At 48.9% G+C, this 144,179-nt stretch overlaps 1 long non-coding RNA gene across 1 annotated transcript; it reads right to left on the bottom strand.

Moving 5' to 3' along the window:
* LOC108637948 lies at positions 64,811 to 87,081 on the bottom strand. Its single transcript, XR_001919420.1, has 2 exons — positions 86,746 to 87,081; positions 64,811 to 66,564 (listed from the first exon to the last, which is right to left on the bottom strand). It is a non-coding gene; the product is annotated as an uncharacterized LOC108637948 (long non-coding RNA).

Raw genomic sequence — 144,179 nt, forward strand, 5'->3', positions numbered from 1 at the left:
TAAGCCAACTTTTTCACTCTTCTCATTCACTTTCATCAAGAGGCTCTTTAGTTCCTCTTCGCTTTCTGCCATCAGGATAGTGTCATCTCCATATCTGAGGTTGTTGATATTTCTCCCGGCAATCTTGATTCCAGCTTGTGCTTCATCCAGCCTTGCATTTCGCATGATGTACTCTGCATAGAAGTTAAATAAGCAGGGTGACAGTATATAGCCTTGACATTCTCCTTTCCCAATTTTGAACCAGTCTGTTGTTCCATATCCAGTTCTAACTGTTGATTCTTGACCTGCATCAGGTTTCACAGGAGACAGGTAAGATGGTCTGGAACTTGTATCTCTTTAAGAATTTTCCAGAATTTGTTGTGATCTACACAAAAGATTTAGTGTAGTCAATGAAGCAGAAGTAGATGTTTTTCTGGAATTCTCCAGATTTTTCTGTGATCCAAGGGATGTTGGCAATTTGACCTCTGGTTCCTCTGCCTTTTCTAAATATATCTGGAAGTTCTTGGTGCACATACTGTTGAAACCTAGCTTTTGAGAGTTACTTTGCTAGCAAGTGAAATGAGTGCAATTGTGCAAGAGTTTAAACATTCTTTGGGATTTCATTTCTTTGGAATTGGAATGAAAACTGACCTTTCCCAGTCCTGTGGCCACTGCTGAGTTTTCCAAATTTGCTGGCATATTGAGTGCAGCACTTTAACAGCATCATCTTTGAGGGTTTGACTTGACTTCACACTCCAGGATATCTGGCTCTAGGTGAGTGATCACACCATCATGGTTATCTGGGTCATTAAGATTTTCTCGTATAGTTCTTCCGTGTATTATTGCCACCTCTTCTTAATATCTTCTGCTTCTGTTAGGTCCATATCATTTCTGTCCTTTATTGTGCTCATCTTTGAATGAAATGTTCCCTTGGTATCTCTAATTTGTTTTTTTGTTTGTTTTGTTTTTTTTGTTTTACCTTACCTTGAACCCCCCTCCCATCACCATCCCCATATCATCTCTCTGGGTCATCCCAGTGTACCAGCCCCAAGCATCCTGTATCCTGTAACAAACCTAGACTAGCAATTCGTTTCTTACATGATAGTATACATGTTTCAATGCCATTCTCCCAAATCATCCCGCCCTCTCCCTCTCCCACAGAGTCCAAAAGTCTGTTCTTTATATCTGTGTCTCTTTTGCTGTCTCACATACAGGGTCATCATTACCATCTTTCTAAGTTCCATATATATGTGTTAGAATACTGTATTGGTGTTTTTCTTTCTGGCTTACTTCACTCTGTATAATCGACTCCAGTTTCATCCACCTCGTTAGAACTGATTCAAATGTATTCTTTTTAATGGCTGAGTAATACTCCATTGTGTATATATACCACAGCTTTCTTATCCATTCATCTGCTGATGGACATCTAGGTTGCTTCCATGTCCTGGCTATTATAAACAGTGCTGCGATGAACACTGGAGTACACGTGTCGCTTTCAATTCTGGTTTCCTCAGTGTGTATGCCCAGCAGTGGGATTGCTGGGTCATAAGGCGGCTCTATTTGCAGTTTTTTAAGGAATCTCCACACTGTTCTCCATAGTGACTGAACTAGTTTGCATTCCCACCAGCAGTGTAAGAGTGTTCCTTTTCTCCACACCCTCTCCAGCATTTATTGCTTGTAGACTTTTGGATCGCAGCCATTCTGACTGGTGTGAAATGGTACCTCATTGTGGTCTTGATTTGCATTTCTCTGATAATGAGTGATGCTGAGCATTTTTTCATGTGTTTGTTAGCCATCCATATGTCTTCTTTGGAGAAATGTCTATTTAGTTCTTTGGCCCATTTTTTGCTTGGGTCATTTATTTTTCTGGAATTGAGCTCCATAAGTTGCTTGTATACTTTTGAGATTAGTTGTTTGTCAGTTGCTTCATTTGCTATTATTTTCTCCCATTCCGAAGGCTGTCTTTTCACCTTGCTTATAGTTTCCTTTGTTGTCTAATTTGTTTTTGAAGAGATCTCTAGTCCTTTCCATTCTATTGTTTTCGTCTATTTCTTTGCATTAATCACTGAGGGAGGCTTTCTTATCTCTCCTTGTTATTCTCTGGAACTCTGAATTCAGATGGGTATGTCTTTCCTTTTCTCCTTTGCCTTTTGCTTCTCTTCTTTTCTCAGCTATTTGTAAGACCTCTTCAGATAATGATTTTGCCTTTTTGCATTTCTTTTTCTTAAGAATGGTTTTGATCACCGCCTCCTGTGCACTGTTATGAACCTCCATCTGTAGTTCTTCAGACACTCTGTCTATCAGATCTAATCCCTTGAATCTATTTGTCACTTCCACAGTATAATCATAAGGGATTTGATTTATGTCATACCTGAATGGCCTTGTGGTTTTTCCCATGTTCTTCAATTTAAGTCTGAATTTTTCAATAAAGAGTTCATGATCTGAGCCACATTCAACTCCAGTCTTGATTTGCTGACTGTGTGCTCATCTCCTCCTCCAAGAGCACCAAAATTGCAACTAGCTGTTGCAACAATCATCGACAGAAGAATGGTGGAACCCACCAAAAAAGATGCCCCACAACCAAGGGCAAATCTGCCACAAGATGGTAGGGGGTGCAATCATGTTTAAAATCAAACCTCATACCCACCAGAGACACTTGGAGGGCGCAAACAAAACACTGTGTGCACCAGGATGGAAGGAAAGGAGCAGTGACCCCCACAAGAGATAGAGTCAGATCTGCCCTTGACTCTTTGAGGGTCTCCTGTGGAGGCATTAGTCACAGTGGCCTGCTGCAGGGACAGAGGCTCTTGCAGCAGCAGTCCTGGGAGGCGTTCAGTTCAGTCACTCAGTCGTGTCCGACTCTTTGCGACCCCATGAATTGCAGCACGCCAGGCCTCCCTGTCCTTCACCATCCCCCAGAGTTCACTCAGACTCACGTCCATTGAGTCAGTGATGCCATCCAGCCATCTCATCCTCTGTCGTCCCCTTCTCCTCCTGCCCCCAATTCCTCCCAGCATCAGAGTCTTTTCCAATGAGTCAACTCTTCACATGAGGTGGCCAAAGTACTAGAGTTTCAACTTTAGCATCATTCCTTCCAAAGGAATCCCAGGGCTGATCTCCTTCAGAATGGACTGGTTGGATCTCCTTGCAGCCCAAGGGACTCTCAAGAGTCTTCTCCAACACCACAGTTCAAAAGCATCAATTCTTCAGCACTCAGCCTTCTTCACAGTAGCGTGTGACAAAAGTCCTCTTGATGGAGGTCGCTATTAGCCCCACTGTGGAGCCACTGGGCAGGCGGCTCACACACTGGAGAACAATCACACCAAAGAAGCTCTCAGGCTGCTGCAAACGTTCTAGACCCCACAACAGTCTTCCCAACCTGGGGACCCAGCAAAGGGACTGAGCATCTGCAGGAAACCTGACTCTGAAGATCAGCAGGATTTGATTACAGAACTTCCACAGGACTAGGGAAACAGAGACTCTTGGAGGGTACAAACAAAACCTTGTGCATACCAAGACCCAGGAGAAAGGAGCAGTGACCCCACAAGAGACTGAATCAAATTTGCCTATATGTGCTTGAGAGTCTTTAAAGAGATGTGGGTTAACAATGGCCTGCTGTGGGGTCAGGCGAACTGACTACAACAGTCCCAGGAGCTGGGGCATGCTGGCATAAGTCCTTTTGAAGGAGGTTGCATTTACCACCATCACCCTTACCATACTTTGGCCTCAGAAAAAACCTCAGGGAGAAAACACAGTCCCACCCATCAGCAGAAAACTGGATTAAAGATTTACTGAGCATGGCTTTGCCCACCTGAGTAAGACCCTATTTTCCCCACAGCCAGTCTCTCGCATCAGGAAGCTTCCACAAGCCTCTTATCCTCATCCATCAGAAGGAAGACAGAATGAAAACCACAATCACAGAAAACTAACCAAAATGATCACATGGATCACAGCTTTGTGGAACTTAATGAAACTGTTAGCCATGCCATGCAGCGTCACCGAAGATAGCTGGGTCATGGTGGCAAGTCCTGACAAAATGTGGTCCCCCGGAGAAGGGAATGGCAAGCCACTTCAGCATTTTTGCCTTGAGAACCCCATGAACAGTATGAAAAGGCAAAATGTGTGATACTAGAAGATGAACACCCCAGGTCGCTAGGTCTCCAGTATACTCCTGGAGAAGAGCAGAGAAATAGCTCCAGGAGGAATGAAGCTATTTTGGCTGAGCCAAAATGGAAACAATGCCCAGTTGTGGACATGTCTGGTGGTGAAAGTAAAGTCCAATGCTGTAATGAACAACATTGCATAGGAACCTGGAATGTTAGGTCCATGAATCAAGGTAAATTGCAAGTGATCAAACAGCAGATGGCAAGAGTGATCATCAATATTTTAGGAATCAGTGAACTAAAATGGACAGGAATGGATGAATTTAATTCAGATGACCATTATATCTACTACTGTGGGCAAGAATCCCTTAGAAGAAATGGAGTAGCCATCATAGTCAACAAGAGTCTGAAGTGCAGTACTTGAATGTGATCTAAAAAATGACAGAATGATCTTGGTTCACTTCCAAGGCAAACCACTGGATACTGTGAAATAATCCAAGTCTTTGCCCCAACCGCTAATGCTGAAGAAGCTGAAATTGAATGGCTCTATGAAGATCTACAAGACCTTCCAGAACTAACACCAAAAAAAGATGTCCTTTTCATCATAGGGGACTGGAATGCAAAAGTAGGAAGTCAAGAGATACCTGGAGAAACAGGCAAATTTGACCTTGGAGTACAAAATGAAGCAGGGCAACAGTTAACAGAGTTTTGCCCAGAGAACGGGCTGGTTGTAGCAAACACCCTCTTCCAACAGCACAAATGACACCTCTACACATGGGTTTTTTGCGCCCCACATAAAAAGTCTTTTTCTATGCTGAGGTGATGAAGACCTGATCCTCTATTACCTTTCCAAGGTTATAAAGTTCTGTTTTTCATATTTGGATCTTTAATCCATCTGAAGAAAGAATCTAATTTTAATTTTCTTCTTCTAGGAAAGCTGTCTTTCTCCTCCCCTGATCTGCCATACCATCTTCATCATAGATACACTAAGTTCTTTTTTCCCACAATAGTAAAATATGTTTACTAGCTTTGGCAATTGATAGTCAGATGAAGATCAAACAATAATTACAAGTGCAAGCCCTAATGGAAATATGATCAACTTAACAATCTAAAATAATTACATGCAATTTGGGGAGGGAAGTAGAGTGATGTGGTAAGCGGAAGAACATTACATGCACATGGTTTCGTTTGCCCGGCCAGTCTATGTCTTTTGTTTGATGCATTTAATCCATTTACATTTAAGGTAGTTATTGATATGTATGATCCTATTACCATTTTCTTAATTGTTTTGGGTTTATTCTGTATAGCTCTTTTCCTTGTGTTTGCTGCCTAGAGAAGTCCCTTTAGCATTTGTTGTAAAGCTGGTTTGGTGATGCTGAATTCTCTTAACTTTTGCTTGTCTGGAAAGCTTTTATTTCTCCACCAAATCTGAATGAGAGTTTTGCTTCATTAAATCTGAATGAGAGGAGAGTATTCTTGGTTGTAGGTTCTTTCCTTTCATCATTTTAAATATACCTTGTCATTCCCTTTTGTCAAGTTTCTGTTGAGAAATCAGTTGATGGCCTGATAGGAGTTCCGTTGTGTGTTATTTGTCATTTTTCCCTTGTTGCTTTTAATATTTTACCTTGGTCTTTAATTTTGCTGGTTTGATTATTGTGTCTCAGGGTGTTCGTCCTGGGGTTTATCCTGCCTGGGACTCTCTTTGCATCCTGGACTTGGTTGACTCTTCACTTTCCCATGTCAGGGAAGTTATCAACTATTATCTCTTCCAAATATTTTCCTGGGTCCTTTCTCTCTCTCTTCTCCTTCTGAGACACCTGTAATTCAAATGTTGGTGCGTTTAATGTTGTCCCAGAGATCTCTTAGTCTGTCTTCATTTCTTTTCATTCTTTTTCTATATCCAGTTCTGCAGCGGCGATTTCCACCATTCTGTCCTTCAGGTCAGTCATCTGTTCTTCTGCCAGTTGCTCTGCTGTTCATTTTTCTTGTCGTGTATATTGTTCATCTCTCTTTGTTCTTTAGTCCTTCTGGGTCTTTGGTAAACATTTCTTGCATCTTCTCCATTATGTTTCCAAGCCCCTGGATCATCTTCACTATCATTATTCTGAATTCTCTTTTTGGAAGCTTCCTTATTTCCACTACATTTACTCATTTTTCTGGGGTTTTTCTTGTCCCTTCATCTGGGACATAACTCTGCTTTTTCATCCTGATTAACTTTCTATGATGTGCTTGTGGGACTGTGGCTCTTCTTGCTTCTTCTGTCTGCCCTCTGGTGGATGAGGCTAAGAGTCTTGTGCAAGCTTTCTGATGGGGGTACAGGTTGTGGGAAAAACTGGGACTTGCTCTGGTAGGCAGGACCATGCTCAATAAAGCTTTAGTCTGCTGATGGATGGGGTGGTGCTCCCTCCCTGTTAGTTGTTTGGCCTGAGGCAATCCAGCTCTGAGGTCCACAGGCTCTCTGGCAGTTAATGGTGACCTCCAAGAAGACTTATACCAAGGGGGCACCTCCCAGGACCCCTTCTGCTGGTGCCCCCATCCCTGTGATGAGCCATGGCCAACCCACACCTGCACAGGAGACCCTCCAACACTGGGAGGTAGGTCCGGTTCAGTTTCCTGTGGAGTCACTGCCCCTTTCCCCTGGTTCTTTGTGCACACAAGTTTGGTTTGTGCTCTCCAAGAGTGAGACCTCTGTTCCCCCTTGTCCTGTGGGAGTCCTGTAATCAAATCCCACTGGTCTTCAGGGGCAGATTCCCTGGGGATTCCTAGTCCCTGTGCAGTGTCCCCAGACTGGGGAGCCTGACGTGGGGCTCGGCACGTCCACAGCAGTGGGAGAGCTTCTTCAGTATTATTGTCCTCCAGTTTGCAGGTCGCCCACCCGGCAGGTATGGGATTTGCTTGTATTGTATCTGTACTCCTCCTTTCACCTTGTTGTGGCTTCTCCTTTGTCTTTGGATGTGGGGTATCTTTTTTTGGGGGGGCCAGCATCCTCCTGTCAATGGTTGTTCAACAGCAAGTTGCCATTTTTGTGCTCTCACAGGAGATGAGTACGTGTCCTTCTATGCTGCCATCTTCAACTGGACATTATACTGAGTGCTCACAAATTCTTGGATCTGCTTCTAGACCAAGGATTGGCAAACATTTTCTATAAAGAGTCACATAGTAAATGTTTTATGCTTTGCTGGCCCTATGGCCTCAGTCACAAGGACTCAACTCTTCCGCTGTGTGGTGAATGAAGCTATGAACAACACAGAAGTTAATGAGAACGGCTGCTCATCTAGCCTACTTATGTATTTATCTTGGAGGCAGTACCACACTTTCAATGCTTATTATAGCTTCTTGATATCTGATAGAAAAAGTACCACCCCTTTTCTCTTCATTTTTAGATTTATCATGATTATTCTTGGGCTTTAATTCTTCCAAGTAGATTTTGGCAGTGATTTTAACAAATCATGTAAAATTTTGTATCGATTTTTTATCAAGTTACATTGACTTTCCAGATTAACAGGAGGGGCATCTATCTTTACAGTATATGTTTGTGCATTTAACAAATATTTGCTTAGGGACATACAGCATTTTTCTACCTGGCATGTCTAGTTCAGATGGTGTCCCCACCTTCCCCATCATGTAAGCCAGGAAGCTCAAAGTTACCGCCTACCCTTCACTCCCCCTTCACCTAGTCTGTCAGGTAGGTTGCTTCTTTCTGGCGTCTTCTCTGCCTTTCCCTTAGATAACTGCCGTCACCTCGGCAGGCGCTTCCCCCAGGCCTCGCCTGTCCATTTCATCTCCACTATGTGCCACACGGCTCTCTCTTGTCGCCCACATGCCCTTCTCCAGGACAAAAGGCACCATCCCTGCAGGGCTCAGAGGACTGCCTTCTGCTTCCTCTTTCATTTCAGCCCTCATCACCCCCACCCACATCCCTGTGGCACCTGATGCCTCAGCCACGCTGCCCCAGCTGCTCCTCAAGTACCCCACCCACTCTCACCTGGAACCTCCTCCCCCATTTTTACGCTTCAGTTTCTAGTCAGCAGCCAACTCAGGTGTCTTCACCTTTAGGAGCCCACCCCAACCTCGCCCCATCCCTCTGCCCCCAGCACTAACTTCAGTGACCATACATGTTAGGGAACCATTGAGTGAAACTGCCTGCCCTGGCCATGCACAATAATAACCACTTGCATGCGGTGTCTCGCACAGAAGGTCCTGTGCGAACATGGAGCTAATAAGCTGCCCCCAAATGGAAGAATTTGAGAGGGGCCAACAGGAGGGAGGAGACACCAACCCATAATATGTCTGGTCAACCTCGCAGAAACCCTTGCTCTAGAACCCCTTTGGGCTGAATTGCACCTGCTGCCAGGAAGGAACCTGAGTCAGACTAAACATGGACACAAGCAAAATGATTGGCCAGAAACAACCTGGAAACGAACCCGTCACCATAAAACCTGAGACTGCAAGTCCCATGTTTGAGTGCTAATTCGCCTCAGTCGTGTCCAACTCTGAGACCTTATGGACTGCAGCCTGCCAGGCTCCTCTGTCCATGGAATTCTCTAGGTGAGAATATTGCAGTGGATTGCCATGTCCTCCTCCAGGGGATCTTCCCAACCAAGGGATTGAACCCATGGTTCTTCCATCTCCTGCATTTCGTAGGTGAGTTCTTTACCAAAGCGCCACCTGGGAAGCAAGTCACACGGCAGAGCCAGTCTCCTGGGGTCCCTTACCCTGCTGCTGTCCACTCAAGCCCCGCTGTCCAGTAGTTTTTTGCTCTGTCAGCACGTGTGTTTCCTCGGACACTTCATATTCAAGTGTTAGACAAGAGCCTATTCTCGGGCCCTGGAAGAGATGCCCCTTCCGGTAACATACACACCACCCAGGTGGTGAGCTCTGTGAGGAAAGGCAGGCATCCTATCTGACTTAGCCAAGGCAGAACCTGCTGAAGAAAGCACTCTTCAGCACTGGCTGCATAAATGAATGAAAGAACAGAGGTAGTGATTGTGCAGCGCACAGACCAGGCCCAGGGAGCAAGTGTGCACGTGCCAAGTGCAAGCAGGCACTCCCCGGGGCCAAGGCTGCAGGAGGGTGTAGCCCTCGTTCTCTGCAATCTGCAGAACTCTCCTGAGCCCCTGAGCATCCAGGGGGCTGGCAGGGTAGAGGGGAAGGAGTCTGGAAAGAGAAAAGAGACACAAATGCAAATACGTGCCCTCTCCCCGCTCCCCTTGCTTTCATTGCGCTCATCCCGCCCTCTCAGAAAGATAAAAAGGAAAATGTGCCAGTGAGGACTGAGCCCCTCTGGGTAAGAAAGTACTAGCAAAGTAACAAATGTCATGTGGGCTTAAGCAAAGTCCCCCAGGGTTACAAACCCACAGGGAAATAAGACTGACATATGCATGGCCCTGCTCCCTGCACCCTTTTCCTTTGAAATAACTTCTCCCTGATAAGGGAGAAAGGAAGAAATAACTCAAAAGATTTTTAAAAGCAAAGTTTCTGTATGCAAACCAAATGGGCTGAATTTTTATAGGCTCGTTTGGAAGAGCATAAAAAATCCAGTTGTCAAGGAGCCTCTCTCTCCCAGAGCCTCGGGAGAGCGTGAAAGGACTGCTTGGAATCTAAGCTCCTCTGCATCCATCTCCCCCCCACCTCCGCCCCAGAGCTGAGCCTGTCCTCCTCTGAGCCCTCCCCTGTCCTGCAGCTGCTGAGCCCAAGAGGGAGGGCTCCTATCTCAGGGCTAAGGCTCCTGCACTGCAGGAGGGCAGGGAGGGCACTGCAGTGGGGCGGGGAACACCTTCCCCTGAGGAAGCTCCTGTCCATTGAGTGCACTCATCACAGCCCCTCCACTGAGCCTTCACCATGTGCCGCTGCCTTGAACCCTCTGAGGGAGGCATTACAATCATGACCCATTTTCCAGATGAGAAAACTGAGCACAGAGAGGTTAAGATCCTGTGACTTAGAAGGGGAGCATGCCAGCCTAGGCAGTCTGGTTTCAAATCCCACCACAGTAGATGCTGTGGGTCCTACTCTGCTCCTCTGTCCAGGCCTGACCGGGTCCCCAGCAGCTGGCTGCTGCGGTCAGAGCTGCTGAGGACTCCCAGCTACCCCTTTCCCAGAGAATCCACCTTGCCCTGAGATGTCTGTGAGATGTGGGTCACCCCCAGGGTAGTTCACAGAAGCCGAAGATGGGGGGCTATAAAACCCAGCCCCCTGACAGTTGCAGAAAACTCTGTAGCCATTCACCCTCCTGAGCGCCCCGTAAGACCAGACATGTCGTGACTACAGCCGAGCCTACATCGTAGCCTGGCTTTCACCCTGTCCTGCTTCCCTCACCCCGTCAGGTTCCTTCTGAGAGCAGTCCCTCGAAAAATCCCCCAAGAATTCCTATCTTGGCTCTGCTTCTACAGAACCCAGCCATGCACCATGTAATCAATCACACACTTTCATGATAAAGTGAGACCGCTCTGCAATCGTGCCCCAACAGTGGTGATGGCCACTTTATTCTGCTCATTTTTCCCCTGGTGTCCAGCACGGGCTCCAGCTCAACACACCTGCAAACACTGGATGCGTGGACGCAAAAGCCACCAACCACGTCTGTGACATCCCCTCTAGCCCCTTCAGGAACCTGCACAGAAGCTGAGAATGAAAATAGAAAGGACAAATACAGGTTGAGGATATCACTTACTTCCCATACACTCTTCACAATTGGTATACGTTTGTGTTTCTTGAGAACCACAGTCTATAACGGTTCTCTCCACATTATCCCGGATGAAGGACTCCCTCAGCTCCCCAGAGGAGACTTGCTCTTACTACCAGCCCAGACTGCGAGTGAGAGTTTGGAGCAGGCGGGAACAGGATGGCTGGACAGTGAGGCATCAGCCAACTGAGGCTTTAAAAGTGAATGTCAGAGACCCTGCTGCAATTTTGATTAAGTCTGTGCTCAGAAAAGAGAGAGGGGAAAACCTCAAACCTGCTCCTCCTCATTGCCCAGCAGGGTTCCCTAGTGAATCTCATTTACTGGCAACGACAACGAGAATTCCCAGGTGGCACCTGCAGGTCCCATAATGCCAGTGACACAAGCGCTGGGAGTAAGACGGCCAGGAAGAAGGCTCCCAAGGTGACCAGCATTTGCATGAGAACAGCCTCCTGCAATCTCCGGTGGGGGATGTTGAAAGAGCTTTGTCCCCAGGATGGGGATATTGTAAGAGGGTGGTAAGCTCTTTGAGGGGAAAAGGAATAGTCCTTAGCAGAGGACTGTGAGGGGTCATCTCCTGGAGCAAAGGGCCCTGGCCACGGCTGTACCCAAGGTGAATGCCGTGGGTATGCCTTCTCCAGGACCCGCTGGGAATAAAGCTATTCTTCCTGAGAGGCAGGGGCCTGAAATTCCAACGTTAGGGAATCCACTCCTCTGCCCAGGCCTGGCGTGGTCCCCAGTGGCTGGCAAGAGAAACTGTGCAGAGGCTTCGCCTCAGGAACAAGGCCTGGGAGCTAGGAGACCTGATGGGGGGCTGAGTTTACCCTCATGTGTGGCGGCCTTGGGTAACCTCTCCCTCTTCCTGGGTTTCTCTCTAACACCTACACTGTTGCAATCGGGTTTTGCAGCAAGGGAGAGATACTGGCATCAACCTCAAACGCAACGGGGAAAATGGGAATTTATAGTCAAGGAGCAGGTAGGGTCCGTGGATGGAAAATTGCCAAGAGGAAAGATCAGAGGTGAGGGAAACGGGGGCTAAAGCAACCTAACAGGAGTCTTGCTGAAGGCAGGCCAGGGGACCAGACACACGGGGCAGGGCAGGAGATGAGGAGCCTGATCAGATATCAAGGGCAGAAGATTCTGGAAAAAGTAAGCCGGATTTTTGCTAAAATTGAACAGTACAAAGGTGAACAGAGATGCCTAAATGTCAGGGCCTAGTTGAGAAGACTGTTCAGTGGAGCCTGACTGGAGTTCAGCCAAGGAGAGAATCTCTGTCAGCCCCTGCCAGCCACCTGGACTGAGGATGACAGACATGTGACTCCACGAAAAGCCGTTGAAAGGAGGAGAAATGGGCGCTGAGCAGGGGGGAGCACGAGGGCCCACTGTGGGCACACCACAGGGGCTGCTGCAGAGGACGCACGACGGGGCGGAAGTGAAGTCGGAGAATCCCAGACCAGCTCCACCACCTTCCCGTAGGCAGGGAAGAGGCTGTGTCCCCAAGACACACTGATCTTTCTGAAACCACCTACCATACCCATGGCCAAGCCACACGCTTCCTTGATGGTAAAACTGAGTGGTTGAATATCCTCCTCATCTGAGTTGGGTGGAGGGCAGGAACTACTTTCAATTCAGTTGGATTTCTCTTAATTCAGCAATTCGGTCTGGGCACTGGGCAGAAGATAATAGCAGTGGTTTTCAGGAAATAGAGACACAAAGACCTGGGCTGAGTGCTCACCTCAGCGAGCCCAGAGCCACGGGGGAGAAGGGAGCCAGGAGCAAATGGGCGCAGCGAGGAGGCATGAGGCCTTCCAGTGAGACTGGGGCACACAGAGGCAGGACACAGGCAAGACGCACTCTAAAGGGAAAGCTAAGACAGTTTTGAAAGGTCTAAATGCCCAGCTGGAGAGCCTGGACTTGGTCCTGTACGCATAGGAAGCCTTGAATGCAAGAAAGGCTTGATCAGGACTCTGCTTTAGAAACGTGAATTTGACACTGACTCACAGAATGGAGTTGTGTGATTGGCATGCGTGTTTGTGTGTGCGCTTTGTAGAATGTGGGGAACACTAGGAGAAAGAATTAGGAAACAGAAAGCGCTGTCTGGAAGCTGCCCCAGTGTCCAAGAGCAATAAGGTCTCTTTCAGAGCACTTGGGTGGTGGGGGGAAGCGTGCTGTACTATGGGCTCAGCATTGCAGAAAGGCTTCTGTATCTATTCTTATCTCCAGGGATGCAAAAGCCCTAGGAAGGAAGGAGAGAGTAGCATAAATCCCATTTAACAGACACAAAACTTATTCCAAGAGGACACGAGTAACATATATCAGCAAGGGACAGAACTGGGACGCATCCAGGCCACCACCCTCCTGCCATCACAGTCTGTGCTGGGTTGCCTGAGCCCACGAGATCACTGCTGTTCTCACACAGGTTAGAGTGGGGAACCGCCTCCCCCCTAACACTACTGAAGTGCTACTAAATAAAGCAAACTGTTCGCTAATACTCACTGTTGGTTATCTCCCTGCAGGAGTCCTGAGACCTGTGTCTCTGAGCTGCAAAGAGGCTGATGGTAGCAGCTATTAAATTGTGTTTATGGGGAGCTTTTTACCTGAAGAGGTCATAAATCATTCTTGATCAATAACTGACCAATCCAGTTGTTTTGCACATTTCAAATCCTCCAGATCCACACACAGAGAGGAAAGAGAGAGGAAGACAATCTGTTTATTGGGAAAAAATGACAGAATAACAGGCTAATGCAACTACTCAGGCGGGCAATCACCTGTTTTGTTTTGTTTTTTTTATTGAAGTGAGGCATTTTGAATGGTTTGCTGAATGAGTTAAGGTCACACAATGAATAATCTTGATTTGAAAGGGTCAGGTAAGGTGAGGGTCTGGTATCCAATTGAAAATTTACTACAGGCCTTGCACTGTACCCCTTCACTACGCTCATAACCCTGCAAGGAGGTATCATTAGTCCCACTTTCAAGAAGAAACCTGCAGCTCAGTGAAATTAAATAGCTAGCTCAAGGTTGGTGGTGCCACCGAAAGCACTCTTTCCCAGTAAGAAACAAGCAGAGTCCAAGGGCAACTGGACTTAGAGAAGCTGAGTCCCATTTCAGGATTGGGTTCGTTGCACAGGAATTGCACTTGGTTCCAGGCACACTCTTGGGAGTCTGGCCTGGGCGCCCCCCTCACAATTGCTGATGGAATTGCAGTATCTGTTTGGGGTCAACATCCAAAAGGAATTAGATGGTCCACCATCAAGAGGCAGCCTATATTTCCTCAGTCCAAGCCCTGCTCACAGCCCCTAGTGGTCTCCCAAGGTCAAGAGGATGATGTCCTTGAATACCCCCAAGCTGCTTTGCCAACCTGTAGGAACTTCCCTGCACAGATTCACAGGATTCAGCTGGATAGTCATTCTCCAGCAAACCCCATCTGGCCTCAAAACCTAAGCTCTCTCAACATGCTCTCTCCCGTCTCCTTTCAGTGACCAAGCTCCCTGACTTCAAGGCAACCTTTGAAGCAACCCACGTGAGGAGTGTCTGCTGGGTGCTTCATCCCAGCTCCTCTGAGCTCCAGCCCCTGCTCTCTTGGGCCTCTGTCTGGCAGGGTGGAGTGGGGAACGTTCAACCAGGCTGGCCGGTGCTAGGGTAGCCTGTACCGTAGTCCGCATGAATGAGGGCCTCAACAGAGCTCCTGAAGGCTGGCAACTCCTCTGTCTTTGGGCCCCACTGCAGGTATGAACAGGCATCTCTCCCTAAAGAGACTGATCCCTGGTGGCTCAGAGGATAAAGCGTGTGCCTGCAATGCAGGAGACCAAGGTTCGATCCCTGGGTTGGGAAGATCCCCTGGAGAAGGAAATGGCAACCCAGTCCAGTAATCTTACCTGGAGAATCCCATGGACAGAGGAGCCTGGCGGGCTATAGTCCACGGGGTCGCAAAGAGTCGGACATGACTGAGCGACTTCACACACACAGAGGCAGATGCAGGGAAGAGGTGAGAGTGAAGATGCCCCATTTCAGTCTCAGTCACTGCAGGCAGAGCATCAGTTCTCAGAGACAGGATGGTGAGATAGAGGATGAAGCCTGGGATCTTTTAAAAATGAGGCGTTTCTCTCACCAAGAAGTAAGCTGATGATCTGTCTCATCAAGATGATCTCAACTGATAACCGTCTTGGAAGCACAGCATTGTGCAGTCCTGGGAAGGCCGTTGTGATTGTGATTGGAGGGTGCCCCAGCTCCAGACCTTTCTGTTGTCAGAATGAGATAAAGGAAGACAGTTTTCCATGAACAATTCATTCTTCTTTTTTTTTAAACTAATTTGTTGAAAATTATTTTCTTTCTACAATTTCACAGGTGACTATCTCAATTCTGAAAACAGTGACTAGAACTGACTAATCAGGCTTTCTGGAAAATATCTCTCGAAAAAAGCACTTGCATGTGGCACTGATCATCAAGAAATCCCACAGCACTGCTCAATTAGCAAACAGTTTAAGGGGACATATTGTATTTAAACAGTCTCCCTTGGAGTGACAGATGTCTGCAAGTAAACATTGGGAAATTACACCCAAAGAGCCGCCAGGGCTGGTCCTGGAGATCAGAGCAAAGGCCAGTGGCCCCTTGTTCATGGGGACGGGCTGTCAGCTCCAACTCATGGGGAGCGCCGCCCCCCAGCCCTCAAGGGAGTTTCAATGACAGAGAAAGCGCAGTTTGCTCCAATATCCCAATGCATCTGAGAGAGTCCTTCTTGCACAAGGCCAGGGGTGAGGTGTGCCCAGAGAGTCTAGTGCAATGGCCTTTGTTTCTGATCCTTGCACACTTCCTGATTAACTACATATACAACCTGTCTGTAGCCTTAGAGCAAGTAGATTTCAGGAGGAAGTGTACCAATTTTCCTGCATGTCTCCAAACTACTTTCCCTAGCAGCTCTTACTCTCTCATCTTCTGAATCAAGTAAATGTGTGGTTCTGCTGAAAGGCTCAGGATACAGGGACATGGAACCACTAATTTAGATAAATGTCAAAATTCTTGGATCCTAGAGCACACTGCTCACCACCTTGCCAGGTCCCAGCAAGCTCAGGGGAGATGGAAGGAGGGGCACTCAGCTCCTTCTGTGTAGGACAAATTAAGTGTATTTGTCTATTGCACACTCCCCAGAGCCTGTTTCCTGTTTGGATGTTGAGGAGGTCTGTCTCGTAGGGAGAAACTGAGGGGGCTAATTGTTCTACTGTGGAAACTGTGATGGTCATCTTATTTGCTCCTTCCTCCTGAATCCAGCTTCCCCTCTCTGCTTTGCTCCTTGAGGCTGACCTCCTGGGACTCCTTTACCAGAGTCCACTTGCTGACCACCCCTGATTCCCCCATAGGAGGCCCCAGGAGCGGCCACAGACAGACTGTGGTCCCCAAAGCTGCCTCTCTGGACAGAGTTGGCACGTGTCACAGGAGCACAGGGGGCACTGGAGATGGTGGTGCAGGTTCTGGGAAGCAAGGGGGCTGGGAGCGTGGACAGTAAGCGCTGCCTGCCTTTCCATTCCTGCAAGGATCAAGCGCTCAGCCACTGCAGCCACTAACCCCACCATGGTGCGCCGGGGGACAACTCTGGTTGGAGGGAAATGGGACATATTTTGTGCTTCGGATACTGGCCCTAGATAGTTAAGATATATACCTAAGAAATCATTTCAAAGAGCCCAGACCCTTACTGACACATCTTCCCATACATGCATGCATGCGTGCTCAGCCGCTTCAGTTGTGTGTGACTCTTTGTGACCCTATGGACCGTAGCCCACCAGGCTCCTCTGTCGGTGGGATTTTCCAGGCAAGAATACTGGAGTGGATTGCTATGACCCCCTCCAGGGGATCTTCTTGATCCAGGGACCAAAGCTGCATCTCTAGCGTCTCCAGCATTGCAGGCGGATTCTTTACCCACTCATCCCATACATAGAAAAGTGCTAAAATCATTCACTTGAGATGTCTGTTTTCATTTTCTTGTTGGTTTTTGTTTGTTCGTTTTTTGCTATTAACAGTAATCTTATTGTGTTTGACTACATGGTTTGGGGTTTTGTTTTCCAGCAAAAAATTCGTCTACATTCTGGCTGCTCCTTTACCTCTTGGGAGCAGTTTGCTGAAGCTGAAGCTCCAATACTTTGGCCACCTGATGCGAAGAACTGACTCATTGAAAAAGACCCTGGTGCTGGGAAAGATTGAAGGCAGGAGGAGAAGGGGATGACAGAGGATGAGACGGTTGGATGCTATCACCGAATCAATGGACATGAGTTTGGCTGGACTCCGGGACTTGGTGATGAACAGGGAGGCCTTGTGTGCTGCAGTCCATGGGGTTGAAAAGAGTCGGACACGACTGAGCAACTGAACAACTGAACTGAACTGAACTGAGCAGTTTCTTAGAGCTGTCTAAGAGGCTGTCTCCTAGGCTAAAATCCTCTCTCAGTAAGTCCTCACTGAATAAAACTAAAGCCACAACTTTTAGGTTGTTCATTTTTCTTCAGTTGACAAGAGGAAAATTCTGCATTAGGACCAAGATCACTGCACTATAGAAGAAAGACCATCTTCATCAATCTTTCTCTCCCCCCCTTCAGCATTTCCTCTCTAAAGAGGCAACACCTCCTAGAGGGCCATCAGCAGCTTCAAAGCTTTTCTCTTTCTTTTAAAAAAATTAACATTAATACTTTTATCACTTCATCAAGGATTTCTTTTTCCTAACTTTATTGATATATAATTGACATACATTGTGTAGTACTGATTTGATACACTTATGTGTTGCAAAGTGATTATCACTATAGCCTTAGCTGACACCTCCCTCATGTCACAAAATCATCATTTTTTGTGTGTGGTCAGTCCATTCTGAAGGAGATCAGCCCTGGGATTACTTTGGAAGGAATGATGCTGCAGCTGAAACTCCAGTACTTTGAGCACCTCATGCGAAGAGTTGACTCATTGGGAAAGACTCTGATGCTGGGAGAGATTGGGGGCAGGAGGAGAAGGGGACAACAGAGGACGAGATGGCTGGATGGCATCACTGACTCGATGGATGTGAGTCTGAGTGAACTCTGGGAATTGGTGATAGACAGGGAGGCCTGGCGTGCTGCGATTCATGGGGTCGCAAAGAGTCGGACACGACTGGGCGACTGAACTGAACTGAACTGAAGAACATTTAAGATTACTCTCTCAGCAACTTCCAAGTATATAATATAGCATTATTATCTATAATTACAGAGCTGTATATTAGATCCTCAGAACTTATCCATCTTAAAACTGTGAGTTTGTACCCTTTAACCAACATCTACACAGTCATACACACACCACCACCTCTTCCTAGCCAAGCCCTGGCAAGCCCCATTCTACTTTTTGTGAGTTTGACTTTTTACCGATTATACATGTGAGTGCTACTTGTCTTTCTCTGCCTGACTTGTTTCACTTAAAATCATGCTCTCAAGTTCCATCCATGTTGTCACAAATGGCAGGATTTTCTTTTTTCTAATGCTTGAATAACATTCCGTTGTGTATGTACGGCATGCCTTGACCCATTCATCTACTGACAGCACGTAGGTTTTCTTCCATATCTTAGCTCTTACAAATAATGCTACAATGAAACTTTTCTCTTCCAATTTCTCTCCCGTTCAAACTGCGATTTTATTCATATCTGAGACAAGGGAAACCCAAGCCCGGTCCCTTGTGAGCCGCAGATGCTGAAAATGCTGACTGCAGGAGCTCAGATGCCTTCCTAGGGTTAGAAATTACACACCACAGAGGCCCTTGCTTAATTCTGAAGAAATGGAAAGTTTCAGAGGGAGCAGAGGGGAGAACTTTTCAAGATGAAAAATTAAATGTATTTATCTGCTACATGTTCTCCAGCATGCTGAATGTCTGGATGTTTAGAGGATCGGATCCGTCAGGATTTAGCCCAACCTCCCCCACTTGTAGCTGGGTTGTTAAATCTAAAAACATAAACTAGACGCTCCAAGTTGCCATATAAAAAGCCCTCATACAAATCATCCCTTGTGGGATTGCCCTAAATGCTGATGTTACTGCAGATGTGATGAGTTGCTTCCAACCCCACACAATGGGGATGAAAGCTCTGTGACTCCAGCCACTGTTGTACAGAGGCAGCCTGGACCCAAGAACTCTTCATGCTTGTGAGGAAGGCCTCTAGAGCCCGTCTGCTGGTTGAGAAGCGGGTTTGCATTTCATGCAAAGCAGAGGGTGAGGGGCCTGACTCAGGCACTTGCACAGAGGGCCAGGTCACTAAGCTTTGTGCAGACTTGAGAATGAGCCTCTGGGAGGTGAAATCAGGAGGCACAGTGATCTCTCAAGGATGGCTAAGAGGCACCGGGGCCTTCCCTGGAAGACTGGGTGAGATGGCAAGAGGCACTCTGCTCAGTGAAGGGAAAACTACTTCTGCAGCAAGGATCTGGGCAGACACATCACAAAGGCCAACTGTGGGTTTACAGAGCCAGGTCATAATCCCAGCTCCACTACTCACCTGAGCCCAACCAAGCAGCGGCCCCACTTAGAACCTGTCTATGCGCCAGTGGGAGTGGTACTCCAGGACCCAACGCTCTTCAGGGAGAGGTGGTGGATCATTCCCTTACTGGTCTTAGGTCCAACCTGCATCCCGACCAAAACCCAAGGATTCCATCATGTGAGTGTTCTGACTATGAGGAGCATCTGGCTTCCAGCTCTAAAGGACAGTGCGTCTGCATAGATCTCAGTGACGGAGCTCAGGCTTGATATCCCCAGTGCCTCAGCAGCTCACCGGATTGCCCTAACCTCCAGGCTGGGATGAACAGGGTTTTAAAGAAAATAATGGAAGCTCCTTTACTGATGACTGACTATGAACCAGAAACCACTCTAAGTGCTTCTCAGGCTGATAGCTTTAAAACCTCTGATTATCTGTAGATGATGAGAAAGCCAAGTACAGAGGGTAGAGAACCCCCCTGAGGGAAGGCAGCCAGCATGAGAGGGACTCTGGCAGCCCCTTTGAGCCCTGTGGTTCAAGATTTGAGAAGAGCTCTATGAGGCAGCAGTTTTCATTCCCATTTCACAGATGAGAAAGCTGAGCCTGGAAAGGGCAGGTTACTTGCCTGAGGTGGCACATGGCCCAGAGCCAGAGCCAAAGGCAGAAGAGGGTTTACCCACCGGCAGCACTGCCTGGGGTCTTTCTGACCAAGACCAACCCTTTGGTCTTGGGTGGAGCTTCTCCTGCTTCTGAGAGATGCCACTTTGACCATCACTCGGGGCTCCTCTAGCAGATAATTCATCACGAGAACACACAATAGAGGCAGCCCAGCAGGCCCCCGCCAGCTTCCCCAGCCAGAATCCGGCTTCGGTCCCTGACCTTGGGGCAGAGTTGGGGCAACTCAATAACACAGTAGCTAATATGCATTGGGTGCCTGCCAAGGGGCTGGCACTGTGCCCAGCTTTACGGCATGTCACCTCCTGCTATCTGTGCCAGCCCTGGAAGGAAGGCATGATTGCTTTCCGCTTATGATTAAAGAAACTGAAGAATAGAGATGTTCAATCATTTGCTACAGGTGCTGCAAAGGAAAAGGCAAACCTGGGAGAAACAAGAATCAAGAGGCTCCAACCACACACAGCAAACTCTGAGTCACCAGGTGCACACACTGGTTCCATTCCAGTCAGGTGCAGATGGCGGATGGACAACTCGAACAGCTCCCGTCTCTAAGGAGCTGACAGCCTAGGGCAGGAGACGATATGTACAGAAACCCAGAGTGAAAGGCAGGCTGTTTCAAGCATCTTCAGTGGAGAGCAGCTGATGGGAGCCCTTGATTTCTCCTCCAGACAATCCAACGAGGTCCCAGCTGCAGCTGCCACCCTTCAGCTCAGACCGACATCGGTAGCAGGCGCTGTAGCCCCAATAGGAGGAAGAGCTAGGTGCCCACCTGACACTGGTCTTATTCACAAAGGAAAGCTGCAGGGCCTATTTCTAGACAATACACCATCCACAACACTCCACACATGGTCTGAACTTGCTTCAACACATGAAGAACAAGATCCCGATTTCAGTCAGTGCAGACCTGTCTCTCTCTGATGTGTTTCAAAGTTTTGTCTACAAAACACTGCTTCTTTGGGGAGGGGGGTGGGGGTGGGCATGCCACCCTCATGAGAACAGGCAGCTCTCATCTGAACTTGCTCTCCAGGCTGGCACCACAGTAATCTGATCCTGGCTCCTTGTGTGCACGCACAATGAGACAAAGTGGAAAGCTGAATGCAATGCCTAACCCGTGCCGCGCACAGCCAGCATCCAAACCTTCTGCTGTAGACTGAATGTCTTCATATTCAGACTTCATACGTTGTAGAGCCGCTCCCAAAGGTGACACACTAAGAGCTGGGGCTTTTGACAGGCTCTGCTTTCGTGAATGGGATTAGTGATCCCGTAAAAGTGACCCCAGAGAGATCCCACACCCCTTCTAACATGCGAGGATGCATGAACCATCTACGAGCCAGGAAGCAGGTCCTCACCAGAACCCCACACTGGCACCCTGATCTCCAACTTCCAGCCTCTAGAACTGTGGGGAATAAATTTTTGTTGTTTATAAGCCACTCAGAATATGGTACCTGGTTATAGCAACCTGAGTGGACTAAAACACCTTCTGATGGAAATTTCCAAATAATGAAAACCAAAGGCCTACAGTGATCATTTTTTCCCGTTTGAATCAAAATTCAATTATTCTCTCTTCCTTCCTTGCCCTATTTACATGTCTTTTTGGATTCCAAGAGCTGGGCGTTTCATCACAGACCCTGAATCATGAGCGTTTCACCTCCACGTGAGTTATTATTTTGCCTGAGATGGTTACATTTGAAAATTAAGCAGTTACCTGGTGCAGGGATTGGAAAGCAACCACAGCCATGTCTCAAAGCTGTGAGACACTAAAAGGGAGGAAATGGTGAAAATGCCTGTGATGTTTTCGGCACCGCCAGTATGCCCCTCACATGTGCACAACTGCAGACTCATTCCTCTCTTTTCACTGTAAAGGCTATTTCCCTGAAGCATTTTTAAGCTGAAGAGATTCGCTACAAGCTGGTGAAAAATTGCTCGCTATAAGAGACCCAGCTTATTGGCAGAAATCCAGCAACCTAACGTATTGGTAACTAGCTTGGTAATGAGTCTCTCCCATGCAGATTGGCTCATTATTATCCATTTTTGTCAGCCCTCTCGTGAGTCTTCATCTGCTGCCCCCTTTGGCTCCTGCGCCGGAGAAGGGGAGCCAGCCCCATGCCCACACCAGGTACCGGAGGCCTGCGCCCGGAGGGAGGGGGAGGGTGGGGCGACAGGCTCCTTGTTGTAAGAGCCTTGAATTTAACGTTCCGAGCAGAGAGATGTTAAGGAGACTGGCAATGAAGTGTTATAAAAACAGAGTTTGATTGAAAGAGCTGGCACATAATGCAAATGAACGTTTTGTCCCATGATTCATTGCTATCAGGAGAACTAAATGTGTACAGCCCAGAGGAGAGATGACTAATGGGAGGCATAATAATTGTCAATTTATACCTGCAAAGAATTAATCAAGAGGCCTGGAGGAGACAGCACTCTGTAGCCACTTTAGGTGTATGTGCTGGGAGCAGGCAGTGCGGGAGGAGCTGGGGAAATTAAGCTACATAGTAGGAATGATTGTAATAACACCGGGGTCCATTAGCCATAGACATCACCTCCGCGGCAGGGTGACAATTATCACCCCCAGAAAACTGCACAAACAGATCTTGGGGAATGGATGGCGATTTTTGCAAAGATGTGTAGATTTGATGGTGCACATGGAAAGCTCTGGGGCTCAATTTCCTCCTCCGGGGGCTCCCTCCCAGGCATCCCTAAGATACCTCCTTTGCTTTATTCAAACAGAAACTCCTCCACTAATTCAACTCATCTCAGAGCACCGACTTCAGAAAACTCCCTGTCCAGTGCAGAGTGATGTGGGGACAGAAAGACTATTTCATCCCTAAATTCACCAACTGTTTATTGAGCATTGATTCAGTGCCAGGTGGTGAACAAGGAACTCTTTGCCTTCGTGGGCTCACGTGCTGAGTGAGGTAGGTAGGTGCCTACCTACCCAGAGGTAGGCACGCCTGCGTGAGCTCAGTTCAGTTCAGTCGCTCAGTCATGTCCGACTCTTTGTGACCCCATGAATTGCAGCACGCCAGGCTTCCCTGTCTGTCACCAGCTCCCGGAGTTCACTCAAACTCACATCCATCGAGTCGGTGATGCCATCCAGCCATCTCATCCTCTGTCATCCCCTTCTCCTCCTGCCCCCAATCCCTCCCAGCATCAGAGTCTTTTCCAATGAGTCGACTCTTCGCATGAGGTGGCCAAAGGACTGGAGTTTCAGCTTCAGCATCAGTCCTTCCAAAGAACACCCAGGACTGATCTCTTTTAGAATGGACCGGTTGGATCTCCTTGCAGTCCAAGGGACTCTCAAGAGTCTTCTCCAACACCACAGTTCAAAAGCATCAATTCTTTGGCGCTCAGCTTTCTTCACAGTCCAACTCTCACATCCATACATGACCACTGGAAATAGCCTTGACAAGATGGACCTTTGTTGGCAAAGTTATGTCTCTGCTTTTCAATATGCTGTCTAGATTGGTCATAACTTTCCTTCCAAGGAGTAAACGTCTTTTAATTTCATGGCTGCAATCACCATCTGCAGTGATTTTGGAGCCCAAAAAAACAAAGTCTGACACTATTTCCACTGTTTCCCCATCTATTTCCCATGAAGCGATGGGACCAGATGCCATGATCTTCGTTTTCTGAATGTTGAGCTTTAAGCCAACTTTTTCACTCTCCTCTTTCACTTTCATCAAGAGGCTTTTTAGCTCCTCTTCACTTTCTGCCATAAGGGTGGTGTCATCTGCATATCTGAGGTTATTGATATTTCTCCTGGCAATCTTGATTCCAGCTTGTGCTTCTTCCAGTCCAGTTTCTCATGATGTAGTCTGCATATAAGTTAAATAAGCAGGGTGACAATATACAGCCTTGACATACTCCTTTTCCTATTTGGAACCAGTCTGTTGTTCCATGTCCACTTCTAACTGTTGCTTCCTGACCTGCATACAGGTTTCATAGCCAGGTCTTACCTGATGCCCAAGGAGAGCAAAATCCAGGGAGCAGCTCTAGTCCAGGTTTGTAGAGTAGGCCCCAAGTAAATCAGTCCCCTCTCCTGTAAGAATCTGGCAATTACCCAAAAGTCCCTTGAGAATTCAGACTCTGGGAGTGAAGGCCTGAGACCCTGTCCCCTCCCTGAGGCGCCTCTTCATTCTTAGCTCAGTCCCTGCACTCTGGTGGAGCACAAGCCAGTGAGCTGAATCTCTCAGTAACATTTTCTTTTCTTTTTCTTTTTTTTTAATTTTTATTTTTACTTTATTTTACTTTACAAGACTGTATTGGTTTTGCCATACATTGACATGAGTCCACCACGGGTGTCCATGCGTTCCCAAACATGAACCCCCCTCCCTCTTCCCTCCCCATAACATCTCTCTGGGTCATCCCCGTGCACCAGCCCCAAGCATGCTGTATCCTGCATCAGACATAGACTGGCGATTCGATTCTTACATGATAGTATACATGTTTCAGTGCCATTCTCCCAAATCATCCCACCCTCTCCCTCTCCCTCTGAGTCCAAAAGTCCACTGTACACATCTGTGTCTTTTTTGCTGTCTTGCATACAGGGTCATCATTGCCATCTTTCTAAATTCCATATATATGTGTTAGTATACTGCATTGGTGTTTTTCTTTCTGGCTTACTTCACTCTGTATAATCGGCTCCAGTTTCATCCATCTCATCAGAACTGATTCAAATGTATCAGTAACATTTTCAATTAGTTACTAATGTCTGCTAACTGGAAGGTGTCACACGCATTCAGAGCTCCGGTGCTACACATTTTAATGTAATCTGACTGCACGGCACCCGCACCCCGCAGGCCGCGGAGGCAGCCGGAGCCGCCCGTGAGCCCTGCTCGCCGCCGTTCCCACTGCTCCCTTTCAGTCTCTCATTCCATCCTGTTTCATTTTGCCAACACAGCCCCTGCGGGAATTTAATATTTCTGCTCCTCGGCTAAAATGACCAGAAATACAAAGTGGCTGGCCTGTATCAGCTTAGGGTCTGCAGAAATGTCTCTAGCCAACAGTAATCCAGTGTTTTAATTTGATTAATATCATCCTAATAATTAGAGTAGAGGTCTCTCTTTTGCAAACCAATGGCCCAGTATACATCTACCCCTCCTTTAGGCCCCAGGCTCTGACTCACTGGAAGCCCAAAGTCAGTAACTCTAGACGGGCTCGTTTGCTCCCTTCTCTTTGCAGGAGATGTACACCACTCAGCCCGTGTGTCCTTCACCATGACTAGTAGCAGGCTGGGACCTCATGTAGAATGACAAGACAGCAGGTAAAAATTCAGCTCAAGGATTTGTCGTGTGTATCCCTCTCCCCACTACCCTGATCGATTTTTGACCTGTATTTCTGCCAAGCGGGTTTCCCATGTCTCTTAAAAAATATATCCACGCTTCACCCAGTCCTTTATGAAAGAAGCAAAACAAGACCTGTAGCAGCAGTGCCGTGCAGGAGCATGCCAGATAAGAGCTACTGGTGCTGGTCCCTGCCTGAGAGCGAGGAGGCAGTTAAAAGAAGACACAAGGAACAATGTAGGCAGCTGAAAATGCACGGCCAGGAAGCTCAGGGGAGCAAAGTCCATTAGGCAGAGCGGACGGAAGTGCATTTGACATTATTCTTCCAATGTGTCAGCATGGTGATACCCACTGGGGGCCTGCAGGTGGTGGGGACTGGAAGATACAGGGAGGAATCAGAGCAGGTTTCCATCTCCAGTTCAGCAGAAGAAGCATCCTTCACAAGGAGAGCCTATCACCACCGCCAGGAGGCACCGTGCATCCTCTTGGCTACTGGGTTACAGCCCAGTTGCCAGGGCTGACACTCTGTGCTTGATGGGGTCCCAGGGCAAGAGTGGGGGCTCCCCCATCCCTAGGGCAGCCCCCAGTCCCAGCGGGACTTCTGCTGTTCCAGTGAGATGGTTTTGAGGCACATTCTGCGTGGTTTCTCAGTGGGCCCGAAAGGTTAAGCCCAGGTGCCCACAGAGACAAAGTGCTCTCAACACACACTCCACTAACTTTTCTCCCCTCCCCATCTTATTTCCTCACTTTCTGGGATCAGCTCTAAACAAACTACCTGCACTCAAGTCCTTACTCCAGGATCTACTTTTCAGAGAATTCAAACTCAGACGGTGCCAGAAGAGTATAACAGATTGAATTGTGAACTAGGAGGTCAGGAAAGGCTTTAGGGAGCTTTTGAACTAAGCTAGTACTCGGGGCACAAATAGAGAGGGAAGTGGAGGAGAGATTCATTCCAAGTGGTGGGCTGTAGAGAGAAGAAACACAGATGTGAGAGTGGACAGCACGCCATTAATTCACAGGCTATGTGATGGACCACAGAAAATGGAGCTGGAAAAACAGTGTGCCTGGGTCGCCAGTGGGCCTGAATGTCCCCTTGTGGAGCAGAGGTTTTGTTTTGTAGATGTTGACGTGATGTGATGGTGAAACGGTGTGATCTGTGTAAGGCAGCGTGGAGGCAGGAAGGAGCTGGATGAGGATGAGGACGCAGGTTGTCTTCCGGGCTGCCCCGGCGAAACGAGCACGCTCGCCCTGTGGTCAGATGGTCCACGTGGAGGCCTTGGTCCTACGTGTGGTGATCTCTGGCTAGGCACTCAGGGAGTGCCCCACGGATGGCAGGCATGGCCCAGCTCTGCCAGAGTCCACTGGTAGCAGACAAATAGCTCTGGTCCACAGGCTGGGGAGGGGAGCTGACTTAGGGTCTCCAGATGAACAGAACCTGAAATAGTAGGCAGTAGTGTGAACAGGCCCCAAATGGCACATCCCACCCCCCGTCAGCCAGACGGGCACCCTGATGCTCCTGAGTGGGATCCCACATGCTAACGACGGAGCAGAGCTGCCCTCCTGTCCGAGGGGTGGCTAGAAGCTGCCAGAATAACCAATGGAAAAAAATGTTTAAGAGTAAAAAACAAATAACGGAACTGCAGAAGTAAATCAAGCATTCACATTTTATTTGCCCACAAGACACCAAATGACCATTTTGACTCTCTTCTCTACATTTATAGTGGCCAGAGTTCACAGGACCCTAACTGTGTGGCAGGGACGAAGAGCAATGATGGAAATGCAGCTGGGGATCTGATTACTAGGTCAGCTTTGCCGACTGACCAGCTCCCCCAGCCCCATGCCTATGGGAGCCCTGGTTCCCATGGGATCAGTGTTCCTAAAGGAACTGGAGGTCAACTTTAGAAAATTACATCTCCCCATATTCACAAATGCCCGTTCACAAAGAGCCACTTTCTCTGCAAGAGCTTATATCATGCCTTAAAGTGAACTTTTATGAAGTGTCTTTTAAGAGATACAAATTACATAGGCTGTTAATAGATAGTCTTCTAAAATAATGTTTCCAATTCAAACAACTTTGGGAAATGAGGTGTTGAGCAAAATTAGACAGGTTTCTTTACTATAGGACATTAGAGACTTCGATGTGCTCACGAGTAGCTACACAATTTGTGGAGCTTGGTGCAGAATGAAAACACCAGGCCCCTGGTGCAAAGACTATGAAAAATTGCAAGAAGACATCTGCAAGGCATGGTGCCAAGCGCAGGACCTCCCCAAGCACAAGCCCAGGGCTGCAGCAGGTCCCTGGCTGTGAGGTGAAGTCACCCGCACACCATGCTGCCTCACTGTGGGTCTGCAAGTGAAGAAAGGGGGCAGACAAGGTCGTGATGTGTTCAAAAGTATTCGACCCTGGAACTGCAATGCCACAAAACACACTCAGGAAACTCCTGCTTTAAGCCGATGAATTCTCATTTTCCTCTTACCTCTGGGCTCTAATACTCCAACACTGTAAATCGGAACCCTGTGGGGCAATCATACACAGGAAGGGAAGGCTCTCTTTGCACTGCTCATCCCCTCCTCTGTTTCTGTACTGGGGGACTTTTTTGTTTTTTTGGTAAAGCAGAGCCCACCAGTTACTCCTGCTTATTACTTATTTGGCTCGATCCTTTCACATGAGGCCCAACACCCCTGAATTACAAAACAAATTTCTGGCAATAATAGCAGGCAATTTACAGTGATAGATGAATATTTAAAAAAATAGTATATCATGGCCAGAGATTGTGCATAATTTTGTACTTAGAATGCAAGCATTATTCAAGCGCTGTCAGCCCATTTGTTTATCCTGCTTCCCCGGGTGGCACCGCGACACTACCTGGGCCTGGCTTCTCTGAGCTCCTTTCTGGGGTTGTTTGTGGCCGGGGATGGTGTGGGGTCGGGGGAGGGAAGGGAGAGAAGGGAGGGAAGGGAGAGAAGGGAGGGAAGCCCACCCTCAGCTCTGTGAGTCACAGTGGGCAGAGAAGCAAAGGCTGTGACCGCTTCATTAACACTCACTGCCTCCAGGCCACGCTCTTCTGCTGCTCTGAGTCACTGCCGCCCTAGGGCTTCCACTCCCCTGGTCTTCCAGGCCTCAGGGTTCATCTGCTCAACACCCCTGTGCACAGCTTCCGCCCCCACTCCTTTGTCAAGGCGTCCTCGATGAAGGCAGCGCCCGCCTCCAGCTGGCCCAGCCCTGAGGGGGCTCTCCACTGGCCAGCTCCCCGTATCTGGAGCTCACACAGCCTTTATTCCTGGACATGCGCGTAGATCTGCTTTTACTGAGGGGCACCCACATGCCAGGGGTGGGTGGCCAGTTTTCACATGAGGCTCACAGCTCGCATCCTTGAGAAGCTCCTCTTCTGGCTGGGAGAGATGGGCGGGTTCCCGCAGAGTCAGACAACAAGAGCTGACACGCAAATCTGCCCACGCCACACCTCTACTTAACCCTCTGCAGTGGGTCCGCTGTTCACGTCCTCAGCACTCAGAGGGTCCTTTCCAAGCCCCTCAGGTTCTGTCCCGCTCCATGGCCTTGTCAGTCACTTTCTTTCTCTCAGCCTCACCCATTCCACACCACCCTGCCCACACGCAGTAGCTTCTCCACGTTCCCAGGCTTTTGCTCAAGCCCCACCCCCGCCCCCAACAGTAATGCTCTTCCCCTCACTGCCCACCTAAGAGAATACCCTCTCCTCTCTCAAGGCTTGCTTCAAGCGTCAACTCCTCCAGGAAGCTTTTCACAGCCCCTACTCCCTAGCCGCTTACTCCCACCTTTGTACCACAACTGGGGCCAGCCAAGATTTCCAACACGAACCGGCCAACATCTCCGTGTCAGAAGTCTACCCCTCCCACCAGGCCACGAGAAACCTGAGGCAGGGTCTGCTACATGGTATCTACTCGGTGAATAACCATTCCATGAATCTCCAAATTAATGGTACAGACCCCCTGAAGAGCACCAAGCCCCCATCCCAACCAGCAGGCTCTCCAAGCTGGACCCCAGGGTGAGGGATGGTGACTACGACGCTCTTTCTCCTCACTCTCATGCCCACTCAGCACTTTCGTCTCTTTCCTCTCCCTTCCCCGTTTTGTTTTCATGTTGGGAATCTCAAGTCAGCTGCCATGTGTGAGAAGGCAGAGAAGAGAAAAAGAAAATCTCAGTCTTAAGGGTGACAGCCCTGAAATGTTGAGCTTGAACTGCCTGGGGGTTCAATTTCACATTCTTGGTAAAATAGATGCAAATATATATTCAAATTCAATGCAAATGTGCTGACAGATCTCCTGGTTCATTGCTGGTGCCCGGTGAGACTCAGTCCTTGGGGACAGGATTTGCCTTCTCTTCTCAGCTGCCTCCATGGTGCCCATCCCAGAGCTGAGCTCCAGAAAGGAAGAGACCCATAAAGACAGCTCCCAGAGGAGGAGCTGTCCTCAGGGAAATCCTCAGGAGACACCGCCTAAGCTGGAGCCTGCTGGGGATGATCCCCAAGAGAGCAGGGCTTCCTGCAGGAAGGAGATGGGCCCCGAATGAACTCCATGCAGGGAGCGAGGGAGCCGGGAGAGCAGAGATCCTGTCACACTGAGGGACAGCAGCCACTGCAGCAAGGAGACTTTGCAGGTGCCTTTCAGAGGCAAAAACTACAAAGGAGGAGCAAGCCAGGCTGGCTGTGGGTGCAGGGAAAGTCCAGGTGCACTTAGGGCTCGTCCTAAGGGGCCCGGACACTGTGAGGCTGGGAGAAAATCTGCTTCAGCCCCGAGCACAGGGATAGAGGACATTACCTCAAGATGCCTTTCCTGGAGGCCGTGTCCTAGAGCCCTGGACCTTGTGTTACTACAGCTAGGCACGGTGGCTGTGGTTTTAGGAGGCCATGGTGAAGACTCCTTAAAGGACAATATTTCGGCACAGTGCAATAAAAGGCCTGGCCATTTTTCATGTTCATGGAGAGAATAAAAGGGAAGAATGACACCTAAAGAATTTAATGCCTTACCAGAATAGCTTGTTGACAGCTCCAGCTGCCTGCCGAGCTCACAGTCCACCCCTCTCTTCCATGAGTCCACTTTCCCCTCATACCCCCTTCCTTCAGGTTACGAGGAGCTCGTCATGGTCTGCAGCAGCCCTTCTCTGGCATTGGATTCTCCTGGGAAGAATCATGCTCCTCCCACAAGGCTCAAGGAGTCTGCCCCACTGCGGACTCTGCAATAGGCACATGTCAGGCTGGTCAGTTTAGTCACCATGTTTCCCTGCCAGATCACTGGTTCAAGCTGGACAAGTGGCCCAAATGGGCCGTCGGAGCTAATGAACGTCAGCCCTCGAATTCTGGAACCGTGAGGAAGGAAAGCACATTTCCGCTGAGTGGTACTGAGGGGTGCCACGGGGGTAGAGCATTCTCAGGGTGAAGAAGGTTTGAAGGAAAGCAGAACAGGAAGGAGTCCTGCCGACAGCCTCTGGGTACCTGGATCCAGCTGCCCCAAAGCGACACACTCCGGACTTCGGTTAATGTGAACCAATACCATCTCCTTGCTCTCCAGCTCAGGCCGTCAAGTCCAGTGCAGGCAAAGTATTGTTGGCCAATTCACCCTTCAGGCTTTTGGTCCTGCTGTCCCCCCTAAGTTCAACTTTCTACGCTGCGTAGGCCATGCTGCTTCCACAGCACCTTTCCTAACCTCTCTCTTCTCTGATCTACTGTGGCTCTGATCACCCCAAGTCTGAGTCTGTCTGTAAATCTGCTCCCCAGCCAGAGACCCAGAACCTGCCTTCTCTACGCTGTCCAGCACCCAACCCAATGGCAGCCACAGCGGGTGCACAAAACTGGTTTCGGTGTGTGCTCCCAGCTTCTCTCTCTTTCTCTCTCAGTTAAACTACCAGCATGTGAATCTGAAGGTTAGGAAATTTAGACTGCTTTCAGGACATGAGACTCCCTCCAGACCCAGAGGGAGACCCTCCAGACTTGATCTTACCTTCACACCACACGTGTCTTCAGAAGAAACGCTGGTGGTCAGACATGTTCCATAGGAGCAACTATTTCACCCCCTTTGCCAACACAATGAAAGGGCATCTCTGAAGACCCATAGAGGAATGCCTCAAAACACATTTGCTAAAAATATGTGCTAAAAACCCTATCTCCATCTGTAATGAACTACGATTCTCCTGGGGTTTTGCCACCTACTGGCCTTGCCATTCTTCCTGTTTACAAGTAGAGAGATACTGGTGGGAGGGGTAGAGGAGAAAAGGGAGAATGAGACAAAATTAGAGAATGTGTACCTGTGAAGATCCATCCATATTACATTCAAGGATTCCAATCCTTGGCAAATTACACCAGTTTCCACTACAATAAAATGTAATTATATTCCATTATAATATAAATGTATTCCTTTTTGCATAAATTCAATTTAAAGAAAGATATTAGTTAAATACAGCACAGGTCATAAGGGCTTTCCCCATGACACTAGTGGTGAAGAATTTGTCTGCCAACGCAAGAGGCATAGGAGACGTTGGTTCGATCCCTGGGTCAGGAAGATCCCCTGGAGGAGGAAACGGCAACCCACTCCAGTATTCTTGCCTGAAGAATCCCTTGGACAGAGGAGCCAGGCAGGCTACAGTCATTTAATATCTCTAATCCTCAGCTACTTCATCTGTAAAACAAGGATAATGCATCTGCCCCACTTACCTCTGAACTAACATAGGCTCTGACCAGCTACGGATGCTATGAGATGATTTCTGAGCGTTGGCCCTGGGTCACTACTAGAAAATCAAGCCTCTCACTGCAGTGGGACTTTTATTAACAAGGCTTGGTGGCCTTCTTTGAGGTCTGTCCCAAAGGGCTAAAATTAGTGAACTTCATGCAGCTCCTGTGGCTTCTAAAACACCTTTAATCTGAACCACTGCTTATGACAGAAGACAAAGGTCAAACGCCCACAGGACTAGTTCAGTTCAGTTCAGCCGCTCAGTTATGTCTGACTCTTTGGAACCCCATGGACTGCAGCACACCAGGCTTCCCTGTCCATCACCAACTCTCGGAGCTTACTCAAGCTCACATCCATTGAGTCGGTGATGCCATCCAACCATCTCATCCTCTGTCGTCCCCTTACCCTCCCACCTTCAATCATTTCCAGCATCAAGGTCTTTTCAGATGAGTCAACTCTTCCCATGAGGTGGCCAAAGTACTGGAGTTTCAGCTTTAGCATCAGTCCTTCCAAAGAACACCCAGGACTGATCTCCTTTAGGATGGACTGGTTGGATATCCTTGCATTCCCAGGGACTCTCAAGAATCTTCTCTAACACCACAGTTCAAAAGCATCAATTCTTCAACACTCAGCTTTCTTCACAGTCCAACTCTCACATCCATACATGACCACTGGAAAAATCATAGCTTTGACTAGACGGACCTTTGTTGGCAAAGTAATGTCTCTGCTTTTTAATAAGCTGTCTAGGTTGGTCATAACTTTTCTTTCAGGAAGCAAGCGAGTAAAGACGGCAGGGTGTAAACAACAGGTGTGGTGAAGACTGGCAGATTGCAGGGCGCATGTCTGTGTCCCATCTGAGGGAGAGGCAGCCACAGAGTCCTCATGAGAGGATGCCGTGTGGGACTAACACTCAAAATGATGGAAATACAATTTTTTCAGTAGAAGGCAGGAATGTTGACTTTTTTAATTTGAAGTATAGCTGATTTACATTACATTTCAAATTATTATTATTGCAAATATTACAAGATTTATAACATTACATCATAATGATTCAGTATTTTCACAGATTGCTGCTGCTGCTAAGTCGCTTCAGTCATGTCCGACTCTGTGCGACCCCATAGACGGCAGCCCACCAGGCTCCCCCTTCCCTGGGATTCTCCAGGCAAGAACACTGGGGTGGGTTGCCATTTCCTTCTCCAATGCATGAGAGTGAAAAGTGAAGGTGAAGTTGCTCAGTCGTATCCGACTCTTAGCGACCCCATGGACTGTAGCCTACCAGGCTCCTCCATCCAGGGGATTTTCCAGGCAAGAGGACTGGAGGGGGGTGCCATATGTTCCATTAAAAGTTATCACAAGATGATGGCTATAATCACTGCACCATCCAGTATATCCTTGTGCCTTATCTATTTTACACACAGTAGTTTGTGTCTCTTAATCCTGTCCCTGAATCTTCTCTCCTTTCCCTCTCCCCTTTGGTTACCCCTGGCTTGCTTTCTACGTCTGCGCACCTGCTTCTGTTTTGCATTATACATTCATTTGCATTACTTTTTAGATTAGAATCTAATCTAAATCTAATTTACATATGTCTATGTAGACATGTCAGTGATAAAATACAGCATTTGTGTTTCTGACTTATTTCGCTTAGGACAGTACTCTCCAAATCCATGCATGTCGCTGCAAACCGCAGGACTGCGTTCGTTTCTGCAGCGCAGCAGGGCCTCAGTAGGGTCCCGCTGCGTGCATGCGCCCATCCGCTCTACCCATTCCCCTATTGATGGGCCCTTGTATTACTTCTGTATCTTGACAATTGTCACTAGTAGTGCTTTGAACATTGGGGTCCAAGTATTTTTTTGAATTAGAGTTTTTATTTTCTCTGAATATATACCAAGGAGTGGAATTCTGGATCATATGGTAGTTCTATTTTTTTTTTTTTTTTGAGTTTTTCTAGTGTTTTTTGAGAATCCTCCATATCATTTTCTATGATGGGTGCATCGATTTACATTCCCACCAACGGTATTCAAGGGTTTCCTTTTCTTCACATCCTCTCCAACATTTATTTACAGATTTTTGATAATAGCCATCCTGGCCAATGTGAGACAACATCTCATTGTGGTTTTGATTTGCGTCTTCCTAATAGTTAGCAATGTTGAGCATCCTTTCATGTGCCTGTTATCCATCTGAGTGGGGCATTTTGTTTTGTTTTTTTTTTTTGAAAAATATCTGTTCATGTCTTCTGCCCATTTTTGATTGGACTGTTTGTGGGTTTTTTATTTTGAGTTGTCTGAACCATTTATATATTTTAGATATTAACCTCCTGACATATCATTTGCATGTATTTTCTCCCAAAGAATGTTGGTTTTTGTAATCTTCTATAGCTTTTTTAAGTTGACAACTAATTTTAAAACTTGTGAAATCCAAAACAGTGCATTTTTGTGAGATTCAAAATAGTGTATTTCCAAACTGGAGCTGCCCCACAGCCCACCAAACTCTGTCAAGTAATATTTTATTCTCTCCACTTGTATTTTTTAAAGTTTTAGGTCATGTTAATTTTAAGCCACAAATAAAAACAACCCAACAAGTTCCCCTGATTTGAACAGGACAGGATGCTTCTCCAGTCACCCTGTATGTGCAGCACCATGAACCATCAAGGAAAGGCAGCGGCTCACTGACTCCCAGACTAGTAACCATGACAGGCGGGGAGGCCCCACCGCCTCTTCGTCCTCAGCCTGCTGCCCAATCACCCAGCCCTCTCAGCAAAGGTCTTCGGAGATGAAGAGGAACACTGGAATATAATTTCCATGTTATCCTGAGGTAAAATTGGACATCTCTGTCAATTCTTATTTCCTGAATCTTACACCCTTCACAGATTAAATGCAGCTTATGCCGTTGCCTTCTGCCTTGTTCTGTACAAGGAAACCAGAAGTGATGCACTCAATATGCTACTGGGAAAGAAATACTCCCTGAGGCCATGTGCATTACTCATCTCCAAGCCCCCACCTCCACACACATAACCAAGGCCCCCTGCCATCACTTGCATCAGCATCATCAAAAAATCTCTTCATGTCTGCATTGTATACTTAAAATTTTGCTGAGAGGATAGATCTTATCACAAAATAATAATAAATAAGAAGGTGACAGGAAACCTTTAGAGGTGATAGATATATTTATATCATAGATTACGATAATGGTTTCACAGATATATCAGTTCAGTTCAGTCACTCAGTCATGCCCAGCTCTGTGACCCCAGGCACTGCAGCATGCCAGGCTTCCCTGGCCATCAGCAGTTCCTGGAGCTTGCTCAAACTCATGTCCATTGAGTAGATGATGCCATCCAACCATCTCATCCTCTGTCATTCCCTTCTCCTGCCTTCAATCTTTCCCAGCATCAGGGTCTTTCCAAATGAGTCGGTTCTTCTCATCAGGTGGCCAAAGTATTGGAGCTGCAGCTTCAACATCAGTCCTTCCAATGAATATTCAGAACTGATTTTCTTTAGGATTTACTGGTCGGATTTCCTTGCAGTCCAAGGGACTCTGGAGAGGCTTCTCCAACACCACAGTTCAAAAGCATCAATTCTTCTGCGCTCAGCTTTCTTTATAGTCCCACTCTCACATCCATACATGACCACTGGAAAAACCATAGCTTTGACTATACGGACCTTTGTTGGCAAAGTAATGTCTCTGCTTTATAATATGCTGTCTAGGTTTCTCATAGCTTTTCTTTCAAGGAGCAAGTGTCTTTTAATTTCATGGCTGCAGTCACCATCTGTAGTGATTTTGGAACCCCCCAAAAAATAAAGTCTCTCACTGTTTCCATTGTTTCCCCATCTATTTGCTATGAAGTGATGGGACTGGATGCCATGATCTTCATTTTCTGAATGCTGAGTTTTAAGCCAACTTTTTCACTCTCTTCTTTCACTTTCATCAAGAGGCTCTTTAGGTCTTCTTCCTTTCTGCCATAAGGGTGGTATTGTCTTCATATCTCAAGTTATTGATATTTCTTCCAGAAATCTTGATTCCAGCTTGTGCTTCATCCACTCTGGCATTTCGCATGATGTACTCTGCATATAAGTTAAATAAACAGGGTGACAATATACAGCCTTGATGTACTCCTTTTCCTACTTGGAACCAGTTTGTTGTTCCATGTCCAGTTCTAACTGTTGCTTCCTGACCTGCATACAGGTTTCTCAGGAGGCAGGTCAGGTGCTCTGGTATTCCCATCTCTTTCAGAATTTTCCACAATTTATTGTGATCCACACAGTCAAAGGCTTTGGCATAGTCAATAAAGCAGAAGTAGATGTTTTTCTGAAACTCTCTTGCTTTTTTGATGATCCAAGTGATGTTGGCAATTTGATCTTTGGTTCCTCTGCCTTTTCTAAATCCAGCTCCAACATCTGGATGTTCACAGTTCACATACTGTTGAAGCTTGGCTTGGAGAATTTTGAGCATTACTTTGCTAGTGTGTGAGATGAGTACAACTGTGCAATAGTTTGAACATGCTTTGGCATTGCCTTTCTTTGGGATTGGGCTGAAAACTGACCTTTTCCAGTCCTCTGGCCACTGCTGAGTTTTCCAAATTTGCTCACATATTGAGTGCAGCACTTTCACAGCATCATCTTTCAGGATTTGAAATAGCTCTACTGGAATTCCATCACCTCTGCTAGTTTTGTTCGTAGTGATGCTTCCTAAGGCCCACTTGATTTCACATTCCAGGATGTCTGGCTCTAGGTAAGTGATCACACCTTTGTGATTATCTGGGTCATAAAGATCTTTTCTGTACAGTTCTGTGTATTCTTGCCACCTCTTCTTAATATTTCTGTTTCTGTTAGCACTATACCATTTCTGTCCTTTATCGAGCCCATCTTTGCATGAAATGTTCCCTTGGTATCTCTAATTTTCTTGAAGAGATCTCTAGGCTTCCCCATTCTATTGTTTTCCTCTGTTTCTTTACATTGATCTCTGAGGAAGGCTTTCTTATCTCTCCTTTCTATTCTTTGGAACTCTGCATTCAGATGGGTATATCTTTCCTTTCCTCCTTTGCCTTTAGCTTCTCTTCTTTTCTCAGCTATTTGTAAGGCCTCCTTAGACAACCATTTTGCCTTTTTGCATTTCTTTTTCTTGGGGATGGTCTTGATCTCTGTCTCCTGTACAATGTCACAAACCTCCATCCATAGTTCTTCAGGCACTCTGTCTATCAGATCTAATCCCTTGAATCTATTTGTCTCTTCCACTGTATAATTGAAAGGGATTTGATTTAGGTAATACCTGGATGGGCTATTGGTTTTCCCTACTTTCTTCAATTTAAGTTTGAATTTGGCAATAAAGAGTTCATGATCTGAACTACAGTCAGCTCCCAATCTTGTTTTTGCTGACTATATAGAGATTCTCCATTTTTGGCTGCAAAGAATATAATCAGCCTGATTTCAGTATGGATTATCTGGTGATGTCCACGTGTAGAGTCTTCTCTTGTATTGTTGGAAGAGGGTGTTTGCTATGACCAGTGCATTCTCTTGGCAAACAATACTCTATTAACCTTTGCCCTGCTTCATTCTGTACTCCAAGGCCAAATTTGCCTGTTCCTCCAGGTATATCTTGACTTCCTACTTTTGCATTCCAGTCCCCTATGATGAAAAGGACATCTTTTTTTGGTGTTAGTTCCAGAAAGTCTCATAGATCTTCATAGAACCATTCAATTTCAGCTTCTTCAGCATTAGTGGTTGGGGCATAGACTTGGATTTTTGTGATATCCAGTGGTTTGCCTTGGAAACAAACCAAGATCATTCTGTCATTTTTGAGATCGCACCCAAAAACTGCATTTCAGACTCTTTCGTTGACTATGATGGCTACTCCATTTCTTCTAAAGGATTCATGCCCATAGTAGTAGATATAATGGTCAACTGAGTTAAATTCCCCCATTCCAGTCCATTTTAGTTTGCTGATTCCTAGAATGTTGACGTTCACTCTTACCATCTCCTGTTTGATCACTTGCAATTTACCTTGATTCATGGACCTACCATTCCAGGTTCCTATGCAATATTACTCTTTACAGCACCAGACTTCACTTCCGTCACCAGTCACATCCACAACTGGGTGTTGTTTTCACTTTGGCTCCATCCCTTCATTCTTTCTGGAGTTATTTCTCCACTCTTCTCCAGGAGCATATTGGGCACCTGCTGACCTGGGAGTTCATCTTTCAGCGTCACATCTTTTTGCCTTTTCATACTGTTCATGGGGTTCTCAAAGCAAGAATACTGAAGTGGTTCACCATTCCCTTCTCTGGGGGACCACATTTTGTCTGATCTCTCCACCATGACCTGCCTGTCTTGGGCGGCCCTAGACGGCATGGCATCCGCATTCCTGCCTACAGCCATCTGCTGCTCCCCATTGGACAAACCCAGAAGAATTTCTTTTCTATAGCTTGGGCATTTCCCTGGACTAGGTCCAAGGTACTGGCAGGCCTATTCCTTTCTGTAACTCTTGGGGGGAAGACTTTTTAAGATTGGTGGAGCTCAAAGCCATCAAGTTGTGTGTATTAAATATGTACAGCTTTTTGTATGTTGATCCTACCTCAAAGTGATTTTCAAAAAAATATTCCTTCATGTGGATGAGCTTCTTTAGTTTCAAAGGTGTTGGTCTTTTCCCTCATTTTCCAGGACCCGTGATTGACCTGTGTCCACAAACACTGCTTCTTCAGCATCTCTGGAAGGGAGGAACACCCCTTATAATGTGCCTGCCTTAACATTCGGGAGTCTCTTCGTCTGCCAGGTGGTAATAGGAGGATTATATGTTAGATTTCTGGAGTTTTTGCTCCTTCTCTAAGTGTCAGCAAGAACAACAAAAATCATATTGAGGAAAAGAGGAAATAGACCTTTACAGAAATACAGACCCCAGGTGCAGAGCTGATGAAGCTGATGACGCTGGGCACAGTAAGTGGCAGTGGGTGGCAGCCTCTACACTGCCCGTGTCCTTGGTGCCCAGCACAGCCCAATGTCTCTCATGGTACAGACGCAACCAATATTGGAAAGATGACTGAGTCTGGATTCCTAAGAGCACCATGTCCAGCTTATCTACCTTTTTAGAGATTAATGGTTTCATGGTTGTGTTTGAACAAAAGAATATATTAAACAACTTCTATGAAATTAAATTTCACAAGATAAGATTTTCCACCTGTCAGACAGGACCAGACTAGGACATTTTGCTGAGACACTGTGTTGCTGAGGGTGTGTCTGCACTCACTGTCAGGACTGAGTAACTGCAGGTGGTCTCTGAAGAGGGTAGAGATCCCAGGTGGCTCAAGTGATCAAAGAATCTGCCTGCCAATGCAGGAGATGCGGGCAGGAGACATGGGTTCAATTCCTGGGTCAGGAAGATCCCCTGGAGGAGGAAATGGTAACCTACTCTAGTACTCCTGCCTGGAAAATCCCATGGACAGGGGAGCATGGCAGGTCTGTGGGTTCGCAAAGAGTTGGCCTGAGCATGCACACACACACCCTGAAGTGGGTAGTGGTCTCTGGGGCTGCCCACTCTTCCTCCAGGCAGCCGGTGAGATTGCACTGATCTGCCCCATGTGACTTGTTTTGACCAATAAAATGGGAAGGTGTCACTTTCAGATTGAGCGCATTCCCTTTTATGATCCCTCTGCTGGGGATACTACAACTGCTCAGTTGTGACTGTGCTGTCAACCTGGGTCTCAGCAAGAGAATTGTACAGAACAGAGTCCTCAGAATCCGTGATGGACATGAAGCATGAACAAGGAATGAACTATTTCAAACGGGGAAGACATGAAGTTGTTCATTACCACAGCAGGATCTAGCTTGTCCTGAGTAATAAGAAGACCTATTTGGCAATATCTATCAGAATTTAGAATATTAATACCTTTGACTCTTCAATTTCAGTTTAATAACTTGTATTATTTTTTCCTACAACTTCACACATGTACAAAGTGATACATGTGCAAGGATACTCATGGCTATAATGCTTATATAGCAAATATTGGGACCTAAGAATACATTGATTATTACCATGCTTTATGCAATGTTTAATAAATCATGGAATATACAGATTGAAGAAGAGTATACAGCCCAAAAGATGAGTCAGACTTTTATAAACTGATGGGCAACACTTCCCAAGATGTATTATGAAGCAAAAAAAAAAGAGCAAAATGTGGAACAGTGTGTGTAGTATGCTACTGATCACGTACAGAAAATGCAATTGTGTTCATAAGGATATCTGTGTCTATGCACTCTTTTGCACATAGAATAATCTCTGGACACAGGCACAGGGGAAAGGGTCAGAGGATGGGGTCCCTCTAGGCAGTGGCAGTGAAGCCACAGGGAGAGGAGGAACCTTCTGCCCAGTGCATGCCATTCTCTTGTGCCTGAAATTTTTGCTACACATAGGTATTATGTCTTCTTTAAATATATAGGACACCGGGCACATTTCTAGGAAATGAATAAAGCAGGGACAGAGGCTTTAGAGGGGGTGGCCAGAGACAGGAATAGGATCAAAACTTCTTTGTGTTTGCTTTTCACAGAGTTTGCATTTTTGAACCATAAGAATATAGTATTTCTTTAATTTTTTTGCAACTAAAAAGTTTTCTTAAGAAATCCACTCTTCTGTGGAAAAGCAAATTCTTGAGGAAATCTTTGAGGGCCAATCTTTGCTGCCACTCACAGGGGCAGCAGGGAGCTATTCAAGAAATTTCCTGAAACATCTCCCCATCTGTTAGACAGTTTCAAGTTATGCCTCTTCCATGAAGCCTGTCTCATTTTATCCAAATCGTTATGAGCTTCTCTGATAGCTCAGTTGGTTTAAAAAAAAAAAATCCACCTGCAGTGCCGGAGACCCCCATTTGATTCCTGGGTGGGGAAGATCCACTGGAGAAGGGATAGGCTACCCACTCCAGTATTCTTGGGTTTGCCTGTGGCTCAGCTGGTAAAGAATCTGCCTGCAATGCGGGAGACCTGGGTTCGATCCCTGGTTTGGGAAAATCCCCTGGAGAAGGGAAAGGTTATCCATTCCAGTATTCTGGCCTGGAGAATTTCATGGACTGTACAGTCCATGGGGTCACAAAGACACGACTGAGCGACTTTCACTTTCACGGGTTTCAGTGTGCAAGGCCTTCTGGGTTCCGGACCCTGTGCTGTGTGCCCTTTCCATATAACCTCTAATCTTCATACTTAGTCCATCAGGGTGGCTGAGCTGTTGCAAAGAGTACTTTAGCAGAGAAAGCAACGAACAGCTGGTGGACTGTTGAGAAGAAACAGGTCAGAGGGAAAAACCTTCACTCCCCAGGGAGAGCAGTGCCTGCAGAAAGGACCTGAGCATGTCAGGCACATCAAGGACTCGTTCACAAGACCAGAGGGGACGGTGGTGAAAGGAGCAGGAAGGACGAGAGAGAGGAGGGAGAAGGCTCTTCGTGTCGGAAGGGGTAAGCGAACCCACAGGGAAAAGGAGGAGAGGGAACTTTTATTAAGAGCTGAGTGGAAATGTAATTGAAGCCCTTGAAACCTTTTGGAAAGACTGGGGGAAAAAGTTTCAGTTTCTGTGTGAACTGTGATTCTTCAAAATGAGAACTTGCTTCAGTTCTGGGGAATGTGGGTTCTTATATTACACCAGAATTTTGAGTCCCTTTTACAGATGAGGAATTAGAGAATTGAGTGGTTAAGAAACTTGCTCAAGGTCTCAAGCTTCTTTGTAAAAGAAATATGACTGTGTCTCAGATTTATCTGATTCCAAGCACATACACTTCTACTTCCTACACTATCTCTCAGTCTCTAGGTGAAACCCTCACAGCCAGCCAACACAGAATGGGCTCAATTCTTTCTTGTTGATCTGTCCAACTTTTATCTTACCACGTTTGATGGATGAATGGAGATAAAGATGTGGCTGAATGGCAGGTTGGATGGATGGATGGACAGATTCATAAGTAGATGAACTGACGTGGCTTTCATTGTGATTTGAGCAAGAAAGTTTCATGTTACATTCTTCGTCAGAGGAAAACACAAAATATCTCCTGAGCACTGACCCGTAAGCAGGGAGTAGAGAGATGAACAAAGTGGAATCGGTCTCAGAGAGTCTGGTTTAGCAAGAACTGGAGTAAGCGTCATCTAAGGTGAAACAGTTTCCAGACTCCTCCAAACGGAGGCTCAGATAAACTAGACCTTCCACTTTGTGGCAGAGAAGGAAGGGGTGGGGGGACAGAGGGGAGGGTCAGGGAAGGTTCTGGAAGGAGGCAGAAATTTTGATTTGAATGGTAAAGTGTAGGTAGGATTTTGATCCAGGAGAAGGGCACAGGATTGGAGGAAGGGGGGAGAATCCCACACAGAGAGAACAGCATGAACAACACATGCAGGTAGGAATGTTTGGAATAGACTTACAACCCACTCCAATACTGTTGCCTAGAAAATCCCACGGACGAAGGAGCCTGGCAGGCTACAGTCCATGGGGTCGCAAAGTCGGACATGACTAAGTGAATAACACTATCATTTTCACTTTAGCCTTTCTGAGGTGAAGAATGCTTTGAAAAATATTAGTAGGTAAGACTGGAAAGGGGCGAAATAATGAGGCACCTGGAAACTGAGACTCAGGATTTGAGACCTTGGTTAATGAGAATTTACTGATTATTTCAGAAGAGAGTAATCAATCTGGTGTACATGCACATTTGAAAGTGAGACAGTATGGTTCAGTGGTGAACACTTGGGTTCTGGAATCAGACACTTGGGCTGGAATACCAGGACCTGCTCATTCAAGACGTGTGACAATTAGCAAGTCCTTTGGTCTTTCTGAGCCTCCATCTCCCTATCTCTAACATGGAAGTAACAATAATGATAACTGCTGTCTCGGAGCATCATGGGCATTAATTAATATGACATAGATAAAGTGGTTCGCTGAGGGATTTCCCTGGTGGGCCAGTGGTTAGGAATCCACCTGCCAATGCAGGGGACACAGGTTCAGTCCCTGGTCTGGGAAGATTCCACACGCCCTGAGGCCATAAAGCCCACGCGCCACAGCTACTGCGCTTGCACTCTAGAGCCCACGCTCTGCAACAGAGAAGCCGCCACAATGAGCCTGCACACAGATCGGGAGGACAGCCCCTGCTCTCAGCAACCAGAGGAAGCCTGCGCGCAGCAACCAAGACTCAGTGCAGCCAAAAGCGACTGCATGAATGGCGCCTATGGCTCAGCCTCTGGCATACGCTAAGTGTTCAGCATATGTCAGTTAGGTGGTGAGAATACACAGAAGAACTATACAAAAGAGAGCTTTTTTTTTTTTTATTTTACTTTATTTTACTTTACAATACTGTATTGGTTTTGCCATACATCAACATGAATCCGCCACAGGTGTACATGTGTTCCCAATCCTGAATCCCCCTCCCACCTCCTTCCCCATACCATCCCTCTGGGTCATCCCAGTGCACCAGCCCCAAGCATGCTGTATCCTGCGTCGAACCTAGACTGGCAATTCGTTTCTTATATATTATACATGTTTCAATGTTTCTCCCAAATCATCCCACCCTCTCCCTCTCCCACAGAGTCCAAAAGACTGTCCTATCCATCTGTGTCTCTTTTGCTGTCTTGCATACACAAAAGAGATCTTAACCACACCCAGATAACCACGATATTATGACCACTCAGCTAGAACCAGACATCCTGGAATGCAAAGTCAAGTGAGCCTAGGAAGCATCACTATGAACAAAGCTAGTGGAGGTGATGGAATTTCCAGCTGAACTATTTCAAATCTTAAAAGACGATGCTGTTAAAGTGCTGCACTCAATATGCCAGCAAATTTGGAAAACTCAGCAGTGGCCACAGGACTGGAAAAGGTCAGTTTTCATTCCAATCCTAAAGAAAGGTAATGCCAAAGAATGTTCTAACTACCACACAATTGCACTCATTTCACATGCTAGTAAAGTAATGCTCAAAATTCTCCAGCCAGGCTTCAACAGTACGTGAACTGAGAACTCACAGATATTCAAACTGGATTTAGAAAAGGTAGAGGAACCAGAGATCAAATTGCCAACATCCATTGGATCATAGAAATAGCGAGAGAATTCCAGAAAAACATCTGCTCCATTGACTGCACTAAAGCCTTTGACTGTGTGGATCACAACAAAATGTGGAAAATTCTTAAAGAGATGGGAATACCAGACCACCTTACCTGCCTCCTGAGAAACCTGTAATGCAGGTCAAGAAGTAACAGAACCAGACATGGAACAATGGACTGGTTCAAAACTGAGAAAGGAGGACATCAAGACTGTATATTGTCACCCTGCTTATTTAACTTCTGTGCAGAGTACATCATGAGAAACGCCAAGCTAGATGAAGCACAAGCTGGAATCAAGATTGCTGGGAGAAATATCAATAACCTCAAATATGAAGATGACACCACCTTTATGGCAGAAAGCAAAGAGGAACTGAAGAGCTTCTTGATGAAGGTGAAAGAGAAGAGTGAAAAAGCTGATTTAACACTCAACATCCAAAAAACAAAAATCACGGCGTCTGGTCCCATCACTTCATGGTCAATAGTTGGGGAAACAATGGAAACAGTGAGAGACTGTTTTCTTGGGCTCCAAAATCACTGAAGATGGTGGCTGTAGCCATAAAATTAAAAGACTCTTGCTCCTTGGAAGAAAAGCTATGAGAAACCTAGACAGCATATTAAAAAGCAGAGACATTACTTTGCCCACAAAGGTCCATTTAGTGAAAGCTATGGTTTTTCCAGTAGTCATGTATGGATGTGACAGTTGGATCATAAGGAAGGCTGAGCACTGAAGAACTGATGCTTTTGAACTGTGGTGCTGGAGAAGACTCTTGAGAGTCCCTTGGACTATGAGGAGATCAAACCAGTCAATCCGAAAGGAAATCAATTTAGAATATTCATTGGAAGGATTGATGCTAAAATTGAAACTCGAATACTTTGGCCACATGATACAAAAGGCCAAATCATTAGAAAAGACCCTGATGCTGAAAAAAGCCTGGAGGCAGGAGAAGAAGGGGACCACAGAGGACAAGGTGGTTGGATGGTCTCACGGACTCATGGACATGAGTTTGAGCAAGCTCCGGGAGATGGTGAAGGACAGGAAAGCCTGGTGTGCTGCAGTCCATGAGGTCGCAACGAGTCAGACATGACCGAGCAACTGAACAACATAAACACAGAGATGAAACTGGGAGTTGCCAGGGGAGGGTGTAGGAGGTGAAAAGAAGGCAAAAGGTAGTTACCACACCATACAAGGTAGTGAGTGCTAATTAGCTTGACTGCGGTGATCATTTCGCCATGTGCGTTTATATGAAACCATCACACTGTATGGGCTTCCCAGGTGGTGCAGGGGTGAGAACCAGCTGCCAGTGCAAGAGATGCAGCAGAAGCAGTTTTGGTCCCTGGATTGGAAAGATCCCCTGGAGGAGGAAGCGGCAACCCACTCCAGGATTCTTGCACAATATTGCATTGTATACCATCTACATTTGACAAAATTGTAAAATGTATATACATAAATGTATATACTATGCAATTTTGTCAATTAATCCTCAGTAAAGCTGAAAAACACTGAGTGGAACATTTTAAAATGGTAAGTTTTATGGTATGTGAATTGTCTCTCAAAAACATAATACAAAGTCTCATCCTCATCTGACATACAAATATTGTGCTTATTTATCTTGTTTACTGTGGTTTCCCCCTCTAGAATTTGTTTGCGAAAAGTAGAGACTTTTACCTATTTTGTTCACTGTTATTTCCCTAGCAGCTTTCACAGTGCTTGCCACATAATGAACACTAATTAGATACTGAATGAATATAGTAAGTCCCCAACATACTAACAAGTTCTGTTCCGAGCTTACATTCTTAAGTCCAGTTTGTTCGTAAGTCCAACAAAGTTAGCCTAGGTAGCCAACTAACAAAATAGGTTATATAGTATTGTACTGCCATAGGATTATAATACTTTTCACACGATACACAAAAGCAAACAAATAATAACCACTTTTAAAGTCCAGTACCTTGAAAAGTACAGTAGTATAGTACAGCAGCTGGCATACAGAGGCTGGCAGCCAGTGAACAAACCAGAAGAGTTACTGCCCGGAGGAGGGAGAGGAGCTGGAGATGGCAGAGCTGAAGGATCATCGCCAACAGATGGAGGGCACGCTGAAATTTCACTCACGTCTGACGCTAATGGCACAGGTTCGGGTTCCTTGATGGATTCAATTTTATCTACCCTCTTGAAAAAAATGACCCAGTGATGTCTGGGTAGTAGCTCTTTTTTTTCTCATCATAGATGACACAGTAGCATTGGACTGCCTTCTGAACAGCTGCTGCGACCTTCATGTACCTACCGTTCCAGGGCCTGTGCCTCCCAAATAAAGAAAATCCCCTTGCCGTCTGCTGAGCTGTGGATCTCTTCGGTTCTGCAGTTACTTCCTCTTCCTCGTGTCTCTCTTCATCCTGTCTCCAGGCCTCCATTTCCATCAGCTCTTCATTAGTAAGCTCCTCGTGTTGCCCAGCGAGGAGCTCAGTGTTGTGAGCGCAAGCAACGTCTGCCATCTTTCCGTCTGGCTCCACGCTCAATTATTTTCCCTTTAGTTTCTATCGTTATTGCTTGGTACTTTTTAGCAGTGCCCGCTACATCACCATGACTTTCATGCTTGCTTCTAGACATCCTGGGCTTGAAACAAAGATACTGCGCCACCGTACTCCACGCAGCGCCGCACTGCACAGTAAAGCCCAGGAAAGCACCGCTCGCAGAAGACGCTCACACGCGACAACGCACACGGGACACGCGGACTAACACATGACTGGACACGCAAACGCGTGTCCACACCTTTGAAATTCCACAAACTGAATGTTAGTGTGCAGGAGACATTTTATATGGATGTAGGGGAGGCGGAGGCTGGGCTCAGCTCCGAGTCGCCGCTTGCCACCTCTGCCCAGGACTGTTGCACCAGCTTCCTGGCTGCTGTCCTCGCCTCCAGTTCAATCCCACTGCCCTCTGCTCCCAGAGGCATGAAGCGGCCAGCCAGGCAGCTCCAGGTGGAGAGATGAGGCAATTTTCCTACAAGGCTCTGAGCACGCGCGTTCCTCCTCGGTCTCACCCAGGGCGGAAACTACCCTTCTGTCTGGCTTCAGGACGGAGTGCAGGTCTCTCAGCCTAGCGCACGAGCACGCTCAGGACCTGGCCTTCCGTCCCCCTGGCTCACATCCCGCACACCCCTCCCGTCTTGGGCCTCTGAGCACCCCGTCCCTCCATCTTCCCACACACTCCATTTGCTTTATCTGAACCTCCTACTGTGGGCCATCCTCCCCCCCAACCCCCGCGCCTGACGGCGAGCTCCTTCCGCCAAGATCTGTTCCGTCTTCACTAGAGTCTCTGTCCTCAGGGCTTAGGACCCGGTAAGTGTCTGAGAAATGTCTGATCACGGAATACGCTGCAGCTGTTCTTCTGCCTAAACCACCCTTTCCAGCCTGTGCAGGGACTAACTTTGGAATCCCCTTCTATTTCCAGCTTTAAGATGAAGAATTTTTTTTTTTAAGTACAAATCTTTCTGAGCCATGCTTCTAAATGTCAGATTTCAAAAGATGTTATGAGCTAAATAGTCCAAGTCACAAACTTCAAAGCTAGGACTTTAATGGGAATTCTGACTGACAGCGCCTTAATTACAGCCTTTAAATATACACAACCACTTATAGGAGTCCAGCTTGGAGAGAAGGACTCCTGCTTAACTGGTTGAGAATGTGAACAATGGGGTATAATTCCCTAAGCTGCAAGGGGCCGCAGATCGTGCAAAATGTGAAAGAAACTCTAGAGACCCCTCTGCTATGAATGTTATCCATCACAGATGCTATCAAAGCTGAAAGAGGAAGGGAGGTTCAAGAGGGAGAAGACATATGTATACCAATGGCTGATTCACATTTTGACAGAGAACCACAAAATTCTGTAAAGAAGTTATCTTTCAATTAAAAAATAAATAATTTTTAAATGCTTATTTACACAACACAAAAATAAAATCAATTTCTTCCAAGTTAGAAAAAAAAAAAACTGGAAGAGGTTGGACAGCTTGGACAAAGAGAAACAAATATTGTTTATGTTCCAAACTGATGCGCACAGTTTATTTCCTAGTGTTTGGAGACGTTTGAAAGGAAGATAACAGAAAGAAAAGGTTTATGCACTTGGACAGAACACACAGGCTAGTGAGTAGGTGACTCAGAGCAGGGCGGCCAGAGGCAGGGATCCCAGGCTCCAGCTACCCCAACACTGAGGACCACAGGGGCCACTGCTGCCCTGCATGCCTGGAGCCCACGTCAAGGCTGTATTTTCAGCTGCAGGACACACTACGTTAGTTGGATAAATGAGGGTCTCTTGGCCTCCACCAACACCCGCCCCCAGATGACAGTACCACGTTTGCTTTGGCAGCTGGTCACCGTGCTGTCTAAGACCTTGTCTATGTCCCCACCATGTGCTCAGCCCAGAAGTGTGTCCAGTTGGCGCTTTTGATGTCACAGCCTCAGTGGAGAGGGAAAGAGTCGCCTGGGGTATAGTTTGGTGACAAGTCAGCCAGGAAATTAAGACAAAATCACCAAAACAACCATATCAAGGTGGATTTAAGCCCTGACGTTGCTAATTAACGACTGTGTGGCTTTGACACTGGGCTGGAATTACCAGGTAAAACAGAAATTTTGAACAGATAAGTTTTACTTGTAAGACATATGTATACACTGTCCTATATGTAATGTAAGTACACACATTCACACTGCTATTTAGATGTCTGTCATTTGTCCCAGGGACAGAGGAGCCTGGTAGGCTGCAGTCCATAGGGTCGCAGTCGGACACGACTAAGCGACTTCACTTTGACTTTTCACTTTCATGCATTGGAAAAGGAAATGGCAACCCACTCCAGCGTTCTTGCCTGGAGAACCCCAGGAACGGGGGAGCCTGGTGGGCTGCCGTCTATGGGGTCTCACAGAGTCGGACACGACTGAAGCGACTCAGCAGCAGCAGCAGCAGCATTTGCCTAAAATTCTATTTTATCTTGGTGTCCTTTAGTTTACTTCCTCCTTCTGGCAAATGTCCCTCCCAAGTTAGTTTCCATGTGGGTAGCAATGCCTGTTTCCAAGGGGGATCACGGGTCGCTGGGCGCTGTCAGACCGTGCATGGTTCCTATTCTGCTGACTGTTAGAGATTGTAATCAAGACGAGTTGATCTCTTAATTACTCTCCTCTTTCCTCCACGAGTGTCTGCCTCTTAGCTATTTCTAAATGGTAAACTTTTCATAAAGGCCAATGGATGTTTTCCTCAAGATGAAGCATTTCTTTTCTCACCACGGTAAGCGCAAGACACTCAGGTCAGACATAGAAAAGGAAGGAGGGACGTCGTGGGGCCACCGGGGCGCTCGCTTGTGAAGGCTTGTCTGGAGACGCCAGTCTGCACGCCGCGGCTGCTTGGTGGCCGTCAATCGGCGCCCTTCAGTTCTCTTTCGGAGCCGGGCTGCAGTGGCATGCCTGGGGTGAGTCTAATGCAGCCTCCCGCTTACGCCCGGGCTGGAGAGGGAGATGCTGCCGTTTAAGAGGTCTTCTCAGGAGTGGACATGTGCACCGTTTCCCTTCCATCCACCCCCCCGCATGCTTTCATCAGAGACTGCCGTTAGCCATGTTGGCAAACGCACACTTTAAAACAGCTCCAGCCGCATTCGTATGCCGTCCCGCTGCCTCCAGCCTAACGCCGAGCTGCATATGTGCACCGATAACCTTTTATTAGGTCATAATGCATTTTAGTGTGTAGAGGGCTATTATCTTTTAGAGGCCCCATTTAGATTTATGGCCCAAAAGAGAAAAGGTTTTTTTTTTTAATGTAATCTAATTAATCTGAGTGCATTTGTGTGCCTATTAAAAATCACCTGTCTGGGATTTTCCATTTATCATGATTACGAGGGAACAGCCATCATGAGAAAGGGGCTGCCTCTTCATTTAATACAAAATGATGATTTATTATACAGAGTGCTTTTAGTAATCCAGGGGACAGTTTTTTGTGACGAATTCTCCATGCATGCTATAGAATTAGACACTACATAGTCCTTCCATGTAGATCACATCCCAGCAATGCCTGGGGGACATGACCGGTGGATTGCAAACATGATGACCTTGTGGGGGTCCCAAAAGGGGGAAGGAGCCCATTCCTTAGAGAGCTGGAAGGTGGGCAGTTCCCTCTCTGACTCCAGGGGCTTTGGATGAGGGGGAGGCGCTCGGTTGGGGCCATCAATGCCTTTTGGTGGATGCCCCCTGCCCTGGGGCACAAGCAGCAGGGACTTGCCCTGGGCCCTCCCCTTCCACACAGAGAGAGTCTAGGGAGCAGTTTTCCTCTCCAACAGACATAAGGACAGCAGTGCCCTCTGGGAGTCCACGTCCCCCAGCCTGCAGACTTCACAGCCAGGAAACGGGCCCTGACACTGGGTTGAGCAAACCGACTGAGCAAGCATGGGGTGAGTGGAGACCCTGAGAGATCCCAGAGAAGAGGAAGCTGACTGTAGAAATGCAGCGTGCCCTATCCAGACCACCTGCAAAGCGCCCTGGAGTGCCGAACCGCTCTCCTACTGCCAGCACAGAGCAGGGCCCCAGGGTCCCGGGGAACTGGCCTAAAGCGTGTCACCTGCCCAGCAACTCTAGCGAGGGTCAGGAGGCCTTCTCGGATGCGGCAGCCCCTCCCCACCCTCCTCTGCCGGCCCCTTCTGCTCTGGGTGGCTGCAGGGCTCCATCGCCCATAGTCACCCTCCGCTCAGATTCCAGAGGAATCTGAACATTGTTCCACACTCCGCCCTCCTGAGCTCATCGCAGTCAGGCTTCTACGAGAGTCCGGGCCTCCTCCCAGTCGAGATGAGATCCTGAGGAGACCAGAAGAGGAGAAGCAACCTAGCTTCAGTTGTGACCCCCAAGCCCATCTTCCAAATCGAGCTGAGTTCATCTGAACTCCCATCCCTGGTCCTGACCACTCTGGTGACAGGCAAGTTTCCTAAGAGGGCAGGGGTGCTGGGAGGTGGGGTGAAAATCCCTACGGATGCCTGAGATAAATTAAGGTCTGAATGGAGATGATTTTAGGCAACGAAAGAACTTTAAATTCATGGACTATCAGAGGGAAAAAGAGAAAGTTGCTCAGTCCTTGTATCTGCATCAAGAAGGTCTCAGTTAGGTCCTAAAGTGTCTTAGCAGCTCTCAAGCACTTGGGGAGAGGTGTGGAGAGACAGCTTGGTGGAAGAGAGGGAGAATACTCTGTCTACGTAAAGAAAGTAGGTAATTGCACCATTACAAACCCTGAAGGTGGCACATAGTGATTGAAGTTCAGGAAACCTCAGTCTAGGGGGAAATCATTTGCTCTGACCGTAAACTTGTCCTTGGGAAGTCTGACCAGGGCTGGGAGCCAGCCCACAGGCTCCCACAGGCTCAGGTGCAGGATCTGCCCGAGTCAAGTTGGCCCAACAATAGGTTGTGGTAGCAGTGGTGCTGAGTCAGTCCCAGGCTTTCTCTCCACACCTCAGCTCCCTCCCTGCTGACACCTTCCCTCTGTCCAAGTCACAAATGAGCGCCCACAGCAGACCATCTCTGTGTCGTGACTGGGCTGCCTCTGGGGCCACTGGGCTGTGATGAGAAAGACAGAGCCTCTGCCCTCCAGAGGTATAAAATGTGGCTTCATCCATTAAGCAAACAGCCTAGAGATGCTCTGGACTTAACAGGCAGTTTTTCCTTTTTCGCAATGGAAACCCAGGTAGGCTTACCCTCAGGCTCATCCTAGGCCCTGCCCTTCCCTGCACTGAATGCTTGGCCCCTGGATTCAGGATTGTTATCCGACAGGACCCACCAGCTTTCTTACCTGGATGATCTCTGGGCCTAAACTGCGGACAGGTCACAGGTCCGGGGGACAGGTACAGGGGTCGGTGCCAAGTCACATATAACTAACTCCGGCCCAGAGCAGAACAGAGAGCCCCTGCCCTGGGGATACACGCTACATGCCAGGAGAGGGCAGAGGGAGAGGCCGGCAGGACTGGGACTCATCAGAAACGAGCCCGGATGAACACCCTGGCCCCTGCACACGGGCAGTAGCCACACTGTGCATTCCTAGCACAGAGTGCCTCAGCTGAATGAGGATCCTTGGCAGAATCAGTGTGCAGTGAGTTCGTGGGACAAGAGGCTTAGGCTGGGATCCTGGAGCTGGAGCCTGAAACAGATTCCTGAGCAAGACCTCCCTTAGGTGGCAGTCCCAGGGACCTGAGCGGAGCTGGAGTGACGGGGAGAGAAGGAGGTCAGGGAAGGGTGTGGGGATGGGTGGGTGGCTGCTGAGGGCAGTGTCTGGGGGGGGGGCCTCCGGGAGATTGTGCTGAACAGCCCTCAGGGGCAAAGAGGCTGGACACTGCTGAAGCTGGCTCCTGAAGGAGCTGAGGCCCAAACACCTCCAGCCCAGCCTGCACACAGGCAGCAAACCAGGACATCGCAGCCAGAGAGAGGCCCCTGGCAGAGTCTCCGTGCTTGCAGAGAGAACCACGGCGTGCATGTGTGCGGATGCTGCATGTCGCCGGGGACAGAGCAAGGGTGGGGACAGCATCTGCTCCCGCTGGGGGAGAATGGATATGCTGGGACACTCAGGGAAGCCCTTCCAGATGAGGAAGGGCCATGCGGGGAGAACAGCCCCGGGGAGAAGCCCACTGCACCCACCCACGGGAGGAGCTGGGCATCCCTCAAGAGCCTCCACCGGCAAACGGATGGCAACATGATGGTGCAGCGCCAGTCCCTGTGACCCTGGCAGGGAAGTGGGTATAGATGTGAGAGTGCGTCTTGTCAGCTAATAGCGTTGACTGGCTTGTATCTATTCCTCTCTGGCCTCTCAAAATCCTAGGATCCTGGAACTGGAAGGGAAGGTGGCTGAGAAGGCAGAGAATTCATGTGAAGAATATTTCAGAGTCTCATGTAAACATGAGCAGATCAGAAGCATTGCAGACAAAAGGAAGAAGCAAAGCATGAAGGTATTGATGGCGATGATTCCCCACCCATCCACCAGGGCGAATTTGGTTAAGGTCTGGTTCACTTTGGAATTCACTAAGTCACTAAAAACTTAACATGGTACCTAACACATAGTAGGCACTTAATAGATACTTATAAAAATCAATAATTAAAAAAAAATACTCAACACTGAGTCAAACTATCTCTTTGATCCTTGGAGAGCAAATAAAATAATGATTTGACAAAATTCAACCTTTTAATTCTTTTGAGCTCCATTTTTCAAAGTCCAGGTTTTGGCAAAGGACAGACATGACGTTGAGAGGAAAGATTTTGTAAACTCAGGAACTGGTTTCTTTGTACACGCGCATGTACAATGGACGCGCATCGCTCATCAACTAGAGCTGGACTCTGCCTCTGCATCTTGAAGAGCTCACTGATCCTGGCTCCCTGGCATCAAGTCCAAATATGCTTGTGGGAATTTAGAACATTTGCAGTTGCTAATCATCATATAGAGCTTTGGTCAAGGCAATGCAAGTATAATATTCAAAAATTACATCTGATAAATGAGCTTTAAGCGGTAATTCTTTCTGTTCTTCAGCATAGAACTTTGGACCCAACAGTAAATATCTGTAGTCCTAAACTGAGCAGAGATACAACCCTCCAAATGCTTTGCCAACCCTCACGAGAGAGTTAAGAATTCATCAGTCTTTTGTACGCCACTGTGCCTGTAGGCGCTGGGCTTACACTGAGCCACCTCCTCACAGATTGTGGACCTGAGTTGGCAAGAGAGCCTTAACCTTCCCCACCTTACCTTTAACCTCAGAGAGATGCCAATAGGATGGATGTAAGCTTTGCTAAGGAAAGGTTTTGGGAAAGTCAAATGCCATCATTATTAATTTCCTGCTGCTCGCCTGGGATGGAAGCCACTGGTGCCCGATGGAGGGTGCTTGACTCCAAATAAATAAACACACGTCCTGCGGGCAGCTGTCAGGCCAGTTACGGCTGTTAGCTGATGTCTCCTTCCTGGGGCAGCAGGCACAGCACAGGGCGATGCTGGCAGCCCAGAGTCTTCCACCTTCTCGCAACAAGCAGTCTGGAACCTCGGCCACATTTTGGAATCCATCCCTTTGAACCAATGCAGACAGCTTAATGAAGCAGTATTTATGGAACCGATGCCACTAGGGAGACGGCTGCTCCTTTTCTCCATCTTCTATTTTTAATATTTGATCTGGCAAACATATTATTAAAGGAATATTTCAAAGCTGATTACTCTTCTGTTCGACTGAGTGTGTTATTCATGCAAGCTAGGTGCCAGGGGAAATTATACCGACCAGGCTGGGAGCTTTATTATGTCATTCTTTCAAACAGCCCCTTGCCCTGAGTCTAATTACCATTCGAGTGAGGGGCTGCGGGGTCTCCAGCTCGCCTTCATTACAGAGCCTCCTCTCCCCGCAGTCTCGCACTTGGCCCATCTCGACTCTTTTCCTGGAGATTTGAAGCTTTCCGAGAAGTGGTCTCTCTGAATATCTGCAAAGCTGTTCTGCTGTTGTCCTTGTAATCACTTAATTGTTCACGGAGTTTCAGGGCCCCTTAAACAGCACAGGCGGGAAAGCGAACAGCTCGGAGTGTGTCCTGAGGGGGCCTCTCCTCCGACGTGAGCCTGTGCTCCAGCCGTGCGCACAGCTCCAGCCGTGCGCACAGCGTCCACTTACCCTGAGCCCGCAGTCTCTTGCCTCCCTACTCTTCCCTTTGCAAGGACCTAACTCTGCCTTGAATGTCTCGAACCACCTGATAAATCCATCCTTCCTCAGGTTGAGCAACTGGCCCTATTTCCGGCTCCCCTAATAGGGAGCCAAAGAGAGCCTCTGAGCCCTAAACAGGTGGAGACCCTCCACAGGGTGGGGCAGTGGGCGGCCCCGCCAGGGCCCCTGGGATCAGAGGCAAGAGGCTGAGTCTCCAAGCTGCAGGCCTGGCTCTCGCTGATCCCTGATGACGCAGCCTAGCTCTCCCCCACGCTGGGACCCAAAAACCTCAGCGATTGTTGAAAATTATTTTCTTCTCCTGGAAGGGTCAGACAGTGAATATTTTAGTCTTTGTAGGTCATATGGTTGCTGTCACAACTACTCAACGCTGCCACTGTAGCATACAGACAGCATGTAACCTAATGAGCATATAGCTGTGTTCCCGCAAAACGTCATGGAAAAGACAGGCAGCGGCTGGGTTTGGTCAGAGGGTCACAAGGATCCAGACTCCTGCTTTAGACTTTTCCTTGAAATGGGCTTTACCAAAAAAAAAAAAAACTCAAATGCTTTAGCTTGATCTTAAGTAGTTTGCATAAAATTAGAAACCTAATTCCTGAGATATATATGTATTTCTCCTAATACGTTAAAAAGAAAATACTGAGCTGTCAAAAGTATTTAAATTCTTTCACATCCCACTGAAATCCTCTTGGGAAATGCCAGGTGAGGACGACTGCTCCGTGAGCCTGGAAACCGGCTGGCCTGAGTTCACCACCCCGCCAGGCTGCATCAGGCACGGGCGTCAGGCCCTCGAGCCCTCAGTCCCGTCTGTCCAGCTGCAGCCTCGGCCCGCGCCCGCTCCGACCCGGGGGCTCCTTGCCCGGGACCACAGGACCACGGTGCTTCGCAGGCGGTGCCAGCGAGTCTGCTCACCCTCTGCGGATGGAAGCCACTCGGAGGCAGGCCCGGCCGCCTTCCCGGGGCCCACGTTTGACAAGGCGGCGTCCGGTAGCCAAGCCGGCGCGCACCAGCACACCGTGTTACATGACACTACAGGCAGTAGAGAGAAAGGACGCGGGGGGGAAGACAGAGGAGCGTGGGCTCTCTGAGACAGCAGGTCCAGCAGGGCCTCTCTGAGGAGGCGACACTGAGTCCTGGGGGAGACGGAGGGGGCCGTGCAGAGGGCAGGGCGGAGGACGGCAGGGGTGGAGGAAGTGGGGAGGGACCCAGAGGCAGCCGAGAAGGCGGGGAGTGGGGAGGAGGGACGGGGCGGGGGCGGGGGGCCCTCGAGGCCCCGCAGGTCCCTCAGGAGGGGTTGTGAGCCAGACGCAGGCCAGAGTCCTCCTGCAACCTCCTGCTCAGCCTCCCGCAGGCCGCGCCTCTCCTCCTTCCCCTTCTGCTCAGAAACTGGTGTCCAGTCCTGGGAGTGAAAGTCAAGGGGCATGAAAATTCAGAACATCTGACACAATGGCAACTGTGAATGGCTAGATAAACTCCCTGGCTGACGGCCGAGGACAGGGGCCCACCTGACAGGATTCAGTGGGGAGCAGGCTGACATGTCTTTTCAGAATGTCTGACTGCACGTCAGCTTGCCCCCTGAGTGCAGCTTCCACAGACTCGCAGCACCACAGATAGCCTTTATTTGCCAACCACTGCCATCATACAAAAAATTAAATGCAAAATGGACAAGACGCAGAAACAGACGTTCTTGGAAATGCAATCAATCCCAAAGAGTCTGGGAAGGCTTGGAGGCCAGCTCCTTCGCCACGTTCGCAAGCTGAGCTGTTTTTGGTTCCCTTGGTGGGTTTGGATGCGGCTCTTTCCCATTTCACGTTGTTCGCTCAGCTCCAACCACAGACCAATGCTGCGGAAATGAACACCAACACATTCCAGCCTTAAAAGTGCCAGTGACATCAACTGGGCCAAGGTATCTTACAAACAGTCCCAATTATTTTCTGTAGAGTGGCACCAGACAATTATGCAAAAAGCCGTTCACCCAGACCCAAACTCCTTGGTGAGAGTTTGTGAGAGGCCCACTGTGGAGAGGGAAAATGGATGGAGAGAGGAGAGGGCTTGCGTCTTTCTAGGCAGGTGGATTTGATTCTCCCAAAGACACCTTCTGCCCTGTGTGTTCCCCAGCCGCAAACTGGGCTATCAGGGCCGTGTGAGGTTCCAGTGTGGTGATACAGGTCGCATTACCCACAGAGACTATCCAGGCAAAGATGTGTGCTGCCATCATGGTCTCTGCAGGGCCCTCATCCCACTTCCATCAGCTTCTCACCAGCCCTGACCCTCACCAACTTCCCAGAAGCTCAGCCTCTGAGGGCTCATTTATTAAGCTTTGTCCACAGTGGAAAGCAAGAAAGAGACCCAAGTAATTATGCCATTTCCCCACAGGGGAATTCAGGGTCCCAGGAGGCCATGGTGTTCGGAGGGAAAAAATAAAGGAGACTCCGCGTAAAGGCTGGTGGGGCTCCTGAGCCCGCCCACAGCACAGGGGCCAGTTCCCAGGTGGGACGGTCTGTCCGTTAGCCTTTCCACTCTGGCCTGGATTTGGGCCTGGATTTGCCATAGCTCCCAAGCCTACTGGTCTCTGTTGTCTGTGGGCCGAGGGCCCCTCGTTCTCTGCCCATCCCTGTCCTCGGCTGCCCGCTCCTTCTCAGCACGGCTTGCTTCCTGGCTGCCGAGGTTCTATCCCTCTGAAGGTGGCACCTAAGGAGGACAGTGTCTCCCAGGCCTCCATCTCCACACCTGCCCCACACGCTGAGCACCCACTTCCTCCTGATAGAAGCAGACAGATCGGAAGAGGCGGCCTTGGACCACCCACCCAGACCCTCGGCCCAGGTCGGCAGGGCTGGGGGATGCTCTTTAGACAAGAGAAACCCCTGTGTGTTTATTTGCACATTTCTGCACATTTCTCAACATGGCTAGTGATGTTTGTGGTGGAGAATTAAGGAGATTCTCACCCCGAGTGACCCATGTGTCACCCTGATTCATCCAGTGTCTGTGGGGACAGCTATGCCAGAAAGAGGATTGCAGCAGGCTGCGTGGACACTGGGTTCCGGACATTGAGTGGATCAGCCAGGCAGTCAGGTAGCCTCTGGGACTTCGGAACTCAGCCCCTTAGGTGCTTTCACTTGCCCTCCCCTCCCAGCTCCAGCTCCCCAGGGAGGAAAGGCCTGACTCTCAGGAGCACCAGCACTTCGCACGCAGGCACGGGGCTTGGGGACACACCTGCTCTGCTTCCTGCAGAAACGCCTTCTGGGGCTTCCCCAGCCCACTTCCCCCGCCTCCACTCCGCGCAGGTGCTGGAATGACTGCTAACAACGCGTGGCTCCTTCCAGCACTCACAGCCCTGGGCCTGCACTGGTGGGCAAGGCAGGAAGGCCCAGTGGGAAGGCTGGGAGCTCCAGAGCTCTGCGGCCCATTCAGAGTCGCCACTCCCTGGGTGTGTGCTGCCACTGAAGCATCTCCCGAGTGACAGAGGTGATGCCGCTGCACAGGGCTGCCCCAAGGAAGGGCTAGCCTAGGCACATACGGCCTTTGGCAGGTCAACCAGGATCATGACACATGGCGTGAAGTCCTTGTCCTCTTTTCATAGCAATGACCACTGACTCCCTAGCACCCAGTACGAGGCCTGGCACATAGTGGGTGCTCACCTCGCATCTGTTACAGTGTATTGATTATTGATGCAAAACCATCTGCAGACCAATATTTACCCCCACCCTCTCTCTCCCTAGCACGCGTTTCCCAGGGGCAGGCTTCTCACCCTGCAAATCCCGCCTCCTCAGAAAGGCCTTCCTCTTCCTTCCCCATCCCTGTCTCTATGCCGCTGTCTAGTTTAATTGTCTTAATAGCAGCCCTTTGCACTAACAGCCACTTGTGTCTTCTTGTCTTCCGCTGGCTTGAAACTCTAGGGAGGCAGTTGGCCCCTGATAGCTGGATCAACAGGAAGTCACCCCTCTGGGTCCAACTCAAGTCTGTGTCACCCAAACCACCACAGAGGGGCCGTGGGGCTACTCCAGGGAGGCACCATCAACACACAAACCCCACTGAGAAGGCTATGCCTGGGGCCAGGCCCTCAGCTCTTCCACACGGGCCCTGCAGCGCCTGTGAGACTTGAGAGCCTCTCGAGCAAGGGGGCTTCTCAGGACTGAGGAGATGAGGAGCCCCTCTCAGCAGCCCTGATTCTCCCTGTGCACATGTCTCAGCCCAAGTCCCCATGGAGTCTCTCCACCCCTGACTTTACCTGCCCTGGCAGGGTGGCCAGGAACAAGTGGGAGCAGAAACACCCCCAGCATCTTCAGGGTTATTCCTCTTTTATTGTGGGTCCCGCCTGGGCCAGCCAGGAGGACTCTGGTGCTCGTCACGCTCGGGGCTCAGGCTGAGGGAGGCCCGGCCCGCCCCACAGTGGCAGAGCAGGGTGTGCAGAGGACTTGTGATGCTGCCCTGGAGGCGACACACGCCCTGCCCCCACACCTGCTGGCCAGGGCAGCTGCACGGCCCACACCCACCACACACATGGGCTGCGGGTGCAGCCACCCAGTGCCCAGGGATGGGCGGCTGGGCATATCTAGTGCCAGGCAGTGACCCTCACTCTTCCCCGGCCGCTGCCAGCACGGGGGTACCTAGGAAGGAGGGAGGCAGCTAGAGCTGACTCCACGCAGAGCTGTGCTGCCCGGGGCTCCAAGGGCTCCGCATACAACGCCAATTCTGTCACCAGTGCCCTATATGACGAAGGATGCAACCAGCCCAGGGACAAAGACCCTCAGCCAGGGTCACGAGTTAGGGGGGAGAGGCAGAGCCTCAAGGCAGGAGGCTCAGCGCTGGGGTCCTGCTCCTGACCACAGTGCCATCCCTGGGCTCTCATCCTGCCTCAGGCCTCAGGCACCAGGGGCTCTGGGCTTGCAGCTTACTTCCTCAGGGTTCCTTCCCTCGTCCGTGAGACAGTCTGCCTGATTCACTGCTTCGGAATCCCCTTGAGTGCGGTGAGCCTGCACAAGGGAAAAAAGGCCCATTCAGTTGAGAGGTCCCAGGAAGGCTTCTTTCCCCACAAACCCCTGCCTTTGGCGACGGCTGGGCAGGAGATCGCCAGGGGCCCACCAGCAGTGCTGTGCTGGCGTCGGGACTTCAGGGGGTGGGGAGACATACCGCTGAAAGCTTTTTAGTTTGCCAACAACCCTCTGTAAGCACCATCATTTCACCACAGAAAGGGCAACGTAAAGTCAAAAGAGTGGAAAATGTGTGATCTCAGAACTAAAGGAAATCCTTTAAATCGAGTAACTCTGAAAAGCCCTTGAGTCTGCTTTCTTCATTGGCTACGGCAAACACTGCCCAGCATGACCAGTGAGAGCCATGAGCAGACTCACCCTTGCGGACTTTTAAAGATCTGGACCGAGGCGCTCCTCTCTGGCGAGGGGGCGCAGGAGCGAGGTGGGATGCCAGGCGCCGGCTCCACACGCGTGCTCCTTGCTGTCGCATCCACCCTGAGCTGGGTCAGCTGTGAAATGAAGACCTCCGGTTCTCTCACTCCTCTCGCTCCACACACTCCTTTTCTGCCCCCTCCCCACTGGCCTCACGTAGCTCCTTCTCTGACCCCATGAGAGCCCAGCCATGGTCCCTGCTATCTGGGGCTCCTAGCCTCCAAAGTCTTGGAACTCTTCATCCTCCGCCTCCTGGATGAACAGTGCTTGGAGTTTTCTCTGAAGAGCTTCCATGAGCTCCTTTCCCTGTTTATCGGCTCTTGATTAAAAGGCCATAAAGAATTGATTTGCCAAAGACTTAATAACCAGGCGCAGTGGACACGCGTGTAATTTAATGACAATTCCAGACCCATCTTTCATGGCGACAGTGGTGCCAGGGCTGCTGCGCCCGTGGCAGAGTGGAGACAAACGAGCCCTTTAGCCCTTCGCTGATTGCTTCCAAGTCCAGCCTCACGCCATCTTCTCTGGCCAGGCTGGGCCAGTTCTGCAGGAGAAATGGCCTGGACTCTGTAGCCAGAGAATGGAACCAGGGAAGTTCAGAGCAGGCCCAGAAACTGAATGGGAGGCGTCCCAGAATCCAGGCTTTGGCTGGGTGTCCATTTAATTAAAAAGCCCTTACTAAAGTTCTCTGAATTAAGATATTGTGGTGGCAAATGTCAGAAACTCAAGTCACCTGGCTCAAAATGGGAACATATTCGCTTATGAAAATAAAAAAAAGGCTCATTTCAGCTTCAGGCAGCCAGGCCCAGGTGCCCAGTGATGTCTTTGGGAGCCTGTCCTTTCCCACCCTTAGCTGACTCCATTCTCAAGAGCTGTGCTGCATGGTTTCAGGATGGCCAACCAGCCCAGTCTTCTGCCTCCAGGCAAGCACCTATGCTGTCAAGACACCCTCTCCTGTCTACTGCTGGCTCCAGAAAAAGTTGGTTTGGCTTGGATTTGTGCCCATTCTTGGTGTAACTAACACTAAGTTCTGAGGACGGAAATATGAATGAGACGTCCCCTTCTCTCAAGGGCCTCCCAGCCTTGTAGGAAATACTTCGTAGTTAACAGACATGGTGTGCAGTGTCATCCCCTGTGAGAAGCTGGGGAATTAAGTATGGGGCAAAGCCTCTGCAATAAAATTAAAACTTTCCTTCAAGTACATCCCCCAAGGTTCTACCCCAAATCTCTTAATCTAGCAGAGTGGTTAAGAGCTCAGTATACTGCAGCCTGACAGATCTGCACTTGAATCCAGGCTCTGCCATTTAGGAGCTCTGAGAATCTGGAAAGTAAACTCACGTTTCTGTGTCCCGCAGAGATAATAACATTCCTGAATAAGGTTATTCTGAGGATTCAGGGAAATGATGCATATGAGGCAGTAAATTCAGTGCCAACACATAATAAGAGCTTAATACATGGTATTTGTTACTGCTGCACTGGAGTTATGGGGGTTTGAATCCCCTCTCCATGGAGGAAGGGTTCTGGAGTAGATCAATCCAGTACAGACAAAGGGCCATGTAGCTGGCATCTGGGAAGAAGTTGTTATAAAACAAAAGGGGATCTGATGCTTCTTAGTCATCTAATCCAGGGGTCCTAGCACCGGGGAAGGGGTCTAGATGAACACAGAAACTGGAAGGGCCTAAGTAAGCAAGTAAGTGTCAGTCACTTAGTCATGCCCAACTTTGCGACCCCATGGACTGCAGCCCACCAGGCTCCTGTGTCCATGACGTTTTCCAGGCAAGGATACTGGAGTAGGTTGCCATTTCTTCTCCAGGGGATCTTCCTGACCCAAGGGTCAAACCCAGGTCTCTTGTCCTGCAGGCAGATTCTTCACCGACTGAGCTACCTAAGTTAGTTAGTTAGTTGGTTAAGTCGCTCAGTTGTGTCCGACTCTGCGACCCCGTGGACTGTAGCCCACCAGGCTCCTCTATCCATGGGATTCTCCAGGCAAGAATACTGGAGTGGGTTGCCGTTTCCTTCTCAAAGCCCAGAGTCCTGAACCAAGGAAATGAGGCTGAATGGTGATGGGATTGGGATGTGGTGGGGTTAGCTGGAGAGGGAGCGAGCACAGATGGGGTATGGCTACTTTAAGGGGTGCACAGACCACTGCCACCGTGCCAAGAGAAGCTTTCTCATGATGCCTTCCTCAGTCATAACTCCTCAGGGGAGGGAAAGGCGCCCTGCAGAGCAGCAATTGCCTGGAGGACTCCCCAGGGCCCCAATTTGCATACCCCTGAGAACCTCCACACCGTGTCTTGAAAATTAAATCAGAGTCTTGAGAAAATGTGCTGAAAACTCTCTCTCTGTGTGGGTTATTCACTCTCTTAAAATACTATTTTCAACATAACCCCTGCCAACTGGATATAAAATCCAGCTTTCCGAGTCTGGTGTTCGAGGCGCTCTGCTGCCTCTGGCCGAGCGTGCCCTGTGAGCAGAAGGCATCTCGACGCCCCTCCCTCAGCCCCCCCCCATCAACTCGCACATGCTTCAGCAATGGGGAGGAGCGGTAGCCCCCAGATCCAACCTCCTCTAAGATCAGCAGAGGCTCTTATGTGACTACTGGGCCTGTCTTTGGGAATTTTTCTTTTAAGGTTTTGACTGGAAAATAATTACAGCTGTGTGATCCTTTACTCTAAATTAGAGCTTTCATGCACAGTGTACTGTGTGATTTTACAAAGCCCTGTGAGGTGGAAAGGGACCTGCCTAACCAGCAGAGGAGGGGGGACCAGGGCTGTGGACTCAGCTCAGCCTGGGTCCTCTCTCCCCGGGTTCTGCTGGCCTGGACAGCTCTGTGCCATCTCACAGGCCAGCCCCATCTCTTTTCTGAGCCCATTTCCCAGCAGATACTGAATATATGTCTTTAAAGAGACTTAAATTGAGGGTGGAGCAAACCCAGGGAAAGACAGAGGCATAAAGCCCTGCTCTCAGCTGGCATGCCTCAGAGTTCACAGCCGTCACTGCCCCTGGGTTTCATGAGGGTCTCCCACCCTTCCAGCAGGACGACTCTCCTCCAGCGACTCACCCCCGGTAGGCCCACTCAGTGCTCAAGGCGTGAAGAACCCAGAGCAGGAAACCCCCTTGGTTCACCCCCATCACCCCATTGTCTGGGGACAGTGTGGTGCAGGGAGGGGACCTGGGAAAAGCCAGGTGGCACAGGTACCCACCAGCCACAGGGATGGGTCCACTCGAGCTCACGAGGCCCTGGAGGCCAGCTCGTCACCGGTGCTGGCCGGATCCCCCCACAGGCGTTCGGAGCAGGGACTGGACTCCCTGGCCCGCCTCTTTCTTGTGCATGACCTGGGTCAACACAGCCACGTGCCACCATGGAGAGGCGCGGCGGAGAAGGCCAGACTGCCAGAAGGGAATGTCAAAGAGAAGCAGAGGCAAGAGAGGAAAGACGGAGGCAGCGGCTGCTCCCCCGAGACCCCTCCTGAGGGTGGCTGCACGCCGGCAGGGCCCCGGGCTACCCCGCAGGGCTGCCATCAGCAATCTTGTCCTCTTAAACTAGCTTGGGCAGCCTCTGTCTGCTGCCCTCAGTGATCCTGAAGATGAATTCCAGCCACTCCTGCCGCCCTTAGCGGATTTTCTGAGAATGTGTGAATGAGGCAGGAACCGACATTTCGGTAGTTCTACAGTCCTTTCGTCTGGGTCGTGTGCTGCCTTCCCAGAGCTCCCAGGTTTGGCAGCACTTGGGCTGGGAGAAACAGAAGGTCTGGGCGCGAGACCCAGCCCCCAGCCACAGAGAAGAGGAGCGCTCACAGGAGCGCTGACTCCTTGACCAATGCTGGGCTCGGACACTAGCACGTGTCACCACCACGTGTGCAGGACATTCCTGTGTATTTTAGGCCAATAAATAGGCATGGTTTCTTTTTAGAGCTAGTATTTCTTTTGTATTTACTGCTTGGTGGCAGCGGAGGGGGGGGGGGGTTCTTTCTTGTTTAAAAAAATCAGTTTATGAGTTTGTCTTATTCGATTGATATTGACTATTGATTTCCATTGCACCTTCCCGGCCTCTCCTCCTTCACGAATGTTTATTATGCATCCTCTTGCTGGAAGAAGAAAGCCATCCTGACTTCCCTTCCCTGACTCAGTCTGGAGCCCTCCCTTGCTGCACTGAGAACAGCTGTTCCTTTTTCTTCGTTTTTTGCCAGGAGTGGCTCCTGGCAGGCACCTCAATGGAAAGGCAGAGTCGTGGCTGAAAGCACGGGGAACCCCACCCCTGTAACACATCATGTGGTGTGGGGTGTGTCCCTTCCATCCCTGGCCCTTTCCCTAGTTTGCAGAGTGAAGGCACCTTCAGTGTCCTGAAGGCCTGTCTGACCATGTAGCGGCCCCACTGCTCAAGGCTCCACACAGGTGAGCTCAACCAGGGAGGGGCTTTTCCTGCCAACCTCCTTCCAGCTCGCCCACAGACACACCCTCACCCAGCCCAGGCAGAGCCTTTCCACACGCATGGTCTTTCTGCACCTTTCAGCCCACATGGGAGTCTGTGTCACTCTCCTGCCTTAGATGATCCATAGAGATGCGCTGTCCTTTGCCGCCCGAGGCTCCTGCTGGGTCTCAGGGCCTCTGTGTTGTGGATTGGAGGCAGAAAAGGAGGTTTAATAGGTTGGGGTGGATATGCACAGGGCACTACAGGCTATTTTCCCTTTTCCATCATTATGGTGGTTCTAAAATATATCTACTAATGCTTTGACTTCCTCCCTTCAAAGAATGAAGTCTAACTCCAAATGTGGTCCGTATTGAATGACTCACTTCTCACAAATAGAGTGTTTGCACAAGTACTGCTTTATGATTCCAAAGCTTCGTCATAAAAAGGATGCCTTCTGCCTAGATCTCTCTCTCAGATCGCTTGCTCTGAGGGAAGACAGCCACCAGATCAGGAGCAGTCAAGCAGATGTGGAGCTGGAATCATGTGGGGAAACTGAGGCCCCTACCAACTCCCAACAGCAACCATTCCTCGGAAGTCTCCAGGTGACAGCAACTTCATGACAGACCCTGAGCCAGGGCTGCCTGACCAAGCTGACCCACAGAAACTCTGAGGATAATAACTGCTTACAGTTCCTTTAAGCCACGAACTTTGGAGTACTTTGTCTGCAGTGACAGATAAATGATGGATAACTAATAAACCCTGAATCTCCCGCTGCAGCTAAGTGCGTGTCGCTCATCCCTTTCTTTGCACAGAGAGAGCAGGAGAGCCCTTCCTTTGTTAGAGTTGACTTTAGCAGGATTCGGAGCAGAGGTTAACTCGTATTGCTGCCTGTGACCTCGTGTTTTGACCCAGCTTCGATCCACATGGCCCAGATACCTTCACGAATCTACAGCCGTTAGCTTAGCAAGGCCTGTGGGGTCTGGGCAGCTTCCACGGTACAGGCCTGTCCAAGAACCAGGGTCACCATCCACTACGGGAGAAGCACCAGTGAGCCCAGAGCTGTCTCTGTACCAGGTCCGCAAATGCCAGCACTGACGCATCCCCAAGCATCCTGATGCAAACCGATTTCCCCGTGATGCAGGGCAGCCTCTGCTCCGGGAACCACAGCAGGACTGCTGGGGCCACCAGGGGCCACCGATAAGGCAGTCCACCGGCTTCCCAGGACGGGGGTGGACCAGTGTGTGACACTGCCTCGTTCCCCCCGACACAGGCTCTGGGTGCCGAGATCCTGAGGACAGTGAGAGGGATCACATTTTTGCCAGGCCCAGGCCCCAGGCCAAGAGCCCTGGGAGGCCGCCCAGCCCCTCATTCTCACAATGACAGATCCAGCCTCGAAGCACGGAGCACAGGCTGGGCCCTGTTGGCGATTCCTGCCAGCACTCAGCATGCCCTGTGGGGTGAACGCTCAAGTCAATCCAGCGTAGCAAACATTGTCTGACCATCCACCACGTGTGGGGCACGAGCATGGTAGCAAGAGGAAAGGGGAGTTAACGTGGCTCCTGCTCCATGAGGGTGGTCTCCAGGGAGGGGAAGAATTCTGGATGCATCTGTGAACAAGAACCAAACAGGAAATAGCCTCTGCACCTTCTGAATACCCAAGGAGCAGAAATGCTAAGGGAAGTTCTGTGAGAGGGTCTGCCCGTGGCCTGGGCTCTACGAGATCATGAATTTCAACAAATGCCAACAGCAGCCGGCATCACAGAGGCCTGGGAGAGCCGGGTCTGTGAGCGTCACTCTGCCCGGCAGCAGTCTATGCAGGCCAGCGAGGGCCACCACACGTGTGAGACAAAAACTCCAACAGCAGCAGGCGCATGCTTCCTGCTCACAGGTCGCACGTCGGCTGAAGCGTCTCTGCTCGCCACTGGGGTCTGCTCACACACTCACTCCAGGGCTCAGGCTGAAGGCACAATCGCCACCCAGGCCTACCCCTCTCAAGGTGCAAGGCAGGGGGATGAAAGGCCAACACAGCCACACAACGTCGGAAGCCCTCGGTTGGAGGTGAAACATCTTATGTCCGCTCTCATTCCGCTGGCTGCAGCAGGTCATGAGGCAAGTCTTCAGAACGAAGAAGTGTACTCTGTCCAGAACACACCTTGACAAGGATGGGGAGGGAAGGAAAATTGAAAAATTAATATGATCTGCCTAACAGAAGGCAGCCAGGATGTCATAACCATTGAAACTGGAAACAGACTGGACCTTGTATGGGAGATGCTGGGTTGTTCACTAAACTGTTCCTCCTTCCCTCCTGGACACAAAACCAGACTACATTTCCTGGCTTCGTTTGCAGCTAGTGTCTGAATCTGGCCAGGGAAGGTGGTGGAGACGATGAACTCTACTCCCAGGCCCAGACAGTTAAACCTCCTATACCATCCTCCGTTCTTTCCTCACCTGCTGGGTAGATACACAGAATCTAGCTGAGGACCCTGAAGCCCAAGATGACAGCAGAGACACGGGGGCCCCTCAGTCACCGCCTGGAGGACAGTCACCAGGAGACACCCAGGTCAGTCTGCTTAAGGAATTGTGGGCACACTTTTCTCGGGTCAAGTCACAGAGATTTGGGGATTGTTTGTTACAACAGCTGATCTCCCGACTGTTCCCTCGTGTCACAGAGGCCCCGGGGTGCGGCTAAGCGGGGCTAAGTCAAGAAGGCCTGGGCTGAAATATCCACCCTAGCACTTTTCAGTGGGATCACCTTGAGCAAATTGCTATACCTCTCTAGACCTTCATTTTTCATCTTTAAACGGGGATTCATAGTTCCTACCTCAAAAGATATATTAACGACAAACTCCATCACTAAACCAGGTGAGGTGTCTTACTGAGTCCCAGTAGGTGGCCCCGTTGGCCCAGAAGTTTACAAGAGGCTTTCAGGAGGTGGGAAGTCACCACGTGGCATGTTGAGGAGTAAGTCTTCCTGGGGGCTTACTCTGCTCAGAGCAGGGATCGGGCAGCAGGATGCCCTTCAGGGCTGGGAAAAGCCACACCGCAGGAGGGGCAGGTCCTCTGCTTTGCTGGAGGTTTCTGCACACATTTACTAGAAAGCTGGCAGCAATGGACAGTGATTCTCATCTCAGTCTGCCCCTGCCCCTCACCCCTGGGCCCTCGCAGTTCCTCCAAACCTACAAAGGCCACTTTAAACCTCAGGTGACTGCAGTACTCTCCTCAGTGGGCTTTTGTGAGGATGACATGAGCTGCTATTTGTAAATTTCATGGAGCTATGCTGTACGAGGGGTTGTTATATACATAAAATAAATAGAAAAACATGAAGCTGAAGGAGAAGGCAGGAAAGGAGGGGGAAGTGACAGAGGGAGAGAGCAGTCAGGTAGACACCGGCGGGCAGGCCTCAGGGTGGACACAGGGACAAGAAGGTAGGAACAGACGAGAGGAAAGAAACAAGTTCCTGAAGGAAAATTCGAGAAAGGGATCCAGTGAGAGACCAAATCCCCAAAACTAAATTAGGATGGAGCATGGCATTCGTGGTCCAATTACAAAGCATGTGGCCTTCTAAAAGATCTCTCAGGTCAAAAACAAGTGCCTCCTTGGGGGAGACACCATGTGGCCACATCCCCTGTGCAGAGTGGGCGGTGGCCTGCTCCAGAAAATGGCTCTGCTACAAATGCACAGGTGCCTAGGGTGGCCTGGGGGGCCTACGTGCACAGAAAAGCAAGCAGGTCCCAACAAGTTCCCCTTTACCCCCAGGGCGCCCTGGTTCCATCCACAGCTGGTTCCCTGATCCTGTCAAGATCCCCAGGAAAAGCTTGGGACAAATCAGAAATGTTATTCAAATCTCTGTTCCAAACGCAGGCAAGCTGACAACCTCTCTCTCAAGTTACAGCCTAATGTGATTTCAAACGGCAACCGCACGCCACCTGACTCGGTGTCTGTAAGCAAGGCATCAGCAGCTCTTAACTCTCGGAGCGCTGCTGGGCTCAGCACTGAGGGTGCTGGCACACGCAGAGTGCCACAATCTGTGACCAGGAGGCAAGAGGCGGGCTTCCCAGGTCCAGGAGCCTGACGGATGAGTGGGGTGCCTCCCTGGGTCCGAGTCTGCCCAGGAAGCCGAGCGACCAAGGCACCTGGGTAGAGAAGACGTGTGTGCAGAGGCACTGTGGTGATGTAGCAAACACCTCCACTACATACAACGGTGCTCGGTGAGGATCCCAGAAAATGACTTGCCTGCGTCCCTAGGACGCACTGGTGGCACAATTAATCGTAAATTCCAGGATTTCTGACTGCCAGTTCTGTGCTTTCTCACCGTATCACACTTGCTCTTGATTTTATCTAAACAATGCAAGCAATTATAAACACAGAGAGAGATAGGTCCATTTACTCTTTTTTTGAGGGATGGGGCCACACTACACGGCTAGCAGGATCTTTGTTCCCTGGGCTCAGGCAGGGAAAGCAGTGAGTCCTAACCACTGGACCACCAGGGAATTCCCCCTTTGCTCATTTACAAAATGGGGTTGTTGCAAGGATGACAGGAAATAGTAGATCATGGTAACACATATTGTTCAGCAACTGACACAGTGTAGACACTCCGCAAATGTTAGCTGTGGTTGTAGCTGTTCAAAGTCGTAATTGCTACTGTTATGTACAGTAATAATAAGGGGCTGTGTGACAAACTCCTCCATATGGACTTAATTCCTCAGAACCTGGATCTGTTCCTACTTTTGTCTCTGACTTTGGATGCAACTAGAGAATGCCCTAGGATTTATTCCTCCCCAGTACTCCTAACAGAACAAACTCGAGACATTCAGAGTGCTGTCTTCCAGAGAAACTGCTATGAGCCTACCATGGTGCTGGGGTCTGACATTTCTTCTTTTGAATCAACTGTGTAGTAATCAGAATACCCATTCCACAGATGAGAAAACAAAAGATCAGAAGGCTTATGTATCAGGAGAGGTGGGAGGCTGGCCTGGGTCTGGAAGTTCAAGAACCAGGATCTCATATCCACTCCTGCCTTTCAGATGCTTCCAACAGTCAACAGGCAATGCCAGGCCTCCAGGGTCCCCGGGGAGCCCCACAGGACACACAGTCCTGTGCAGGTCAAGGCCAGAGTTGGTTAGTGGGGGAAAGATCAATAGCAAGGCTAAGGAGAGGACAGCTTTCTGGAGGGAGGCCAGAGTGGCTGTGCAGGGTTTTGTGAGCACACACATGGCCTCATCCAGAAACACACACAGGCATGAGCACACACAAGGCCACACAGGGGTGTGAACTCAGACACACTGACACGTGTGCGTGAGAACACACGACATGGGCATGCCCAGGCACACACGCAAGCATCTGCCATGCAGGAAACCCAGGCTTGATCCCTGGGTCAGGAAGATCCCTGGATTAAGAAACGCAACCCACTCCAGTACTCTTGCCTGGAGAATTCCATGGACAGAGGAGCCTGGCGGGCTACTGTCCACAGGGTCACAGTCAGACACGACTGAGTGACTAACACTCACACAAAAACAGAGACACAGACACACACAGGAGTTATCCTGAACCCCGGGGTAAAAGCTTCAGGCCCTTGGAGATGCCCTCCTTAGAGGGGCAGCTACGAAATTGCCCCAAGCTGATCCCCCATCGCATGCCTCACGCCCAGCACTGGGCCCCAGCCTCGGACAAGGGCGGGGGCGGGCCCTCCCTGAACGTGCCCCAGCCCTCCCTGAACGCGCCCCAGCCCCAGGAGCTCCCATGACGCTGCCTGAGGAGCAGCGCAGGCCTGGGCCAGGCCCCAGAAGCTTCGGGAGCACCTGGTGGGTGGGAGCTCCCTTCAGCTCACGGGATTCTGTCTCCTCAGCCTCTGTCCCTGCCTCGCTCTTGGAATTTCTGCAGGTGATTCCCAATGGAGGACCATGCTCCAGAGCCTGCACAGGTGGACACCAGCCTGCTTCCCCCGGAGCAGGTGAGGGGAGAAGGAGCCCTCTGTCCCCACCTGGGCGGGGGCGTCTTCCCCTCTCGAGAGGCCTGGGGGGCCTCTGCAGGCAGAGGTGCACCGGGACAGCCAGGTCTGTGGGCTTGGACTCCCTCTTCTTTCCTCTTCAGGGCCTGGGGGGAGGTGGGAGTCAGTCTGGTGGGCCCCTTGGTTGGCTTATGAGGAGTGAGGCTGGAGAATGTGCCCCTTTCACTCTCTGACCCCTGTCTTCCTGAGCCCCAAGGTTTGATTGCTGAAACAGCAATCTGGAACTTCACACAGTAAAGCCTCTCCTGATGATCAGCACAGCATATTGCCCTCAGCCCACTGTTTTTCTGCTCTCACCCACCTGTCCACATCAGGGTGCGTGCTACCTGGGAGGGAGCCGGCATCTCTTTGGGCCAGAAGGTTTCCGAAGAATAAAAAAGGGGTGGAAATAACTGCTGGGAAATTGAAGAGTGTACTGGATGCAGAGGCATCTGTCTTTTGAACACATCAGCTCTCCCCTCCAGAGGGTCCTGGACTGAAAGCTGGCTGGTTTCAGCCCCAGGGGGGTTTGTGAAGGCAGCGAGCTTGATATCAGCTCCTCCTCGTTCCTGGGCCCTGTGAACCCAGAACCTTAGCTACCCTGAACATGCCACTCACTCACTCATTCAGCAAACACTCTGGAGCAGCCAGGCCCTGGGTATGCACGTGCAGAGACAAAGGGCCAGCCTCTGGCCTGGGAGGCGCGCACTGTGCAGGGAGCAATGAGACACCCCGCGGAACACAGCCACCCGGGGAGACGGCATCGCAACAGAAACCTGACCACGAACGCAATTATTCTAACACGAGCGCAAGGACTGAATCCCAGACAGCGACTTTAGAAGCATTCGTGAGTTCAGACAGGAGCTGAAGCCTACCTTCCCCCTCCAGAGGACCGGGGAGTCCCGCGTGCCAGTCCTCAGCCGCCGCTGGCCCCGCACCGCGGCCTAGGGGCGGGACAACAGGGCGCCCACCAGCAGGCTAGGGGGGTGCCTGGGCAGCCTCGTGCTTCCCACAAACCTGGAGCCTAGCAGGCTCCAGGCCCAGCACGTCTGCACTGGCCATGGCCAGTCTCCTTTCCTGTCCCCATCTGGAGGCCACAAGCAGCCCCGAAAAACCGTGTGGGCTTGGGAGTCAGCTAGGCCTCGGCTCAAAGCCTGCCTCGGCCTCCCTGCGCCTGGAGCACAGGTCTCCCCAGCAGCCAGGAAGCTGACAACCAGCCCTGCAGGGCCCCCGGGGCCAGGGGGCAAAGCATGCATGAGGGCAGCAGCTTCACCCGGGGACCGTCTGGCGCCCTCTCCACCCGCAGCATCCAGGGGCTGCTGTGAAGCCCGGGGTGGGGGCGGCAGGCCCAGAGCATCAGGAGGGCTGGACTGGGAGAGGCACCTGGCAGCCCTCCCTGACGGGAACCTCTCCGCTGGGACAGCCACCCGGCCAAGCTTCAGCAAGGATTCAAGCTCAACAGATGCCAGCGGGGATGAAGGTGGACACACTCGACTCCATTTGTGATATTTAACTCTGCACCCCCTTCCCTGACCAGTTCAGGGAGATCTCCAGCCGGCTTCTGGCCCCCGACAGGGTCTCATGCAGACCCCTAGGGCTGTCTGCTGAAGTCTGCACTTTTTCCCAGGGAAAAATGACCCTCCTGGGAAAGAGGGAGAAGAAGGTCCTATAAGAACTGTGTGCAAGGGTCATCCAGAAAAGCCTAGGAAGGGCCACTGGCCCGGTCTCCTCATTGACAAGAGTTGCTTCAGGCCTGACGTTGTGCCAGGCTCTGGGAATAAAGCCCCAAACGAGGCAGGTGTCTTCCGAAACTTCCATCCACAAGGTTCCCAGTGCCATCTGGGGAGAAGGGAGAGATTTGGGGTGGAGGAGCAGAGGCAGGCTCTGGAGGCCTGAGCACCTCAACAAAACCTCTATGGCAGGGACCAGGGCCACACCCACCGCACTCGTTTCCTCTCCAAGGCGGCTTGTGCAAGAAACTGAGGCCCTGAGACCGCCACAGCACAGGGGTCCGTGCAGGCTCAGGCAAGTCGTGTGGTCAGGGAGTTCTGCGAAGCCGCACTCCCTAGGCCCCGATACAACCCCAGCGTGCAGCACCTGCGTGCAGACCCTCTCGAGACATGCTGTGGTGGTCCTTTCTAGTCCTTGTTCTTTAAAAGAAAGGAAAGAAGGAAGGTAGGAAGGAAAGAGGGAGGGGAAGGAAAAGGGGGGGAGGGAGAAAAGGAGGGGCAGAGAACAGACGGAGGGAACCCTGAGGGGCACACGGAGCAGCCTGGCTTTGGGGGTGACAGCGATTGTCTGCTTCTTTCAACAGTTCCCCAGGGCTTGTAGCTGTTGGAAAGGAGTGCAAAGGCCAGGGTGTGTGTTCCATCAAAGGGCTCTGGCTGGAACATACCAGGACACACACCTCCTGTCTCCATAGGTAGAGGTATTGACATCTGCTTAGTCAATCTAACTGGAAATGCAGCTGCAGTTACTGTTTTGTTTTAAAGAATTGCTTTTCCTCATCTGTCTATCCCCAGGCCCGAGGTGCTGCTGCTTTAACTGTATCAGAACCCATCGGTTCAAGCAACGAAGTGCCTGGCCTGTTGTCTGCCGAGAGTGCGATGACTTACCCCTTGGAATTTTCTCTGGTCCAGGCTGTACAAGACATTCTATTCCTTAGACAGGATAGTTTTTGGAAACAAGGTGCTTCCATTCTCCCCAGAAGACCCCAGATTTCTAGACCCTTGAAAATGGGACAGAACAGAGAGGCTGGTTGAAACCGAATGCCTCGGTTGCCAGGAATGGCCAAGGAGACCCCTGCGGTTTGTGCTGGCCCCTCAGTGAGTGTCCAGCAAAAGGCCTCCCAGGGTCCAGGGGGCCACGCTGCTGGGGGCAGCTGCTCACCTGCTGCCCTGGAGAACTGAGCTGCGCCTGCATCCCCAGCTCTCAGTGAGTCTCCCCAGGTCCTGAGATTAAGGACTGGGCCACAAGCAGGTTACAGAGACGGCGATCCTGGACGCACTCACGCAGGGGTGGGGAAGCAGACAGGCGGGAGCTGGCAGCTGTGACAAGGCGTGACCACGAACAAGCCGCTGCCACTGAGGCCTGTTAGACGCGGCCGGAACAGGCCCGGGGGGAGGGTGAGAGCCCCACGGCCTCACCACAGCGGCAGCACTACCTGCACAAGCCGCCCGCGGGGGTCCAGGCCTGGGACACAGGGGCGGTGGGCTCTCCCGTCACCAGCAGGAGACAACACCAGCAAAACCACAGCACAGCCTGAGCCCGTGCGGGTCCCTCCCACACAGCACTGTCTCAGGAGACGGCGGAGGGGGAGGAGGAGAGACGCGCTTTGGAGGAGGAGAGACGTGCTGCTTAGTCGGGAGACAAGCAGGAGGCAGGGCGCTGCTCTTTCGCGTCTCACAGTGACTCACAGTCCTCACACGCACGGAGTGCCGGGGGGAGGAAGGCACAGCTTCACGTCCCTTAGAGCTGGAATTTCTCTTGGCCCGGCCCAGGCCTGGCCTCTCTGAGTTCCAGCCTTCCCACAGGCAACCCCAGGCCCTTTGGGCTCCGGGATACGCACTGTGCTCATCCCGAGAACCTTCCAGTCACAACACCGTCTGCACACAGCAAGGAGCTCAGAGGAGGAGGCTTCCAAGCCCACCACCGGGCCCGGTGCTAATAGACTGTCCTTCCATGATCCCTCCCGTCCTGCAAGATAGATTACATCAGAATGCCAAAACAGAGAGTTGAAGGGCCGTGTGGCCTGAATATAGATCCTGCTGGCTGAGGTCTGCTTCCACAGGCTGACTCAGCTCTCCTGGATTTCTGAAGATCCTTTCACCAGCCAGCTTGTCAGCCCTGCTCTCCTCCTCCTCCTTTGCCTGAAAACGACCTCTGAAAGCCTCACCCCCACCCAGGTGCCTGGGTCAAGGGCATAGCCTGGGCCAAATAGGAGCCTGCCTGCTTCCAGGGCGCTTGTGCCCCAGGAGCAAGAGAAGACTCTGGGAGCTGCCTGCTCAGAACACGGGCCTGTCTCACCCCTGATCAGGGGTGACCTACAGTCGGGTGCCTAGAACTGTGAGGGCACCCTGGTCCACTCACCCTTCCTCCCACTACAGTCACTCCTGCCTTCAGGGAGCTCCAGAGGGTACCCTCTCAGAGCAGCCAGCCCCCCGCTTTAGGGAGTCTCTCGCACATCTAACCTGTGCCTGCCAAGCTGTGAGATCCCTCCCGTCCTGCAAGATAGATTACATCAGAATGCCAAAATAGAGAGTTGAAGGGCCGTGTGGCCTGAATATAGATCCTGCTAGCTGAGGTCTGCTTCCACAGGCTGACTCAGCTCTCCTGGATTTCTGAAGATCCTTTCACCAGCCAGCTTGTCCCTCCTCTCCCGTGAGCGGTGGGGCTGGACCAAAACTAGTCATCAGCCTTCAAGTGAGAACTACTGTGGACCCATCACAGCCCCATCAGTGCCCGAGAGGAACCCTCACCACCCCCCCACCCCGGCCCGCTCTGTGGGAGTGTTGAAACAGGAGCAGTGGTTGGGTAGCAAGGATTCCCGTATGCTAGGGGAGGATTTTATTTATAAAAGGATTATCATCACTGTCAGGTCATAGGTCAGGAGGAGGCTGGGGCAGTTAAACAGCTGGGTGAAGCCCTGGCCTCGGGTGAGCACCAGAGCCAGGACACAGAGTGGGCCCCTGTCTGCCTCCCCGGACCCCTAGCCACCATGCTGCCTGCCCTGCCCCACCCTGGCCAGACACCAGCCCCCTCCAGGGGGCCCTCAGCACTGGGAATCAGGAAGGACCAACTGAATGATCCCCAAAGCCCATCAGGCCCCTCTCCTTTGCTCCCCTCACCCACACGCCAGCCCCTCCAGCAGATCCTGTGGAGGCTGGTGACAGACGACGGGGGACTGACCCGCAGCGACAGCCTGGGCAGGCACAGCCCACCATCCCACGGCTGACTCCTGGAGAAGGGCATGCACTCCAGTGTGAGGCTCTCTCTGCATGAATCTCACAACCCCAGCCATCAAATCCAGCTCTGCCAGTGTGCCAGCTTGCCCACTGCAGGCTCAGTGCCCTACAGCACGCAGGAGGCCAGCAGCCTCATCCCAGCCTGGTGGATAAAGAGCAATATCACCTTCCTGTCCAGACACACAGTCTCTACGGGCAGGTGGGCACTTTGTTGCTGCTTAGTCCCTAAGTGTGACCCAGTGAACTGTGACACGCCAGGCTCCTCTGCTCTCCACTGTCTCCCAGAGTTTGCTCAAATTCATGTCCAGTGAGTCGGTGATGCCATCCAACCATCTCATCCTCAGCTGTCCCCTTCTCCTTTTGCCTTCAATCTTTCCCAACATCAGAGTCCTTTTCAGTGAGTTGGCTCTTCCCATCAGGTGGCCAAAGTATTGGAGTTTCAGCTTTAACATGAGTCCTTACAATGAATATTCAAGACTGATCTCCTTTAGGATGGACTGGATGGATCTCCTTGCAGTCGAAGGGACTCTCAAGAGTCTTCTCCAGCACCACAATTTGAAAGCATCAGTTCTTTGGTGCTCAGCCTTCTTTATGGTCCAATTTTCATATCCATACATGACTAGTTGAAAAACCATAACTTTGACTATATGGACCTTTGTTGGCAAAGTATTGTGCCTCTGCTTTTTAATAGGCTGTCTAGGTTGGTCATAGATATTCTTCCAAGGAGCAAGCATCTTTTAATTTCATGGCTGCAGTCACCGTCTGTGATGACTTTGGAGCCCAAGAAAATAAAATCTGTCACTGCTTCCACTTTTTCCCCATCTATCTGCCATGAAATAATGGGACTGGATGCCAGGATCTTAGTTTTTTAATGTTGAGTTTCAAGCCAGCTTTTTCTCTCTCCTCTTTCACCCTCATCAAGAGGCTCTTTGGTGGCTGAGATGGTAAAGAATCTACCTGCAATGCAGAAGACTCAGGTTTCATCCCTAGGTCAGGAATATCCTTGGGAGAAGGAAATGGCAACTGACTCCAGTATTCTTGCCTGGAGAATTCCACGGACAGAGGAGCCTGACGGGCTACAATCAATAGATCACCAAGAGTCGGACACAACTGAGTGACTAACACTTTCACTTCTTCACTTTTTGCCTTTACAGTGGTATCATCTGGACATCTGAGGCTGTTGATATTTCAAATTGCTTCCAGCTTGCAATTCACCCATCTTGACATTTTGCAAAATGTACTCTGCATGTAAATTAAATCAAGGTGACGATTAGCCCTGACGTACTCCTCTTCCAATTTTGAACCAGTCAGTTGTTCCATGCCCAGTTCTAACTGTTGCTTCTTAACTTGCATCCATGCTTCTCAGGAGACAGGTAAAGTGGTTTGGTACTCCTGTCTCTTTAAGAATTTTCCAGTCTGCTGTGATTGACACAGTCAAAGGCTTTAGCCTAGTCAATGAAGCAGAAGTAGATATTTTTCTGGAATTCCCTTGCTTTTCTGGAATTCCCTCCATGATCCAAAGAATGTTGGCAGTTTGATCTCTGGTTCCTCTGCCCTTTCTAAACCCAGCTTGAATATCTAGAAGTTCTCAATTCACAAACTGCTGAAGCCGAGCCTGAAGGCTTTTGAGTATAACCTTGCTAGCTTGTGAAATGAGTACAACTGTACAGTAGTTTGAATACTCTTTGCATTGCCCTTCTTTGGGGTTGGAATGAAAACTGACCTTTTCCTGCCCTGTGGCCGCTGCTGAGTTTTCCAAATTTGCTGACATATTGAGTGCAGCACTTTAACACCATCACCTTTTTGGATTTTAAATAGCTCAGCTGGAATTTCATCTCCTTCACTAGCTTTGTTCATAGTGATGCTTCCTAAGAACCACTGGCCTGGCACTCCAGGATGTCTGGCTCTAGGTGAGTGATCACACCATTGTGGTTGTCTGGGCCATTAAGACTTCTCTTGTGTAGTTCTGTGTATTCTTACCACCTCTTCTTAATCTCTTCTGCTTCTCTTAAGTTCTCACCGTTTCTGTCCTTTATCATGCCCATCCTTACATGACATGTTCCCTTGATATTTCCAATTCCATTGAAGATTTGAGATCTTCAAAAAATTTGAGAAAATGTGGTTCCTTGAATTTTCTAGTCTTTTCCATTCTACTGTTTCCTTCTGTTTCTTTGAATTGTTCATCTAAGAAGGCCTTCTTCTCTCTCCTTGCTATTCTCTGGGACTCTGGATTCAGTTGGGTATATCTCCCTTTCTCCCTTGCCTTTCTCTTGTCTTCCTTCCTCACCTATTTGTAAAGCCTCCTCAAAAAACCACTGTGCCTTCTTGCGTTTCTTTTCCTTTTGAATGGTTTTGGTCACTGCTTCCTATACAATGTTATGAACTTCTGTCCATATTTCTTCAGGCACTCTGCCTACTAGATGTAATCCCTTGAATCTTAGTTTAAGCCTGAATTTTGCTATAAGGAGCTGATGATCTGAGCCAGAGTCAGCTCCAGGTCTTTTTTTGCTGACTATGTAGAGCTTCTCCATCTTCAGATACCCTTCAGGGATCACAGCCTCGTTGTGGCAAAGGGGCTTGCATAACTAATGAAGCTGTGAGCCGTGCCGTGCAGGGTCATCCAAGACAGATGGGTCACAGTGAAGCATTCTGACAGAATATGGTCCATATTCTTGCCTGGAGAACCTCATGAACAGTACGGAAAGGCAAAAAGTTATGACGCTGGAAGATGAGTCTCTCGGGTCAGAAGGTGTCCAATATGCTACTGGGGAAGAGCAGAGGGTAATTACTAAAAGCTTCAAGAATGAATTGGCCAAAGTGGAAACAACAGTTAGCTGTGGATGTGTCTGGTGGTGAAAATTAAGTCCGTTGCTGTAAAGAACAATATTGCATAGGAACCTGGAATGTTAGGTCCATGAATCAAGGTAAACGGGATGTGGTCAAGCAGGAGACGACCAGATTGAACACTGACATTTTAGGAGTCAGTGAACTAAAATGGACAGGAATGAGTGAATTTAATTCAGATGACCATTATGTCAGGCCTCCCTGGTAGCTTAGCAGTAATAAATCTGCCTGCAATGCAGGAGACACAGGCTTGATCCCTGGGTCAGGAAGGTGCCCTGCAGCTGGGTATGGCAACCCACCCCAGTAAGCTTGCCTGGAGAATCCCATGGACAGAGGAACCTGGTGGACTGCAGTTCACAGGGTTGCAAAGAGACACGACTGAAGAGGCTGAGTACACACGATGACCTCTATGTCTGTTACTGTGGACTAAATTACTACTCTGGGCAAGAATTCTATAGAAGAAATGGAGTAGCCCTCATAGTCAACACTAGTGGGTGCACCCTCAAAAGCAACAGGTTGATTTCAGTTAGTTTCCAAGGCAAACCATTCAACATCACAGAAATCCAAGTCTATGCCCAACCACTGATGCCAAAGAAGCTGAAGTTGACCAGTTCTATGAAGACCTACAACATCTTCTAGAACTAATACCAAAGAAAGATTTCCTTTTCATCATAGGGGCTTAGAATGCAAAATTAGGAAGGCAAGAGATACCCAGAATAACAGGCAAGTGTGGCCTTGGAGTACAGAATGAAGCAGGACAAAGGCTAACAGAGTTTTGTCAAGAGAACATGTTGGTTGTAGCAAATGCCTTTTCCAATAACCCAAGAGATGACTTGAGTACATCATGCAAAATGCTAGGCAGGATGAAGCGCAAGCTGGAATCAAGATTGCCGGGAGAAATATCAATAACCTCAGATATGCAGATGACACCACCCTTATGGCAGAAAGCGAAGAGGAACTAAAGAGTCTCTGATGAAAGTGAAAGAGGAGGGTGAAAAAGTTGGCTTAATGCTCAACATTCAGAAAATGAAGATCATGGCATCTGGTCCCATCACTTCATGGCAAATAGATGGGGAAACAATGGCAACAGTGTCAGACTTTATTTTTCTGGGCTCCAAAATCACTGCAGATGGTGACTGCAGCCATGAAACTAAAAGATGCTTGCTCCTTGGAAGAAAAGCTATGAGAAACCTAGACAGCATATTAAAAACCAGAGACATTACTTTGTCCACAAAGGTCCATCTAGTCAAAGCTATGGTTTTTCCAGTGGTCGTGTGCGGATGTGAGAGCTGGACTGTGAAGAAAGCTGAGTGCAGAACTGATACTCTTGAACTGTGGTGTTGGAGAAGACTCTCGGACTGCAAGGCGATCCAACCAGTCCATCCTAAAGGAAATCAGTCTTGAGTATTCATTAGAAGGATTTATGTTGAAGCTGAAACTCCAATACTTTGGCCACCTGATGCAAAGAACTGACTCATTGGAAAAGACCCTGATGCTGGGAAAGATTGAAGGCAGGAGGAGAAGGGGAGGACAGAGGATAAGATGGTTGGATGGCATCACTGACTCGATGGACATGAGTCTGAGTAAGCTCCGCGAGTTGGTGATGGACAGGGAAGTCTGGCGTGCTGCAGTCCATGGGGTCGCAAAGAGCTGGACATGATTGAGTGGACTGAACTGAACTGAAGAGATGACTCTACATGTGAACATCACTGGATGGTCAATAATGAAGTCAGATTATGTTCTTTGCAACTGAAGGTAGGTACTGAACATCCCGTTTACACCACAGGCCTGTGGGGCACCAGGCAGGGGGAGGCACCCGTGGTCCCTGGAGGACCTGAGTTGCCCCGTGAGGGGAAGCTCAGGCCTGGAGTGCTTGGGCTGCCCCTCTGACCCACACCCCAGGCAGTTTTGGGGGTGGAGAAGAGAGACCAAGAAGAGAGATCGGGACAGGCCAAGAAGGCAATGGGTATGGGTCAGATCCAGGACCCTCGGGAATCCTCCAGACCCCAGGCCATGGTTCCTGCCTTCCCCTGAGCTCAGGACCACAATGCTCAGCTGTGAGCCTTACCTGTGTGAGAACAGCAAGCTGGACACTCTCTCTCCTGGTTCTGGAAAGTTGGTGGGGCCGTAGGCCTGGGTGGGGCTCCTGCCGGGGGTGGGTGGCAGGCTGCTGTCTCAAGTGGTGCAGGGGTCACTCTACTGCACAAGCTTGGGCCTCAGATACCCCATCGTTCAGCAGCTCTGGCCCTTCCAGCTGACCTTCTGGGAGGCCCCAAGTCTCCCAGCCGTGGGTCCAGGCTGGCTGTGAAGGGCCCAGTGCTCTGCACAGTGAGGCACCCATGTGAATGGCACAAGGTCCAGTCTCGCCGTGCTTAGCCACAAGGAGGGAGGGAAGGTCAGCTTTACCAGTGGGGCCATCTGCTTTATTATTTCCCAACTATCTGGACACTCCTCTGCAGATGATCCTCAATACCATTCTTGGATTGCATGCCAAAGAGAGAGAAAACTCTGGGCTCAGAACCACAGGCATAAATGCCTAATTAAGCCCATTCTTTGAACAAAACTATATTTGCGTGCATCCGTCAGCCCTCTGTAATCTCAGCCACTGTGGGGTGGTGGGACAGCATTCATGGAGGGTGGGAGAGACAGCCCAGCCTGGCATCAGCCCTGCCCCTTCCTGGGTATTTCTTGTCTCTGAGTTCCCCTGGCTCAGCTGTTTCACCACATGTTTCTGAGGTTTTACAATCACTAAATTCATCCTTAGTCTTCTCTCCTGGGCTTGTGGCCTGCCCACCCTATGCACCAGCCCCCCACCACCATCCTCCAAGAGGCCTAGCAGGCCCCTGTCTCTGGTCTCTGCCTCCTCCAGCGCAGCACCTGCAAACATCAGGTCCTGCCTCATCAGGGAAGTTTCCTGCAGATGAGGCCTGTGTCCATTCCTTTATCCAGAACCACAGAGAGAGGCTCTCCCCTTTCTCAGCACCCTCCATCAAAGCCGCCGGCAGCAACCACCTCACACCAGAGGATGCTGGTCACTGTCCAGTGCTCTGAGCAGAGGGGCCACAGTGACCCAGCAGACCACGTGTGTGGGGTTCTAACCCCACCTCTGTGGGGAATGACAATTCTCCACGCCCCCGTCTCCCTATGCCTCAGTTTCCCCGTCCATAGGGTTGGGCTCGAGACTCTCTGGGCCCTAAAGCTCTGTCTTCAGGGGCCAGGTCATTCTCAGGAGCACCTTAGCCTCTCCAACAGTCTGACCTCTGGTTACGAAACAGGAGAAGTTAGGGTGTGACTCGGCCCAAGGGGTCCAGCTGGTGGCCCTCCCAGTGAGGGAAACATCCTCAGCTGACCCGGCAGCTCCCCAAGGGAGGACGCACAGCCCTACACGCAGAGGTGACTCCATCCCCTCCAGGCTTGCACTCACCCGGGTCACTCACTGGATCCCACCCACCAGCTCTCCAGCCCCAGCCTGCCACTCCTGAGTTCCCAGCTCCTGACACAAAGGCCTGACAGCCTGCTTACGGCCTCTGTGGGCCAGGCTGCTCCTGACCTGGTCTTCGCACAGGCCACTTCTCTGCTGGAAAGGCCGGTCCCCCTGCTCGGGTCTCTGCTCCAGCGCCAGCCTTCCCAACCCTCCACACCCCGTCACACAGAGCTGCAGTCCCCTTGTGTCTCCCCAAGGCTTGAGCCAGCCCAGGGCTCTGCAGGACAGGAAGCGCAGCGGTCGCCCACTCACGTCTCCAGAGGGAATGAATGAGTGAGTGTGAATGAACGGACATGGGGACACGGGCACGCGCACACCTCAGCCTTGCACACAGTCAGGCCACAGGGAAAGCACACCCTCCCCACGCTGGGGCTCCTGCTCCCCAAGGCAGCACCCAGAGCCCCCCAGAGGCCCCGAGGGGGCTCACCCTGGGGAGGAATCAGTCCTAATTCCCCACAGCTTCCTCCACTTTGCTTCCCTCTTGCAAACATATTCAAATGTTTAAATTCTGTTTTGGGAACAATTAGCCTAGCATATGGTCTAATCACATTTTGTCTTCTGATTAAAAAAAAATACACAGAAAACTTGGAAAATGAAAACTGACAAGGCTTTATCATGTTTCTTTCAGTTGTGGGCCTTCTCATGAACATGAGCATATCACAGCTGAAAAGACGCTCAGCACCATCTGGCCCAGCACCCTCAATGTACTCGGGAAACTGAGGCCCAGTGAAAGGAGAAGCCCGGCCCAAGTTCTTGGGCCCTGAGATGCAGATCTATCGGTGTTTGCCTCTTCCTCTCAATAACCGGAGAAGGCTGGACCCAGTTCTCCTGGGGCCCTTTAGTACCAAGCTCCTAGGGTTCTGGTGTCTGGAGAACCTGTGGCTACAAGGTTTCACACCCTGGGGGAAGGAAGGGACAGCAGAGCAAAGAGCAGATGTGGATTCCCAGCCAAAGGCCCCCTCTCCTGTATCCCCATCAGTCAATGGCGTGCAGGCCAGCGATGCTTGAAACGCATTACTACCCACCTAGTCCCTAAGAGATCCAGATGGCCTCCACCAGCTAGATGCTGCAAAGCTGTTTGAAAGCATGAGGACCCACCACCATGATGCTATGAGACGGCCTGCTCCCTGCCGCCCCTTCCCAGCAGCCTTGCTCCCTAGGCTGAGTTTTGAAGACCCGAGCAGCGATGGCCCACTTGGGCACACCCGGACGTGACTGTATCTGGGATTGTTGGTTCAGTGCTGGTCCCTCTCCCACCGCAACATCAGATCTCAAGAGCAGGAACAGTGTGTGGGGCTTCCCTCACAGCCTCACTCCATGCGGCAGCCCTCAGTGCCCTGGGCCAGCTGTGCCAGCTGACCGCTCCCAGCAGGATGCTGCTGTGAGCTTAGAAGGCTTTCCCGACTTTGCACTGTTATTATCTTGCTCCTAATAGCCCAGATCAGCGGTATTCTCATTGTCCTCACTTTGCAAATGGGAGCCCCGGGGAGACACAGGAGGGAGGCAGCACGTCCGAGATTGCTCGCCAGACCTCACCTGCTATGCCATCAGCTCTCGGGGACTGGGACTTGCCCACTCAGAGGGGCAGGGTCCCACAGACACGTGCGGGCATCCCAAGTCTCAGCTGAACAAAGGTCAACCTGCCCCTGCTGGTGAGAGTTCCTGCAAGCTGTTCTCACTGCCGCAGTTCAGCAGGGCGGGTGTGGGGCGCAAAGGTGACCCCCGCACCATCACCCTGAAGGCAGGTCTCAGTGAGACCCCTGAGCCCACACTGCAAAGCTCCGGTACGTGAGAGCGAGGCGGGGGCTCCAGGAAGGGACAAGCTCAAGGCACCAGGCAACGCCCAGAAGGAGAAGCGCGAGGCCTGTCCCACCCCGGGGCCCAGCCCGGCTCTTTCTCAGGCTGCCGAGGCCCCGCCAAGTGGCTCAGTTTTGGGTCTGCAGACAGGCCTTCCACGGGCCCTGCAGGCTTGGTGGACCCTTAGCAGTGCTCTCCACAACCCCAGCCCCGCTCCCAGAAGCCCTGCCACACACATAGCCACAGGCCAAACCTCTGCTGCTAAGACATGGCCCTGACAGCACCAACCAGCTGGGGAAACACGGCTCGTTAGTTTTTAATTAAGAGAAAATGTATTAATATATCTTGATCTTCCTCCCTGAGCCATCCCCCTCACCCCCTGCAGGGCCTGGCAAGTGGCCGGTCAGGACACCCAGATGCTCACAAGCCCGCTGCCACACGAGAGGGCCACCAGCCGGGGCAGCTGTGTGTGCGCCAACAGAAGGGGCCCTGGACCTCGCGGGGGTACACTGCTGTGTTACGTTCCTCCTGCTACACGGTGACGATGAGTCCATCTGGCTAACACTTGCTGCTGATGACCGGTGGGCCCGCAGAAAGCCTAGGTACAGCCTCTCGCTGTGGGATCATTCAAGGAAGAGACGTGCAGTCCAGGCGTGGGGCTTGTGGAGCATGCAAGACAGGATGCCTGGGGAAATCTGGAAGGCTTCCCTGACATCTGGGTCCTGAAGGATGAGTAGGAGCTTGCCTCCGGGGCAGGATGGGAGAAAATATTCCAGACAGAAGAAGAGTCCTGTCGAGAGTCACAGAGCAAGGAACCGTTGAAACCCAGGTCTCTGATTTCAGTCACTGCCCTTAAACCCTGTGCTCCACTGCTACATATATGATGAGTCTTGAATGCCACGCCAAGGCCCAGAGAAAGGTCAGGGGACGGGGTGGGCTCTTCTGCTGAGAGTTTGTCGGATAGAAGGGGAGATTTGGGAGACATTTCTGAGAGACAGTCCATGGGTTTTATAACCAGTGGGATATTGGGCGAGTCCCCTCACCTGTCTAGACCCGAGTGTCTTAATGTAAAATGGGCCACGGGGATGTCTTCTGTCCCTGGCCCTGCCCACATGCCAGTTGTAAGGAGGAGCAGAGGGACCCTTGGGGCTGACCCAGGGGTCCTTGGATCTCTGAGCTCCTTGAAGCAGCTGCGTGCCCTTGGGCGTGTCCCCGACCCTGAAGCCTCAGACCTGTCATCCGGAAGAGCTGCTGTGAGCACAAGAATAGCCGGGCCACGTGGCTCTCTGAGTACTGGATCCAGCAGAGTGAACACTCAGGGGTGCCAGCTGGTCCCCGAGGGCCCCAGCCTACAAAGCAGCGTGTGCAGCACAGTGTCACAGCAGCTCTGGGAAGCGGGGGAGGAGCTGACCAAAACCAGAGCCCTGGTGTTAGGAAAGAGGGTTTAGGGGGAGAAGGAACACAGCTTTCTGTATTACTGAGATATTTAGTGACGCTTATAATATGTAATGATTTTAAAGTAAGTTTTCAGGAAGACCCAACAATATAAGCAATTATCATCACAGAAAAGCCTGATGCTGCGTAGCTCGGTCCGGGGCTTGCTGACAGCAGAGCCACCTGGGGCCATCAGTGTCCCCTCTGCTCTTTGGTCTCAGTGCTCTGGGGCTGACACCTTGAGAAGGTCAAGATGCCAAAAGCCTGTCCCTGGACCCTGCAGGACCCTGGTCCAAGCTCTCTGTGTGGACTGTGGCCTTCGATCTTCTCAGACCCTCCGAGGAAAGGGCCTCATGACCCCAGTCACCACCCAGGTCTGGACGCTGTGGCACCTTCCCCGTGTAACTCCCCCTCCTACCAGGGAGCAGGAGCTCCCTAAGCCATATGCATGCTGGACACTGTCCCCAGGGCCCTCACACACCCAGGAAGTATAGGCCACCCAGGCTGAGGTCTAAGGGGAGACGGGTGTGGGGAAGTCACCCCTGAGAGGCCTGGGGCCAGCTCTTAGGGCAGGAGACAGTGGACAAGCAGCCTTCTGGATGAGGGTGGGCAGGTCTGGGAGAAGGGGTACACCGGAGAGGCTGCAGCAGGCAGAGGTGCTGCCCAGGCCCAGGGAATGCAGGGGCCAGCCCTGAAAGCTGTGCTGATGGCGCAGGATGCCGCGCAAAAGGAGCTGCAGCTACCGGCGGGGCAACGCGGCCACGATATAGTCAGGGAACCACCAGGCGGCCCAAGAAAGGACTGCAGGGAGGAAGGGCTTCTACACTGAATGCTTGGACGCCAGGACCCACCTGGGTTTGGAGACTCCTGAGCTAGAGGAGGAGAGAGCCCTAGATCTGGGCTCTCAGAGCCCTAGGGACCCAGGAGGCCACAGACCCCACAGAGCCCCCACTTCCTCCGCCCTTCAAGCCAGATCATCCCTCCGCAAACCTCAGGTTATGTGACCGTGACCACACTGGCCCTCCAGGTGGGGTGTGAGGAGAAGAGCTTTCAAAGATGTGGAAGGCAGGTGTGTACTGACTCGCACAGGTGCAAACGCACACACGCACACACTCGTGCGTCATCTGCTATCAACCGCAACAAAGAGATGGCGTGAAACGCAGCCAACAGATGGGAGCCTGCCGAAATGTCAGCTGGAAAAAACAGCCCAGGTCAGAAAAGCAAAATTCCACTTTAGCAAAACCCTTTCCTCTTTCCTGCCTCCTAAGAGAAAAATTCCCATGGAGGTTCCTGGGATGTTGGCAATCCAAGATGAGCCATTTATTCAGGACCACCACCCCATCGCACATGGTAAGTACAAAAGGGGAAAATGCTTTTGGATTTCGAAAGGGGGTTGCAGTCACAGATGGTGCCTGAACATGCATAAATTTTGTTGCTGTGTGAACAGATGGAAACTTGAAGGAAAAAATTAAAATTAAAAAAAAAAAAACTTTAGCATTCATCTGCCAGATCATCGCTGGGCTGAAGAAGAAGGAGTTTGTCCCTTGACTAGAAGAGTCTTGGTCTTTCGACCTGTAGGATGGGGCAGCGAAATTGTGCCATGTCCAATGGTCAGTCCTACCCAGGTTTAATTTCTGGTCTGCCATTTACCAGCTGGGAGAACTTGACCTCTCTAACCCCAAGTCCTCCTTCAAACTAGAGGGAAATGAGGCAGCTTCCCAGGATTGCTGTGAAAATTGACCTGAGCAGTGTACGCAGGCCCAGCAGGGAGGAGGACCCGACAAACAGCAGCACCCCAGGCCAGTGCAGAGGGGCCCCACTCACCAGATAAAGCCTCAGGTCGCCTGGATGGGAAACTGAGACGCCAAGAAGACTCGGGATGAGCCTACAGCAGAGCTGGGGACGGGAGAGGAGACTGCTGTCTCCACACATCTCTCTTCCAGAAGACGCCTGGGGTCTGGGCGAGAGAGCAGAAGCCGGGGTCAGTGGGAGGCTCAGTAAGACCTTGGAAATGGGGAGGACAGTTCAAAGGGAAGGTTCTATCCACCCTGCCTCACTCTCACTCAGGAAGCAAGTCAGCCCTGTGTCTCTGCCCCACAACAGGAGTCCACCTGTGGTGGGTGGCTGGCAAAAATAGCCGTGAATCATCACCCCTGCCTGTCTCCGGGCCCCTCGTCAGGCTGCCTGTCAGGAGTTGGAGATCCCCTGTCCAGCCTGGCCTTGTGACCTGCTTTGGCTGACAGAATGCAGCAGATGTGACAGCTTGTCCATTCAGGCCAGACTTCCACTCTTTTTGGCTCCCCACCTCCTCCAGAGAACAAGCCTGGCTAGGAGACATGGGGTGCAGTGCCAAACTGGCCCCGTGGTCCCAGCTGAGGATCCAGACATGGAAGATCAAGGTGAAGATCAACAAAGCCACCTAACCAACCCTCAAGTGACTCCATGCGACTGAGTGAGCCTGCCAAGCCCAGCCTGGGTCAGCAGAACCCTGAACCAACACGCCGATGCATGGGCAGAAATCCGCTGATAGTTGTATGGCATGGAGGTTCAGGGGTTGTTCTGGGGCAACAGACACTGACCCTCCATCTCCCCCAACCTCAGGCCCCAAACCAGCCTCCTCGCTCTGCGGGAAGTTAGGGGAGAGGAAAATCTCATTACAGACCCAGAATGGTGCGTCAGAGTTCAGAAACTGTCGACTCAAAGGCAGGGAACTCTCTGCCCCACACGCCAGGTGCCCGCCCAGCAGCAGAGGGCCAGGTCAACATGGTCCAAAAGCCTCTTTTCCAGATCAGCGGGTCCTCCTGACGAGTGCTGGAGGTGCTGACCGCCCTCAGCATGGGCTGCTGGGGGCTCCTGGCCCTCAGCTGCTAGACTCGTTCCACTGAGAGGGCAGCCCCACCCCCAGGGTCCACAGCGATGGGGAGCCTGAGCTGGAGACCCCAGAGCCAGGCAGGGAGCTGGGTGCCAGCAGAGTCCTCCTCCCAGCCGAGCCTGCCGCCTCTCACAGGAAGCCCTCTCACCAACACCTCTGCACGCCCTCTGTGCTGGCGACATGCCAGATGATTTTAGCTCCTGGGGCCCAACAGAACCCTGACTGATGCTAAGGAAAAAAACTATGACACATTAAAGACGGTAAAGCAGGCTTTATTCAGGACCTTTGCAGTAGGCTCAGGGACCCCACAGTGGGGCTTTGCAGGGGGAGGAAGAGACAGGCCTCAGCTCTTAATACAGCCTGGCCGTGTGGGAGTGAACAGCCAAGGACACAAAAGGGCACATGAGGGGTGGCGGGGGTTCTGTCTAAAGCGGTCCAGCAGGATTCTTGCTGAAAACAGGCCAGGGTGATCAGACATCACCTGGGGAGGAGGGTGAAGAACCTGGTTAGGCATCACAGTTCTTGTTAGCCTTCTCAGGGTTCTTGCTAAAACTAGATTCTAAAAGGAAGTGCACAGATGGACCTAGGAAGTTCAGAAGCCTGACTAGAGTTTGGTTAAGCAAAGAATCTTTGTCACAAACACCACGCTGAGTGGCTGTGACCCATGGAGGTGGCGGGGCTCCCTGCCCAGCAGGGTGGCTGAGGCAGATGGCATGGTGAGCTCTGGGAAGCAGAGTCAAGTTCTGAGGGCTCTGCCTACCCCTATCCCCGGGAAGACCCTCTAAACCAGCCCTTCATGTCTACTGAGGCTATATGCTGCATGGAGGGGTCCCAGGAGCGATTCCCAGCCCTGAAAGAAGGGTTTGCCTCCTCCTCCCACCCACTCTCCTTTTAAAACTGCCATGGGTTGTCTTATCTGAAAATATTTCCCAGAGAATATTGCAGGCCTCCACAATTTCTGGAGAGTCCCACTCTTCAGAAGCACACACACATGGGATGCTTTCTCAGGCGCAGTTACCTTTGTCAGAAATGCCTTTCTCCTACTTTCCATCCAGGAGGCTCCCACTCACCCCTCAGGACCTCACTCGGATGACACCTCTTCTGAGAAACCTTCTGTGATTTCCCTGGGCAGAGGACATGGTCTTCTGGGCTTGTTTCAGCTTGGGTTGTTCTCCTTGGGTGCTGGCCACAGGTTCACATGCTATGGGCCCAATCTAGCCTGTCCCTTAGTTTGGTAAGATATTATCAGAATTATCCGAACGTCTGTTTATACACTGTCTGCGGCTGCTTTCCTACTACAACAGCAACGAGACCACGTGGCCCACAAAGCCAAATTATCTATTAATACTGTCTCATCCTTTCCAAAATGTTTGCTTACCCTTGCCCTCGACCATGAGCTTCTCAAGATCTAGGACAAGGACCAGGGCTGCTCATTTCTGTCCTGCAGCCCTAGCCAGGAGGAGTTGGCCCTTGATAAAAGTCTGCTGAATAAATGAACAGGTAAGTGAAAGGAGATGTTACAGGTTCACCCCAAACTCATGTTTGCAATTTCATGCATGGGACTAGTTCCCCAGAGGGCCCAGAGGAACTTTCAGGCTTTCAATGTACACTAGCAAGAAGGAAGAATTCTGGGTTTCAAGAAATGTGGGCAACTCTGACATCGTCCTGTCCCACCCTCAGCTCGCATTTTCCCTCCAGCAATTACAGGAGCAACCAGCTGCCAGCAGGGGCAGCTGGCAGCACCTGCTCCCACAGCCATCCGCATCACTTGCTCTCTGTTTGGGCCCTCTGCTTCTGCCCCCTGAGGTGCCCGGGAAGCTGCTGGGCCATTCTGGTACACACCCACCCTTGGACGTGCAAGGCAGTCAATGCCCCCAGCAAATCCTGGCCAGTGGGAGAGGCACACCCACAGATGAACACTTTCTCCCTCGGACACCTCAGGTGGGCAATTGACGCACGTCCTACCCAGTACCCCAGAGGGTCCCCAGGTAAAAAGAGCCCCAGTGGCCCACAGCGACTTCCTTCCACTCCCACTTCACCTTCCCAGTGAGCCATTCCTGTTCCCTGGAATCACGGCCCCCAAATAAATCCCCTGCGCAGAAGTCCTTGGTCTTGGCCACACAGATGAGGCAGCCCCACCTGGCTGCAGCGGGACAGGAAATCAGGACCTTCAATCATTCAGTGCTTCCAAAGTCCCCACAGAGAGTGAGCAGTGCACCAGCTTCCGGAGGGTGCAGCCACAGGGCACCACAGGCTGGGTGGCTGCAAACAGCAGGAGTCTGCAGGGCTGCACGCGTGCAGAAGGCCGTAAGAGCACACTGCCCTGCTTCCTCCAGCTTCAAGGGCCAGCTCAGGCAGCCCCAAACTGCCTGTCTTTCCATGGATTTCTCCTTTCTCTGACGACCCCAGTCACTGGATTTAGAGTGTGTCAACACTATCCAAAAAAAGTCCAGTGAAAGGGAGGTTCTGACTCTCCAACCAAACCACCCAGAGCTCTCAGGACCATCCTCCACAGGCCAGACACTGAGGTCCCCTGGCCCTTGGCTTGCATTTCTCTTGAGAAACTTAATTTGTCAGCTGGTGATGAAATCGCCCCGTGTGGGGCAGTGAGGCCCCAGGTCATGACCACTAAGCCTTTCAGAGCTCTGGACTTCCGTGTCAGTGGCTGAGATCTCTCAGCAAATCACTCCTAAAGGAGTAAGTGGACTTTGGCACGAAGGCGGACACAGATTCCCTGCCCTTCACCTGACCTCCCTGACCCTGGGCTTCCCTGCACCACCCGTCATTTCTCTGACCTCCAAAGAGAGGGCTTGCACCACAGATGGAGAAGGGAAGCTGGGACCCTGAGCCCCAGGGGGTGAGCACTCCCTGCAGGGCTTTCCTGCGTGTCAGTGATGGTCGTTGGTCAAGTGGGAGGTGTCTGGCGCTCCCCTGATCCCCTCCAATCTCTGAGACCAGCACAACGTCTGGTATGCAGCAGGAGCTTAGCATGGACTTTCTGAATCATCAGAACGTGGCCTGCTGAATTGTCTAGGCTCCACCTCAGGGAGCAGCCAGAGGCTGGAGCTGGTGGCCAGCTCACGAGGCAGACTCTGAGTCAGAGGCCTTTCTGTCTGATTGGATTTTTCCTCCTGACTCAGCCTGTAAACAGTAAATATTTAATTTGTCTCACAATTACATTAAAAGGCAGATAAACCCTGGTAAGCCTTCATCTGGCATTCTGGTTTCTAATCGCCCTTTATCCTCTCTCTCTTGCACATGTGTGTGCACACACACTGAGTCTCTGGGGCAGGCAAGGGAAGGCTGAGTGGGGACCCCACCTCGCCTGCCATCCCCAGCACAGCACCCAGCTCCAGCCGTGGAGCAACCACAAGACGAGGCACAAGGCATGGGGCCGGTCATCTCGCCCTGCACTCAAGCTCTGGCTGGACCCTGAGTTGTGGGGCTTCTCAGGACCTTTGGTATATTTACTGCTCTATAGCTCTCCATGTGGGGAGCAGCTTTCCCTAGGTACATTTAATTATAAAAGGCCCAGCCCATATCAGCCAGTAACGGAGATAGGAAGCAAGGCCTGGTCCACCTCTGCAAAATCCAGTGACATCCTACTGTGACATCTTTGTCCTGCCCTGTGAGTAGCAGTGGGGGTGCTGCGCACAGTCAGGGGTTTTCTTACCAGAGTTGGGATCCTTCCAAAGACAGCCAGACCTGAAGGAAGCTCAGACCACCACCACCAAGGGGAGAGACACCAGCTGCAGGGTCAGAACGTCTGATTTCCAAAGCCCACTCAGGCACTCACCAGCAGTGTGGTCTCAGCTCAGCCCCCACCCTCCCCGGGCCTCGCCCCCTGGCCCCGGGACTCAAGCACAGCACTGTCAGATCTGCGGCTGCAGCGAGTCGCTTCCTATACCACGGGTTGGGAAACAGCCCCGAGGTCTTTGGGGCACACTCCCTGCCCTCCTGGCGCAGGCTGCACCGTCGTGGAGCTACTGCAGCTGCAGGCGGAAGCACACCGGCCGGTGCAGGACCGCCCGTGACAGCTCAGAGCTTCCTTCTCCGGCCTGAGGCTCACAAATGCAGTCGTTTCACTTTGCATAAAGAAACGTCCAGTCCTCGCTCCTGACCAAGGATCCCCTCCCCGCAGGACCTCCCGCAGGCAAGCCAGCACCTCCTCTTTTGGTGCTTATGGCCTTTCCCGGACTGCTGGTCCACAGCCAGGGAGAGTCCAGGCTCCTCCTGCCAGGGTGTGGCAGGCAAAGGTGTGCAACTTTGGGCATCTGTGCCCAGGGCTGTGGGCGCAAAGCTCTGTGTGTGAGCACTCCAGTGAACACGCACGCCTGGGGAGGAGGGACTGTCATCCGCCCTGACTCCTCCCTTGCTCAGGAAGCTCCCTGCCGCTCCAAACAGGGTCCTTCTTCTCGTCAGCATTCCTGGAAGCTCAGTGACCTAAGCCAGACCGAAGAGGCTCCTTGCTGAGCTGCGCTCCTGTCCCTTTCATCCTGCGGCTGGGAGTGCCAGCTGGCATGCATGGGGCCAGCCGCCCTGGGGAAAGGAGGAGGAGGAAGGGCGCCTAGCATCACCCTCTGTGAGGCTCAGCTCCCCTCAGACTTGCACCCAAGCTTGTCCACCTCTGGCTCTGCTGCTGCCAGGGACCTCGGGCAGCTCCCGGGCACCTTCCCTCTCCCGCTTCTGCCCAACCGGGAAGGGCCCGGGGGCCAAGGGGGTGCCGGCCTGTCTCAGAGCAAAGCCGCAAGCATTCCCTCTCGGTGCCCGTATTGCTCCAGACGGTCCCCGGGTGCCTTCCACACCCAGCCGGCAGCAGAGAAGGGTGCTCGGCCAGCACTGCCCACATATCCCTACTTCCTGCTGCGGGGCTGTGCCTAAGTGGCTTGACCTCTCTGAACTTCTGTTTGCTCCATTATGACCTTCTGATAACAATGGCCCTGTCCCACAGTGTCAGCAAGATGGAATGAGCTGGGGCTTCCCACACACTCAGCACGGTGCCCGCCAGCCTCGAGGCTTGGCACGGGAAGCTGTAATTGTCCCAGCTACTCTGTACTCTGAGTCTAAACCCCCAGCAGGAGCTGGCAGCTCCGATCATCTGGGGCCTCCTCTTTCCCAGATAAAGGGCTGAGATGCTGAACTAATAATGCCATAGGAATATTAAAAACCTATCCCCACCCCGATAACCCCACCAATATGCACGTGCACTTGTGTGCATAAACATGCTCACACACTCACAGGCTGCTCTCATGTACACACTCTCACACATGTGCCTGTGTGTTTACACACTTATCTATACCCACACATGTGCTCCCATACTCACATGTACACACGTCCTCACACACACGGGTATGCACACAAATGATCACACATGTGCACAGCCATATGCATGCACTCACATGCACACACAACATACACATGTATGCACACACACTCAAAGGCACACACCTGCCCCCTCCTCTCTGCTCAGAATGTACTAGCTGTCTTTTCAGGTCAGTAAATCCCCTTTTTAAGCTCTCAGTGGAGGGGGGGTGCCCACAATCACATTGAGACCTTATATGCCAAGTCCCAGCCCTGGAGCCAGATTTTATGACCGAATTCTAAAGCTCTGTTGATGGAAGTCAGTGGTGGTGCCGCAGACATGGGTTCAGCAGAAGAGGGGCCAGTGCAGCTCTGTCAGAGCAGCCCAGGTGGAGGAAAGCCAGCCAACAGCTCACAAGACTCCGATGCGGAGCAACTATGAATGTCAGCCCTGATGGTTTTCTACCTCTCATATAAAAATCATCCTACGTTCTTCTAATATCTGGTCAATTTTCTCTCAAATTAATGGAATTTCCATCCTGTGTAATATGTGGATTCGTCTTCTGCTCATCCTCTCCAAAGGCACACAAGACTCTGCAGACGCTGGCTCTCCACCCACAGGGGCTGCCGCCAGCCCCCTGACCACACACACTCCTATTTTCTTAAGCACTCCTTTATAAATCATGACGTTTCCGGTTGTTCCAGCTACCTATTGAGGTGATGGATTTGCTCAGTAGATTGGAGCAGAAAACCTCAGCCCCCACTCCTGAAAGGAGGTGGGGGCTCCCTGGTCCCCAGGAACTCTGATTTCTGAGGCTAGTAACCTGCTGTCAGAACAAGAGGCGTGCAAAGGAGGAGGCATGGCGGAGTCGTTTCCCGCCTATCCGGGCGGCACGGCAGACTGTCGAGGCAGAGGGCTGGACGGCGTCTGAGCAGCAGCTGAAACCCAGGTGGGTGGGCAGGCCCCCGGCCCCGGAAGGGCAGGGCCACGGGAACTGGGGGCCCCGCTCGGTGGTGGCGCTGGCCACCCGTGGAGCTGTGCTCTGCTGGCCAGCTCGGCGCCTGGGCCCCGAAGAGGCCGTGGGGCTGGCTGAGCTACTGCACAGGGACGGTCCCCCCAGCAGCCCCTGAGCCACAGGCCTCCAAGGAACACACCCATCCCCAAGCTGCAGGCCCTCAAAGGCACTGCCTGCTGAGAGCTTCTCAGACCACAGACCACAGGCCCCACTGCTGTCCCGACCACTACTGGCCCCGCGTGCTCCTAGACCAAGGGTCACAGACAGGCAACAGTGAGCCTTTTCTGACCCATGGGTAGGTGCTCTTTGTCTTGTGTGTTTTATTCTTAGTCATTAGAATTAGTTAAGATATTTTAGGATGAGATTTTCACATAGATCTTTACCTTCTTTAGGAGAAGAGGCTCACACTCCTCCAGGGCAGCATCTGGCTGGAGTGACATTCCACACCCATACCTGCTGCCCCCCAACACACACACACACACACTCACTCCACGCCCTGGGATACGACTTTTTATGGTGTGGACGAGCCCGTCATGGCCTCAGGCACTGCATTCACCCTGCCATACCAGGCCTGGTACAGAGTTCCCCAAGATACACAGAAGCCTCAGCCTCGTGACCCTGTGTCTCAAGAAGGGCACGGCTGACCAGGGCTGGCACCACTGCCGGTCCGTTTTAGAAGTGACAGTACCCAGCTCCTCACTACCATCCTGGGGACCACCTGCAGTTTCCCCAGAGCCCTGCTCTCCTGCCGAAGAGACTGGAGCCCAGGAAGGAGCGCCAGGCCCCGAGGCCATGGGCCAGGCTCTGCCCCACCTGCTTCCTCCCCTCCCTGTCTTCAAACAGAGAACCCACCAGTGTTCTGAGGATGCCCAGCATCATCCCACTTCACCTGGCCAGCAGCTGTGGGGAGCGGGTACGACCCAGACAGTCTGATGAGCAGGCACTCCTGGGAGGCCCCAGCCCCAAACATCCCACTGAGCTGCACCTGCTCTCTCTTTAGTGATAAGTGCAGCCCTTTCTTGCCTTCATTCGTGGTGTTGGGTCTTGGGGACAAGCATGCCCCTGCTATATGCACCCTGGGGTGCAGACACCAACATTCAAGCAGGACATACTTCTAAGGTTCTGGACAAACCTGCCCTATGGCCTCCCTCTGACACTCTGCAGGCCTGAACACAGTCACAGAATGCCACTCTAACTGCAAGGGGCCAGGTGTTACGTTTCACTGTGTGCCTAGCAGGAGAAGCAGGCTGCAGAGAGGGTCACTCAACAAATTAGAAGGACTTCTGTGTCTGGGACTCTAGTCCTCTCCTTCGAGGCCCAGACCCAGGCTCTCTGCAGAGACTTCCTGCCGCATGAAGAATGCCTTTTAGAGGAGTGATGCTATATGTATGCTGTTGCTGCTGCTAAGTCGCTTCAGTCGTGTCCGACTCTGTGCCACCCCATAGACAGCAGGGTCCCCCGTCCCTGGGATTCTCCAGGCAAGAACACTGGAGTGAGTTGCCATTTCCTTCTCCAATGAATGAAAGGGTGAAAAGTGAAAGTGAAGCCGCTCAGTCATGTCAGACTCTCAGCCACCCCATGGACTGCAGCCTACCAGGCTCCTCTGTCCATGGGATTCTCCAGGCAAGAGCACCAGAGTGGGTATACATATATATATAAGGCATTTTACTTTATATATGTGTGTGTGTGTATGTATATATACAACTATGTATTTTTTAAAAAGAGGGATGATTTGTTATAAAGTGTATACTCAAAATAAGGCTCAAAATATATTATCCCAATAAATAATCCTGGGAAAAAATGTTCAGTTCGGTTCAGTCGCTTAGTCATGTCTGACTCTTTGGGACCCCATGGACTGCAGCACGCCAGGCCTCCCTGTCCATCACCAACTCCCAGAGCTTGCTCAAACTCATGTTCAGAGTCGGTGATGCCATCCAACCATCTCATCCTCTGTTGTCACCTTCTCCTCTCACCTTCAATCTTTCCCAGCAGCAGGGTATTTTCAAATGAGTCAGTTCTTCACATGAGGGGACCAAAGTATTGGAGTTTCAGCTTCAGCATCAGTCTTTCCAATGAATATTCAGGACTGATTTCCTTTAGGATTAACTGGTTTGATCTCCTTGCTGTCCAAGGGACTCCCAAGAGTCTTCCCCAACAACACAGTTCAAAAGCATCAATTCTTCAGTGCTCAGCTTTCTTTATAATCCAACTCTCACATCCATACATGATGACTGGAAAAACCATAGCTTTGACTAGATGGACCTTTGTTGGCAAAGTAATGTCTCTGCTTTTTAATATGCTGTCTAGGCTGGTCATAGTTTTTTTCTTTCAAGGAGCAAGCGTCTTTTAATTTCATAGCCACAGTCACCATCTGCAGTGATTTGGGAGCCCAAGAAAATAAAGTCTGTCACTGTTTCCATTGTTTCCCCATCTATTTGCCATGAAGTGACGGGAATGGATTCCATGATCTTCATTTTTTGAATGTTGAGTTTTAAGCCAACTTTTTCACTCTCCACACTCACTTTCTTCAAGAGGCTCTTTAGTTCCTCTTCGTTTTCTGCCATAAGGGTGGTGTCATCTACATATCTGAGGGTATTGATATTTCTCCCGGCAATCTTGATTCCAGCTTGTGCTTCATGCAGCCCGGCATTTCGCATGATGTACTCTGCATAGAAGTTATGTTACCCTTTCCTTTATATGGAACATTGAGATTTAGAAAAGGTCTCAAACTCCAGCGCCTTCACAGAGGGCAGTCGAGTTCTACGAACAGTTGCAGCAGGGTGGTGTAGGACTATAGGGAGGAGTGAGGTCTGTGTACTCAAGAAGACAAAAGGCCACAATGACACAGTCCGTGTCAGCGGTGTCCTAGGGCAAGGCTACAGCTGCTTCTGGTGATATCACTGGAGAACAGGCATATATCACCAGCACTTAATTTTTGATAAATGTCCCTACTATGCAGGATACTTCTGGAAGAATGGCTACATGAAGATGATGTCTTATCAGAGATGAAGTGAGTCATTCAACACCTGTGCTGCACACGCTGTGGAAACTGTCTAACTACAGAGGGCCCTTGCAGCCCCTGAACCACCTCTGTGACCCCTGAGGCAGGCTTGATGGCTCTTCTGACCTGCCCCAGGGACCTTGGCTAAACTCTCAAGTCACAAGACCCTGGCGACTGACCCTGCCCCCAGACCCCGGTCTAGGCAAGGCGGTAGACCCTGGGGGTGGGGGCACAGCAGGCCAGGTCCAGGTGGGTGAGGGGTATGCCAGAGGACTCCTGATTGGCTCTACCTGAGGTTCCCTGGGAAGTAACCTCGTTTGCCAGGAAGCTGACAGATGGCACAGACTTAACCGTGGTTCAGAGCCAGGCGCTAGAGCAAGGGGAGGCTAGGGAGCGACCTCCACCCCCACTTCTGTCTCAGATGGGCACATCTGGGAAGCAGCGACCAGGAGGAGCACCCTCTCTGGGCCGGGGCCGGCCCTGGGCCGGGCCCCACCCTTTCCCCCGGCCGTGCCTCTGTGTGGTTACCCTGTCCCCCAGCCGCCTCCACGTGGCCTGTGACCATCTACAAGGGAGAGACAACTGCCTGCTGCGCTGCCTAGACCCCTCGATGTGCCTTTCAACCTGGTGGTCACAGCCCTCTGGTGCCCAAGACAGCTTGGTTCTCCAAGGGACCACCCAGCCCCTCTGCCCATCCCGTGCAGCATCTGAATAGCAGGCCCCCTCCCCGCCCTCACCTAATCACCCCAGCCCTGCCTCTAGAGGGAACACATCAGAGCTTATGGGGGACTCTCCTCTCTGCGTTAAGAAGCTCCTTGGGGCCAGCACTGAGGCTGGAGGCTGCTGGTTTGCCGCAGGGGCACAGGGCCTAACCGTAGACACTGACCCCTCACCCACCCTGCCCCTCACCATGCCCCCTTCACTCTCAGGATCTCCTTGGTGTTTCTCTAAAGGGCCAGCACCTCTGCTGCCACAGAGCCTGAGCATCTCTGCCCCCCACCTCTGCTCATACCCCACCCCCAGCCTTCTTGCTCCCCTCACACATATCCCGCCCCAACCTTTCTGCCCCTCCCCGTCCCCTGCACACCCCACGCCTGCCCCACAGTCTTCCTCTGTTCCCCAGTCTCTTCATGGTTCTTAGCCTCCCAGGGGCCATCTGAAGACCCTCTTGATGGTCAGAACTGGGGCATTCTTACTGGCCCCTAGTAGGCAGAGGCTAGGAGTACCACTAACCATCCTGCCACACACAGGACGGGCCCTAGCACAGAAGTATCCAACCCAGAATGCCTGCAGTGCTCAGGCCCGGCAACTCTGCCCTAGGCGCCTTCCTCCAGCGTGGCCCTTCAGACCCCGCAGCCTGTCTGTCTGTACCCCTCCCCAAGCCGGGGCCTTGCCTTCCTGCACAGCTCCCTGGCACAGCGGGTGGGTGTTCCTGAGGACTGAAGTCACAAGGGAGGCTTCAAAGGGTAAGTGCAGGATCTGCCTTGGAAGAATGATGAGTGATACAGTGGGTTGGGCCTGGGAGCCCAGGAGCCCAGCCCAAAGGCAAGACCAGGACACAGAGGTGTCCAGGCATGCTGAGAGTCTGAGGCTTGCAGGAGCCTGCCAAAGGCTCAGCCACCTGCACCTCCTATGGTGGGAGAGCCCAGCTGGGGGTGGGAGGGGGCCTGGGAGGATGGCCCCGGCCATCTCAGCCACTCAGGGCTGTACCCCCATTCAGAAAGGCGCACCGAGCAGCTGGCAAGGAGCACACTTCCGGGAAGCACACTCTCCCTGGACCCCCAGCTCCGGCCAGCCTCACCTCCTCATCCTTCTTGCGGAGCCCCGAGCCCATCCTCTGGAGATGCGGCCTCAGTGACAAGCCCAGGCATGAGAGGAAGAGCCCTCTGGGAGGCCTAAGGAACAAGGCACCTCAGCACCTGTGGCCATGAGGGAAAGAAGGTGGCAGCCAGGGGTGTGACACCCCTCCTACTCCCCACCTGGCCCCTGCATGCCCCAGCCCTATCCCGCCCCTGCATGCCCCAGCCCTATCCCACCGGACCTCACACAGGCCTGGCCCAAGCTCCCACTCTTTCGTACAAAGTTGGGGGTGAAGGATGCTGCTTCAGGCGGCTGTGTGAAAAGGGCAGGTCCTGAGGTCTGGGCAACTCTGGGTGCACACTGGGCCAGCTACACCAGCCTGCAGTTGAGAGCATCACAGCTCTCAAGTCCCACAAACATGACAAAGCTCCCAGGCCACTCGGGGCTCTCCAGCTCAGCCAGCGGGTCCTCAGGGTCTTCAACCTGCTTTTGTTAATTAATTGATAAATTCAACAACTCACTAGACATCTGCTGTATGCTAGGACCGGACAAAGAACAAATTTCCAAAACCACTTCTTGTTTCAGAGAAGGAGAGAGATAACAAGTGGGTAGTGAAGATATAAGGGTCAGTGAATGGGGTGGGGAAGGGATTCTACTTTGGCTACAGTGGTCAAGAAAAGCCTCTTGGAGCCTGTGACACGTGAGCAGAGATGTGAAAGTTGAGAAGGAGGCAATCTCAGGAAGATCTGGAGATGGGCCATTCCAGGCACAGGGAAAAGCAGGTGCAAAGGCCCTGAGACAGGAGTAAGCATGGAGCACAAAGGAGAGGCTTTGGCGGGTCTGGGTGCCCCTGCCCTGGTGAGCACGCGTATGCTGCGTATTCATTACTCAGGGATCATGTGTCCTCCCTGATGTCTCACAGTGGTCTCTGTTCCCTGGTAGAGAGGCAGAATGCAGCATAGGTCAGGCAGCCTCAGGACCTCAGAAAGAGACACTCTGCCAATCAGTAAAGACTGCTAGGGCAGAAGAGCCTCCAGACGGGGAGCCGGGCCCTGGCTCAGGCTCCTCCCAGCCCTGGCCCCAGGCAGCTGCCCACCTGCCATCTGTGTCTGCACCCTCCATCCCTTACATGCCAAGGCTCAGCTGCCCCACAGAGCCTTCCTGGCAGGAAGGACTACATGCTGGAAGCGAGGGAGGGAGTCATCATCGCTCACCTATCGTTCTCCTTTAACAGGCTTCCATTCTCCAGCTTAATTCAGTGAGCACTGAGCACCTTCTATGGGCAAGGCTCTTTGCTAGGTCTTCTGGATGGAGGGTGGATACAGTGACAACCATACTGGAAGAGGAGAGATTAAATCAGTTTCATGAGTCAGAGACATTTCCTAGAATGCTGCTGCTGCTGCTAAGTTGCTTCAGTCGTGTCTGACTCTGTACGACCCCATAGACAGCAGCCCACCAGGCTCCGCCATCCCCGGGATTCTCCAGGCAAGAATGCTGGAGCGGGTTTCCATTTCCTTCTCCAGTGCAGGAAAGTGAAAAGTGAAAGTGAAGTTGCTCAGTCGTGTCTGACTTTTAGTGACCTCATGGACTGCAGCCTACCAGGCTCCTCCATACGTGGGATTTTTCCAGGCAAGAGTACTAGAGTGGGATGCCATTGCCTTCTAGATGCCATGTATTGCTGTTGTTATATAGAGCTTCTCTCCATCAGAGACTGTTCTAAGTGCATTCCATGTGTTAACTCATTTAGTCCTTACAACAACCCTCTGACTATCAGTCTCATTTTATAAATAAGAAAACAGAAGCACAGGGAAGCTAAGTGACTTGTCCGAGGTCAAGGTGGTAACCGGTAGAACCTGAATTTGTACCCAAGCCTTCTGGCTTCAGAGCCCAGGCTCTGACATGCCCCGAGGCCTCTTAGAATGTGGCATTTGAGTTTGGCCTTGAAGGACGGGTAGGATTTGACAGGTGGAGACAGTTGGCAGGGAGAACATGCCAGAGGGAGGAGTCAGCACAAGAGGCTCCCAGAAGGGAGAGTCAATCCCTAGGGGCACCCAAGATAGCAGCAGGGTAATTCGAAGGGGAGACGGAATCATCATCCTGGGAAAAGTTTATTTAATTACAGATATAGAGAGAGATTGGAAACGGATAGTGTAGTAGGAAATATTAGTGGAGAAAAAGAGGCTGAATAACTTGGTTTACATGGGATACCAATAAAATTCCAAGACAAGGAATTTGCACCATCTACACTGGGCCACCGGTGCCACTTGAATATCGGAAGGTGCCCCTCCTTGGGCTCCTTCTCGCGTGGAACTTAAAAGCCAGGGCAAGTAAGTAGACGTGGCGGGTACCCACGCTCCAGATGAGAATTCAGCCAGAAAAACGGGGAGCAAGAAAGAAACGACACGGGGGAATCAGTCTTTCCAGAAACTGATCCGATTTCTTTATTTTTTAGGCTTGCTTATATACCTTTTGTTACACATAGAGACAAATGGAAATTTTAAAGTCACGCGGGGGTCAGCAGTCCTGACCTTTATCAAAATCAGATGCTTCACATAAAAGTCTACATAAAGGTCTTAGGGGTTTTACATCATCTTCTGGCCATAAGGCCTGCTGACATTTTATGATCCTTTCTTTCTGATAACCAAAAAACTTATTTTTTCCAAGGGTGTTTTTTCTTAAACCAGGCGCCACCCTCTGAAGGTACCAGATAAAGTTGCATTCCTATAGGGTGAGGGTGTAGTGGGTTACAACTAAGAAAGGAATTTATTTAACCTAAGGTTAACATGATTAATCTTAAAGGTTAATACTTATTTCTCCTATATGCTAGTTATATTCATTATAAGGGCAGGGAATATGGAGATTTAGCAGCAAATATCAGCCCAACAAATGAAAATCCTTTCCCCAATGTTCCCCTTAAGATCTACTTGGTCTTAAGATAGTGATAAGGTTACATTTTTGCATAGCAAGGACACAGAGACTTATAACAAAGTACAGTGATCTATAACAAAAGAGAAAATTCATTAACTCAAAAATTCTAGTATTGCTAACATCAAAAACTACTATATTTCCTTTTCTATATTCCAAATACATTGATTAATATATTCCCAGGTGCCTAAGGATATGGAGGCCTGGCGGCAATTATTGACTCAACAATGAGAAAAGCCCTATGCTAATTAAGACTTTCAAAATACTCCAAACTCTCTGTGCTGTTTATGGTTGAGAGGTTGTCACACAAGCTAGTCTGTCAGCAGAGAGGTTTGACCTGAGACACCCTTGTCACACCCAGGGCAGGGAATTCGCAGCAATTATTGGCACAACAAATGAAAAACCCTTCACCAATATAATTTGTAACCAACCCACTATACCAATAATTTCTAACTTCCCAAAAGAATCTGCCTTTAGTAAGTCTAAAACATCTCGTGCCTCTCACGATTGGGAGGCTGTAAACAATCACATGTTGCCGGACGAACCTGTACAGGCAGGCTAGATAAACTTCAGAGGAGTTCGTAAGTTGAAACACTCTTGTCACGCCCCGGAATTTTTATTGACTTGGAGCAGTAAGTTAACCCCTTCTCCGAGAGAGGTAATGGGGGTCAGCCCCCCATAAAGTCAGAGGTGTAGGTGAGAGCATAGAACAGTAAAGTAGGTAGACTCTCGGTTTGGGGGTAGATGCTTAGGAACAGGGGGTTTCCTGAGGCTCGATCCCGCCTTTGCGTACGCCAAGCCTCCTTCCTCATGACCTTTGCCATGGGTGGAGTTCCTCACGCTGGCTCCCAGCACTCTGAGACGCTGACGAGGGCTCATCCCGCACGGTCAGCAGCAAGGAGGCTCTCTGGGCTGGGAGCACGGTCACATCCCTGGCACAGGCCACCGACTCCCCTCCCTGGTTTGCCAGCAGCTCCTACCCTGCAGTCTGCTGACTTCCTCACCTGCCCCTGCCCCTGGGCCCTCAGACAAGGCAGCCAGGTAGGGGCTGTTCGGGTGCCTAGTTTACAGGTGAGCAGACCGAGGCTCAGGCCTGCTGAGAAAGTTGCTCTCACACAGCCATGTGGGGCTAGGCCAGGGCCCTTGCCCTGGGCTGCAGAGCCCAAAGCTCACAGGGCCCTCTGGAGCAGCCCTCTGAGGCTGCCTCTGTCCCATCTCCTGCTCCCCGTCCTTGAACAGAGCCCCCTGCCAGCAACACAGAGACACTCACAGCCTTGACTGCTCTGGCCTGCAGAAGCAGAGCAAACTGATGGCCATGTGCGTCGCTTTAATGACACTTGTAAGAGAGTCGTAACCAATTTCCCAAATGCACATAGGACTCGAGGGATAGACGGGGTGCTATTCACAGACAGCATAATCGTGGACAATCTCAGGCAAATGAACAGCCAGTGTGTGCTTTTCTAACTACCGCCTGGTGCATTTTGGTCTTGATGATGGCATTTCCAAAGCCATTTCAGAAACAGATTAGAGAAGTAACATTTTTAATCTTTAGCAAAAAAGCAAGCTGTGAGGGAGGTTTAATGTCTGGGTTTTTATTAGGGGTGGTGGGCAGACAGTTAGCTCTATGTTTTCTAGAGTTAGGGCAAAATGTAGCACCCAATAAAACAATAGTATAGCTCACTGTGTAAATGACTACATTATCTCTAATTACTGTTACTTAGGCTATGTGCCCCCACCCCAACCGCGAGAGAGAAATAAAAGGAATCCACCTGTGGGCGGGGACAGGCTCATCGGGGCGGCTGTGCTGAAACCACCACTCCCCAGGAGGAATGGGGACCCTAAGAAAAGCCCTTACCCCACCCCCGCAGTCTGGGATTCCACTGTTGAGGGGTACACTTTGAAAGTAATGTAAATACCCTAAGGGAGAGTAGTCACTTTAGTGGAAAACAGACTGGACCTTAACCTGGTGAAAAAGGAGTGTGTGATATCAAAAAGAAATAGATATTTGATCTTTGTTCATAGTTGCTGACACAGAGTTCCTAGAACTCTTGGAAACTCAGGATCTGACCACTTTCTGGGGATCAGTGGAGGTCTGGTCCCCCCACCTTCTGGGAGGGGAGAGGGGCTGGAGATTGAGTTACCAGTGGCCAGTGATTTACTCAATTGAGCCTACATAATAAAACCTCTATGAGAACTCCCAAAGGAAGGGGTTCAGAGAGTGTCTGGGTTGTTGAATGTGTCCGCGTGCTGGGAGGCGGTGTGCTCAGACAGCACGGACGCTCGGGGATCCTCACACACCTGGCCCAGTGTGTCCCTTCCATCTGGCTCTTCCTGATTCACATCATTTATAACAAACCAGAGATAGTGAGTAAAGCAGTGTCCCTAGTTCTGTGAGCCAGTCCAGCACATTTTCTAATCAAAGAAGAGGGTCTCGGGAGCTCCCAGCTTACAGCCAGCTGGTTGGAAGTGCGGGTGGCCTGGGCCTTGAGACTGACACCTGAAGAGACGGACAGTCTGTGGGGCTGAGCCCTTCGCCTGTGGGGTCTGCCCTGACTGGGCTGTTGGTCACTTGAATGGAATTGTAGGACACCAGTTGGCATCCAGAGAGTTGGAGAACTGGTTGGCATGGGGGAAAAAATCCCCGCACATTTGGTGTTAGAAGTGCTGGTTGTTTAAAAAATAAATAAATAATGGTTCATAGAGGGAGAAAGAAATCCAGAACACACCCTGAAAAGACAAGCAGGCGCCTAGTGGCGGCGTCGCAGGATAAAAGGACAAGTAGAGTGGCGGCTTTGATCGGCGCTGGGCGGACGGCACTGTGTGGGAGTCGGTGGACACCGCGCCCCCCTTGCTTCGCACCACCGGCCAGCCCATGCCAGTCCCCGCATCTCAGCCCAAGGGCAACCTCTGGTCCCAGGGAGGGCGAGCCCAGCACCCCCGCAGAACAGAGCAGAGGCACCCTGCATTGGATGTGCCCGGGAGCAGCCTTTACCCAGTAATGCCCAGGAGCGGGTCGGTAAACACCCAGCCTCCCTGCCCTTCAGACAGGACCGCTTTGAGGCCTGTTCCGCAGCATCTCCCAGGGCCGTTCAGGACTGAGCCCTAGTCACCCACAGCAACAACCTGCTTCCTGGCCTCTCTGCCTGCACAGGCTCCCTGCCCGTCTTCCCCACCAGCCCTTCCCACAGCTCCAACACCAGCTTTCCCACCTCTGGGTCTGCTTCTGGGAAAATCCAGCAAGACACACGGTCTCCGAATGACCTGCCTCGAGTCACAGGCCCATCTCACTGGTTGGCCAGACCTGGGCCACAGGGGGCCTGTGAGTCCCTGCTGGACAGTGCAGCAAAGAGCAGCTGGGAGCTTTCAGAGAGGGAGGGAAGGGCACCCCACCAGAGGAGTCAGGGCGATCAAGGTGTGAGCGTGAGGGATGGCACAGGACAGGAGCCAGGTGATGGCAGAGGATGCGTTTACGGCACAGGAGGCTGGGCTGGCGGGCGCAGGTCGTGAAGGACCCCGTGTGCAGGTCAGGACAGCCTGCAGAAGGGGCTGGACAGACGGTGGCTGAGATCTCCCTTAGCGCTGAAGTGTTATGGGGCTGGAGTGGTGTCAGGAACAGATTAGGGTGGGACTGAGAGTTCGGTGCGAATCAGGGGAAGGTCAAAGGACACATATTTTAAGGACCCCCAGGGCAGTCCCTCGGACATAGCTTAGAGGGCAAATGTGGGTGACAGTGTGTCTGAATCAGTACACCTCTTCTGGATGACACTAGCCAGCACTGAGCACAGTTTGGGAGGGGATGGGGTGAGGGCCCGGTCAGCTTCAGCGCACTGGTACTTCCTGGTGAAGAGGATGTTCATGGGAGGCAGGAAAGGAAACCAGCCCTTAGGAGCCCATCCTAAGGGCTTGGCACTTGCCACAGTTACCCGACTTTCTAGCCACATGGTCAGGAAGCAGATACTATACCCATTTTACATATGAGGAAACTGAGGCTAGAATTAAGGGGCCTACTGAGGTCATATGGGAGAAAAGGAACACTCAGGTTCACCCAACTTCAAAGCCAATCACAACCCTTGATGTGGAGCAGAGCGACTGCAGAGCCCTTTAGGTGAAGAGGTGAGGGAGGGCTTCTTGGAGGAGGTAGCATTTAAGCCGAAGCCAAATGAAGACATGGAACTGACGAAGTAAAAACCGGAACAGAAGGAGCAGCCAACATCAGGGCCTGGCAGGGGTGGGGTGAGAAGTGGGAATATTCAGATATATTTGGAAGTCAGAGCTGACTGACTGAATGGAAACAAGAGCAAGTCCCTTGCCCTCTGGCAGGGGTCTCCTTTCTCAAAAGGAGTGGCCCTCCAGGGATGCTGCGCAATAGCTTCTGTTACCGGAAATCAGGGGCCCGCGCTCCTGTCCTCCTGTGTCCACTTACTTGTCACGACTTTGCACAAGCCTTTCTCTCCTGAGTTTCATCTCTGAAATGAAATAAGAACTCCTGCAGGGCTGCCCCACAAGGAGTCATTCAAAGCAAGTAAAGTAACGGCCCCGGATGCTGCAGCAACTCTGATCACAGATGGGGCTCCCTCCAGAGCCTGGACATGAGCACTGGATGAAAATGCAGATTGTGGACAGGAGTGTGAAAAGTGCAACAACGACGACGCACACACCAGGGAAGAAGACAAAGAGTCTGGATGGGAGAACTGTGTGGTGGAGAGGGCGTATGGAAGAAGCTGCTTTTAAGTGGGGCCTGAAGGCCATGCCCACCGTCGAGCAGAAATGGAGGAAGGCGACTAACGGGGGGTGGGGGGGCACAAGCAGGAGCACGGAAGTGGGTGACGACAAACGTGTCTGCAAAGCAGAGCACAAGGCAGACTGGCCTCAGTGAGAGCCCAAGGAGGGAAAGGCCGTTCACCCAGCTGCCAGGCCTGCCAGGAGCCACCAGCGCCTCTAGGGAAGACCTTCCTGCATCGCCCAGGATGGCCCAGACGGGCCCCCAGCACCCCTCAAGACAGCGCCAACAGCTTGTCGGTGTATCAGCAGACAGCACCAAACTTAGACAAGAAATGCATAATGAATAAACATTATTTAAAGGGGCTGAGTAATGCCATGAATTTTTCAGTGGCAAAAACAGCCGAGAACTTATTTAAAAATGCATGAACTTCATATTTGATTATAAGTCAAGAGCAGCCAAAAAGAGAGCGGGAGGGTGCAGAGGGGTGGCAAAAAGACACCAGCAGCCTTGCAGACTGGAATTAATGAGGTTGTTCCTAACAGGAAAGGAGTGACATGGTGATTAGTTAATTGCTATTCAGCTGCATGTAATTAATGCACAACTGAAATTGGTGTACAATGAATTAAACTACCACAGAAAGCTGCTACCCAAATTGAGCCCAGGACCTTGATTGCTGATTGAGGAGGTTATTACCAGAGCTTCACCATTGTGACTTCAATAGTGTCTCCCTCCGACAACATGCTACACAGCTAGTGGGGGAGCTGTGCTGCAGCAATCCCCTGTTTGGTAAGGGTGTGATGTTAAAGTCACAGTCGGGGCGGGCTCCCTGTGGCTGGTTCTCGATGACCGTGTGGGGAAGGGGTGTGGAGACAGACAGAAGTGGTGCTGGGAGGGAAGAAAAATAGGAGGGGAAGGAAAGCTGCAAAAAGAGAGACAAGGATCTGTCCTCTTTTCTCCAAGAGCACCACTGTCATCCCGGGCTCCCTGTCACCCTTGTCGCTTTCTGAGGCCACAGCAACCACGATCGAGGCTACTGCAAGAGCCCATTCCCAGTGCCCCCTCCAAGGCATTCCCACACAGTAGCCAGGACGATGTTCTATAGAGACAAACAAACCGTACCTCCCCACTGCTTAAAATGCTCCAGTGGATTTCTACCATAAGGAGAATAAAATCTACCCTCTGCACATGACTTAACGAAAGGCCCAGGGTAACCTGATTCCTACTCCCTTTCTGCTGCAGCCCCCCTCCCCCTCGTCTCCCTCAGTCCCATGGCCCCGCCATATTGGTCTTTCTGTGCTGCAAAATCTCCAGGCTCAGGTGCACCCAGGTCCTCTGCAAGTGCTGTTCTATCTTCTTGGAACTCTTTTTCCAAGCCTCTTCCTATCAAGAAGGTCTCAGCTGAAATGTCACCTTCTCAGAGAGGCCTGTCCTAACTTCCTCATCTACACTAGCCCCACCACCATCATCACCACCACAAAAACACCACTATTCTCCATCATATGAATCTCATTTCTTTCAAGGTATACCCCAGCATCTGAATTACCTTTCTTAGGTATCTTATTCCTTGTTCATGCCCTCTTCCCTCATTAAAACGTAGCCTCTATGAGGGCAGGAAGTATCTGTTCTCTCCCATGTGTGCCCAAGGCCAGGACTAGTGTCCAGTGAGGAGGAGCAGACAGGGGGACCCCAAAGGAGGAATGGACAGAAATGACAAATGCCCGTTGCCTGATAGCGAGTGGCCCAGAGACGAAATGGCCGAGCTCTGAGTGACAGGCCCAGCTCCAGCTCATGGAGCAGGGGCACAGCTGCTTTTGTCTTGGTTTCCTCACCTACCAGTGATGACTTTGGCCAAGCCACTTAACCTTGCTGAGCCTCGGTTTCTCCTTTTGAAAAATGGGGAAAATAACCAACTCCTAAGGAGCAGAGATTAAAACCGACGATCAGGATAAACACAAGGCACTCGCTGTGTTTTCAATGAATCTTCGTGCCTTCTTCTCTCCATGAATATTTCTGAGCACACACTACACGTATGCATCTGAGACGGGGGGACCTGGATGCCTTAGATAGTTTCCACCCAGGGCAGCCTCTGACAGGCCCCCAGCGAGGCCCTGTGGGTCTGCAGCAGATTGAGTCTTTGGGAGTTAGAGGGGCCCAGGCAAAGAAGCAGGTACTGCTGAGGTCAGAGAGCCCTGAGGAGGGAAGGCGCTTTGTGCAGACTTCTCACAGGGCAGGGCTGTGGGCTCAGGCCAGATTCAAGGTCACCCCTCAGGCCTACTGTCCCAGGGCTGCCTTTCCCCATTGGGTCCCATATCAGGAGGCAGAGTCACTTACCCAAGCTTCACCCCACCTTCATCCACACAGGAAGAGAGGAACACTCTCCACTCCCCAACCCAGTGCCACACATGGAGACCTGAGGACCTCAGCTGGGCTCCCAGCTCAGGGCCCAGGGAGGCAAGGGGGACCCCAGGGCACAGGGGATGAGCAGCACTGCTGGGCCGCCTCTACCCAAGCTTGGCGGGAGCGAGAAAACGCCTCGGCCTCCTTTCCATCAGCCCTAAAGGGAAGCAACAGGGAATCCTAAGCAGGAACCCCATGGGGGGCCTTGCAAGTCTCTGCAGCCTCAGTTTTCCCGCCTGTAAACTGGGGGCAAGAACCACCTTCTACATGTCCTGAAATCGCATGGATATATGGGAAAGCATTTCCTCCACTGGGTGCTCCAGGGAGGAAGGAACGGCAGGGCTGGCCCTCGGGGACTGAGCAGGCCCTGTGGGGAAGAGTGCCCTGACCAACTCCTCCAGGCGCTCTGTCCTCCTCACTCCCTGGGTGACAGCCAGAGCCAGAGTTGCAAGATTTCTCAAAGAGGAGAAAATCAGATTTGTTCTGGGTCTGACATGCCCTCCTGCTCCTTCTGAAAGTTCTCTTTGATTCTGAGGCTCCACTGAGAGGCTAGTTCCATCTCTGCTGGCCCCTCCATTTAGCAACAGGGATGATCAGGTGGGTAGACCATGGGGGAACCTTCCTTCCTGACTGGAGAGATCTACAGGCTGTGCTCTTGCAGGAGACAGGCTGCCCCAGCCTGCAGAATGGGGAGGGAGGAGGTCAGCAGGGTGCCCCCTCTAGGATTAGAGATCGTGCCTGGTCCCGTCTCTGCCACTAAACAGCTATATGACATTGGATCATCCCCCCTGGGCCTCAGTTTCCTTGTGCGAAGATGGATGCGCTTATTCCTATCCTGACCACCCCTCACAGGAGCTCAGGAGGCTGAAGTCAAGAAAGTACAGGCTGGGTGCTACATCAGGATGAGTCCTGGTTCTGAAGGGCTCAGATGGCTTGCAGACCCCTGCCGCGAGGATAAGAATGACCCATGGCCCTGGAAGGCTTGGGAACCTGGCCAAATGCTCTCACTGCTACTTGCGACCTGCTGGAAGGAGTGTAACGTGACTCCAGAGGGCCATGCGCTGGCCCAAGGGTCTGGACTCAACCGGTCTGCAGAAGAAGAGAAATAAACACCAGGCCAATGACTTTCCCTCTGAGTATTGTGATGAGGAGCCCGGAGCCTGGCAGACTGCGCCAGCATCACCCCAGGCAGAGAGGCCTCCATACAGGAAGCTCCAGGTTTTTGGAGTCCCCTGGACAGTGGTTGGGGCCAGAGTTCCCTCCTACTATCAGACTGATGCCACAGGCCACGCTGCCAGACCAATAGCTGAAACCAAGGACCTGCGGGGTTCTGGCCAGGGAATGGGGAGAGGGCTGCTGGCACACACCAGGATGGTAGAGGAGAGCTCCAGAGGCGTGAGTGGGACTGGGGGCATCCACGGGGTGGGGTGACTCCCGTTCATTACAGAGAGGCCACAGGAAGACCCAATCCTTCTCCCACTAGGATTTTGTTAAATTTTTTTTGAGGTATAATAGACATAAAGTATTTCAAGTGTCCAACTCAATGCATACACTGTGTCACCACAATTCAGATTAAGCTATAGAACATTTCTAGTACCCTGAAGTTCCATCCAGCTTCCTGCCAAAGTAACCATTATTCTTTTATCGCCGTCGATTAGTTTTTTAATTGCATTCGTGTTCGTGCTTCGTCGCTCAGTCATGTCCGGCTCTTTGAGACCCCATGGACTGTAGCCTGCCAGACTCCTCTGTCCATGGGGATTCTCCAGGCGAGAATACTGGAGTGGGTTGCCATTTCCTCCTCCAGGTAATTGCATTTAAATGGCTTCTTCTCTTTTTTGCACAGGGTAATGTCTGTGAGATCTGTCTGCGCTGATGCACACACAACCAGTTTCCTATTTTACTGCTGAGTTGTACTTCACTGTGTGGCTGGACTCAATTTGCTTATCTGTGCACCTATTGATAAGCACCTGTGTGATTTTCCAGTTTGGTTTATCATGAATAAAACTTCAATGAACATTCATATTTCTGTCTTTTTGGTGCACATAAGCCATCCATATTTCTTGATATATAGCCAGAGTGGAAATGATGGCTCAGAAGGTGGGTAGATGCTCAGTTTTATGGGACAAGGCCCAATAGTTTTCCAAAATGGCTGCATGTTTCCACGCGCAATCTATGAGCCCAGTGCCTCTGCCTCTTCACCAGCACTTATTATTGTCAGTCTTTTCAGCTTTAGCCATTCTGGTGGTGTGAAGTTACATCTCACTGTTATCTAATTTAGCATTTCTCTGACAGCTGATGATGCTGAACATCTGTTTTTGTACTGATTGGCCATTCACACATCTTCTTTTGTGAAGTATCTGTTCAATTCTTTTGCCCATTTTCTTACTGAACTGTCTCTCTCTCCTTGACTTACAGGCACTCTTCATAAATCCTTGATAGCTAGGACTTAGTCACATAAGTACATTGTGACTCTTCCCCCACCGAGGAGCTTGTAAAATGGCTGACTCCTTGGCTGCACCACTGGAGATTCTGGCCGGGGCGGGGGGGGGGGGGGGGCGGGGGCTTGTAACTGGGGCTCCCCAGGATCTGCTGCCCTGCTCATATGCTGCTTTGAGAACCCCACTGAGGTTCAGGGTGGGAAGGCAAGGCACAAGAAGAATCCCCACTCTGAACAAGACTGCAAACCTGCAGAAGGCTGGGCGCAGTGACCTGAAACTCCCTGTCTACACGTGGTGTGAACATCCCAGTATTCTGGAGTCCCATGTTGATCCTGCCACATCTCTGGCCTCTTCCACTAGTGCGTGGAGGGGAGGGGAGGGAAAGCAGGCTCCTCAAGAGCAGAATGTCCAGGTTCTGCTCACAACTCTGGGATCCACAGGCATGGATTGAAGATCTCTGGCTCTGCCACTCCTGAACCTCCCTAGGCCTCAGCTTCCTCATCTATAACAATGGACCTAGTAGCAGTGTCTGTCATAGGGTCACTGAAGGAATTAAGCATGCAAAGTTCTCAGCCTACCTTACCATCAGTGCTCAGTAAATGGTAGACAGTTTCATTTATTACATGAAGTGTGGAATTAGACCCCACATGGCCGCCTAGCTTTAAATGATCACAACAAGCTCTGTAAGGCTCCATTTTAACTTCCAAGAGGCCTCCAAGCAACCCTGCAGTTCCATGAGAAGTTTAGGAAGGCCGGGGCAGTACGAAGCAGCAAGCCTTGCCCTGAAGCCTGACCCTGCACCCTCGGGTTTATAGTTCACGTTTCCTAAGGACAGACAATGGCCCTCCCTGGAGAGCCCATCTTAGCCAGGCCATCCTTCTCCAGACACACACTTCAGTCCTGTCCCTTTCCAGGCAGCAACTCTGTCCTCATTTATGCTGGTTCTATGTCGGAGATGGCTGCAACCACCTGCTGGCAGCAATTTCAGCCAGGGAGTTTACCCAAAGTAAGAAAACAGTTGTCAGCCCAAGAAAGTAGCAACAGAGTAAGTGCATGCAGGCCCCTTTAGACTGCAGAGAGCTCCTCAGTTACTCTGCCAGTTCCAGAAAGGCAGCTGCAGCAGGACCGAAGAGCGTGTGGGAGATTCATGCCCTGGACCCCTTTGGCATAGGGACTTGGATGCTACCCTTAACATTCAGTCTGTTTTTGTGGAATAAATGGATTACATAATCTCAGATTCATTCATTCACTCACACATTCATTTAATTTCCTTTAAACAAGCGTTACAGAGCAACTCCTATTTTCAGTGAACCTTGTGGCCATAGCTGAAGAGCTCTCTTGCAAAACACAGACTCACCCCCATACTTGATGGTGGGGATGGGGCGGGGGTGTGACTTGCCAGAGCTATCCCCCTGCCTTAGAGACACCTCTCTTCTCCTCATGAACTCAGAATCTGCACACAGGATGAGAAGTTTTTCTGTGTATCTGATCTCTACTCATCCTTCTTTGACTTAACACATTTTCTGAATGCATACTCTGAAAATATCATCCTGGCACACCCTTCAGTGAGAGGGTCCATCTCTGTTGATAGCACCTTCTCCCTCAGACTCCAAGAAATGCTTGTCTCCAAAGCAGTTAACCTTGGAAAGAAGGAGCCATGAGGACCAGCCTTGACCCTGGAGGGATGAGGGACATAGGTCCCCTAGACAGGATCAAACATAGGCATGTGGGCCTTCACAGAAGCCTGCTCAGCTATCCCATGGACCTCAGTTCTCTCCCTCCCCCCTCCCACCCCAGGCTGGCTGACCGTTCTCTCAGTACACTGGGGGCAGCTGGATCTGACGCCCCTCGGCCTCCAAGCTCTGGGCTGCTGTTTTCCACCGGGGCTGTTTCAAAATGCCCCAGTGCCAGGTGACCAAACACAGAATGCGGCCAAGTCAGAGGGCCCAGTCAAGGACAAAGCCTGTGTCCACCACCTCCTGAGATACTGCACAGATGCTCTCAGTGGGACACCCCACTGAAGATAGTCTGGTACCAATCTCTGTGTGCCAGTCCTGATGCCTCTGGAAACTGGGCTTCCCCTGTGGACACTCAACTGCAGCTGGGCTGGAATCCCCAAGGTTCTGGTCCTCCCTGAGCATCTAAAGATGGATTCCACAAAACTCCCAGGGAGGTTTGGGGAGTATCTTCAGCACGCACAGCTGGCCTCTTCCTCTCCAACCTTCTCAACACCCAGCCTCTCCAAATCGGAGCCTGCTAATGTGGCCACGGTCAGACAGGACAACAGAGATAACCCATCGCCTCTTGGTCCAGAGGTACAACATGTCTTATGGCAGAAGCCCCGCCACCCCCACCACAGCCCACCCCCCACTTCCTTAAAAATCTCTGACATGGCAAACCACAGCTGCAGTGCATTATGGTCCAGTCCTGGACACACAGTCATTACCAAGACCCAAGTCAGCTTTTTCAGGGAGTCTTATATAAGAAACCAGATCTGACCCCGTATCTTCCACATGATCGAGGGGTGGCCCATTGTTTGACTTAGCCCCAGAGATCCATGCTGAACTGTGTCATCTCTTGGCTTTAGAGTCAAGTCCCAGGTGAGCTAGCTTCTCAGACGTGGCCAGTGCTCTGCCACAGAGTGGCGGCCAACGGCTGGTGATCTCCTCCGCTGCCTTTCCTCCAGCTCCAGAAGCCTTTTGTTTGTCATGCTTACCCACAGATGTGAGTGAAAGTCGCTCAGTTGTGTCCGACTCTTGGCGACCCCATGGACTATACAGCCCACGGAATTCTCCAGGCCAGAATACTGGAGTGGGTAGCCTTGCCTTTCTCCAGGGGATCTTCCCAACCCAGGGACTGAACTCAGATCTCCCGCATTGCAGGCAGATTCTTTACCAGCTGAGCCACAGGGAAGCTCTTGTGGATGACCCCTGGGTAAATTAGTTTGACCTAAGAACCCAGTAAGCCCCACCATGTCTGTTCCCTGTGTGACCTCTGAAATGCCTGGATCATGGCTACACAGTCATAGGCAGCAGGTGTCACAGGGTATGAACACAGTCATTGACAATGGTCTGCAACACTTCCCGGTTCATGCCCCCTTTAAGCATCTTATAATGACAACTAGTGAGAAAAAGACGGCATCCACAAACAATAAAGCAGGCAGCATGCCTGAGGGGTAAGCGCTTATTCAGAGAGGTCTGCTCCATGACAGTGAAAGGGAAGTGGCCAAACCAATGGAGACTCTCCCAGGTACTATTTTAAGAGCCCTTCTCTCCTGAGATGTCCCCAGCAAAGAGATGGCAGAATCCACAGAGAGAGAGTGCCCCCTCTTGGACAAGCAAGAGGGAAGATGTGATTGTCCCACCATGATATCCAACCTTAGAGAAGCCCGCGAGTGAAAATAGCAATTCAAGCCACTGATGTTTATTGGGCACTTCTTCTGTGTTGGACTTGAGGGTGAGAATTTCACATTTATTCTTCCAGTTTATCTTTGCAGCTACACTATGAAACCAACTCTATTATGTGCTCCTTCTATAATTAAAGAGATGGAGACTCAGAGAAGTTAAGGAACTCGCCCAAACTCACAGAGCTAGTGAGTGGCAGAGTAAGGTTATGCCCAGGCCTGCCTGGTTTTTGAATCCTTTCAGCCTGCCACCTGTCCACTGCCATGTCTCTGCAACATGCTCGCTTTATACTAGGACCAGCCATGCTTAGCTGGTCAAAGCTTAGCCCGGGCCTTGTCACAAAGCGCCATTCCAGGACACCCATCAGCATAGCCATCTCTGGACCAGCCCCAGGAGGCTCTCACCCAGGCCATGAGTGAAGTTAGGGTTCAGGATTATCCTGACCTACTGAGGAATGGGTACCTGCTGCAGCTGCTAAGTCGCTTCAGTCGTGTCCAACTCTGTGCGACCCCATAGACGGCAGCCCACCAGGCTCCCCCGTCTCTGGGATTCTCCAGGCAAGAACACTGGAGTGGGTTGCTATTTCCTTCTCCAATGCATGAAAGTGAAAAGTGAAAGTGAAGTTATTCAGTCGTGTCCGATTCTTAGAGACCCCCTGGACTGCAGCCTGCCAGGCTTCCCCGTCCATGGGAATTTCCAGGCAAGAGTACTGGAGTGGGGTGCCATTGTACCTAGACATGAGCAAAAGAGATACCGATCAGGGTTCTTGGTCTTCCCTTACCAATAGGAATTGATAAGAAGCCAGTCAGAAATTCAGGCAAGGCTTCCCTGGGTCTCATGGGCCACAGGAAGAAGAAAAGTTTCCCTTGCTCACTCTCTGAGAAGGTATGAGCTGGTTCCTTATACGGGGTAAGTGTAGATGAGTCAAGGGTCAGACCAGGGGGGGTGGTTTAAGTGGTTTGCTTTGGTGGTGTTGCATGCAAGGGTCATGGGCAGACACCCTGGTTTTGCCCCCAGCTCTCCAGAAGTGGCAGTTGGGTGGGGGGAGGGGGGGCTGCGGGCAGGGAGGGGGGTGGCTGCAGGATTGGTCTTTTTGTAATTTATTGTCCAGAATTTGCCCAACTGCACATGCACAGTTATTTTTAGCCCTTTAGAGTTTCTTTGTATTTTTTGACTTGAGGTGACATTTGTCAAGATGCAAGCATTGCCTCAAAGGGTCCCAGGTCCCAACCTGTCTCAAAGGCACCTCTTCCACATGCCCAAAAGGAAAGTCTCCATCCAGTTGAGGAAACTGATCCCTCTCTTTAAAGACCACACATCAATAAACCTCAAAACCTGTATTGACCCCCACAGTCTACTCTAGAAACTGGAGATGGAACTGCATTCTCAGTCCTCCCCCAAAGCCAACCAGCCGACACCCTGAGCCCTGGCAGGCCTGCACTCACTCCCGTTCCTGAAACAAGCCTTAGGCTCTAGCTGCAGCCCAGCACTGCCCTGGCCTGCCCCAGAGCCCCACCCGCCTCCCTGAAGACAGGCTGGCCCCAGGCTAGGAATCCCCTTATAGTCAAGCTTATATTCTCAGGACACTCAAAAGAGCCACTGACCAAGAGACCAGTGACACGGAGGCAAGCACTCTCTCTGGGGCTTTGGGTGAAGGATGAATTACTTCTGGGCTTCGGCTTCCTCCCGTGTAAAACCATGGTCCTTCCAGCCTGCTCCACCACCCACTGGTAACAAGGTGAGGTGCTTGGCAAGCACTCCTTTGCCAAATCGTTGCAGGGAAAAATCTCCTCTCCAAGGGGTTACAAGTTCCACCACTGTGTCGGCACTCTATCCCCAATAGCTCCAGGTTCGTGAGTCTCACTTGAAAAATTATGTATACAAATCCTATTATTAGGAGGTAGTCCCCTCTAATTTCTCCCTGAGAGCTCTCTGTGGGACCTCAGTCAATATTTGCTGAAAATCAAATACAAGCCTTGTTATGACTCAATGCAAACACTGACTGAACTCCACCAAAGCACTCCCCGGGCTTGAGAGAGGGAGCATTAAATTAATTTGCACAAGTGTCCATGGGATGAAAGGCATCTCCTGGCTCCTCAGCCAACTTACAGAAATTCTCACAAATTCCAGGGCTCCACTATCCTGGCAGTGAATCACCAACACAGTTGAAAATATCAGGCACTGAGCTGATCACTGGGTATTGGAATGAATAGGTGGCTGAATGAAAGGGAGACAGTGGATAGTGTCCACTGTCCTGAGGGGTCACAGGGTCCAGGCTAACCTTGTCTCCACTCATTGTCTGCTATTTTCTTGCTTACCTTTTGCATTTCCATTTTCTTGTCTGGAAAATAAAGTGAAGATTATATGGGGCTGGGATTAAATGAAACGATCTTTGTAAAGTACATAGCACTATGTCTGACACAGTGTAGATTTTCAAAAATATAATAAATCAACCATCGTATATCAGCAAAGCCACATAACCAAAAAAGCATGATTAAAACTTATGTACTTAAGAGACAGCAACTACTTTAAAATGTAGACTGGCTGGGTCTTCACTCAGGATTGAGTTGTAAATTCCTGTTTGAAACCTGACCTGCTTCAAACACATGCCATTGTGATAGGCAAAATATAATTCAAATAGTTAGAAAATATACAGCTGTCTTCAAAAACATTGCAAGGACAAGAGAGGAACTGTGACCATAAAGTGGCAGTCGATTGTCACGCACACACAAAGTGGCAGACTTCCAGTGGCCGAAGCCACGAGGGGGTGGTGATGACTAAGAAGACCGCAGAGGAGGCAGGGTGCGCCTGAGCACCCCCGCGGGAGCCCGCATGCCAGAGTAGCGCCTGAGCACCACTGTCGAAGCCCGCAAGCCGGAGCCGCACCCTTGACCGAGGAAGGACTGCTGGGAAAAGGTCCACCTAACTGCCATTAGGTGGAAAGGGCCTCATTAGGGCACTGATGGGTGTAGAATCTGAGATACATAGCGTGTGGGGGCTAAGTCGCTTCAGTTGTGTCCGACTCTTTGCAACCCCATGGACTGTAGCCTGCCAGGCTCCTCTGTCCGTGGGATTCTCCAGGCAAGAATCCTGGGCTCGGTTGCCATGCCCTCCTCCAGGCAGGGAATGCTCCCAACACAGGGATCGAACTCACATCTCTCATGTCTCCTGCACTGGTAGGTGGGTTCTTTACCACTAGCATCACCTGGGAAGCCCCGTATCTGTGTGTGTGAGTGTGTGTGTGTGTGCGTGCGTGCGTGAGTGCGTGTGCATGTGTGTGCACGCTATAGAATGTAGCAATTATAAGATCTGTACAGTTGGTTGGATGCTGCTAAATGCTACGGGTGCACTGAAGAGAGACCAGCTGGTTAATTACCCAGGGTGAGGCATGGCATGGCAGCGGAAGGCCTCTGGCACTGTCCAGACAGATCATCCTTCCTCGCTGGAAAGCAGACCACGCTTAAGGTGTGACCCAGGACCTGACTGTAGGAGTGGCAAATCTCCAGAGAGGACTGAGGCCTCCTAAGCCAAAATCAAGGCCTAGATAGAAAATAACTGGACCCCCAAGACCTGGGATAGAGACGTCTGAGTGGATACTTCAGAACAGTGAACTCTTGGAGTCCCCTGGACCCTCTGCCTTCAATAGTCCACTTTCAGGAAGATGGAAGATCCTCTTATCTGAACTCTATTCAGAGACCCCATGGTCACAAACCTTTGCAAGACAACATCTTCCCTCCTCAAGACATATTCCCTCGTCCCCTTCTAGGCACTAGAACAATAACCCAAGCAGACCCTGCTTGGAAAGGGAATTATTCACCAACAGAGGAGAAGGACCTGACCTATGAGAGCCCACAGGAACCAGAAAAGCTTACCTGAAAGGGGACCCCAATGGTGCTGAACCAAGGGTAGGTGGGGAAGGGACACAGAATATGAAGCTGGATGAGGTTTTGATACTTCATCAGGTTCTGAGAGCCAGTCTTAGTAACTTCTGGAATGGCCTCTAGAATCTTGAGAAAAAAATTCTCATCTTAAATGTAATATGAAAATATAAGAGCAGCCTTGTTAAACAAGGGCTTCAGATCTTTGATCTCAGAGAAGTGGGCAAGTTGGAATGGATCTGTCTGTCGATAAGATCTGAGTTCTCACCATATGACCACATCTGTTTAGAAAATCCATAGGTAACTGCCTTCACTAAGGAGCAAGGAAAGAGGGGTTGGGGTAGGTGGGGAGGTACAAGCTTCATTAAGAAATTCAGTAAGGCTTCTGAAAGTGAGGCTGATGATGGATCTTTTAATGGCTTTGGCACCACAGAGTCACCGAGGACAGAAGGATTTGAGAACAGGAGAGCGTACAGTAACATTCAATTATCAGAGGCAAGGTGGAAAGCGAGGTTAGGATGGCAACCAGCTGGCTTTGACCTACAAGAACTTGTGGTGATTCCCAATAGACCATCATAGGAAAAAGACATATAGGTGGCTGACAAAGGTATTGGGCAAAAAAGGATGAAAATGGGCAGAAAATAGAGTTAAATCACACCAACGGGCAGCCCAGTGCTGCAGCAGTTCTCAAACCCAGAACCCGTCAACTGAGGAATTAGGAAACCCAGAACCTGTCAGCTGAGGAATTAGGAAACCCAGAACCCGTCAGCTGGGGAATTAGGAAACCCAGAACCCGTCAGCTGAGGAATTAGGAAACCCAGAACCCGTCAGCTGAGGAATTAGGAAACCCAGAACCCGTCAGCTGGGGAATTAGGAAACCCAGAACCCGTCAACTGAGGAATGCTGCAATGAAATGCCATAGGAAGTTTAAACAATAGCGTTACTCCAGTTCTGGGTGACAGGGCACTGGGGAAGGGGAAAAGCCGCCTCTTTAGGGCACTGCTGGACATAATCTGAGCTGACTTTAGTACTGGGGCACGGCCACTCCCATCCCTCAGTAGAGTAAAGTGTTGCTGTTGTTAGGCCGCTAAGTCGTGTCCAACTCTGTGACCTCATGGACTGTAGCACACCAGGCTCCTCTGTCTTCCACTATCTCCTGGAGTTTGCTCAAATTCATGTCCATCGAGTCAGTGATGCTAACTAGCCATCTCATCTTCTGCCGCCCCCTTCTCCCATTGCCTTCAATCTTTCCCAGCATCAGGGTCTTTTCCAATGAGCCAGCTCTTCATATCAGGTGACCAAAGTATTGGAGTTTCAATAAATGGAATCTTTCTTGTGGTGGGTCCATAGATCCACCAAGTGGTCATTTCCTCAGCCTTCTGAATGAGTAATCAGACGGACGTGTTTAGCAGCTAGCAAGGTAGGAAAGGCCAAATGCCAGGCCCTGAAATTATCCCTGATCCCCTCAACCAACCAAAAACAATACCACATCCTGGGGGCAAAGGCAGAAATGAGTGCTATTCTCAAAAACTTTAAGAATGCAAAAGTTGGGGGCCCGCTGCGTCCCCCAGAACTTGCACAATCCACAGTGAATCATGGTGATGAACCACTTCAGACTTACCTGAGTTTCACCCCAATTACAGTTTCTGTGCCAAATCTTTGTCTTTATCGAGAACAGAGCAACAGAGCCTCTGCTCTGTAGAATGCAGATACTGAGCTAATAAATTTGTTGAATATTTTTACTTTTAATTGGAGGCTAATTACTTTATAATATTGTGGGGGTTTTATTAATCCCCATCAGGAAGAAGAGCCAGGATCCCATTCATTCACCTGGGGTGGGTAGACGACATGGGCTCACAGAGCCGGACATGACTGAGCGACTGAACTGGGCAGATGACAGCGCACATCCACAGTCTTTCCCCAAAGGCCGGGTCAGTTCTCCTGTTCTCCGTCACACTACAGTCCAAGGGAACCTTGAACATCTGGACATCTCACAAAACATCACGATAGTCCACAGCTGTCCTGAAGAAGACGGAAGATAAACCACCAAGATCCCAGGGTCCGTCACACTGGCCCAGCGGTCTCAGGTACGTTTGCACACCTCACGCCTTCAACCACTAACATAAGCACCGTGCTCGGAAAGCCTTTTCAGGTTCTGAAGCAGCATGTGCTGCACTCAGAATGCTGCTCTGGTCCACTTGACAAGTGATTTTTAAGTAGGATCTGGAGTAGGAGAATGCTCTGCCAGAGTCCCAGGAGATGGGGCAGTCGTCTCTGCCAGTTGGTTCAGCAGATCCCAGGATGCCAGCTGTATCCGTGGTATTTCACAGCAGCACAGTCCCACCAGGAGCTACAGCACAGGCTCCTAAGGTGTGCAACGAGCCATGCTGTCTGCTGCAAACAAACACCCTTTATTCAAAAATCAGCTCCTGCAACGTGAGCCATGCAGAAACTCGGCCTCTGATCAGGGAGCATCGGGTGACTGCCACACAAGCTGCCTAACCACACTGGGTGTTCTCTGAGGCAGCAAGTCAGGCAAGTTGGGTACTAGCCACACATCATGCTGCGGGCATCCAGGGTCAGACACAAAAGGGTATTAAACACAGGCAAGCTGTACAAAGTGGTGAGCCAAACACGACCGTCACAGTCTGACACTGAGTCAGCGCACCTCCCTCGACTCACACCTATGAACTCACTGGGCATGGGGTGCGACCTCTAAACCAGCTGACAGGGGAGGGGAAGGTCTGGATCTGGTCCATGGGAAGGCTCCACTCAGCACGGTGATGCCAGACGAAAGTGGAGACCTACCGCACTGCACCTAGGGGTGGCCCCAGGGCTCAGGCCGTGCATCTCGCCACGCAGTTTGCTCAGGGAAATGGCCCAAGGTCAGGATGCACAGGATTCCTGGGCAGCATGAAGTGTTCCACTGATTGGTCAGGTGCAGTAAACCCCAGACTGTTCTATAAGCACCACAGAAGGGCGAGCAGAGCCCAGCTATTCTGACAAAGCCTGACTATTATCCAGAGATGCCCTCACCTGCCACGCCGTCACCTCAGACAGTGGGTGGAAAGGAAAGATGCGGATACCGTTTGCAGCTAAAGGGGAAAACCCACGGGTCTCAGGTACAGTGATCAGAGCAGAGAAGATGCTGTGCCTGACCAAGATAAAATGCCTCAGCTCAGGAGCCATGGAAACACAAAAGAGAAGGCAAGGCGTGAGAACACAGCCCAAGACCCCAGAGAAGCCTAATCTAGAGACGGGCCCGAAGAGCAAGCCCACGGTCGCTTGAAATGAGAGGAGACTTAATAGAAACTTGGATCAGGTAAAGTTAAAATCAAAAGATGAGATGATAAAAATATAGAATGAGATGGAAATAGATATTAGAACACAAAATTAGAACCCATAAGTATTATTACAGAGGAATAGAATAGATACTGCTGATAATATAATTACAGAACTAGAGGAAAGATTGAGGGTGATTAAAATGAATATGTATTTTAAAAAACAAAGAGAGTTATTAGGAAGACAAACTGACTATAAAAAAGAGACAATTTGTCAGGTATAATTGGAATTCCTAAAGAAGAAAACACAACAAATAATACAAAACACAACGTATGGAACAAAACATGTATTCAAAGATATAATGCGTGACATTTTCCCTGTATAAAAAATAACTGAACCTGAGAAAAATTTTTAAAAGAGCATAATGTACGTTAGCAAATTTTGATATGAAAACCTCAACACAGAGACATATCACATCCTAATTAAATTATAAAACTTCAAAGTTAAGAGAGAAATCCTGACGCATCTCAGCAGAAAGAGCAAAATACACAATGGGAAAATCTGCCCAGATTCTGGCTCCTCTGCAGCAACATTCAGAGCCAGAATAAAAGGTATTCACATCTCAGAGTTCCAAAAGAAAAAGTGAACCTAGAATCTGACACTCAGCCAGCTTATTTCTGTAAAGGCAAGAAGCAGCCATTCTGAAACATCAAGCCCTGAAGAAAATACAGACCATATGGACTTTTTAGGGGGAAAAAGTAACTATTCGTAATTAAATCCTTTCAATTTATAGAAAACAATAACAACAGCAATAATAATTATAAACTCAGGAATTTACAGATTGGAGTAAAAGAACTAGGGCTGAGCAGAGAACCCGTCTATACCTAGAACAAAGGGCAGCCAATCAAGGGAATTACGGTAGCAGAACAAATTATGACTTTAATTAAAACTGGATAATGTAAAAAGCTCCCCTCATAGCTCAGTTGGTATAGAATCTGCCTGCAATGCAGGACCCCAGTTCCATTCCTGGATCGGGAAGATCTGCTGGAGAAGGGATAGGCCACCCACTCCAGTATTCTTGGGCTTCCCTTGTGGCTCAGCTGGTGAAGAATCTGCCTGCAATGTGGGAGACGTGGGTTCGATCCCTGGGTTGGGAAGACCCCCTGGAGGAGAGGAAGGGCTACCCACTCCAGTATTCTGACCTGGAGAATTCCATGGTCTGTGTAGTCCCTAGAGTCGCAGAGAGTTAGACATGACTGAGCCACTTTCATTCTCTTTTCAAGGTAAAAGTCATACTACAACTGACAACTCTAAGGAGACAAGAGGGAAATCCATCAATGTGTCATCTTTCAAAGAAGAGAGTCACCAAACTGAACTCGAAACTTTGAAACAAACTCAAAATTTTAAACATACCTTTTTTTTAAAAAAATGATTATCAACTCTGAAATTTTTCAAAATCTTTCTTTTCTATTTTTGAAGGATCTTCTAGGAAATAATTTTATCTTTTTTAATGTCTGAAGTTCACAATTCCTTCAGTTTTGCTTCGGTTATGTTTTAAGTTCTGCTGCTGCTGCTAAGTCGCTTCAGTCGTGTCCAACTCTGTGTGACCCCATAGACGGCAGCCCACCAGGCTCCCCTGTCCCCGGGATTCTCCAGGCAAGAACACTGGAGTGGGTTGCCATTTCCTTCTCCAATGCATGAAAGTGTAAAGTGAAAGTGAAGTCACTCAGTCGTGTCCAACTCTGAGCAACCCCATGGACTGCAGCCCACCAGGCTCCTCCATCCATGGGATTTTCCAGGCAAGAGTACTGGAGTGGGGTGCCATTGCCTTCTGTTTTAAGTTCTAGTAACATTAAATATTGGGTTCCCCAGAAAGTTCATTCAGAGTTTTCCATAACATTTTACAGAAAACAACAAATGAACTTTTTGGCCAACTCAATATAGTATTGTATATTTTAAAAGAACATCTGGAGATAGTCATATTTTTATAAAGGTCACTAGAGATCACCAAGATGGCAGAATAGGAAGATACTGAACTCACCCCCTCCCGCAAACAAACCAAAATTATGATTACATACAGAGAAACTTGTCTGTGACAATGAACTAAACACTAGCAGAAAAGATTTTCCACAACTGAAAACATAAAGAAGGAACCATAATGAGACAGGGATGGGGTGGAGATATAGTCAAGGCCCATACCCCTGGATTGGCTACCTACAAACAGGAAAGCTATCAGAGTCACAGAGAACCTCCCCAAACAGTGAGAGGTCTGAGCCCCACTTTAGGCTCCACAGCAGTGGTGGGGGCAGGGGTCTACACTAAGAGGAGTCCCCAGAACTTCTAGCTTTGAAGGCAAGCAGGGCTTGTGTTCAAGGCTGTATGTTTATTTAACCTATATGCAGAGTACCTCATGCAAAATGCCGGACTGGAAGTAGCACAAGCTGGAATCAAGACCGCCGGGAGAAATATCGATAACCTCAGACATGCTGATGACACCACCCTTATGGCAGAAAATGAAAAAGAACTAAAGAGCCTCTTGACAAAAGCGGAAGAGGAGAGTGAAAAGCTGGTTTAAAACTCAACGTTCAAAAAACTAAGATCCTGGCCTCCAGTCCCATCGCTTCATGACAAACAGGTGGGGAAACAGTGGAAACAGTGTCAGACTTTATTTTGGGGGGCTCCAGAATCACTGCAGATGGTAACTGCAGCCATGAAATTAAAAGACACTTACTCCTCAGAAGGAAAGTTATGACCAACCTAGATAGCATATTGAAAAGCAGAGACATTACTTTGCCAACTACGGTCCATCTAGTCAAGGCTATGGTTTTTCCAGTGGTCATGTATGGATGTGAGAGTTGGACTGTGAAGAAGGCTGAGTGCCGAAGAATTGATGCTTTTGAACTGTGGTGTTGGAGAAGACTCTTGAGAGTCCCTTGGACTGCAAGGAGGTCCAACCAGTCCATTCTGAAGGAGATCAGCCCTGGGATTTCTTTGGAAGGAATGATGCTAAAGCTGAAACTCCAATACTTTGGCCACCTCATGCAAAGTGCTGACTCATTGGAAAAGACTCTGATGCTGGGAGGGATTAGGGGCAGGAGAAGGGGCGACAGAGGATGAGATAGCTGGATGGCATCACTGACTCGAAGGACATGAGTTTGGGTGAACTCTGGGAGTTGGTGATGGACAGGGAGGCCTGGCGTGCTGCGATTCATGGGGTCGCAAAGAGTCGGACACGACTGAGTGACTGAACTGAACTGAAAATCACTGTGGATGGTGACAGCAGCCATAAAATTAAAAGGCACTTTTAAATGCTTTTAAGTGCTCCTTGGAAGAATACCTAAAGCAGAGACATTACTTTGCCAACAAAGGTCCCTCTAGTCAAAGCTATGGTTTTTCTAGTGGTCATGTATGGATGTGAGAGTATCCATAAAGAAAACTGAGCATCGGGGAATTGATGCCTTGAACTGTGCTGTTGGGGAAGACTCTTGAGAGTCCCTTGGACTGCAAGGAGATCCAACCAGTCCATCCTAAAGGAGATCAGTCCTGAGTGTTCATTGAAAGGACTGATGTTGAAGCTGAAACTCCAATACTTTGGCCAACTGATGCAAAGAGTGGACTCATTAGAAAAGACCCTGATGCTGGGAAAGATTGAAGGCAGGAGGAGAAGGGGACGACAGAGGATGAGATAGTTGGATGACATCACTGACTTGAAGGGCATGAGTTTGGGCAAGCTCCAGGAGTTGGTGATGGATAGGGAAGCCTGGCGTGCTGCAGTACGTGAGGTCACAAAGAGTTGGACGCGACTGAGAGACTGAGCAATACAATAAAACACAGGGCCTGCGCACCAGAGAGCCAGATGACTGTAGCAAACAGGGATCCACTCTCAAGGAATGCATTCAGAATCTTTCACACTCTGAGACCCAGTACAGAGGCGGTGGTTTGAAAACACTCTGGGTCACACCCTTGTTGATACTGGAGAGCATCCAAGAGGCAGGCGGCAACTGGGACTGCTCCTGGGGACAGAAACACTGGCAGCAGCCATTTGGGGAGATTATTCTACCAGAATAACATCAGGACTGGCAAGCATTTTGGAATCCGATCTCTAGCCCATTAGCTCCAGGGAACCAGCCCTGCCCACCAGCGGGCCAGCACCAACCCTACATCCCCGTGGGTCACGCAACCAACTGTGTAGGTAGCCACAGTGGGCCCACAGTCACCACACGAGGCACAGCCTTGTAGTCAGCCAATCCATGGCCCTTCCTTGCACACCAGCGTGCCCACAGTAATCAGCCCTGCCACACAGAAGGAGCAGCCCACATAGCAGGGAATCCTAAAGCACAGCGCTGGTGACAAGAGGGCACACGCTCCTGGCTCCACAGGACATGTCCTACATAAGGCCGCTTCTCCTATGTCAGAAAGCAGAACCAACCTAACACGTGGAAATAGAAAGAACTGGTAAAGTGAGGGGACAGAGAAACACGTTCTCAGTTCAGTTCAGTCGCTCAGTCGTGTCCGACTCTTTGTGACCCCATGAATCACAGCACGCCAGGCCTCCCTGTTCATCACCAGCTCCCAGAGTTTACCCAAACCCATGTCCATTGAGTCGGTGATGCCATCCAACCATCTCATCCTCTGTCGTCCCCTTCTCCTCCTGCCCGCTATCCCTCCCAGCATCAGGGTCTTTTCCAGTGAGTCAGCTCTTCACATCAGGTGGCCAAAGTATTGGAGTTTCAGCTTCAACATCAATCTTTCCAGTGAACACCCAGGACTGATCTCCTTTAGGATGGACTGGTTGGATGTCCATGCACTGCAAGGGACTCTCAAGAGTCTTCTCCAACACCACAGTTCAAAACACGTTCTAAACAAAGGAATAAGACATAAGCTCAGGAGAACAACCCAACAAAATGGAGATAAGGAATTGATACAATGAAAAGTTAAAGGCAGTGATCATAAAGATACTCACCAAACTCAGAATGAACAGAGCAAGAATTTCAACAAAGAGAAAATATGAAAGAGAACCAAGCAAAGCGTAAGAATACAATATCTGAAATTTAAAATACACTAAAAGGAATCAATTGTAGATTAGATAACAGAGAGGAATGGATTGGTGATCTAGAAGAAAAAGTAACGGAAATGCCCCAAGCTGAACAGGAAAAAGAATTTTTTAAGATGTTATTGTTGTTGTTCAGTCGTTAAGTCATATCTGACTCTTTGCGACACCATGAACTGCTGCACACCAGGTTTCCCTGTCCTTGACTATCTCCCTGAGTTTGCTCAAACTCATGTCTATTGAGTCAGTGATGCTATACAACCATCTCATCCTCTGTCACCCCCTTCTCCTCTTGCCCTCAATCTTTCCCAGCATTAGGGTCTTTTCTAATGATTCAGCTCTTCACATCAGGTGGCCGAAGTATTGCAGTTTCAGCTTCAGCATCAGTCCTTCTAATGAATATTCAGGACTGATTTCCTTTAGGATGGACTGGTTGGATCTCCTTTCAGTCCAAGGAACTCTCAAGAGTCTTCTCCAACACCACAGTTCAAAAGAATCAATTCTTCAGCACTCAGCTTCCTTTATAGTCCAACTCTCACATCCATATTTGACTGCTGGAAAAACCATAGCTTTGACTAGATGGACCTTTGCCAACAAAGTGATGTCTCTGCTTTTTAATACACTATCTAGGATTGTCATAGGTATTCTTCCAAGGAGCAAGAGTCTTTTAATTTCATGGCTGCAGTCACCATCCACAGTGCTTTTGGAGCCCAAAAAGATGAAACCTGACATTGTTTTCACTTTTCCCCCATCTATTTGCCATGAAGTGATAGGACCAGATGCCATGATCTTTGTCTTTTGAATGTTGAGTTTTAAACCAACTTTTTCACTCTCCTCCTTCACCTTCATCAAGAAGCTGTTTAGTTCCTTTTCACTTTCTGCCATTAAAGTGGTGTCATCTGCCTGAGGTTATTGATATATCTCCCAGCAATCTTGATTCCAGCTTGTGTTTCATCCAGCCCAGCATTTCGTATGATGTATTCTGCATATAAGTTAAATGAGCAGGATGACAATATACAGCCTTGACATACTCCTTTCACAATTTTGAACCAGTCCAGATAAGAATAGTTTAAAAGACCTCTGGTGCTGGGGTCTAGCCCCGGTGGATCCAGGGAATTCGAAGTGGAGACGGAGTCAGCGTCTTAGAAAGGACTATTTAATTAGAAAAGAGAGATTAGGAAAGAATAGTGTAGTAGGAAAATTAGTGGAGAAGAGGCTGAATAACTTGGTTTACGTGGAAAGCTAATAAAGTTTTAAGACAAGAAAATTGCACCACCTATGTAGGCCACTGGCACTCGCTTGAATAGCGGAGGGTGCCCTGCCTTGGGCTCCCTCTTGCATGGGTCTTAGCAGCCAGGGCAAGTGAGTAGACATGGCGAGCCTCCACGCTCCAGATGGGAATTCAGCCAGAAAAGGAGAAAAGATCACACAGGGGGAACCAGTCTTTCCAGTGACTGGTCCATCTTTTATTTTCTAGGAAAGCTTTCTATACCTTTGGTTGTACATAGAGATCAATGGATAATACAAAGTTATGCAGGGTCAGCAGCCCTGACTTTTATCGAGACCAGGCTTTCTCTCTGCATAGCTAGCTGTATACACAAGTCTTAGGTGATTTACACCATCTTCTGGCCAGGAGGCCTATTAGCATTTTATGGCGCTTTTCTGATAAGGGTCCATCAACCAGAAAACTTATTTGCCTTAAAAGCATTGTTCTTACTAAAGTCTGGTGCCACTCTCAGAAGGCACTAATTAAGGTTACATTCTTATATAGCAAGGACACAACAATGTATAACAAGGAAAGAGGAGTACAGTGATTTATAACAAAGAGAAAGTTCACTAACTCAAAAGTCTAGTGTTGCTAACATCAAAACTACTATATTCCTTTTTCTATATTCCAATTACATTGATTAATATCCTCCAGGTGCCTAAAAGATAAAGAATATGGAGGCCTGGCAGCAGTCATTGACTCAACAGTGAAACCCATCACCAATACAATTTTTAGCTTTTTAGAAAAGGGCTCTATATCTTTAAGATGTTTTAAGCTTTGTGCCTCTCGAGGTTGGGGGGCCATAAACAATCACATGCGTAGTTGTAAAAATCCAGACAGACCAGCCAGGTAAGTTGGAAAGTTATCAGAGGGGTTTAAGCCGAGACATTTTTTTTACACCCAGGAGACTTATTAACTGGAGCTAAGTTAATTCCTTTTTAGAAGAAGGTGGTGGGGGACAGCCCCTGTTAATGTCAGAAGCATTAAGCGAAAAGCATAATACAGTACAGCAGGCAGACTCTGGTTTTGGGGGTAGATGCTCGAGAAATTCCAGCGAGGCTCCCTTAAGGCTGGACTCGCCTTTGCCTGTTGGACCGCTTAACCTCATGACCTTTGCCATGGGCGGGACCCCTCGTGCTGGCTCCCGGCACTCTGGACTAACATCAAGTGTATTAGCATTTACATTATGAGGGTTCCAGAAGGAAAAGAGAAAGAAGGGAAGAGAATTTATTCGAAGAAATAATAGCTGAAAACTTCTCTAAGCTGGAAAAGGAAATAGACATCCAGGTTTAGGAAGCACAGAGAATCTCAAATAAGGTGGCCCCAAAGAGGTCAATGGCAACCCACTCCAGTGTTCTCACCTGGGAATCCCAGGGATGGGGGAGCCTGGTGGGCTGCCGTCTATGGGGTCGCACAGAGTCGGACACGACTGAAGTGACTTAGCAGCAGCAGCAGCAAAGAGGTCACACCAAGACACAGTACAATTTAAATGGCAAAAATTAAAGATATAGGGAATATTAAAAACAGCAAAAGAAAAGCAATTAGTAAATACAAGGGAACTTCCATAAAACTATCACAGACATTTCAGCAGAAACTTTGCAGGCCAGACGGGAGTGCTTAATATAGTCAAAGCAATGAAGGGAAAAAATGAACCCTACAACCAAGAATACTCTATTTGGAAAGGTTATAATTCAGATTTAAAAGAGAAATAGCAAAAGCTAAAAGAATTCAGCACCATTTAACCAGCTTTACAAGAAATGCTAAAAGGACTTCTCTAAGTGGAAAAGAAAAGGCCACAACTATGTATATATGAAAAATATAAAAAGAAAACTCTCATTGGTAGAAGCAACCGTATAGTAAAGATAGCAGATCAACCACTTATAAAGACAGTAGGAAGATTAAAGGGCAGAAATAACACAAGCATCTCTATGCACAATAAGTAGTTAAGGGATACACAAAACAAAAAAGGTATAAAATATGACATAAAAAACATTAAACATTGGAGGGGGGAGTAAAACAATAGGATCATTACAATGTGTTTGAAATAAAAGATCATCAACGTCAATTAATCACATACACACAATTTTATGTGAACCTCACGGTAGCCACAAACCAAAATATAATAGACACACACACACAAAGAGAATGGAATCTAAATATAACACTAAAGATATTCATCAAATTACAAGAAGAGAGACCAAAAGAAGAAGAAATGAACAAAAAAGAAATACAAAACAATTAGACAACAATTAACAAAATGGTAGTAAGTACTGCGATGTTTTTGTTTAGTCACTAAATTATATCTGAGTCTTTTGCAACCCCATGGACTGCAGTCCATCAGGCTCTTCTGTCCATGTGATTTCCCAGGCAAGAACATTGGAGTGGGTTACCATTTCCTCCTCCAGAGTATCTTCCCAACCAAGGAGTCAAACCCATGTCTCCTGCTTTGGGAGGAGGATTCTTTACCACTGAGCCACTGGGGAAGCACAGCAATAAGTATGTATCTATCAATAACTACTTTAAATATAAATGGACTAAATTCTCCAGTCAAAAGGCAGAGTGGCTGAATGGATACAAAGGCAAGACCCATGTACATACTACCTACAAGAGAGTCGCTTCAGATCTAAAGACACTCAGATGGAAAGTGAAGGTATATAACAAGCATTTCAAACAAATGAAAATGAAAAGAAAGCCAGTAGCAATATTTGTATCTTACAAAATAGATTATGAAACAAAGACTGCAACAAGAGATACATAAGGACATTTCATAATGATAAAAGGATGAATCCAACGAGAAGATACAACAATTATAAGTACATATGCACCCAATATAGGAGCACCTACACACAGTAGATATTAAACAGTGGGAGAAATTGACAGTAATGCAATGGTAATATGGGATTTTAACATCCCACTTTCATCAATGGACAGATCATCCAGACAGAAAATCAATCAGGAAACACTGGCCATAAATCACATATTATATTAAATGAGATAACAAATGTAGATCATTCCACCCAAAATCAGCAGAACACAATCTTTTCAAGTGTACATTGAACATTCTCCATGATAGAGCACATGTTAGGCCACAAAACAAGTCTCAATAATTTTTTAAAAATTGAAATTATAGCAAGCACCATTTTTGGCCATGTTGTATGAGACTAGAAATCTCTGCAAAAATAACACAAACATGTAGAGGCTAAACAACATGCTACTAAAAAACAAATTGGTCACTGAGTAAATCTAAAAATACCTGGAAACAAATGAAAACATAAACACAATGGTTCAGAAATCAATGGGATGCAGAAGCAATCCTAAGAGGGAAGTTTATAGTAATACAAGCCTACCTCGGGAAACAAGAAATATCAAATACACAGTCTAAACTTACACCTAAAGGAACTAGAACAGAAAAGGGAACAAACAAAACTCAGAATTAGTATAAAGAAAGAATAAATATGGGAACAAGAAGAAGGAAAAGGATATTTAAATAGAAAAGATCAATGAAACTAAGAGCTGGTTCTTTGAAAAGAATAGAAAACAATGATAAAACTTTAACCAGAGTCATCAAGAAAAAAGAAAAAGAGAGGACCAAATAAATAAAATCAGAAATGGAGAAATATAGATCATAAGAGATTACCACAAGCAGCTATGAAATAGACAACTTGAAAGAAATGGATGATCCCTAAGAATGTACAACCTTCAAGACTGAATCAGCAAGAAAAAGAGAATATAAACTGACTACCAGTAACAAAATTGAATCAGTAATTTTTTTTTTAACTCCCAATATACAAAAGCTCAGAACCAGATGTCTTCATAAATGAACTCTACAAAGCATTTAAAGATTTAACACTACCCCTTCTCAAATTATCCCAGAATTTAAAGAGAAAGGAATGTTTCTGAACTTATTCTATGAAGTCAGCATCATCCTGATACCAAAACTAGACAAAGACACAACAAAAAATGAAATTACAAGCCAATATCACTGATGAGCATAGATGTAAAAATTCTCAATAAAATATTAGCAAATTCAACCTGACAATATATTAAAAGGATCAAACACCATGATCAAGTAGGATTTAACACAGTGATACAAATCAATGATACACCACATTGGTTAGTTGAAGAACAAAAGTCATATATATAATTATCTCAGTAGATGCAGAAAATACTTGCAACAAAATTCAATATCCATTTATGATTTAAAAAACAGTTGGTATATAAGGAACAAACTTTAACATAATAAAGGTCACATATTACAAACCCATAGTCAACATAAAACTCAGCAGGGAAAATCTGAAAGCATTTTCTCTGAGATCAGGGACAGAATAAGAACGTCTTTTCTCTTTTTATCTACTTTTATTCAACACAGTATTGGAAGTCCTACCCACTTCAATCACACAAGAAAAAGAAAAGGAATTCAAACTGAAAAGGAAGAAGTGAAACTGTCCTTGTTTGCAGATGACATGAAATCATATATACGAAATTCTAAACATGTTATCTAAAAAATCTATTGGAATTAATAAATGAATTCAGTAAAGTTTCAGGATATAAAATTACTCTATTGCATTTCTACACATTAAAAATGAACTATCAGAAACAGAAGTTATGAACAACCTCATTCATAACTGAATAAAATACCCAGAAATAAATCTAACTAAAGGGGTAAAAGATTTGTACTCTGAAAACTATAAGATATTGAAGATATCACAAACAAATGGAAAGATATACTGTGCTTATGAATGGGAAGAATCAATATTGTTAAAATGACTACATTACTCCAGGCAATCTACAGATTCAATACAATCCTTCTCAAATTATCAAATGCATGCATTTCACAAAACTAAGACAAATAATTCCAAAATCTGTATGAAACTACAAAAGACTCCAAATAATCAAAATAATCTTGAGAAAGAAGAAGAAATCTGGAGGTATCATGATCCCTGATTTCAAATTATGCTGCAAAGCTACAGTAATCAAAAGAGTACGGTACTGGCACAAAAACAGACACACAGGTCAATGGAACAGAACCGAGCGCCCATAAACCATCTAGTCAAAGCCACGGTCTTTCCAGTGATCATGTATGGATGTGAGAGTTGGACCATACAGAAAGCTGAGAGCTGAAGAATGGATGCTTTCGAACTATGTTGTTGGGGAAGAATCTTGAGAGTCCCTTGCACTACAAGGAGATCCAACCAGTCCATCCTAAAGGAGATCAGCCCTGGGTGTTTTTTGGAAGGACTGAGGTTGAAGCTGAAGCTCAAGCTCCAATACTTTAGCCACCTGATGCAAAGAGCTGACTCATTGGAAAAGACCCTGATGCTGGGAGGGATTGGGGGCAGGAGGAGAAGGGGACGACAGAGGATGAGATGGCTGGATGGCATCACCAACGCAATGAACAAGTTTGAGCAAGCTCCAGGAGTTGGTAATGGACAGGGAGGCCTGGAGTGCTGCAGTCCATGGGGTCGCAAAGAGCTGGACACGACTGAGCGACTGAACTGAATTGAAATCCATGTTTATATGGTCACCTAATATATGACAAGGAGACAAGAATATACAGTGGGAGGAAGAGCCTCTTCCATAAACAATGTTGAGAAAGCTAGACAGATGCATGCCAAAAACACTCCACTGGACTACTTTCCCATACCACACACAAAAGTAAACTCAAAACAGATTAAAGGCTTAAATGTAAGTCCTGAAACCATAAATTTCCTAGAAGAAACACAGGCATACTTTTTGACAGCAGTCTCGGCAATATGTGTTTAGATCTGCCTCCTCAGACAACAAAAACAAAAATGAAAATAGACAAATGTGACCACATCAGACTGAAAAGCTTTGGTGCAGAGAAGGAAACTACCAACAAAGCACATTTGCAAATGATAGATCTAAGGAGTTAATGCCTAAAATATGCAAATAACTCATACAACTCAACATTAAAAAAAAACAAAAAAAAAACCCTGGTCAGAGGACCTAAATAGACATTTTTCCAAAGAAGATATAGATAGCCAACAGATAATGAACAAATGTTCAACATCACTAATCATCAGGCAATGCAAATTAAACCACAGTGAGACATCTTGTCACACCTGTCAGATGGCTATCATCAAAAAGCTCACAATTGACAAGGATGGCAAGGATGTGGAGAAAAGGGACCACCCATGCGCTGTTCGTGAGGCTGTCAACTGGTGCAACCAATGTGGAAAACAGTATGGAGGTTACTTAAAAAACAAAAAATAGAACAACCACATAATTCAGCCATTTCACTACTGGATATTTACTCCAAGAAAAAAAGAACACATATTCAAAGAGATATATGCACGCTAATTTTTATTGTAGAATTATTAACAATATTCAAGATATGGAAGCATTTTAAGTGACCATCAATGATGAATGGATAAAGAAGAGATAGCACAATAATATATACAATGGAATGCTACTCAGAATTTAAAAACTGAAATCTTGCCATTTGCAACAATATGGAAGGATCTAGAGCTGAGTGAAGGATCTAGAGCCTAAGCGATTAGGCTAAGTGAAGTCAGACAGGAAAAAAAAATGCCATGTGATCTCAGTTATATGTGGAGTATAAAAAACAAAACAAGCAATAAAACAAAACAAACAAGCAATGAAACAAAACAAATACACACTCACAGATACAGAGAACAAACGGGTGGTTGCCAGAGAGGAGAAGTCAAGGGACAAAAGTCAGTGAAGGGGAATAAGTGGTGCAAACCTGGAGTTATAAAATAAATGAGCCATGAGGATGTCATATGCAGCATAAGAAATAGAGTCAATAATATCATAATAACTTCATATGGGGACAGCTAGTTACTAGGCTTTTTGTGAAGATGTCAAGTCACTGTATAGTATACCTGAAACTAACATAATACTGTATGTCAAGCATATTTCAATTTTTTTAAAATCTGTCACTATACCTATAAGGACTAGGACTTGGATTTTTTACTTTCTTCATAGTATATTCCCATCTTAAGTCTTTATAATAAATTTGCTTCATTTTTATAAAAGTTAAAATTATTTCCCATGTGCAAATATGCCAAGATGTTAAGTGATTAACTTCCGGTGGTAAAAATACTGATGATTGTTTTATTTTGCATTTTGGAATTTTAGGCAATTCAAAATTCAAAAATGTGCTGAAGAAAAAATAAGGATAATCACTTTAAAAATACAAATAAAATCTAATATATATATATAAAATTTCCAAATCAACAGAGGAAAACAATGAAAGGTTTAGTAACCAAATGTAAATCAGAAAGGGGATTTAGAGAAGCAAAGAAAACATAACAAATTAGATAGCAAAAATAAATCCCAATATATCATATCAATATTCATCATAAAGAGATTTAAATTACCAATTATAAGACAGAGTCTGGCAGATTTTAATCCTCTTAATCTAGTGATATGGCTCTTACTACAAGAGGCACACTAATATAAACAACTCAGAAAAGCCAAAAATAGAGAAATGGAACAAAAACAGAACAAGAATAATCATTTTTGAGGCAGATAAAATGTAACAAAACAAAAAACATTCGTAGCAATAAAAAATACTGTGTAATTATGTAAAAGGATATAACAGTCATAAATCTTACGTACCTGACAGCAACACAACCTCAAAGTACATAGAGCAGAACTGACAGCTTGGCAGAAAGAAACTGAGAACTCCACCACCAGAGCAGGCATCCCGACTCACGCATCGGAACCTGACTCTGCAGACAGAAATAACTCAGGATATAGAGGGATTTTACAATGCTGTGAAAGCATGACCTGATAGATGTATCTTTACATGTGTATATATATGCAGTCAACAAAAGAAAACATACTTTTCCAGAAAATGAGGGATATTTATAAGTAGTCAGCCTTATTGTGGAACGAAACAGAAGTCTCAACCAATTTCAGAGATTCAAATATCAACAATACAGAACCCGATGAAATTAAATTAGAAATTGACAATTAAAAGACATTTAGGACAAAAATATCAAAAACTTTAAAATGTTATTCCTAAATTAACTCATGTGTTAGTGTAAATCTCAAAATAATTAAGAGACTTAGGGATAAATGAAACAATTTTACGTCCATAAGTTGTGAGATAAACTCAGTACAATTCTTGATAAACTTATTTACACAAAAAATAAGAGATGAAAACAACTTGAGAAGAGGACTAAACTCAAAAAAAGTAAAAGAAAGAAGATTCCTCTATTAAGAAAGTATCCCAGAAGAATCCAGTAAGGAAGTGGGGCAGTAAGGTAAGGAAGTAGAAGCGCTGTTGTGTCTTGGGGCAAGACTTGAGACTTTGCACTCCTGTACAAGCCGGCCCGGCAGCTGAGGCTGGAAGGGATGCAAACTTCAGGCGTGTCTAGCTCTCTATACCAGCAGGTGGCTCCAGAGCCCAACGGCAGTCCTTCGAAGGCTTCAGGTGAAACCAGTACCAGGGCACACAGAAGCTGGGAGGTGGGCACGCTCGGGTGGCAAATAGGAAATAAAGTCATTTTCTAGGGGCACCAATGAAGCCTTCTACAGAACTTTATTGCTTAGGAGAAAAACACCACCACTACTAAAAGAGACGCTCAGTACAACAAAAACCAGTTATTTTAAAAGAATGATAGATAGATGTCTAGAAAAACATGAAAAATAGCAAAATTACACTTTTTAAAAAGCAGTATTTAGGCAGTCAAGATTAAATAAGCCCAGGATAGCCTATCTCTTTCACCAATTACAAGTGAAATTCTGGACTAAATGCAACAACCTAAGAACTTTGAAAAATTAAAAATTTTAGAGCCACAGTAAAAATATGAGCCAATACATTGATCTAAATGAAATATACTCCCCAAAATCCAAATAATCCAAAAATAGGCAGGATACTAAGAAGAGAGGAAGAAAAAGTAGAGAAAATACACAGAAAACAAACAATAAAATGCTGAACCTAAATCCAAACGTATCAATAATCATATTAAATGTAAATTATCTGAATATACCAAGTAAAAAGCTAGAGATCATCAGTTTGGATTTAAAGAAGGAAATGCCCAACTATACACTGTGCAAACACTTAAGGGAGAAACGACAACAACTCTACCCAAGGTATTTCAGAACATAGAAAAGGAATTTTGTGAGGCCAACAATACCTTGATTCCAAAACTGACAAATGCGGGGGGCGCTCCGCAGAGAGAGGCAGTGGAACTTCCCTCACCAAAGCCGAGGGGTCCCAAGGAGAGGTGAGCCTGCTGTCTGCCAACCCAGCCCCGCGACGAGCGAGAGACAATCAGACGCGACAGGGGTTCCAGCAGTTCCGCTTTATTGCCACAAACTCTTGGTTTATATAGGCAAGCAGGGGGGTTTTGCGAGGGACTTTCTATAGTTGCACCAATCACATTAAAGGTCAAATCGTCATGCGCCTTCATTGTAACAGGAGCCTATGGTGATCACGCGCTGTCCACGTGCATGGAAATCAAGAGAGCCAATCAAAAGTTTTGACAAACAACTTAGGCTGCCCTCATGTCTTCCGCCAGGCGCCATCTTAGCTCTAAACTGCAAAGCTATCCCTTCTTTTTTAAGGTTTCCCATTTAGGGCCCCACAGACAAAGACATTACATGACTAACTGATAAATAAGCAAACTACAGACCAATATCTCTCATGAACATAGATACAAAAATTATCATGAAATATTAGCAAATCAATTGCAATAATATTTTAAAACAATAATACATCAGGATCATGTGAGGCTTTATCCTAGGAACTCAAAGTTAGTTCAACTTTGCAATCGATGTAAATAAATCACCATATTAACAGAGAAAAGAAGCAAAAGCATGAGATCCTCTTAATAGGTGCAGAAGAAGCATCTGACAAAATTCAACCTATAACTCTTTAATAACTTTTAAAAATTGACTGAATCTCACCAAACTAGAAATCTAAGGGAACTTCCTTAACCTGATGAAGAACATCTACAAAAAACCTACAGGTAACCTCAAATTTAATGATGAAAGATGGAATGATTTCCCCCTGAGATAAGAAATAAGGCAAGAATACCTATCCTTGTCAATTTTAATCAATCAGTTAGGAAGATCCCCTGGAGGAGGAAATGGCAAACCCACTCCAGTATTCTTGCCTGGGAAATCCCACGGACAGAGGAACCTGGCGGGCTGCAGTCCATGGGGCCGCAGGGTTGGATCCAACTGAGCGCAGCACTTATAATCACTGAAACTGGAAGTCCCAACTAGTGCAATAAGGCCAAAAGAGAAAATAAAATGCGTAAGTATCGCAAAGGAAGAAATAAATATCCCTTTATCCACAGGCAGCATGAGGCCTATGCAGAAAACCCCAAGGAATCTATAAAAATAACTCTTATAACTAATAAATAAGTTTAGCAAGATTCCAGAATAAAGATCAATATAAAAAATCAATTTTATTTCTATATACTAGCAGCGAATATTAGAAATTCAGATTTTCTAAACAGTACCATTCACAATGTATTTAGACAACTTACTGAAAAAATGGAATTAATAAATTTAATAAAGAAAAATATAGAATAAAGAAAAAAAGTTAATAAAACATGTGTCAGGCCTCTATGGTGAAAACTGCAAAACACTGCTAAAAGAAAAGAAATGGAGACCTAAATAAATGGAGTAATAAATCTGTGTTCCATGATTGGTGCCTCAGAGTTGAAATGATCTACAGATTCAATGTAGTCCCAATCGAAATCCCAACAGAAATTTTTGCGATTGACATTGACAAACATTGACAAACTCTCTAAAATTTATTTGGAAAGGCAAAGGAAATAGCCAAAACATTTTGAAAAATAGCAGCAAAGTCAGAGGACTTCCATTACCTTATTTTAATAGAATTGACTCTGAACAATATGGGGGTTAGGGGTGTCAACCATCCCTGCCGTTGAAAATACACATGTAACTTGACAGCACACGGTATCGTTTCTCATTCATGGTTTCAGCCAACTACAGATTATGCAGTACTGTAGTACATCTTTAGCGAAAAAAAATCTACATGTAAGTGAACCCATGCAGTCCAAACCTGTGTTGTTCAAGGGCCAGCTGTACCTGTCATAAAGCTACAGCAACCAAGATGATATGATGGTGCAAAGACAGGGTGACAGTATGCAAATTAACATACAAAGCCAAGGAACAGAAAAGAGTCCGGAAATGGACCCAGACAAATGCAGCCGACTGACTTTTTTATAAAAGTGCAATTCCGGGTTTGGGTATTTAACCAAGGGTAATGAAACTTACGGGTTTCCCTTGTGGCTCAGGGGTAAAGAATCCACCTGCCAATGCAGGAGACCCCGGTCCAATTCCTGGGTCAGGAAGATCCCCTGGAGAAAGAAATGGCACCCCACTCTAGTATTCTTGCCTGGGAAATCCCACAGACAGGAATTCATGGAGTCTCAAAAGAGTTGGGCTTGACTTAGCAATTAAACAACAATGAAACTTAGGCACACATAAAATTCTGTACATAATTGCTTATAGTGACTGTGTTCATAATCACCGAAACACTGGAAACAATGAAACAACTTGGAAATGTATAAACAAACTGTGGCATAGGTATAAAATGGAGTATTATTCAACAATACAAAGAAAAAAGCTATAGAGACATATAATAATGTGGATAAATTTCAGATACATTATAGTCAGTTTTAAAAAGTCAGACTCAAAAAGCTACATATTGTGTGATACAGGCATTTTAGAAAAGGCAAAACTCTAAGGATGGTTGCCAGAGGTTGGAGGTATGGAAAGTAACTGACTACAAAGCAACAGTATGAGGAAATTTCGGAAGGTGATAGAACTGCTCTCTATCTTGATTTTGAGGATGGTTACATTTGTCGAAACTGACACATCACAAAGGTTGCATTTCTCTGTACATAAATTGAAAATAAATAAGAACAATTCTGAAAACAATATTGGGACTGAAGGAGAGAGAAAATTAGAAATGAAGTAAGGATGCTTTTCAATCATAAGAAAACAATATAAACAACTTTATGAGAGTAAATTTCAAAATATAATAACAGAGAGAACTGGTGAAAACAATTACTAATATTTACTCAAAATGGAAAACTTGAATGAACAAAGAACCATTACCTAAGCTGAATGTATTTCCAGGCAAAAATCTTCTTACTAAATGGACAGCAAGCTCAAATATTTTATAGGCAAATCTTCCCTAGATTCTAAACATACCCCTCCACCTTATTAAAAACAAAAACCTATTTCACTGAACACAACAACTGAAACTATCCAGTTTATGCCATAGGACTGCATTAACTTCAACACCAAAACCACATAAATAAGGCAAGACCAATTTTATCTATGAATAGAGTTTTTTAAATTTAAGTTAAATATAGAGATCACATCCATCATTATATAATGATCAAATATGTGTTATCCCAGGAATGTAAGATCTTCTAACATCAGGAAATTTTCCAGTGAAAGTCACCATAATATTCAAGACTAGAGGGGAGGAATAAGTATTTAATCATCTTTAAAGAAATAGAGGGAAAAAAGTATTTGCTGAAGTAAAACATGACTTTATAATTTACAAAACTATTAGCACACCCAGGCAATTTCCGTAACTAGTAAAGTTCAACCGCCAAAATTTTTTGGCAAACATCATACCTCTTAAAACTTAAGAATTATTTATATTAAAGATAGGAAGAGGATAAGAATGACTTTTGACTGCTGCTATTGAATATTTTTGTGGCAGTCTCGGTCAATGAAAGAATAAAAGATAAACAAATCAGTGGAATAACGATTAGAAAGTAATAGATAACTATGATTGTTATTAGAAAATAAAAATCCTTACACAGAAATTTCTTCATAACACACACACATAGTAGGGATTCTGGACTCAAGGAAAGCATACATGGGACTTTCCCTGGTGGTCCAGTGGCTGAGAATCTGCCTTGCAATGCAGGCGATGTGGGTTCAATCCCTGGCTGAGGAACTAAGATCCTGCATGCAACAGAGCAACTAAGCCTGCTCGCCAAACCAGAGAGTCCATGAGAGGGAGAGCAAGTCGCTCAGTCGTGTCCGACTCTGTGCGACCCCATGGACTATACAGTCTGTGGGATTCTCCAGGCCAGAATACTGGAGTGGTAACCTTGCCCTTCTCCAGGGGATCTTCCCAACCCAGGGATCAAACCCAAGTCTCCCGCATTGCAGGCGGATTTTTCACCAGCTGAGCCACCAGGGAAGCCCATGCTGCTGCTGCTAAATCGCTTCAGTCGTGTCCGACTCTGTGCAACCCCATAGACAGCAGCCCATGAGGCTCCTCTGTCCCTGGGATTCTCCAGGCAAGAATACTGGAGTGGGTTGCCATTTCCTTCTCCGGGAAGCCCATGAGCCACAACAAAAGATCCCGTGTGCCAAAACCAAGACCTGATGTAGCCAAATCAATAAATAAGCACACACATACATTTTAAAAAAGGAAAAGCATGCAAACAATAATAGTTCTAGAATCCAGCAAATAAATCATTGGGGAATGTCATTTGTAAAAGTATCATTCATGGTAGCTGCAAAACCTAGCTAGAAATATTATGCAGCTGTTTAATATACTTATGTAAAATATTACAAAGAATATACAAATACAAAAATAATGAAAATAAATTTATGTATAGTTCATGGATGAGACGATTCATTATCACAAAGACGTTAAGTTTTCCCATATTAAACTATAAAATTAAAGCTATTTCAATTAAAAGCTTAATGCTTTTTTTATGGAACTTGGCACTCTGATACAAAAATTTTAACTGAAAGGTTAAAAAAAAGGATCGGTGGCATAATTTTTAAAAGAAACTGTAAAGAGAGAGAATGTGCCAGGCAAAAGATTTGTTAAAAAGTTAACCTCACTGAAACAATGTGATATTATTCAGAAAGAGATAAATAGACCAGTGGAACAGAAGAGAAAGAACTGAAACAGATCCAAGCTAATATAGAAACTTGATTTTTAGCAGAAGTGGAATTTACAAATCAGTGGGGAAAGGTGAACGGTTCAACAAAGGGTGCTGAAGCAATGGTGTATCTATCAATATATATATACAAACATATGTGAGTCTGCATGTAATCTATATGATACACAGAAAGATACAGAGATTTTGATATATATCTCTGTGTATATATAAGAATATTTATATAGATATTCTGCATGTATTTATACCTACATATTTAGAAAATGCAATCCAGGAATTGTAAAATTATAAAGGTAAAAATATAAAAAGGTTTAGAGATCGGTATCTTAAATACAATACCAAGAGCATATACCATCAAAAGAGAAGGATGATAAATGTGATTACGTTAAAACTTTACATGGTGTCTGTGTGTCAGACACCACTAACAAATTTTTTAAATGTCATGATGTAAGAGTACATATTCCAACATATTAGTATCAAGAATATACAAAATACTCCCCAACATGCAAAATGCTAGGCTGGATGAATCAAAAGCTGGAATCAAGATTGCTGGGAGAAATAGCAACAACCTCAGATATGCAGATGACACCTTTCTAATGGCAGAAAAAAAGGGGAACTAAACAGCCTCTTGATCAGGGTGAAAAGGAGAGTGAAAAACTGGCTTAGAGCTCAACATTCAGAAAACAAAGATCATGGCATCTGGTCCCACCCCTTCAAGGCAAATAGAGAAAAAGAGGAAAGAGTGCAGATTATTTTCTTGGGCTCCAAAATCACTGCAGACAGTGACTGTAGCCACAAAATTAAAAGACACTTGCTCCTTGGAAGAAAAGCTACGAAAAACCTAGACAGTGTATTCAAAAGTAGAAATATCACTTTGCCTACAAAGTCAAAGCTATGATTTTTCCAGTAGTCGTGTACAGATGTGAGAGTTGGACCCATGAAGAAGGCTGAGCACTGAAGAACTGGTGCTTTCGAATTGAAGTGCTGGAGAAGACTCTTGAGAGTCCCTTGGACAGCAAGGAAATCAAGCCAGTCAATTCTAAAAGAAATCACCCCTGAATATTCACTGAAAGAACTGTTGCTGAAACTGAAGCTGCAACACTTTGGCCACCTGCTATGAAGAGCCGACTCAGTGGAAAAGACCCTGATGCTGGGAGGGATGGGGGCAGGAGGAAAAGGGGACGACAGAGGATGAGATGGTTGGATGGCATCACTGACACAATGGACATGAGTTTGAGCAAGCTCCGGGAGATACAGAGGGACAGGGAAGCCTGGCGTGCTACAGTTCATGGAGTCAAAGGGTCAGACACGACTTAGCGACTAAACAACCACAACAACAATTCCCACAATACAATTAGAAGCAAATAGTTTAATAGCCAGATTCATAAGAGGTGAAACCCTAATGTCCCATACATATACAAAACACTGCTTAATTTCACTAATATTCAAAACTAATTAAAATTGAAACAATGAGATGCAATTATTCCACATCAGAGCATATTACCAGATTAGCTGAAATTTTAGAGTCTGGCAATTTCAAGAGGTGCTTGAGGTTGAGAGGAAATAGAAATATTCATTAACTGATATAACCACTTTGAGAAAAAATAGGCAAAAATTGAATGAATTTCAAAGTTCACATACCCAGTGGCTCAGGAATCCCACTTCTGGGCCTGTACTGCAGAGAAAGTGATCATGTGTGCTCAAGAACATGAGCTCACGAATGCTTCTGGCTGCAATATGAAGTCCACCAATAGGAGAAGGGACAAAGCACTGTGGTGAAGTCATGCAGTAGGATGCACCCGCATCATTAAAATAAATAAGCACACACACTGTATGCACACAGACTGTAACAGGGACAGACCTGAAAAACAACGTTGAGAGAACAAAACGAGGGTCAGGTACGTGTCGTGTGCCCCTGCTGCTGTTAAACGCGGATCACACACAGCAATCCTCCACGGATACACACACACAGGAGGGAAAAGGAGACG

Source organism: Capra hircus, chromosome 18, assembly GCF_001704415.2.
Source record: "Capra hircus breed San Clemente chromosome 18, ASM170441v1, whole genome shotgun sequence".
NCBI lineage: Eukaryota > Metazoa > Chordata > Mammalia > Artiodactyla > Bovidae > Capra > Capra hircus.